Genomic DNA, 103719 nt, shown 5'->3' with positions numbered 1-103719 from the left:
TATAGTCTTGGCCAAGATGCTCACTGCGACAGCTGACCACCATCTGCGCCTTCCAATTGCCATCGATGTTGAACCCGTTTGCCTCGTATAGGTTGTGTGTCTGCTGACTCTCGTCGTAGCCGTCGCAGATGATGACAAACTCGCGGCTCTTGAGTTCTCGGATCTGGGACTCGGAGAACTCACAGACTCGCAGGTGTTTGGCGATAAGATCCTTTTCCGGGCGTTCAATCGCTGGTAAACTGATCAGGAGAGGGATGCGACCAACCTTGGGCTTGTATGCCTGCCAGAGCTTGTGATCTAGCTCGCGGTTGAAGGTTGTCTTTCCAGCGCCAGAGTCACCGACCAACAAAAGGACCTTGTCGCTGCCGGCCAAGAATTTGTTGACCATGGGAATTAGCGGGAACAAGACATCATCGGAAGCGAGAATGTTGGCTTTTGCCATCGGTGGGACATAGACGGTGCCTCCTCTCTCTTTGACCCGGAGTCTGGCAATCCTGCGGAGATCAGCCTCCACATCCGTTCGCTTCTGCACGCGATCTAGAAGAGAGGGGGAGGCGAATTCTGGGTCGCCGGCCTTCAAGACATGTTGGCTCGGTTCAGCCTTCTCACGGCTCCTGTAGATGTCCTGTTTGGTCGCATCGCCGTCCGTGGCTAGATTCTTGAGCAGTTTGGCGGCACCTGTTTGACAGAATGGAACCTATGATTAGCACACGCGGAAAAAATAAATGCTTCCATGGAAAAACGTCACTTGAATGATTCATACCTGGAAGATTGTTGCTCAAGATGCACAGTTGCTTGAGGATATCCAAAATATATGCCTTGATGGGCGCCCAATGACCCCATGCACGGTCATCTCGATAAATCTCACCCAAGAACATCACCGCTCCCTGACGGCTCTCTTTCGGCCACAGAGGATTCGCAGCCAGGTTACCCAGTCTTTGACAGACCCCCCACTGGAAGGCCAGTTCTCGTCGACAGGCAGCACCGCAAACAAGCGTCTTGAACTTGGCGAGCTCACCTCCCTCGATCAACGTATCTGCACCTCTGAGAGCCGAATACCACGCTCGCCTGCGATTGTAGGTCAACCCTTCCTTGAGACTGTCCATCATGTCCTGTTCACCTTCATAGACCGAAGTGACACCCTCGTATGCCATCTTAGCCAAATCGACCACCTGCGAGATATCCTCGAGTCCCTGTTGGATATTCTGGAGTCCAGTCATAAACCCGTTCAGATCCAACCCCTTGACCGCGCTAACGAGACCAGAAATACCCTTAACGACCTTGGTCGTTCTTCTCACGGTCGCTTGCCAGGGGGACTCGTCGTCTGGAACGCAGAGAAGCGCTTGAAAGGCGTACGAGGCGTAGAACTTGAGATATGGGTCGTCGCTCCCTTGCAATCCTCCAAGGAAAGCCAATAGCGGTTCATGGAGCTCAACTCGTTTCAATCCGGTAACCTTGGTATCCGCCATGGCATTAAGCACGCTCGAGACCGTCACTGTGAGCTCAAAAATATGATCGGGCGATTGCTCATGCGTCCCTTTAAGTCGGGTACTGACCATGCCAAGGATATCGATCAGATCCTGAGCATGCAAATAGCTTTGTGAGGCTGCGCTCTGAATCAATTGAGCTAGTCCTCTGAGTGCTCCGACATCCAAGATCATCGAGCCATTGATAGTGTCGACAAACTTTTTGAGCAAGAACCGGAAGTCTTCTTCCTCGAGTACAGGAGCGAGACAGAGGACCTCGGCCACGGCCTTTTTATCCTTGATCTCGTCTTGAGTGAAAGCGCGAATGAGATCCGTGGCCATAATCTCGAGTCTTGTCCTCTCGTCTGCATTGTCTAAGGTCGCTTTGAGCCATTTGCGTGCAATTGGTTCAAGAACGTCCTCGGGAAGTTCCCCAGGTCCTTGTTTCAGGAGACCAAGACAGGAGACGAGCTGAGGTGTATCCGTGAGTCGACCGTCAGGTTCTGGAAACGTCCATGCTACAGCAGGCGGTCGGATATCTTCTGGGAAGATGGAAGATGGGACAGTGGCGACGTCTGGTGCACGATCAGACTTCAATTGAGTAGCCGCTGGTTTCTTGGGACCAGGTCCGCTATTGACACCAAACACACATCCGTTAGTACTGCTATCCGGACAAGCCTCTCCTACATTTGAAAGTGTTCCTATTGGGCGCCATATGCACTTACCCCCACTTATCAGCTCTCATACGACTCTTCTTGGCCTTGTCCGGGAACCCCAGATCCGCGGCCAAGTTTGCATGATCCAAATACGCATTCGCGATTCGGTCTCTCAAGGTTTGCTCAGTCATATCACTCAACCTTCCTTTCTTGATCGTACCATTACTATCGGGGGACCGCTTGACTTTCCCCTTTAGGGAAGAAAGCAACCGATCGGCATAATCACAATGCGCGAGGGAAATCTCAGAGTCTTCATCTTTGGTCTCTCGAGCGCTCCCTAGTTCCTGCTCGACCAAGTTTAGAGTCTTCCCCGGAGCCAGCGAGGGTTTGAAAGCAAAGTCGAACAGCATGATCTCTGTTGAAGAAAAAATTAAAAAAGGGCAGGGTCCTGAAAATGAATGGTCATTCATTCCTCCATTCATGCAATTGTTGCATTAGCATGGCGTCTCGAATTGGACTGAGAAAAAACCCACCAACCTAACCCCTGGTTAAGGACTTTTTTTGTTGCGATTCGATGTTCAATGGGTTATGGGTTTAAGAGACGAAGGTTGGATTGGTGTTAGAGAGGTTGAAGATGGAATATGTGTATGCAGAAGTGGTGGGGAATGGTGGTTCGAAGAGAAAAGATTGGAGAAAGTGAAGCAAAAAAGAAAAAAAAACCGAGGTCCGTTGTCCCCATGGACAAACCACTCTACTTCTCCCTGCACCAATCGAGAGGAACGCTTATTTTAAATTTGCTTTGCTCTGCTTGCTCATGCTTCCTGCAGGCACAAATAAACCATGATGGTTACACAGATCGAAAGTCTAGACCAGAGCCGATCTTCGATCTCCCGAGGAGGTTGGTCTCCAAACCCAAATTAAAATTCATTCCCCAATCTGGACGTGAACTCCCTCGCCGATCTCTTCTCCCTTATAACCATGGGCGCTACCGTTTTACCTACCTCCTTCCAAGTCCCTGCTGCCGGCGACACCGCTGTCGTCGCCCCTACCGCCGCTCTCCTCCCCGCCTGCAGATATCCCTCTTCTCCGACCTTCACAGGCGTGCGCGATGGTTTCGCGTGCGAGACTTGGCTCACCCAGGTTCGACGTTTTTTTCGCGGTGCACAAATTCTGGATGTAAACCGCACTGTCACCGCTATTGCCGACCTGGGTGAAGCTGGCCTCCTACGGTGGGACGGCCAATACCGTTCGGACACCGACTGGCTCGACTTCGAAAAGGCTTTCCGCGAGGAGTTCCGCCCTGCTGGTTTCCATGAGCGCATACGAGCGTTGTTGTTCTCAATCAAGATGACCTCCACAGTGGCCGTGTAAGACTTGTGGGTGAACGAGGAACAACGGGGGTGTAACGAGGGGAAACGAGTGAACAAGGTGAGCGACCAAGACGAATGTGTGAAGATAATAGTTTATTGACTAGACTGTTGTGAGTATATGAACTGAGGTTCAACTACATAGTCTGTCTTTCTTTATATACATCAGACGAATAAAGGTCCTGATTTGTACTCCATGGTTCTAGACGTTTCGGTGCTGTCTTTGCTCATCTTTAGATCATGGAGCTTTCTGTGATGAGGGCGACGTTGATCCTTTCTTAGACGCGTCTAGCGTCACATGACTCTACCAATCAGAGATAAAGTCTGACAGGTCGAGTATGTTTCGGGCCATACCGTCATTGTCTTATCTCCAACGTGTGTCGTTTGATGGCTGACAGGAACATCACATTTACCCTGAACAATGCTGACGCTCTCGGCGTCCTTCCGACAGCACAGAGCATCATGGACTGGCGCACCCAACCATCAGGAGAAATCGCACGAGGATTTGCGAGTGTTGGTCTTTTTTCAACAGATCAGATCATGGATGAAGGATTGGAGGTGCGGCCGTGGTCCTTCCTTCGCAAGCAGCAACGAGTCAAAGGACCATCCAGACAATGGTTTCATGATTTCAAGTATAGGCGACGATCACCGGCGTAGCTTCATCAGCCAGTGGATTGCAGCAGAACGATGCAGGATAGGCGAATGCGCACACGACTGCTCTCGCTGTGTTGACCAAGTTGTACCCCCGCCACAACAAGAAATCCTGCGAGAGGTGATAGGGCCCCTCACGGAGACCGAGGACAGACAAGCGAGGCGTACTGCTGAGGATGCTTTGCATACGTACAATATCGCGGTCCGACTCAAGGAATATAGACAGCGACAGCGACGTGAAAAATATAATGGCATGGATGAGAACCAGAAGGTACATGAAATGGAAAAAGCAGCATCAAGGACATGGATTCACAGCCAACTACCATTCAGGATGCGGCAGCGCTCGCGTCCTTGGCTCCGCCAGCACAAATGATCGATTTCCCATGGGTTGATATTGACCAGGAGACATGGCAAACGATCCGTGAGACTCGATGGAGGATTCCGCCTGGGCTGGAAGCAATTGTCCTTTATTCGGATGGATCAGTGAAGAACGCTGGCTCGGACACAGTCAGCCAATCGTTCGGTAGTGTCTATAGATGCGTCGACGGCTCATTCCAGACGGCTATCTGTGGTACAACGACGGATTACGCATCATCCACCAAAGCAGAATTGGTGGGTCTGCTCGCGACAATTTTGTGCTGTCCCCGGGATCGCAACGCCATTATTCCTATCGACAATAGAGCAGTGGTCCAACAGTTTGCGGCGTTAGTTAAGAATCGACATACAGCTACTCCACGACGGCGGTTGAGAGCAGCATATGCCAACTGGTGGGCCGTGATCTACGAGGCGTACGTGCAGCAGGGCAGCAAAGTAGATGTTCAGTGGGTTAAAGGACACAGTGGCGATACTGGAAATGAGGCCGCCGACGAACTGGTGGACAACGCACACGACAGTGGGCGACGGCCATGGCAACTAAACACACAGTATTTCACGAGCATGAAGACACATACGACCTTCTGTGGTCAGCCAGCGGAGGACGACATTCACCAATTGATCAAGCATCAGTCTGCAGCCAGAAACCATCATGCATGGACTTGTCAACAACGAACGAAACAATTTATTCAGCAGTGGGAAGAAGTGGAGTGGCGATCCAGCCTTGCTATAATACATGAGAAAAATCCGCCAGGGGGTTTTTTCACCAGCCTTGCGGATTGCAACCATCGGTCCCACAGGATCAAGAAAATCCATGGTATGCTGCCAACCATGCAGTACATGCACAGGTGGAAGCCGAATCTGTATACCACAGACAGATGCCAAGTGTGCCTTACCATGGTGGAGGATGCCCAGCACCTGTGGGTCTGCAGAGTCACACAGAATAGACGACAAGAAGAATGGAGAAAGACACTTGATGGGGTTCTAAGTCTTGGACGCACCTTGGTAGATAAGGCGAGGAAAAAGTGGTTGTGCGACATGGAGGAGGCAATCAAGGATGGTCGACAATTCACACGCACCGAACCGAGTTTTACCCCGTGCGAGTTAGACACCCTTTAGTGGAGTCTGCGTGATATCCGAGGAGTGGAAACGATGGTGGATACGCGGGATGATGACTGGATAAGGCTGCTGGAGGAGCGGCGAGACAGGGACAATGGTGGCGAGGACAGAGAGAATGTCCACGAGGAAGAAGGAGAAGGAGTGAGCAGTCAAGAAAACGTACAGCAGGCAGCACCGCCTACTAGGCTATGGACAACGACAGACATATATCACGGGCTCGTACCAAAGTCCCTGACAATGGATTGGGCGCTGCTCTTGAAGACGTCGAGGAGCATCGCGGCTTACCTGGTTGGACGTTTTGTAGAACGAGTTGAGGCTTTTGGCCGAGAGGAGTTATGGAAGGAGCGATGTAGTGCCACAGTGGCATGGGAAAAGTCCGAGGGCATATGCACGAGGATGAAGAAAGCCGGGGTCCAGGTAGGAGGTGAGGCCCAGGGCTTTGTGAGACAACAGCCCCAAGAGGAGGTTACGACAGCGGCGAGGAGGAGAGCAGACAGCCGCTTGGTGGACCATCTCCAGGGAAAGGTGGTGTTGAACGAGATGGAGAGAGGAAGGAGGATAAAATTCATATTGGCCCGTGATCTTGACTAGGAGAGGACCCATCGGACCCGACAGATTGCGTAGCGGTTTTGGGCCCCGGCTCAAGTATTAGAAACCATACGACTCAGAATGTGCACCATAGGTATTTGGTTCCTCATTTTACATTAGTTTAGTGGGTGCCTCTTGATAGCTATCTTTAGGTAACTATCGGCCGGCTGACAGTCCAAGCCGAGGCTTGGACAATGCAGCCTGTGGCACGCCTGCACGCCTGGGGGGATCTGGCGTCAATAAAAAAAAAAAAAAAAAAAAAAAAGTCGAGTATGTTTCGGGCGTGCGCAAGTACATGGCCATCCTTTGCACCCATGACATGCACAAGAAAACTCGTTCGGTGCTCGAGGATGTCGTCAAGGCTGCATTTCTCGAGGGAGCTCCCTTGGAACCCAAGCAGATATTAATGTCTGCAAACCACCAACCGGAACGCCCTTATTATCCACGACCTCTGCCACGCAGCAGAGCAATTCGGTACGGTATTCCACTATGCCCGTTCGACGTCTACCTCTGCCTGTCCCACCCAAGCCACCTAACACGCTCTTGCTGCGACCCTCGCCTCCCTTGCTGTCGATCCCATGGCAATGGAGATTGACAACATGCGCCTCGAGATCAACGCGCTCCGCAAAACCGTGAACAAGTTCCGTTCCGGCTCTTACACCCGGAACAAGCCCCCTCTCGACGCCGCTGAGCGTACACGTTGCATCCGTGAAAATAGATGTTTCCGCTGCCGCGAGGTGGGACACATTGCACCCAACTGTCCCGAGAACGAGCGCGGCGGTCGCGCCTTCAACAATTTTACCGAGGGCCCATCCCATGCTGACGGCTCGGGAAAAGCCTCCAGCGGCCAGGTTTAGTCCAGGACCTAGTCGCTGAAATTCCCTCCTCTTGTCTGGACAAGAGGAGTGAGCCCCTTCCAGAGTTAAGTCAATATTCTTCAAAAAATAAATTTGGTCTTCAATCTCTGTTGGCACTCGCTCCTTTGCAATAGAAATGAAAATATATCAACCCCAGATACTCACCCCACCCCTGGTGCTACGGCTCCTGTCTCGGATCAACCACAACCTCACTTCCATGTGGTGTCTAGGTCGTCTGAGACAGTGGACCTGGACCCACTTGCCTCTCTCGCTCCTTTTGCACCACCTCTCTGCAAGCGCCAGGCCCAACTTCAGCGTAAGCGTGCAATTAAGCTGCAGTCGTTCACCACGGCTGTTGCTGAACGCACTTTGCTCACATTTATCAGCTCTGTCAGTGGACATTCCGCACATATTCTTATTGATGGTGTAACTGAGGGAAATGTTATTAGCAAGACTTTCCAGCGCCATCATCCCATCCCACTCGTCCCCTGCTCTCCCATCCCAATCATCCTTCCCGACAGTTCCTCATCTCTCACTCAACACACTGACTCCATCTCCCTCCCCCGTGACAACTACGTTGATACCATTCAACCATTCCTCTATGACCTCCAATCCTACGACCTCATCCTCGGCAAGCCTTGGCTCACCCAGATCAATCCTTCTATCAACTGGCGCGACAACAGTCTTCACTTTCACCACAAAGGCGTTTCCGTTCGATGGTCCTGCAAAGAGTTTGCACCCTCTTTTGTAACCCCTAAGTCTCGTGGTTTGCTGTTGAGCCATATGCATTTTAATACACTTGCTGCTCAGCCTGGTAGCGATGTCTCCCTCGCTCTTCTTAAACAGGAAACAGCAAACAAGACAGCACCACGCCTTCTACCTGACATCCGCCCTATTGTAGAGAACGAATTCCCCGACGTCTTTCCCGATGGCCCCCCAGCTGGTCTTCCACTAGACCGTGGAGATGCCATGAAAATTGACACTGACACCACTGCTGATCCGCCTGTTCGACCTGTTATTCGTCTTTCAATTGCTGAGCTGGACGAACTCAGGAAGCAGCTGGATGATCTGCTCGCCAAAGGATTCATCAAACCCAGCACATCGCCATACGGAGCGCCAGTCCTCTTTGTTAAAAAGAAAGATGGCACCGGTGTAGGGGGGCTACTAATGGGCTCTATAACTTCTACCATTAGTTCTATTTACAATAGGAGTTACCACGCGAATAGGACTTCGGCAAGGGTGTGCTTTGGTCACTTACTAGTTCGTGATGCAGGATCCTCCTTTTGATCGGAGTGTATGAACACAAAGGCAAAATAGACTACAGTCCTTTTTGCAGAATAATGCACTTTTCATAGTGAAATGTGCATTTTTTCCACTGAATTGAAATATATAAAGGGTGTTATTCAGGCTTGTGACGGCTGACCTTACCTTATATCCTCCTCTATTTGTATCAATAACTTGTAATGCTTGCAATATGTAATGCTTGCTCACTTTTCCATATGCCAAAAAACAAAGGGCCCCGTATCAGCACCAACACACGTCCGCGAGGCTCCCCCCTCGGACATCACGTCTACGGTCAACCAGCTCAAGAACGGCACCTCAGCACTATCGGATGAAGCGCAGGCGCTGGAGTACTACTCACTGTTGGCTAAAGCTCGGGCTAGCACTGGCCAAGTCGTCGAACAACAACCTCAAAAGCCTGCCGAACCGAAACGTGATAGAGGTGAGAGAGGTGCAGGATATACTCTAAGGCATCGGATGGAGTTGGTCGAGATCTTTCGCTACCTCAGCAAGAGGACTGATGTGAAGGTTACAGCCGGCAATTTTCACCGGTTCGTACACCGCTCCGTCTCTAGACAGTCGATCAAACAGTGGGACAAGGGCTTCGACAAGATTCGGTTTGATGTGGCGCATGGTCGAGGCGACAAATGCACACTCTCCGGCAGTCCAGTCGACCTGATACGACACATAATGGACAAGACCGTTCTTGAGTAGGTACTGGAGGTTCGGAAGAACAACGACATTGTCAGTGGTCTTCAGCTTCAGGCCGCAGCCGATTCCGTTCTTCACATCCTTATGGACGACATTTTCGCCCTCGATGATATCCCTCTCGGTCGCACAATCTCTTTTACGACATCGTGGCGTTCGAGGATGACGCAGGAGTACAGTGTCGCCTACTGCGGTCTCAAAGGAGAAGCGGGGTCTGTCGACAAGGATGCCATCGCAGAAAGGATGACCGAAATTCGCAATATATGCTCTGTCTTTGAACTCGACGACATCTACAATTGCGATGAGACTGGCTTGTACCTCAAGGAGCTTTCCACTCACTCGTACACTACGGAGGAGTTCATGAGTGGTACCACACCAGAGCGGGGAGAATCTCGCGTGTCGATTCTCTTCTGTGTCAACGCTTCTGGATCTTCGCTTGACCGAGTAGCAGTGGTAGAGGCTTTGAGGCCGCAAGTCATTGGTAAGGATATAAAAACGCCGTGTTTTTGTATTAATAGAGGATAATATGAAAAAGAAACTAATAATCATTAATCATATCTAATTGCTTGATATTCTAGGCGCGCACCTTGCTCGAGGTATCCAGCCATTACCTGAGGTCCCTATTACCTCGATGAAACATGGAAAAGGATACATGACCCTGGATCTCTTCAAGCGATGGCTTCATTCGCTCGACGACAGCCTCTCCAACAGGAGCCTTCTGCTTATCGACTCATGTGGAGCACACGGCAAGTCTAACGACAAGGACCCACTTACAGGAGAGACATGGAAACACCTTCGAATTGAGCGCCTGCCACCCAATTCGACATCCGTTACCCAACCTTTGGACCAAGGAATAATCAGCGCATTCAAACGACACTACCTCGAGATGCTCAGCAACAAATCGGCTACAAAGGAGTATGCCACCGGGGAGAAAATTACCAACGGCGAGGCGTGGTCACTTATTCCGTACGCGTGGTCGCATGTCAAAGCCTTGACAGTGAGGCATTGTTTTTGCAAAGCGGGCGTTCTTTCAAAGGCGCAAGTTGACTACCTGGAGCAGGAATCAATATATGTGGAGGAGCGGCCACCACAGTATCCACCTGTGGCGGACAAGGATGCAAGTCAAGTCAGGCGACGTTATGTACGATTGATTGCTTCGGTCATGGACGGGGACAAGATTCAGTTTTCCCTCGACAAGAACCAAAAGGACGCATAGGATATAGCAGAGGAGATCAAGCAGAAGGTGCGCAACAAGATCGTTAAGAGGTACGACTCACGCGACAGGAGTTCTTCCATTGAGCGTGACACTGTCGAGTCGTTCAAGTCCAAGCACGGAGAAGAGGATGTGGCGAGTTTGCTGGTCGAGTGGCTCGGGGGTGAAGACGCGATTGGCCGAAAGGTAGCGCGGTATGTGATCCGTAATTCCATGCATAGATAATTTTGAAACTGAATAACACCCTTTATATATTTCAATTCAGTGGAAAAAATGCACATTTCACTATGAAAAGTGCAAAAAGGACTGTAGACGTAAATAGAAGGGGATAAATATGGGGATCCGTTAAGCTAAATGGTACGAGCTAGGACTATATTCCTAAACCGAGTGATTCTCATTTACTACACCACAGCACATTTCGCATGTGTGTGGACTATCGTGGACTCAATCGCATCACCAGAAAGAACCGACACCCTCTCCCCAGAATTGATGAACTCACTGACCGATTTCGCGGCGCTTGCTACTTCACCAAACTCGACCTATTATCTGGATACCACCAGCAACGCATCTTTGAACCATATACATAGGACCGCGTTCCGTTGTCGGTATGGCCACTTCGAGTTCAATGTCGTCCCTTTTGGTTTGACCAATGCATCTGCTGCTTGTTCGAACATGATGTTCAATGTCCTTGACCCAGTATTGGACAAATGGGTTGTTATCTACCTCGACGACATTCTTATTTATTCCAAAACCAAAGCTGAGCAGCTGTCCCACATCCGAAGCGTCCTTTCGCTATTCCGCAAGAATGGTCTTTAAACGAAGCTGAGCAAGTGCTCCTTCATGCAAGAAGAGACTGAGCTTCTCGGCCACGTCGTCTCCAAAAACGGCATCCACACGTCCGCCGGACATGTTAAAGCCATCCGCGAGTAGCCGCGCCCCACCAAGCAGAGAGATGTCCAGCAGTTTATTGGTCTCACCCAGTTTTATCACCAGTACATCCGTAATTTGCTGACATCGCTCTACCTTTGACCGCACTGCTAGGTGAAGGCGTTGAATTTACTTGGGGCCAGGACAAGGAGCACGCCTTCACCGCACTCAAGGAAGCAATCAGCAAGGCTCCAGTCCTTAGGATTTTCGACCCCGATCTGCCAACAACTGTAGAGACAGATGCTTCAGGATTCGCGCTCGGTGCAGTTTTATTTCAGACGGATGAGCACGGCGGATCTCGACCAGTAGCATTCACGTCGCGGAAGTTCAACTCAGCCGAACGGAATTACTCAACCCACGAGCAGGAGTTGCTCGCTGTAGTTCATGCCCTCAAGCAATGGCGCTATTACCAGATGGCACGTATTTTATTGTGTATACAGATCATGCGACACTCAGACATTTTCCAACCCAACCCAAGCTCACCCGACGACAGGCGCGCTGGATGGAGCTCCTGCAAGAATATAGTTCGATTTCAAGTACAAGCGTGGCGCGAACAACGTTGTCGCGGACGCTCTCTCACATCGCCCTGACCATCAAGAAGAATCACCGCCAGTTGCAGTCAACAATTTAGACATCCGCGTTGGTCCAGGCTTAAGGCAGCGCCTGGTGGGTAGCTACCTCGATGACCCTAGTCTCGGTCCTATCTACAAAGGCTGCCTCGAGGGAAGTCCACCCCCACATTATTCTTTAATTGATGAATTGCTCTACGTTTCTCGTCGTGGCAGCACTCTTGTTTGCATCCCTCAGAAGTCTGACATTCGTCTGCTCTTCTACACGACGTTCATGACTCTGCTATTGCCGGCCATCTCGGTTTTGACAAGACGTACGATGCCCTTCGACGCATTGTATACTGGCCCGAGATTACTCATGACACTCGGCTCTATGTGCAGACATGCGAGAGCTGCCAGCGCAGTAAGCCAATCCAGCAACGACCTGGAGGATTACTTCAGTCTCTAGAAATACCAGCACAGCGCTGGAAGACAGTGACCATGGACTTCATTGTGCAATTACCCAAGACACCTCGTGGCCATGATTCCATCACTGTTTTTGTGGACAAGCTATCAAAGCAAGTTCATTTCGCCCCGAGCAGCACAAAGGATACAGCATCAGACGTGGCACGCCAATTTTTTCATAACGTCTTCAGACTCCATGACATGCCTACCACTATCGTCTCCGACCGCGACTCCAAGCTCACAAGCCGCTTCTGGGAGGGGTTGCACCGCCTCATGGATGTCAAGCTAGCGATGTCGACTGCCTTCCACCCTCAGACCGATGGACAAACGGAACGGGCCAATCGAACTTTGGAATATATTTTGCGCGCGTTCGCAGATCAAAGACAAACGAATTGGGATTTACTTCTATCAGCCGCAGAGTTCGCATACAATAATTCGATTAATGCCACTACTGGTTACTCACCATTTTTTTGAACAATGGTTTCCACCCTCGCGTCCCGCACCATCCCCAAAGCAGTCCCAACTCCAGTGTTACCGAGTTCATGGAGTCACAGAGTACCACATTGATTGTCGCACAGGAGGCAATCGCTGCAGCGCAGGAGCGCCAGACACGGAGTGCGGATACCCGTCGATGAGACCATGATTTTCAAATCGGAGACAAGGTGCTACTCAATGCAGAAAATATCACTGTTACAGCGGATCGCAATCGCCCGACCAAGAAGCTGTAGGATCGATTTATTGGCCCCTATACAATCCTGGAGCAGCACTCACCAGTTTCTTTTCGCGTTGAGCTGCCACCTACTATGAAAATCCACGATGTCTTCCACGACGCTCGCTTCCGTGAACACAAACCATCGCCTGAAGGCCTTGGACAGCGTGCACCGGCTCGACCACCACCAGAGATTATTGATGGAGAGGAGGAATACGAAGCAGAGACTATCTTGGACCATCGACAGCGAAACAATAGGACAGAATACTTAATCCAATGGCATGGGTACCCCAGGGAGGATTCGATATGGGAACCGGAGAGCAACCTTACGCACTGCACTCGACTCTTACGATAATACAAGCGCAGCCATGGAGTATGATTTTTTTTTTTAAATGGGAGGGTGCAACAGGATTACCACTCATTTACCAAGCTGCACGGTTACGACACACAGAACCAGGATGGGAGCCCGGCGCCATGACAACACCATTACGACACTGTACAATAGACCACAGATATGTATATATAGACCCTACTTATGATCATTAAACAGTATTTATTTCTACGCATCCCTACTTGACACTGCCCTTGACCCCTTGACTCTGCTGCTGTTGCAAGTACAGCGCTTTTTGATCGTCGTTGCAGAGATCCAATTCATGAGCTGCCTTAGCCGCAAGTGCTTCAATGTCGAGCTCTGCATATTGTCCAAGTTCGTCACTGTTGGGTTGGCGATTGATGAGGTTACGAAAATCTCAGGCATCTCTTCATAGGCCGCTAGACTGGCCCCAGTTCCCTTCTAAATCTCGTTGACGTTGAACAGCGCAGTGCTCTTGACATCTTCTTCATCATTCGAGCGACCTCCAGCAACGTACAGAAAGTCCAGAGCTAGATCATCAACGAACATTTCCCATAATTCAAGAGGATTGGATGGGTTGCATAGATGTAGAACCATGGCAAAAAGATGGCGTAAGGCCGCAGGGCTTGGGTGACCCGCAACCTCCTGAAGACACCAGTGCCATTCAGAGTCATCCTCCAGCAATCCGCGCGCATTAGCAGCCTCCCAGTAAATAGTATAAATCTCGTCAGTGTCTGACGCTAGTCGCTCCTCTGACATGCAGGGGCAAAAGACGCAAACAGTAATGATCGCGATCCATGCTGCTCGCAAAGTTTGAGGCCGCGTAGTGCATTCGGCCGATGGGTAGCACATCTAAATCCAATGTGCTATACAGGCGATTGTAAGCGGTAATTAAATCAGCGCGCCTGGTGAGAAGTACTCAGCGGTTAGTTCAGACTATCTGTAAGTCCACCTCATTAAAAAAAAAAAAAAAAAAGCCTTTCGGGCGCGTTACTGGAGTTCTCAGGGCAGTCCCTGGAGGTGATTCTGGAATGGCTAGTTTGGTGCATATGCATGTCCGAGGTGCTCGGACAGGTCCAGTAGCAGGACTATTCACCAGAATTAGTGCCACATATTGATATCATAAATAGGCTTGTCTATAGGGCGCGGATTTACAGACCCTGTGGTCAACGATTTTTCTTCGTAAGTATCTTCTGTCCTCAAAATCATCCAACTCTAATTTAAAGATGAGATGGGGCCCTAACATGGCGCCTGTGCTATCTTTGAGAATGAAGCTTCCATGCTAAGCTCGCCGTACCACCGTATGTGGTCCCTCGTGCGGTGGAATAAGTTTGCCTCCTTTGATCGAACCTGAAAAATTTAAGTGCCCCTCACGACGAAAGGGAACCCCTTGCCACATTGGGTGTATTCTTTCTCTACATTTTTTAGAAAATATACATGTAACATTTCGCGTCTGCGAGAATCATTTATTAACGACATAGCTCGGTGCGCACAGAAAGGTATATACTTCGCCATTCTCCTCCCCTTCCTCTGAAAACGTCCACCGACTCGACAGTCGACCCTCGCGCTCGCTCGCCCTCCTTCCAAGCACCACGACATCGTATAGATCATCGACCAGCATCCTGTTTAAGTTGAAAAAGTTGTGCCGGATCGAATGAATGTTCACGTCCAAACTCGTGGTATCGATCACATCCACGTCCAATACCTCACCCGTCGGCCCGTACACCAGCGTCCGAGGATGTCGCCCCAGCGACTTCTTCCATCCCAGCACCTCACTCCAGAACAACGCCCCGTCGTGCGCATCCGCGTACAGTGTAATATGGGGACAGTACTTTGACAGCGTCCAATAATCTTCATCCAGGAAAATATCCAGATCCGCATCCGGATTCAGCAATGTAAACGTCGCCAGTTGAATCGGTCGGGAAGGGTCATCGCTGCCCAAATTGGCAGCACTGGTCCCCTGCAGCCTCGCAGACGCGGAGCCATGACCAGGCATGGAATCACGGTATCGGATGGACATCCTGGACTGCAACATCGGCTTACCACCATCCTCTGTCGAGACCAAAGATGGCTCACTATCAACCGCAATCACCTCACGCTCCGCAAGCACGCCATCTAGGTATCCCTTCCGAAGAGCCGATAACACAATGCGTGCGCCCATGCTGTGGGCCAACACATGGACTCTACGGAATCCAGCCTCTCGCAGGTCTGCAATGAACTGCCGCAGATCCTTTGCCACAACGTCTGAGCATCCGACCGATTTTGCGGTGAAGTATCCAAGTGTCGTTGACGAGGGCCAGCTAAATACGAATGGTTTGATGTACGGAGGGAACTCGCCTAGGGCGAGCAGCTGACCCAGTCGCGCCACGCCGTATGTTAACGGGCAGTTGTATCCATGCACAAATATAAGCGCCTCGTAGCCGGCTCTCGATGCTGCAATTGCGGATGAAGAACGACCATCCACATCCAGGACCTGTCTCCACCCATCGATCATGAGTCCCGTTTGGTTGAGCCATTTCTTTTTCCGCTCCCTCTCGCTCTCCAGCGATCTCCGTCCTTCGGTTGTAGGACTAGCAGGTGCATCCAGGATAGACAATGGACTGATAGAACTTGAGTCTGATTCGTCACTCCTGTTGTTCGTACTGATCCCTTTAGCAGGATGAGTCGGCAACTGCAGCGTCGGCATTTGAGTTTGCGAAATCGAATGCTCTCCCTCACCCTCCTTGCTCTCCACAAGCGTCGTATGCTGTCCTTCCACCCCCAGTTTCGGTGGACAGACACGCCTGATAACGATCTCATTTGGATCCACCCTACGCCTATATCTAATATATCCGGGGATGAAAATGCCGCGGTCCGAGTAGCGTACAACAATTGACTTGGATAGAGGCACGCTTTTTTTGGAGGATGTGCCGTGAAAGCTGCCACGGATCGAGGGGCGACTCTGAAGACTCTCTGTGAATGTCGACAGAAAGGATAGGGGATAGGTCAAGGCAATCGATGGTGCTTCTAGATCGCTTTTTGCTTTTCCTTCTAGCTCTGAACGCAAGATTCCCTTGCCAATAACTCGCACATATGGCAGGTGATGGAAGAATTTGCTATCATAAGAATAATCGGCGTTAGCGCATTGTCAGCATCCGAAGGGTATCTTTGATTGAAATTCAAAGAAAGGATGCATTCCTTACCCAGAGATAGAGCACTCTACGGCTGCGGCTCCATACGAGGCACCATTATGATCGTGGGCGGCACCAAATACTGTCGAATCATCTTTATCCATGGAATTTTTGCAATAGCCAATTCGGATGCTACTAAATGCATTGCCAGTGCCGTACTCCTGACTCTTGAATGGACCGATGGGTACTCCATGCTCCCAGATGCCTATCACAAGCACGAACAAGGGGTAAGTTCTCAGGTTCATCAATAACCATATCTCAATGGACTGGACACAAATCATTGGTGGCTTCCCTTGTACTCACCTTGCAACGCCTCTCCCGTAAAGGTATGATCTGTCCATTCTCCGAGGCCATGTGGCTGTCCCAGTTCGTCGAATTCGCCCACATATGTAACAGTACTCCTCTGAAGTCGACACTCATCTGGATCCCAGGATAGATACGAAAACATGACGGTCTTGTAATTAGCGCTCATCGACAGCGGCTTGGGTGTTTCTCGGATCCGCCACCATCTCTTGCAATTGAGCCATTTTGCGCGTAAGATGATCCGCGGGTAGGCGACGCGCATGAGGAATACAATGAGGAGTGTAAGGCATTCGATAAAAGCAAGGACGATAACCACGATCTTGGTCCCCAAGGCCATCTTTCCGTCGGGATCTGTCTCAGATTTAGGTATTCCCTTGAATTCGTCAAAAAGCTTCCCGCGGTTGATGGCAAAAAGTACTAGAGTTGCTAAGACTAGCCTTTTGTTGAAAGATCATTGAGGTGTTAATATTACGTTCGCAAGTACTCAGACGTGCCTTACGGAGAAACGAAAGAAAATTTTACTTGCCAGTAGAAGCACCACCGAATGACAATAGAGACCTTGACGACGACATAGCTCATGACGATTAGGAGGATGACTACAAGGGCCAGTTCTGGCCAGGTGGCGGCGAGTTCCAGTTGCTGTGCACCAATGCCTATCAAAGTCATGAACAGGGCAATGATGATGGCAGAGAAGATATATCGTCGAGTGCTGTGCCGTCTGTATTGTCCTATATACAAGGATAAAAAACAAACCAATCAGTAATAAAAAAAGCGCGCTCATCACTTTTTTTATTTTTTTGTTTTTTCTGGAGGAAAGGAACCGGAGAAGAGGTAAAAGTGGTTGTTTAACGGTACCATGGGCCTTTCGCCTGAGTTTCCGGTGGACCATGAATCGGAATGTGGGTATGATGGTGTCGATGGAGGGTTCGACATGGTCGTCCGACCGAGTGGAACGGACCGAGGGAGCCATTTTCTTTCACCTTTCTGAGCGGTTGACAGAGGATAGCGATGGAGATGTGTGAGGTATATAGGAGGCGAGCAATTGAAGGGAAAAGAAATGAGTAAAAAAACGGCAGGCTAAGTCAAGGGGAGCATAGAAAAGAAGATTTGTCCATGAACAGGGCTGTAGGAATGTGGCGTGCAGAGAGGGGAAGGTGTATAGACCCACCAACTATGGGATGTAGGACTATAGAAATCTATAAGAAATAAGGTTAATCGTGCGATGGTGCCTGAGCTCTTAGCAACTAAGCACTTGGTAATGATAATGATAATGGATATGATGATGGCCACCATCATCCCCTTTGGTCCGTAGCCGGAATTTTGTTGTTATTCATCCTTCCGCTCCACATATGTTACCGATCCCGTGGGTCCTTATCATGGATTTGGTTTGCACTCGTTCGAACCTTATATTCCATGATTGCACGTTCATGTCATGGCATATCATATCGCGCCTTCTTTAGTCCATTTTCTTTATTTGTTGTTGAAGTCGTTGCTGCTATTCCTTGCTCCACTCATGCTGCAATAGCAGAGACACGGGCCATCATATTCAGCAACTGCAATTGCTCGTCCGCGCCATCGCACAGCGCCTTGTCCATATCCCCAAATATCTCCGAAATCTTGGCCTTCTGCAGTGAGCTCAATGAGTCGTTCCTCATCAATCGTGTGTGGAGCTGTGACAAGATTCGTGCTGCAGAGTGTCCATCCGCGACTACGTTCTGTACCTCGACCGAAACTGTCTTGTAGTCCTTTGTACGCCAGCATGCCTCCAGACCATCAATCACCGATTCAGGCACCGTCTAAAACGTCGTTCAAAAACAGAAAATGTGTTAAAGTATGCCATCTTGAAAAAAGAAAACAAAAGGGAAAAGTAACTAAATGGATGCAATTAGATCCAAACTCACGCCAGCAATATCTGCAATCACATCCGGGCTGATCTCAGTCTCCTTGCCGATCAACCGCGACGCACTCTGAAGATACATGATTGCCTTGCGAAGGTCTCCTTCCGAGATCCTGATCAAGCTGAGAATCGCCTCCGGCGAAATCTTGACATCTTCTTGTTGGCAAATCATCTCCAAACGCTCCTTACTGTGTTTCTCCTCCAGGGGTCTGAACCGGAACTTGGCACAACGTGAAGCCAATGGTTCTATGATGCGTGTGACATAGTTGCAGATCAGGCAGAACCGTGTCAATTTTGAATAAGTTTCCATGGTTCGTCGAAGGGCAGACTGGGCATCCGCTGTCATTGAATCTGCCTCGTCCAGAATGATAATCTTGTATGGAGGACAGCTCTGCTTGCTATAAATACCAGGTGCCGGCGTATTAAAAGCAGCGAAATATTAGCATTCGCTCCTGCCCTGAAAAATGAAACGTCTGACCGAGTGCATGACTTACCCAATGTTATGGGTAACAGTTGACCGAGCAAAGTTTTTTACTTTTTCACGGATAACTTGAATACCACGCTCATCCGATGCATTCAGCTCCAGAACACGCGATCCAATCATCTCGGGTCTAGTTGCGTTTTAAAGAATAAGGCAACTGTTAGCCACTGATCCGGGACCCTATAAATCGTCAAAGGATAGCACATCGTGTAGATCCACAGTACCCATAGATATCCCTTGCAAGTGCGAGAATTGTCGAGGTCTTGCCTGTTCCTGGTGGTCCGTAAAACAACAGGTGGGGCAACTGAGTCGAGTGAAGAGGAAATAATTGCAGTTGGATCAGTCCAATGTGGAGGCGTTAAACGTGGCGAATGGTCTGATCCCGCAATTGCTCCGTACATTTTGAGACTCCATTGTTTTCTTGAGAACTGTGACAGCCTGCTCCTGGGAGCTAATATCGTCCATTGTTTTTGGTCGACTAATGTCCAGAAAATGAAAAGTGGTGGCAAAAATTGTTAAATCATGTACAGCGGTTTCTTCGGCTCAGATATCCAACCCAACGCCGCATCGATTTCTTTTGGCTGAGGAGAGATACTTTTCTCTATCTCTATCTGGATGGGATCTATTGGTGATGTTCACTATGCCATGAATAGTCGAGCCTGCAATAGATACACACGACTCACTATTTTTCAATCCAGGGCTTCTGTGCTGCAGCCGCAGCAGCCACAGCCGCAGAGGTGGATGAACCAGCGGCAGTCTGTCGTTTAGCGAAGAAGGACATTATCTCTGGAATCGGGATCTTATGTTCGCTCTGATTTCGTGAAAGCGAATGATCCTGCTGATGGATTCCTTGGACCCTACTGATGTCAACGAAGAGTAAAAACGATGCGAACAAGCGTGGGCGCGGGCGCGACTTTTTTTTGTTATTGCACTGACAGGCGTTGTAGCTACACGTGACGAGTATGAGATGCTTTGCCCAGAAGACTTATTTTTCCAGCATTTCTTGATATCCTTCTTCTTCTTCGTCTTTTCCTTACTTCCATCTACTCATCCCACGCGCTCCGAACAATCTCCTTCATTCCTTTTTTTTAATAACCAACAATGATTCACATCCCATATGTCGCTGGAGGAGCTGTCCGTACGTGTCCCAATTGTGTGTTGCTGTCGCTGATCTACAGTATCCGTTAATTCAATACCCTCACTAACCCATGGTGTCCACAGTCCTAGGTGGTCTTTATAACCAGCTTTCTGGAACCCTTGTCTACGGTCCTCTCTTCGGGAAAGTCTGGGTTGATGCCATGAACAAGGTATGCAAGCATGTATAGGAAAAAAAAATCGGCAACATCCACGAAAGATCATCGAATTGATCTAGGACTGGATATCTCTTCACGTATTAACAAGCGCAAGGATAAACTGCTCTCCTTTCCATTAATCGACAACATAACAGGATAAGGGTAGCCCAGGCTGGAGGGACGTGAACTCCAAGGACGGCACGCCAATCCTAATGCTCAAGGAGTTCGTCATGAACTTGAGTAAGGTAAACGAAAGACCTTGGGAAGACGCTTGCATGATGTCATGACATCTCAACCATATCCAAACCTGACACAATTATTATTTATTTTTTTACGATATGCAGTCGTGGTTCACTGGGCTGCTTCTTAATCTGACGCAGGCTCGTACCATGTCCCAGGCTGCCCAGCTTGGCGCCTTCTTGTACTTTGGCGTTCTGGCTCCGACTATTATCTCGGAGACCGTGTGGGAGAAGCGACCTAATGATCTGCAAAAGTTCAAGCTGCTCTCTGGATTTAGCAGCACCGTGCTGCTGGCCTGTGTAATGCACTGGTGGGGTACCGCATAAGTGGATCTTGTCCTATCCGCATCCATAGTTCAAATATGAATCTCGAGTTGCGCATGAATTTGCCCGTATCCCAAAAACCCTTAGGAAAACCTATGCTGCTCTTCGGCAAAGGTTGTTAGCGGTATAAGTTTTGTTTGCCATTCAAAGGTTGCAGCACATGCGTTGTAAATAGCAATAATGACGATAATAAACCAGAATTGTACATTTGTTGCTTTCAAAGCAGCGCTATTGCACGTATAACAATCACGACAGGCATTTCTCGTTCAGCTATCACCGAATTAGGTTTGCGATGATCACGGCATATTTTATCTCAAAGGTAATGGAAATGAAAGTAAAATACTTATTTTAATGAATGAATGTGCAAGATATCAAGGGTATGCAAAAGGCATGCTACTGTGCAATGCTAGGACCCGAAGTAGACAGACCAGAGGCGCCAATCCCGGCCTTGGCAGCATGGCAACCAGTCAGTCGATGTGTCTCCAGATCCGACACCCTACATTCGCTATTGCAGTAGCGTACCTTTTTACAGACACAGAGCGGCATCAGGATGCGGGTTTGTCCGCAATAGCCGCACCTGACGGCTTTCTTTTGGTGGCCCGACATGGTCAGCATAGAGGATGCAGGGTGCTGAGGGGTCTTGGATCGCTGCTGTGCACGAGGATGGTGATGGTCATGGTGATGGGAATCGTTGGTCCCAGTAGTCATAGACGTATCTGAAGCGGGCTCGATCTTTGCTTTGAGCAAAAGACTTTGGCTGCGCTGCAGTTTGTGTGCAGACTTTATGTTGGCATCCGGCTTGGAAGGCGTGACATTTGCAGCTGTAGAGACGGATGGGCTCGAGCTGGAGCGGAAGAGGCTAGAGTTCCAAACGGCGGAGAAGCTGGACAGCGCTCCTGAGGGTCTATGTACCGTGATGGTACCAGAATCAGAACTAGAGACTGACGAAGAACTCGAAATGTCTGAATGACTTTGGATCGTTGAAGCCTCAGAGGAAGTATATGTGGATGAGGCGCAGGACATCGTCGTATGCCTGGCACTGGCTTTTGACGACAAGATAGACAGCGACGAGCCCTGTATGTTCTTGTTCCCACTTCCTGCACGATCATGAGATCGGTCGGGCCTAGTTTTGGCTCTCTCCTGGGCGTCGCTCTCCAATTTCTGGCACTTGTGTTTCTGAACCGTAGCCTGCTGCTGCAGTACATTCAGTGGTCTCTTTCCTGTTGATGCAATCTCGCTGCATACGCCATATGCTTGGGCACCGTAATGGTACTCGCCCTTTTGCTGATGAACCCATCCTAGCGTAAACATGATTCGTATCCGAATGGCGCGACACATGTCCTGATCCCGCTGTTGCTCGTTCAGAGGCAAGAGTGAAATTGCCAGGTTTAATGGACTGCACCTGATCCCAGCATTGATTTGTGCCTTTGATGATGGTGATGTACGGCTCTTCTGATGATGCCCTGCTGAATGACCGACAATCCTGGCTTCAGCGATCGGGCAATCCTCCTCTAGGCTAAAGTTCAAGAACGACAAGTCAACGCCTTGTGTCAACAAGAGGCCACCGGACAGGGTCGAATCGGCGTGGTGGGCCGCTCCTTCTGTCAGGGCTGAATCGAGGAAGGAATTTGATCTCGCAAGCTTTTGTTCCCGGACTCCGGTCTCTTTGTTCAACCCACGCTCGATCTTCCGAAGAATGCCGACGGCTGCTACCACTATGGGTTCATCCAACCCAAGAACTCCTTTCTGAACCATGAAACACAGCTTCTGAACAATATCTTCGATCTCAGTGGTGGCAAGACCAATCCTTCTTCCCTCCTCATCCTTTTCCTGCTCTTCGTCCTCATAGTCACTCTCGTCACAGTCGTCGTAATCGTCGCAACCGTCGCATCCTTCGCAATCATCTCCCTCGTCCTCGTCCTCCCTCTCCTCCGCGTCGTTCTTGGAGTCGCCCTGGTCCTGGTTATCCTGTCCCGTAAGATGTAAAGGGGTACGGTATTCGCTCTCAACGGACTGTGCAACTACTTTTGATGATCTAGAATGCTTGCTTGCATGCTTTCGAATGGGTATAGAGATCTCAGAAACATTGGTACGTCGCTGTACCTTACTGATTCTTCGGGGATGTGCAAAATACTCCTCGAGTTCGTCGTGTTCGTCTCGAGTGCTGGATCTCATCGACCCTCTATCGACGAGCCGAGAGTAGGACCACCGTCTGGCCGTCCAGATTCGAAGAGCATGGATCAGGATGTGTGTTGCCTTCGTGTCGCTTCGAATTAGGCCAGGAACACTTAAAGTTGAGGTGTAGAGAGCGTACAGGGAGGAGCAGGCGGGTATCGAGTTGTGACCCTCTGCAGCGAGTTTGTAGAGCGCCAGGGCTGGGACATATCGGTGTGAAATGTAATGGGACTGGGCTTGCAGGAGAATGTCGTGGAGTGTCTTTGGCGGCCGTTGATTGTCGTACAAAGCAACAGAGGTCGAGAGTGATGCTGAGAGAGCCGTTGGCGATTTCGCAAGCATACCGATCGAGGACGTTGAACGAGAGCGTTGTCGACCCATTTTCTTAGGGGATGTCGGCAAAGTTGAAAATGTGTCGAGCGCACGGAGAAGTTTGTTGGCGCTTTGGTTCGAGCAAAAGGTGCGAGGGATAGAGAAGAAGGGCTGAGAGTAAGCGTAGGAGAGAGTGGTGCTTGTGGTCGACTCTGCAATGAGGCTGGTCGATAGTTGCTCTGGAGCAGAACCGCGGAAGGAAGACGAGAGAAGTGACGAGGAGAGTGAGAAAATAGACGGATTGAGATTTGATGCAAGGGCAGAGATTTGTCGGGATCGCGATGGTTGAGGTTGAGGTTGAGGCTGGAGCTGGGGCGGAGAGGCAGCAGTGGGAGAAGAGGGGATGGAGAAGATGGCAGAGAGGGCTGGACGCTTGCGGGTATAATATTTCCGAGGCGGAGATGATAGAGAAAGAATAGGCCGAGAGGTGTAAGGTGGGGAAGAGGTCAAAGAAGAGGCCGAAGAAGAGGAAGAAGTAGGGGAGCAGGCGTATGAATAGACAGTGGAGGAAAGAGGGGAAACGAGGGATGTGGTGGATGGCGAAGAAGAAGAATAAGAAAGAGAAGATGAGGCGTAGGATGCAGCCGATGCTGAGGAAGAGAGCAATGGAGCAGGAGATAAGGTGTGCTCGGCCGTCCAAGAAGGAAAGACTGCTGAACGTGGGCAGAGCGGTATCCAACCATGGTCTCGATCGATTCGTTGTGACTGAATAGGGTTGCGATGGCTATCTTTGCAACTGCACCCGTAACTGTCACTGAGGCTACTAAAATCAACAAGGCAGTGACCCTGGCGAAAGTCCAGCTGTTGCTGTAATTGTTCCTGGCCATGTTGCAGTTCCTGGTCCTTCTGGTGCTGATGCTGAGATTGAAGCAGGCGGTGCTGATCAAGTGGAATCTCCATCAACTGAGCTGAATCTGGCGGCTGAGCTATATGATTGCCAAGATCCTATGCGCGATAATTGGACAGATAGATCAGATGGGAGGAATTGTACTGCATACAAGCATGAATGGTAAGTTTCTGAGCTGCATTGCATACGGTACAATAGACCAATATACCATCTGTATCAAGCATGCAACCAGACGGATCATCGGGCGAAACTGGCAAACGAGTTGCATCCATACTACGAAAAGGAGCAAAGCCAACAATGGGGCGCAAAGCGAACAGGCTCAAAAAGAGACATGCAATGGAAGAAAGAAACTCATGCCTTGGTATTGAAGTGAATGTATGAAGTAGAGATACACGCGGTGGAGTTCTGGAGACGAGCGAGCGTGCACACTGCTCATGGATAATTCCCATGAAGATTGACGGGCATTTGATTGGTGAGCAGTAGTTAGTCGCAGCACCATCTACCGACTATGGCATAATCCCTCCCCCCTTCCCCTCTCTCTCTTTCTCTCTCTCTTTCTCTCTCTCTTTCTTTCTCTCTCTCTCTCTCTTGTAAACAAGAAACAGCATGCCTCAGGCTCCGAGGAAGAAGAAGGGAGTGAAAGGCTATTATGATGTTTGCGGACTCAGCAGCGAAGAGAGCCCCTGCATTCGCACCTGAAAAGGGTCGCACAAACCGCAAGGGACAAATGTTGGTGAAAGAGTCATAGATCTCATCTGTTGATTGTCAGCGACCATAAAACCCAGCGGCCCTTCTTGCCAATGCTGCAACTGCTGCAAGTTTTCCTGGTACTCCTGCCCGCAAGGATATGCAGATTGACGTCGAGGATGAGAAGGAAGAAACCACGAGGACTTGAAGTCATTGCCTTGTTGGACATTGATGCCGCCGCGGTCACTGTCAACACCGAGTACCGCTGGAGTTATGTGTACCTTGTAGCACGGCATGGCTTTCTTTCCTGTCGAAATTAATCCTCGAAGTGTGCGTGTACAGCTCTGATCGCCTATTAAAAAAAATAAAATGAATCAGCAATTGACTGAATCCTGAAGTGTAAGCACATCCAGAAGCCCAGTGATCTACAAGATCAGATCAGATCTCTATATACATGTAATCTACTGCAGAGCCAGCCTTAGCTACCAGAGAGGTTAGTCATTAAATCCCACTTCCACCCATTTTATTCTTCTTCGAACAAGGGAATGAAGGACACAAAGCCAAGCTGCTTCCTTGTCTGTCGAACAATCACCAGTTGAGATATAAACCGTCTGCACAATAAGATTCCGGTTCTACCAGCCAATCCTTGGGGAACGTGGACAGACCCATTGGACGGCGTTGGCCAAAGTAGGATCAGGGAAGGAGAGTCGGATTCTAAAGCGATCGTCGCTTTTTGATCTGTCCGCATTTTCATAGCCAGACGAACAGACCGCTTACTGCCAATTACTCTGTGCGCCGTCCACGTTTTTTATTTCCGAGTGCGGAGGTTACGAGGACACACATACCTCAAGGACGGTTTCGATTCGACTGAAATAAAATAATTACTTGCAGTGTGGCCAGAATGAGGCGTGAGGTATGGGGTGTGTGTAAGCAAAGAAGGGATGCAGAATAATGAGGAATGCAACTCGCAGCTGAAATCGAAATGAGAAAGATGGAGGATCTGCCTGGTTCGGCTAGTCCTCTGGAAAGGAGCGAGACCAATAGACAAACAGACAGAGGGCGAGGCGGCGAGAAGGGGCGAGAACACTTGTGCATATTATTACTGGCGGTATTCTTGGCTGCTGTTTCGATGGCAAACAACCCCTTCTCATTCTTCCTGCGGATTGCAGACGGGAACTTCTTCTGTCTCTTATTTTCTCACTGTCCTCATACGAACAAGGAACGCACATTCATGCTCGCCCCTAGTCCTGTTGTCCCGATACTCCAATGCACACACGTCCGTTTCCTGCGCCGGTACCGCAACGCATGATCCCATCGAGCGGCATTCTTTCAATGCGGCATTTTCCATAGTCCAAGGCGCGTCACATGCGTGTATGGGGTCCATTCCTATACGCACTCCTTGCGTCTTTCTCCTCTTCTCTTTCCGGCGTTTCCTCTTCCTTCTATTACATGGCAGAGGTGCTATGAAAACACCTGCTTGCTGTCGCTGGTGGAACGGTGCTTGTAAAATAAGATCTATTTTCGTTCCTTAGTCAACCCTGGCAACGTAAGACCAGCAGAGATTTTTATTGGGGCTAAAGGGTGCAGGACCACTGCTGATCAAAAAAGCTATGCACGCGCTCAGACACGCCATGACGAACTAAGTAGGCATGCTGATAGGTCTAAATGTGCACGCGTCGCTGCCAGTATGGAGCGACCATGTCCGTCCAAATCGAGCCTACAGCATGGATCACATCTCAGCTTTTCTGCCATTGGCACACGCTCTTTACTTATGTATTAAACGCCCTCAAGGTCTATCTCTGGCCGTTTCTTGCCCGACGTTGTCTAGAGTATACCTGCTCGGTGCTGCATCAGGGACACACTACCGTCTTGAGAGACAATCGCTACAATTCTTTTTTTTCGAGTTGAAAGTAGGCTGTATTGCAAACAATATTGCAGCGTTTGCCAACTTCGGATAACTCGTCTGTATGAACTTCAACTTGGTATTTTAGATAAAAAGCGGTGCACATTACTGAGGCGGAGAAAGGCAATTGGTTTGGGTCCGATCCGGCCCTGAATCCCTTCTGCACATGTTTCCTCGGCCAGAGGTGATCAAGGCGGACTATCTATCGCTCCATCTTTCTATTGAAATTGCATAGTAAATATATAGAATACTTTGTCTTTATTACTTTCCTGAAGATTGCAAAGCGTTGCTCAAAGTACTGGGTTTGGAAGAATGCTGGAATGCTGCGCGGTACATCAGAGTGGCCAAGTTGAACGCCCATCCAGATGTAATTGTACCCAACAGGTCCCATCTCGTACACATTGTACGCCTTCTTCATGACCTGTAAGGTAGAAACTAACTCTTCCTCGGACCCTTGATATGTTCTGCTGAGCTGGCCTTGCAATTGCTTGGTCCAGACAGAGAGCCGATGCAAATTGACCGCGTCCTTAATTGTTTCGGTAGTGAGAGACGCCTCCCTAACGAGATGTTGATACAGGTGTCGCCGTGTTTACCCGAATACCTTGGAGAGATGACGAAGCTCTCTCCGATGATATTGTTTCTAAAAGGTTAACTGCGCGAGTCTACACTTGTTCGCGTGGTTATGATATAAGCAACAGAATGTAAGGAGACGTCTGATCCGTCTCTGAGGTAGTACTTGTCTCCTAGGCCTCTGCATGCGTGTAGAAATAGTTCCCAAAGTCGCGTCCCTTCGACAATAGCAGCTACATCCTATAGAGCTCTGCGTATACAGCAATTGTTTTTTTTTGCTTTTCATGGCCTCGTTTATGCCTACAACGGAAATACAAGACCGAGAGTCTGTGCTTTATCGTGTCTAATAACAACGTGTTGAATTTACTCCGTCACGCACCTGAATAAAGGTCGCGCTTCACCAATGATATCCTATGAGCATTCGGCCTTCATCACGCTCAGGATTCGTTGCGACGGACCATTCTTACATTATTTAGTGAGTATTAATCACTTCTAATAGAAAACAATACCATGTTGATGACTGATTCGACACACAAAGGCGATTTCCATTTCGTAAATATGCACAATATGAGCATGCTATATGAAACGTTCACCGACGGATAATTCTGAATTACTCTTCGAGTTCATGACCGAATGTGCGCACCTTGGAGCTCCAGGCTCTTAAACTTAAACCAAGCCTCAGCTTTGGATACCACTGCTATCGGCGATAATATAAACTGTAGAAAAGAACCTTTGTGCCATGATCAGATGCTGATATTTGAATGCAGTGCTAAAATGTAATGAACTAGAGTCTGCACTTGTTACCGTTAAGTTTCGTCGTGGTCATCTTCAAAATGCATCACCTCAAGATCGGCCTAAAACGCGCCTCTGCGTACAGACAATGGTTCTTTGATTAGTAAGCCATACATACGCAGAAGAAATGGAGAGGACGACGAGATACGAAGGCTGTAAGGTATGGCGCTCATATTCATTTCTTGCTGAACTATACTTTGAGGGCCATTTCGATATTAAAGACTTGTAAAATGCGATGCGCACAACGTGCAGTTATTGACAAGAGTACGGCATAAAGAGACCAAAGCATCGCGAACGAGGCAGAAATAGATGAAGACCAGGCTCCCAACGTACGGAGGACTCTCTTAAGATCGTGGACACACACGTGCAAAAAAAACTAGTGCATAGGTACTGCGTCCAAAACAAAGACAGCTTTAAGATATTTATTGTGGAAAAAATAGTAGCGATGGGATACGTTTCGGACCTTCTCACACGGCAGATTCAGAGGTACCGTTTGTAGGTTTTATGCGATAGTGAGGCGCTCTTATTTCAGGTCAGAACCCACGCTTAAGCTGTGATTCCTGTAACTATACGCTTTTTGCTCATTCGCGTTGTCCTCTTAATGGAAAAACAGCTATGACGCATTCCTCAACTTGGGCGCAGCATTAAAGATACTAAACACAGAACACAGGGGTCGCACAATTTGGGTCGTTTCTCGCCGTCTATGACTCCATGAGCAATGAACTATCGTTAGTATTCGCTGACGCCACATCGTACCACAAGCAAGTGCAATCGCCATTGTTATTCAGAAGCGGCTGACAGAGCTGGTAGATATGTCCTTGATTTATGTTCTTTATTGGAGCGCGCTAATATTATCAGGTCCAAGTGCCAACGCTCCTTTCCGTCTACATGCTCACAGAAACATTTATCCCGCCTCACCGTTCCTACTCCTGAAGCTCCTTTACATCACCATGGATCCAGAGATACGCCCCCCCGTCAATTGCGCCCAATTCAGCTCGGTTCTGCGTCATGTACCCTGTTCCTCAAGAAGTTCCTGTTTGCAGTGCTGTTTCCCCTAAAAATGGCCAACACGCTTCGCACTTCTTAGCCCTGTTCCTCGATCGCGTTTCCTAAACATACCCCTCAACCAGGTCCTTGACCTTCCTCCTCGCCAAGATAAGCGTCCGCGTCAAGGTCATGTAACTTAGTCGAAACTAATGTAATAATTCCTGCGGTGAATAAGAGACAATTACATGTACCCTATAGCGAGAAGATAGATTGCCCGTATTTCAGTCGTTCCGCTTGTGCGGTGGATCGGCGAAGGCTGCTGTGGTTTCAGGGACCCGGAAATATGATAGCACCCTGTCGAGGAAGATCAGGCAGTAGTCAGAGAAACCATTCGACACTTCGCCTTATGACGAAGGTGGGCTGATCCTTGCTGCATAGAACTGCCACTCACTCAAATGATCCTTGGCCCTCCCTGAGAAATTCCTGACCATGCATTTGCTCCGACTTGAAACATAGGCGAATGTGGACTCCAGTCGCTTTTTATTGAACCTTTGACGCTTCCTCGTGCCTTATTACTGCTAAATCCCCTCCGAGCGCTCATGAGAACATCGTCGTCTTAGCGACCCACAGATAAAAACAAAAACGACTCGTTAGGTTACTGAACAATAGGAGCAAAAAAAGAAGTCAATCCATAGTAACATTCGAGTAAAAGTCCATAGAAAATGAGATGGAATGATAAAAGGGTACGCCTTCCTACACGTATCTGAACCTTCGTAAAAGAGCTCATTTTTGGATCGCTGTGACGCCTGAACCCTAGCAACCTTTTCCGTCAGCCTACCGCTCGGCAGTGGTGCGCCTGCACGACAGCCGACCGATGAGTAAAATTTCAGGCACAGTGGATATGTAGAGGTAGAACGGATGTAAAAATGATTCTGCTCATACTTAGCCTTGTGCTTGGTATTTGCGAACGGGCCATCTTCCTCCACGTGATACCTGCTCATAGATAGGTCAAGTCTGGCCCAGTGTGTTCTGGGATGGGTCAGTTGTAAGAGACGGAATCGATTTCTTTGTCGGCAGCGTTGGGATCAAGAACGAAGGATTGCATGCGAGAGCTTTATTTCCGATCCTTTTTATTTTGTTCAGTACGTGTGCGTTCATACTTCGTTTCACTTTGTCTGCAGATTACCCATCAATCTTTTCTGTCTGTCGCTATCCCTGTCCATCGCTCATTACCCACTCTCATTCTCTCATTCTCATTCTCTCGTTCTCATTCTCTCGTTCTCATTCTCTCGTTCTCATTCTCTCGGTCTCTCATTGTTGCTACAGTACAGCACAACCATTGACGTCAATACCTCGACCCTAAAGGCTCCATATACTATTATATACTATTTTTCCTCTCGCCACCTGTTCACGCTTAACCAACCGTGGGACTCAGTTGTTCTGGGCCAAACCAGTGTTTCTGGTTGCCATACTCACTTTCACAGACCCTTTCAGAAGAAATTCTTCCGTAGCCAGCTATGGTGTGCTGCAGGTAAACTAACACTCGATTGTCCATCTTTAATATCGAATTCAGGCCGCCAGTACTGTTGTCTACTGACAGCAATACGACATATGAGATCATGCACTCCGCTGGACAAAAAAGGGATGGATATGCTTTTTGTATGAATGTGTTACAACTGTGTGTATGTTCGTGTAATGCATTAGTGCGGTCTTAATGAAGTGTGAAAAAGACAAACGTGGGATACCTTGTGATGCTGAGACAGACCGTTGCAACGGTCTGCAACACAAAAAGGGATACTGCGGATGGGATGGGATGGGACGGGATGGGAATAGGGCGAAGCAGCAACGAAAAAGAGCAGGTCAATTGTGGAGGAGACCCAGCCATGGGGATTAAGGAAAAGAGGAAAGGGACGAATGCCACTGCAACACCCTCTTTTGATGGCAATTGGTGATGATCATCAACCTTGAGCACCCAATCTTGAATGGTCAGATCATCATCCTTGATCAACCTTGATCAACGGGCTCTCACTCTCATGTGGACATGAAGGCTGTGGATGAGGATGAGACTCATCTCCGTTTTCCCTTTTCTTCCTCCGCCTCTTCATCATCATCTTGATCTTCATCCCACCTCACTCTCATTTCACTTCTACTCCCACCTTGGCTTCCCCCCCACTTCCTTCCTCTCTTTCTGTCCTTCGTTCTTCTCCTAGCTCTCCACCTCACTTGCCCATCTTTTGGTTTGTTACCCTGGTCCCTGAACCGTATATTAACCAACCATGTCCTCCATCTCCACCTCCTCGTCACCCGCCCCTGCTATCCCATCCTCCTCCGGAACCCGCTCTCGCGCCGCCTCCGTCTCGGCCTCGTCGATCCATGGTATCCCTCTCGACCCCAACGCGCCGGCCCTACCCCCCGTACCACTCGCTGGTGCCACCCATTCATCGTTCATTCCAACCAGATACGTCAAGCACGCCTCGCTCATCAACAACTGCTACCCTTCCCGTCCAGATGAGAAAGGACCAAAGTCAAGCGAACTCTCTTACCTGGTCTTTTATGCCACCTCCAAGCCAGCCAAGCTGACCAAGGTTGGCAATTTCATCGAGCGAAGAGTCGCCCGTGATTATCGCAAGAAGCGTCTTTCGTAAGTGAATGTTTATAAATATTACTCTGCATTTCTATCTCGATTTAATTTATTTTTGAGCATCGGCCGCAGTGACCAGTCGTATTATAACGGGCATATTTGAGAGCAGAGGAAAAAAAGTTTCCTTGCTTGTTAATTGGAACAGTACGAATCCAATAGGAGTTGCGAAAGTGCTGTAGTGAACGCGGAAATGGCAAGACGGAAAATTAATAGGATGTAGGAGAAACAATTGTGAGGGCACCCATATCCGTTACATCCAGCGCAATGTAGAGAAGTCTACCTCATTGATTTTGCCATGGCTGTGCAAAAATGCCACTCCCCACGAATCAAATGAGCTCTTTCGCACCGTTTTGTTCTCGTTGTGTTACGATAGGTGTCCGAGGCTGTGGCGACTAACTATATCCTGCCTCTGTTTTTATTGTCTGCTTTGCCATCTGTCCGTCCAGCGATGTACACTGCTCGCTCGAGATCATCCGGTCTCTGATACTCTCCAGCAAAGCTCATCTCAACATCTTTTCAAAGAATGTGGTTGTGATCCTGGACACGCTCCTGGTCGACATCTCGGATTTTGACATCGTACGACATTGCCAGGCCGTCTTTTCGTGCTTCTGCGCTGCACACGATGGCTCGACCTTGGGCGTGGATCTCGAGTTCAGAACTCTCTATGACCGCGTTGTTATAAGATTTGCTGACATTGCGACACGCAGAGGCGAAGAGAACAATCGGTAAAATTGTCTTTCTGTAAAAAAAAAAAAAAAACGGCGGGGCCATTGCAGTTTCATACTCACTACTGTTCATCTACATTTCTTTTAATTGAATCATGCAGTTATCGATTAGTTGCACTCGAGGCGATCCAAGGTGTTGTCTCTTCAACCGCCTTATACGCCTACGACCACAAAGCACAGCTTAGTCTAGTCCTGCCTTCGATTCTCGACTGTCTGCTCGATTCTACAGAAGGAATTCAGGTATGCTTGGATGATTCCGTAAGCCGGACCGCAGCCGCGTCTACTCGTCGATCGGTATCAATTCATGGCACGACTGATCCCGAGAAAGTGATAACAGACGACGATGTCACGGCTGATGCCCTCCAGTGTCTGCGCGCCTTGTTCAATACTCCCAACGGTGGCAATATCACAAGCGCCCTGGGTCCGACATTTTCTTACCTGGATGAACATGGCTGCTGGTGGCCCTCCAACTTGACGGTTGGGATCATCAAGTCGATCTTGAATGCCATCTCACCCCAGTTCCGTTACATGGTCGTGAACGAGGTCATTACTCGTGTTGACAGCGTGGATATGACTACACCAGACTTGACACTGCGACTCCAGAAGAAGGCTACCTTGATTTCAGCTTTGGAGGCCATTTTGTTCTCGCCTCTGACGCTCACTGGAATCCCTGTGCTGGAGATCCTAAACGCTCTCCTGGGGGGCCTCACAAAATCCCTGGCAAGATCTGCGCCCTTGAGCAAAGAAGGTGATTCCAGTCAGCTTCTCGTTCTCGAAACACTCATTCAAGACGGCTTGATTAGGAGTGTCGGTAAGGACATTATCCTCATGTTGGGCCAAAATTTCAATGGCAGCAAAAGGAAGGTCGCGTTCGCTAACCGTTGTTCCTCAACGACCAACAATATTGCTTGCTACTGAAATTTGTTAATTACTAGGTGGTCTTGCAACGCACATTTACTATACGAACCAAGTGCCTCATATCATCTCAAGTATCGTGAGCAAGTTGTCCTATAAGATTGACGCTGTCCCCCAGCCAGAGACCATTGACAGTGTTCCTACTGTGGACTATCGCAAAGCCCTCCTGAGATGTCTGACTGCTGCCATCAAAACAAGCAAGGATCATAACCGCCAAGAATCCAGCTTCCATTCATCAGAAATCTCCTCGGAACTGCTGACTCCTTGTCTTGGTCTGCTGCTGGACGAGAACGTGGAAGTCAGAGCGACATTTGCACAGGCATTGATCACATTCCTCACTACAGAGGATGAGGGCCACAGCCAGGAAACCACAATGGGATCACCCTTGCCTGCTATTTCAAGCGATCTTTATTTCAGAGCCGCCACGCATCAGACCTTGCACTCATACGCACGACTGTCCACAGCCACCCCGACAGATATGACAGCAATCTATGGCATTCTTAGGGCTTTATTCACGCATTTTCAGGATGATGAGTTTATGCGAGTTATTCCCGTCTTGTTCTCGCTGCAGGAATGGTGCTTGCAACAGGATGCCACCGAAGATGCAAACACAAAGAGTCAGGATACGGCTAACACGGTAGCGCGAAAGCGGGCTCTGGCGACAGTGATTGTGATCTATCTGCAAAAGGCTGTTTCCAGCTACGGCATGGCAGAGCCGCTCGAATATCTGGAAAATATCAAGAACTCCCGCGAGAGCGAGTCACAGTGGTACCCGATATACTACGAGAATCAAGAGTGCCTTACGCGGATGACTTGCCAACAGTGGGAGGCGCCTTCAGAACCATTCTATCCAGTGTTGACCCATCCTCTTGCGCGTGAGCACTTGGTGACCCTGCTGACGACTGTCTCTGATCGCTTCAGGGCTGGAGCTGACCGTTTCGGACTTTTGTACAACCCAGAGAGTCAGTCAACTCTGCTTGCGCAGAGTACCAACAACAACCGAGAATTTGGCAACACAGCGTTCCTTTCACCTCTAGGCATCAGTGGGAACCATGGTTCATTGGGCCACAAGTCTGCGCGAAGCATGGACAACCGGATCCGGGTTTCGCGTCATCTGGAGGACTGGGCCTTGCCAAAGATTGTACCGCCATCTTATGGACCCTCGAGCGATTTAACCCCTCCGGATGAATCAGCCGAGATCTCTGCAGAGTCGACTCAGATCAGCCGACGGGGAAGTTTTGCAGGGGACACGAGCGCAAGTACGCAGTCGCATAAGACGATCGGAGTGGACAATCTGAAGGCAGCGCTGAGTGCAGCTCATCTGGGAGTGGATTCCGGCGATACCAACAGCTCATTCGCAGGTAGCGAGTCTCGTGGGGTCTCTCCGGGAGCACAGCGGTTCTATCTCCTTGCGGGTACTGGATCCACTCTGCGGATGAAACAGCAGCAGAGTGCACTAGGTGGTTCGTCCGTGTCGGTTGCGTCCAATCTGGCGATATCTCGGCCCGAGCTAGCAGATCTCCTGAACACGATCCAGGTCGCTGTGTCTGCCAACGATGGCCACCACTCTTTGATGGCTCCGCCTTACTGAATGGTCCAGGAATTTTGTTTTTGTTTAATGCGGTAGTCGGCTTATAATTCTGATAAATAGTAGTAGCGACGAAACGCAAATTCTGAAGATAGTATTCATTTATTTGCCTATTAATGAGCAGTGAGATCCATTCCTTCACATTTCAGTATAAAATCATCAACCTTGCAGCGACTCGCCATTGCTCCTCTTGCTCTACCCTGTGACACACTCTTCGGGACGTTTACTATTGAATGACAATTGGACGAGGACAGCACGACTCGCATCGCATACGCGCTAATGGATCCAAATCCTCTTTTCTACCACTTTGGCAGAACATTTCCTTTTATCTTTCATTTGCCGCGTAGTTAAGGCGCATATCAGCAGCAGCACGCATCTCCTTAACAGAAATGCACGCGACGTGATATCCGCGCAATTCAAGGATCACAGCCGCATATGCAGTGCTATTAAACTGGGCTTGTGTAGCACGAAAGCGTCACGCTCTTCGGTGTTCTCCATCACCCCTGGCATCTTTCTACCTTCGTTCCATCCTTCCCATTCACTTTACATTTCCAATCCTCATCCGCATCTTTCACTTGCTTTCAGATTTTATCTTCGTACTTTATTTCGTTGTTGCTACAGTACTCTGCGTGCCTCCATCAGTCATTATGTCGCGCAGACTGTTTGCCAATTTTTCAAAGTATCGAAACGCGGTCGCCAAGGCTGCTAAGCACGAGGTACACAACCATGGAAAATGAAGAGTGCTTGGCCTGAATAGTACCCCTGAAAGGGAAGCGTCAGCTACATTCCAACCGTGCTCAATTGCTTCTATTTCCTTTCTTGAAGGACGCCTATACGGACTTGAAGACGTCTACGAATGCCTCGACCGACTCGAGCCAGCTAGTCAAAGTCAGCCAGTCCTGGATCGCATTTAAGCACGCCAGTGGAGGTAAATGACGAACGCAGCTGCAGATCGTAAACCCTTTTTGAGCGAAATGGTCTCGTATACTTACAACTCCGGGGGCGATTGCTTCAATGACAACTATCCTCACTTAGGATGTGTCGGGGTCCTGCCAGTAGAACCTATTGGACGTGTTGGACAGAGTGTTCATCAGCTGAGTGCGCACGGTACCGGTGTTGCCGACTGGGAATTTAGTCCATTTGATCCAAACATGCTGATTACCGGCTCAGAAAACGGCGAGGTACGGCACCAGCACATTTTGCAAGTTCAGTAGTTCAGGAGGATGTGAAAAGCTATGTGTCTGATGTTAGTCTTCTTTTTCTTTGCATTGGATTTGTATATGTCTACACTAGCTCAAAGTGTGGCATATATCCGTAGGCGATGACGGTGGAGTCAAGACCGATCTACAGCTCACAATCTCAACTGGCACAGGAAAACCAATTGAGGCTATTCTCCATCATCCCACGGCGCGGGGGGTAAGTAGCGCTGTTGCGAGCATAAGCCGGCCATTATCTTAGCTCATAGGGAGTAAGTCCTCTAACACTACTGAACAACGCTGTGGCTATTGCTGCCTATCGCGAACGATAGATCATTGCGACAGCTTCTCAGAGCGTCGTTCAGATTTGGGATATTACTGGCAAGGATCTAGGATCAACGCTTTCCTCTGCAACCTACACGTTAACACACCCCAACATCGTCTCCAGTTTCTCATGGAGGGCGGATGGCACGCTTTTAGCCACGACGTGCAAGGACACGCTGATTAGGGTGTTTGATCCTCGACAGCAGGAAACTCCTCTTCTGGTATGGTCTTTGACCCATAAAGGCATTCAATTTGATAATATCGACATCTACGAACATAAAATGACACAATCCACACACCTCAGTAATCACTATTGCCTCCTACGATTGCCTTGCTTATTTGTATAGACAGGTCAGGGTCATGCAGGAAACCGTCCTTCGCGCGTTGTCTGGCTTGGCGAGAAGGACCTTCTGTTTACCTTGGGTTTCAACAAGATGAGGGAGCGTGAGACCGCTGTATGGAACGCAAATGACCTCAACAAGCCCTTGGAACTCAAGCGGATGGACTCTTCTTCGAGTCTCATGGTCCCGCTCTACGACGAGGACACCTCTATTATGTTTATTCCCTCGAGAGGTGAATCCACTATACGCTGGATCGAAATCGCAGATCAGGCCCCATACATGACAGAGGGCACCGTTTTTCCTGTCCCAAATGCCGTTGCCGGCGCGGGTCTGGTGCCCAAACAACTTCTGAATGTAATGCAGACAGAGATTGTCCGCATCTTGACTGTGAGTGCCAACAGTCTCTGGCCCGTCAGTGTCAGCATTCCGCGAAGGGTAACTATATATTTATGTTGTTTCTCTTATGAATTCATTAGCCTTTGTCTTGATAGTCATTCTGACATTAACGACTGATGCTCACAACGCCTCGTAGAGCTATCTTGATTTCCATGCGGATCTCTATCCAGAGACGAAATCGACAACACCCAGCCTTGAAGCACCAGAATGGCTGCATGGGGAGAACAAACTCGTGCAAAGAGTGTCGTTAGACCCAGGGATGGCAGGGAAACCTGCATGGGCGCAGCAGGCAACCACACCGCTTTCCTCGAAGGCATATTCAGCACCAGGACCCACGCCCAGCCTTCAGCCCTCGAGAAAGGATCCTTTGGTCACTACACCAACACCAAAGCCAACAGTCGCTGTATCTTCAAGTGCATCCACGACTTCTTCGGCAGCTACGCCTGAGCAGTCTGTTGCACAGTCTGCCACGCTCACCCCTCAGGAAGTCGTCACCAATAAACTTGACTCCCTCACTGTCTCAATGGCGCCTACAAAGGAGGAACCATCAGCTCCCTTGTCCAGGACTGAAACACCAGTTACCTCTCTATCAAGAGCACGATTCTCGGCTTCTCCTGCTGCTATGCGACTCGCCACTCATCAGACTTCCAAGTTCCGCTTCCTGAGTTTCAAGCCATATCATATCAGCCAGCACTTTGAGAGCATCTCTGGATTGAGCATTAGCGCTGTCCCTGAGTGCAACCTAATCGAAGTAAGCGTTGAAAATGGTTTTTGGGCCCTTAATTAGCGCGGACCGAATTCATGGATCAAAGAGGCGCTTGATCGACCTTTTGAACGCGTGCGCTGAACTTTGTAAAACTAACGCTACACTTTGTTTACTCAATATCCATCGCTAACTAGGTCAATCACAAGTTTTTGGCACTACCGCTGCAAGGCACTGGAGGTCGGATCGGGATTCTGAGGGCTTCAGAGCCTGGTCGCGTAGGCAATAAGATCCCTTCGTTAGTTTGCTCTGGGGATCTGATGGGCTTCAAGTTCGATCCCTTCGACCCAAACTTGCTTGTGACGGCGTCTGAAGATTGCAAAATCAAGGGATGGGTTATTCCGGACGATGGACTTGACAAGGAAAACGACGTGACCAAGCCAGATTGGGTGCTTGGTGCCCCTACCATGGAAAAGATTACCCTGGTATTGTTCCACCCACTTGCGAAAGACGTTCTCCTGTCAGCTTCTACGGATCGCGGCGATCCCACCTTGAGGTTATGGAACCTGGAGGCCCAGAAGGAGATGATTGCTATCAAGGGCCACAGGGATGTGGTAGGATTTATGACTGAATTTTTTTGTACCTGTACTGGAGGAGATGTGAATCATAGATATTGACATTCTATTTCGTCGTGTACAAGATCTTCAGCTGTGCGTTTAACCATGATGGGACCAAGATCGTGTCTGTATGCAGAGACAAAAAGATCCGTGTCTTTGAGGCGTTGTCCGGCAAGCTGCTTCAGGAAGGCCCTGGCCACGACAGTCTTCGATCGAGTCGCGTGCTTTGGCTTGGTGAATCCAATGTAGTTGCTAGCGTGGGCTTTGGAAGGTAAGAGCCGATGGCCATCTATTCCTCGCATGTCGCGATCAACCTGTTGGGCCTGGCTCAAGGCGAAACTAATTCTCGTATGATGCATTGATAACTCTGCATTAATAGAGGCAGTCAGCGCGAGATTTTGTTGTTCAATGCGAATGACCTTGGCAGTGGTCCAATCGACAAGAAGTTGATGGACAATTCTCCTGGCGTACTTGTCCCTCACTACGATCCAGATACGTCCATTCTTGGTATCTCTGCGCGCGGTGACCGAGTAATGAAGCACTTTGAGATCGTCCTTAGTCCCAAAGATGAGAACACTAAAGGAAAAAGCATGTTTGTGGATGTCGCCAGTCTTGAACAAGGAACTTTGCAGCAGGATGTCACCTATCTGCCCAAGCGCTACTGCGATGTTCGGGAGGTGGAGCTGGCCAAAATGTACCGCTTGACCTACAATAGTGTCGAGGTTATCCGTGTATCGGTCCCCAGAAACAAGACCGAGTACTTTCAGGACGATCTGTTCCCGGATACTGTCGATTTCGAGACCGCGGCCATGGAAGCACAGGATTTCTTTGCAGGCACTGTTCCTCGAATGCTTCCAAAGATTTCTCTTTGTCCGGTCGACATGGAATCATGTAAGCGCAATTTTCATTCACCCTGGTATGATATGCGCGTAAGGCTCCATAAAAACACTACGAGGCTAACAATACTATATTCAAATAACTGTATTTTGAGATCAGTATCGCACCACATGGCAACGGCTCCAGCCGCACCCCAAACCAGCGGCAACTCGCTTGACAAGTTTATGCAGGGCAGGCAGCAGGCGGCAGATGATGAAAGGAAGCGGTTGGCGATGGAACGCATGTTTGAGACGGCCAAGGAGTCTAAGGCCGACCGGGATACCCTTGTTCCTGACACCGGCGTTGTCAGTGACGATGAGTGGGATGACTAGCCCCAGATATAGCAATAAAATCGCGCAAGCATATTTATTTATTAAGATAGATCGGCCTGGATGACTGTGCGGACTGGATAGTGGTCGCTGTATTCGTGATAGGCGACTGATTTGAGGATGTACTCGGGAGAGTGGACGAGGAGGCATGTCTGGACAGAGGATTTAACGGCTTTATGCTTCTTGTCAGTGAGGACAAAGTCAATGTATTCTGGTGAATCATTTGGATAATTGTAATGAGCAATGTCGTTCGTCTGCGTATCCCAAGTCCATGGGTGACCATCGTAGGTCGTGGGTTGGTTGGCGTTCAGACGCGTAAGCATCGAACTGAACTCTGCAGTGTCTCGCTTGATGTTAAAGTCGCCTGCCATGATAATTAACTCGTTGGCAGCGATGTTACGAGAATCGATGTACGACCGCCAGGCATCGAGTTGACTAGCACGACAACTCGCGGCTTCGCCGGACGAGCACGCAGAGTCATCGCTCTGCATGTGTGTACCAAAGACATGGACATTCGTACCGTTATAGTCCAGGACGACATAAGCGAAGCCCTTGTTGGAGAACCTGAAGAATGAGATGAATCATCGTCAGTCAGTGGTAGCGCAAATCATTTTATAGCACGAAGGAAGAGCAGCAAATGTGGAGAAACGTACCAGTCGGCTCCGCAGGCGCGCTTATAGATAAACTGGTTTTTCTGGGTCATAGGCCACTTGCTTAGGATGACAACACCGCCGTTCTCGGGCGCCGTGGTGGAGTATGAACCAGTGGTTGAGTCCCAACCACTTTTGGTTTGTCCGACCGTAGGAGTTTGGTAAGGATCTAATATGAGAATATGAGGCGAATAAAGAACGGAATTCTAGTAAGTTTTATGTGCCAGAGGGTGTTGCTACAGCACGCATTTTGTTTAAGCACTTACATTGCGAGCGAAGGCCGTCCCTGATGATTCCACAGGGGTCAGAATCAAAACATTCTTCAAGCACAATAACGTCGTGGCCCTTGACATAGTCCGAGTTGACGATCAGTTGCGCCCTGGTTCCTGAAAAAATTCACAGCAAGGGTTTAGAATGGATTAAGGTCATACGCACGATACCTTGTAAAGGAGTGACTCTTACTCTGTCCCCAATTAGGATAAAGCGTCTCGCTGAGGAAGTAGACGTTGTTGGTCAAGATGCTGAGGGTCGCGTTCTGTGCAGCCGCAGAAAGCGAGGGCATTAATGCGGTGGCAACTGCAGCCAAGGGGAAGAGAGATGCGATCTTCATGCTGGAAGAGAGAGATAGGCTGACGCTGAAGAGTAGGCTGGAAGGGTAGGGACAGGTGGGATATCGCTTCACTGAAGACTACTATTCATTCTGCCCCTTCGACCGCTCTTTTATAGAAACCCAGGACCAGGCAAGACGGCTGCTCGGGCGGCGCAAAGATTTTGCTTATAATCTTTTTGAATAACTCAAACGGCTGCAAGTAAGAGTAGGTGACACCAAAAAAGCAACCAAGCAAGAGACTCAATCATTTGTGCATGCGCGCAAAGCATTCGCGCTTATGGGTGCATAACAACGCATCAAGAGGCGTTTTCGATGAGGGACAAAGTTCAAACTTCAGATTCTTAGAGGGAGAGATGGCCAGCCAGGCTATCTAGTACAGATCAACTATACTACATAGCCTCACACGAACTATAGTCCGTATCGCCATCAATGGGAGCATAGATATATGTGTACCTGTATGTTCTTGGGAGTGGTCGTTTGTGTTAGCCCAGCGGATATTTCAACGGTTACTTAATGACTAAGTTGAAGTTATTAGCTGCTTGTTGTAGTTGACGATAATAATGCATGCGTCTTAAGAACTATTTACGTCGCGCACGCCTGGCGTTAAAGTCTGGAGGTGTGAAAAATAGCAGTGTTCACATGCAGTCGTACTATCTACCCTCTTCAAGCTATGAAACCTGAAGTGAGTGAAGGAGCGAGTAACGCGGCACTGGGCCAAATGAGCAGCTTCAGTATCGAAGATCCCTGTCATCCATTCAGGAGCCAGAGTTTATACAAAGTACCCTCCCCCATACACACATCTAAGAAGAAAGTGCCACTGCTGACACGCTGGGTTAAATTCGTTGGGACATACCAGGCGTCCCTGGAACGATCCCTTTGATTTGCATGCACTCATGTACATACATTAAAAAGGTATATGGACTGATGAGAAAATACAGCCGTGCTTGTAGACTGGACTGGACTGGACTGGACTCTTACGCACACTCTCTTTATCGTACATTCGCTTGTATTCTAACGTAATAAGAAGAAAAAGACGAGAACACGAGTCATTCGACTTTTAGTCGCACAAGCAAGGAGGGTGTAGAAAGTGAGGAAATGGGTTGGACGAGGCCTGGCCAATCGGACTTGGTCTTCATCCTTATGTCTGCCAATCGCAGTTCTTTGACGACTGTTGCGGAAGAAAGCACGAGAAGTAGTAGGCCCCTGCAGCAACCGAAGCAACCGGTCGAGTTCTTGGTGTGCCTGGCGACATCCAATGGTCAACGCGCGTGTGGAAAGAATTTCTCCAGACAGAAGTCTGAGTGGAGCACATTAAGGTTCGTTTGTTTATTGCTGGGCGCGGAATGTGGACATGTAAGCAGATCAAATGATGTGCCTCGGCGTGTGAGCACTTCAGAGGGACAGGGGGGCTGTTCGTCCGTTTGTCATACCATATCCAGTCCTTCCTTTCGTCTACTGCATCATTAATGCAACCAATGCCGTTAATAAGATATTTACCGAGTCTCTAGACCGTCGCCTCCTTACGGATCGAAAAAGCAAAATGAATGAGAATACAGAGAAAAACGCTGCAATTTGAACACGCCAGAACGTAGATACCATAGACGTGTTAATATGATACAAAGGCGGAGAACAACAGCTGCATCTTATTTTTATAGAGCGTATGGATGGTAATACAGCTAAGCATGGTCCAGCAGCCTCTCGATATCCTCGGCCAGACTGCTGGGGTTTGTCGCAGAGGAGTATCGCCCATAGACAACTCCGTCTTTGGAGACCAGGAACTTTTCAAAGTTCCACTTGATTCGCGTCAAGCCCAGAAGCCCAGCCTTCTGGGACTTCAGAAAGGTATAAACAGGATCTTCTTGACTGCCATTGACGTCGATCTTATCCATCAGTGGGAAGCTCACTCCGTAGTTTACTTGACAGAACGACTCGATCTCTGTGGTACAGGTGGCAGAGTGTACAGAAGTGAGGAAAGTAGACTGAAAGTCAGTAATTAGATAGATAGCGCTAGCATTATCTGGGAGGAAAAGAAGCCGTTAATTACCTTCCATTGTACCGGGTTCCTTGATGAGGGTAAGCACAAGAAAGCACGAACAGCAAGCGCATAGTTAGATAGGTGACTAACAAGTGGATATCCGAGTACACCGACTCTGGCGTCTGCCTCCAATATTACCTGCTTTCCAAACTGGTTGCACGGAAACCCAATGATAACAAGACCTCGGTCCTTGTACTTCTGGTAAAGTTCTTCCAGCTCCTTGTATTGTGAAGTGAAGCCGCACTTAGAGGCAACATTGACGACGAGGATAACTTTGCCAGTATAGTCTGACATATTCACTTCCTTGTGGCGCTTGTCCTTTGCTTGAAGATCGAAAAAGCTGGCTGGTGAAGGTGCTTTGTTCTCTGCTCCTGCACCGGCAGCAAACATGAAAACGGCAGAGGAAGTCGAAAAGGAGCGGAGAGCCCGCGATGCCAATACGCCATGTGTGAATCTCGGAGCGACAGCGACCCTCGTAGGAATCCGTGCGGCCACGATACTAGCCCTGGAGCGCGCGAGTCGAACAGCCAGGGAAGAGATAGATCGACACATTTTTGAGGAGTATTTTTTGGAGAAGTGATTCAGGTAGTATGTAGGCAGTAAGCATTTAAAAAAAAAAAAATGACGTCACCAAGATCGGATCAGATTGAGGTGAAATCGCCAGCATGGACGCGGGATCAACGAGAAACACGCCAACAGCAGCACCGCCACCATCACAAGGAATAGCTCGAACGCATTACAATGAGCTTCGAGGGTCTCGACCGCCTGTTGGTTGGTTCCGTCCAGACCGCATGTGCCAACCTGACCAACCACCTTAATCAGTGTTTCGAATCAGATGTCCATGCAAAGACATTTTATGAGTTCCTGCCAAGGCTCTGCCAAATCCTCTTTGGCTCAAAGGAATCACGGTACGCGGCCATCTTTGGCCCAGTTTGGCGTTGTTTACCGCGCTTCCTCCGAACACTCAGACTGATGCATATTGGCATGCACTTTTTTTTTTATTTGTAGGGGCTGGTTGCATTTGCCACTGTCGAAGGCAGAAGAAGACCCGCTTTATGAGCTGATCCGTCCAAGAGGAGTCCTCATGCGGTTTCTGCTGAGTCGTTATACGGATACCGGGTTCATTTACGAGATGGTGCCAGACTCTTTGCCGGTACGGCAATTGTCTACAATCGGATGTCAATGCAGTCCATGGATGCAGGATTACTGACAATAGCGTCTATTCTTGTTCTTTTTACTTCCACGACTTTCAGAAAAGGACGCAAGCAAAGCTGGATCCGACCCAGTACCTTACCCTCCCGCCGATCTATCTTTCCCGCGTCAATCTCGTAAAAGCGACAACGCCTATTGGAGCTCAAAAGACCATGGCCCAAATCACCAAAGTCAATCTCAATTTTAGTAAGTTGGCTTCGATAATACTACTGGAGCTACTCTGGCAAAACTGGCGTCGCAATTAGAAATAATGACTTACGAATGATCTGTGTTACGCGCCTCACATTAGATATGTTGGAGTACTTCTTATTTTACTTTGCATACGCTCTTACTCTGGACGATGACGATGTCAATGGCCGTGGAATGCGCAGGGTAAGAATGGCGGGGATTATCGACGGCATTTTCGGTTTGGTTGTTTTAATATGTTTCTTCAGACTAACTCTGCTGTGGTATTATGTTATCTGGTAGACCGATCCAAAACTGGCGTTCAGGATTAATGGTCCGATTGCTGGTGCCGCTGCGCCAGGCACAGGACGGCCATCAGACTGGGTATCAGGAAGCTCACCAAAACCACTAGTCTCGCGCGTACTTGTCGATGGCTCATTTTTCAATCTGTATCACCAATATCTTCACTACTTTATTCCAGCACCAGAGAGAACGAAGGACGGCACTGTCATTACTCCAGAGACAAATACGCCGCAAAAGCCGCTCAATGTCTTTAATGACCAAATCATTGAAAATTCCATCGACCGACACCAAACACAACTCTCCATATCGGAGTTCTTTATCGGCACGCTGGTCGAACTTTGGTTAGGACAGAATGATAGGGCTGTGGACAACAGGGTATGGTCTCTCAATACACATGTGGAACCAGAACATGACTGCTCTTTTCTAAATCAAGGCTTTAACACGGGATTGGAAACATCTATTGATACTCATAGACGATCCGATATGTGCAGCCCGGCGCCGATATTGCAGATTGCATCAGCGCACTAATCTCCCATCTGTACGCGCACGATGTCTCGCTGTATGTCCTTGGAGGCGATCAGGTCCCGAGCCATATCATGGATTCGGCAGGAAAATCGGTCTTGAATCTCGCAGGCATGGCTAGAAGGAGCGCCTATCAATATATCCGACCCCAGCTGTACGTTTTTCTGAACGTGGGGCTCCAATTTTGGCCACTTGACGACACCTTCCCAAGTTTGATCGACACTTGGATGACCTGGATCACGCCCTGGCGGTATGGTCGACGGGACCCGTCCGTTACTGGCGATGTGGTTACTGCGAAATGGCAAGTTTCTGGATGTTTTATTGCAGCGCGAAATATGTACCACTGTTGCTTGCGGCCCTGTGGTTGTTTTGATTAAGGAGCTAATTTTTATCTACGGATACAACACTATAGGCAGCCATTCATATTCGACAATCTCTTGTTTTATACAGCACTACTGGAGATCTATTTACCCCGCCTGTCGCATCCTCTACAAACCAGTCGGTCGTTGGCAGTGCCAGCGCCTATGACATTGAACAAGGAACTGCGATCGATTCAGAAAGTGATGAGAGTCTACAAGGCGCAGAACCTGAAGGAGATCTTGAAGATTGCAGAGCAAGCAATTGTATGGCCGGAAAACTTTTCCGATTCATCCTACGCTGTGTTTGAATCGTCCACCGAGGGGGGACTTGCGGGTGCTGGATCTGGTCGACCGGATGCCACTTCTGCGTTTCTCTCATCGATGGTCAATGCTCTTCAGAGACAATTGCAGCAGCTGGAAAGCCCTCAATACAAATATGACGCCTTGTTCTTGGTAGAAGGATCGGGACGTAGCAAGGTAACCCGATTTTTTATTATGTGAACTATATCACGCTAAGGACATACAAAGCATAGCAGTGCTGATATTTCCCCCTTTCTTTTTCCCCCACCACTGTATGGTCCGCAGATCCGTATGATATTGACAAAGCTCGGAAATGCAGTGGATGTGCGGCAGGAAAAGCTATCTGCTCTGGAAGCGAAGAACAAACCAACATCAGAGCAGCTCTCTGGCTGGAGCGCACTCTCGTCCGCGATCAGCAACATGTTAAGCCAACCTCCACCCAAGACAGCCGTTGTGGACCCAGCAATCTATGTTCGTGAGCTCAAAGGACTACGGGACATGATGAGCCTAATTGGCGAGGTCTTTGACCTCTATCCGAGCGTTGTCACTTCATTTGAAAAACAACACCAGGGTACACAGGACCGTGGAAGCACAATCACAGTAGAGCAGTTAGAATCGCTCGTGCCACCTCTAGAAGAAGAGGAAGAATCAAGGTTGCTGGGACCCGAGAGACAGCGCAAGTATGTGCCTCGTGGTTTAATCAGGAGGCCAGCTGACGATTTAAAAGGGTCTGGACCACGATCGGAGGAACTGGTGTTGACGTATGAAAGCGAGTTCCTGGTGAAGCTGGCGCGGCAGGCTGAGGATCACTTAGCGCCCAAGGTAACCTAGCTGCTTTCTTGCAGTAACTGGACTTGCGCTGATGGTTTAGATAATAATGACGGTGCTGATATATTTTCTTCTGTCTCTGGCTTTGTGTGCATATAGTGGCAGAATGCGGTGAGGCGAGTGCATGGGTGGATTCCTCTACCTCAAAAGGTCGTTTCGAGCAGAGTGCATCTGCGGTGGTTGGCAGCGATCCCTAACTTGACAGCACTTGCGACAGTTATATTGGCAATTCTCGGGTTCTACATGATTTCCGCATATCTATCATCTCTAGGACAGCATATGCCTCGTCATAGTCCGCAGGAGCCGCACATTAACCGGAAGGCAGTAGAGACCGATGGTCCAGTGCTGGGCCGGTATGATGCCCATGTGCAGCCAGTGCAGCCTGTGTATCGGTGGGAGAAGCCTGGAAGCGGACAGACGACGCTTGGATCTCATGGGTCCCATCATGGACAGACGGTTAGGACTCGACCTTCACGGACAGCAGCGACCGTGGAGCCTCGTTACACGATTGAGTTGCACGGCATTTAAGAAGAGTCCGGTTCAATTCAGGCCAGCAATCCTAATAAACTCTGCTTGAAAGCATACGTGAAATGAACAAATAGTGCCTTATGCTTTATGCTTATGCTAGGTTGTTTTTTTTTTTTTTTTGTAGAAGTTTCAAGATTAAAGCGGTTTCAATTGACAGTGAGATTTATTCAGTTGAAGGGAGATATAATACATTCAGCGGAAACAATAGTACAGCTCATTTGCAATCGAAGAGAAGAAAAGCTGGTTACAGGGAAAAATAGAAAGCCAGGCAATGCTATGTGAGTGTCATGTATCATTGTCGGTGCTTGAAATCTGGCTTGGACAAAGCTTAGGTACGCTCGCCACGGAGACGACGGGCGAGATGGATATCCTTGGGCTGGATAGTGACACGCTTGGCGTGAATGGCTGCGAGATTGGTGTCCTCAAAAAGGGAGACGAGGTAGGCCTCTGAGGCTTCCTGGAGGGCACCGATGGCTGAGGACTGGAAGCGGAGGTCGGTCTTGAAGTCCTGGGCGATCTCACGGACGAGACGTTGGAAGGGCAGCTTACGGATCAGGAGTTCGGTCGACTTTTGGTAGCGACGGATCTCGCGGAGGGCGACGGTACCAGGGCGGTAGCGATGGGGCTTTTTGACACCTCCGGTGGCGGGGGCGGATTTGCGAGCAGCTTTGGTGGCGAGCTGTTTGCGGGGGGCCTTTCCTCCGGTGGACTTGCGGGCGGTCTGTTTGGTACGGGCCATGGCTAAGTGTTATTTGGTAGGTACCACATTTAGTGAAGTACAAGTGCCATAAAAAAAATCAAGTGCAAAGTGATGTCCAACCATAAATGCAACTGGACGAAATGAGGTGAAGGAGACAGATGGCAACAAGACGGAGAAAGGAGAATGTCTTGAAGACGAAGAACATAGCGCAACTGCCATCCTTAAGACAGTTTTGTAAGCATCCTGTACCTTTTATATAGAGTGAGGGGAAAATAGGATGTGTGCGGGAAGGGAAGTGTGAAAAAAGGCGGAGTCGCTTAGTATATGAGGGAAGGAAGGAAGATAGGCAAGCCACTTCCGGCAGGTCCCCTGCCCAAAAGAAAAGCGCAAATCGCCATATATTTCAATCGTTGCCGAGGGGCTGTCGACTTGAACGATTCTTTTTTGGAGCAGAGGACCGAGGAACAGACAGCAATTCACGCAGCTGAGGGGATTGCCACTCCTTCTTGCTTGGATCCAAGAGGAGCCACTCAGAACTGGACCTTTTCTTATTTTTCATCCGTTCATTCTGTAAGGAGGAAGACAGAAAGCAGAGATTGTGTTCCAGTTGCCTTTTTTTTTTTTTTCCAAAAGTACGATACGTACTAAGGTTATCGGGCTCAGAAGTACGGGATGCAGAGCGAGGCTGATGGGAATGAGGTTCCTGAAGGACGCATGTACAAGCAAAAGGAGAGTCGGCTCTTCCTATAGGGAGTTGCTTAAATACCCAGGGGAAATGGGTCGTGTTAGTTTACTGAGTCCTACTCTATCTGACTCTATATCCGTCAGCGAGGCATACCTGCATGGCTGGAAACAAGAAAAGAGCGCGCTGCGGTGCACGAGCAGCAAGACCATGCTGCACTGCATTATTGCTGTTGTTGTTGTTGCTGTTATTGTTGATAATGATATTCCCTCCCCTTCGTCCTAATCCCTGTTGTGGATAATCTGTTAGACTATGTGTGGTTCCCCCCTTCACGTCCAGTGCTCATTTCTCATGCTCCGGACCACATGTGCATGTAGTTTATGCAGTCTACAAAAAGAGTATTTCCTGCTTCCTCAGATTCTCCCCTTCTTCTTTGTCTTCCTCCTGCTGCCCCCCTGATAAACAGACGAATGGCCTGCATTGTCAGCACTGCATGGCTGCTTGTCATCTTGATACCGATCATTCGATGGAGAATTCAACAGCGCCATTAAAGAGGATCATCGAGGGCCAACTGACAATCGGTGACAGGGATCTCATGTATAGCTGACAGCTGTTAGTGATAGATCAACAGATCGACTCGACTTATTCGCACAACTCTTCGGCTTCCACTCTCGGCAGCTCCTGTTGCTGCTAATGCACCCTGTCGTATGGTTCTTTGTCCGAATGCAATTGAGTCAACCATGAATGAACTCTTTCATTCTCCATCAGCCATGAAGGTATGGGGAACAACAAGAGAAATGAGAACAACCAGATAACCATTGATCCATTGAGCCATCCATTGACAAGACGGTGGTCTGCCTACATTGTATTGTGTCCGCATATTCTACTCCTCGCCCCCTGTTATTAATATTTCCGACCGCGGCCCCCTTCGTTTCCTTTCCTTTTCCTTCCAGCCCTCAGATTATTATTATTGCTTCGATTAGGTCCACCACTGCTATCCTTTCAGTTGCTCCCATCGACACAACCTTCTTTCTCCCCTTCTCCGATTATCTTTTTCTCTCACTCTTAATTATTCTCGTACCTCTCTCTCTCTCTCTCTTTCTCTCTCTCTCTCTCTCTCTCTCTCTCTCTCTTCCCTCTCTCACCCACACACCCACCCACTTTCTCTCGCACCTTTACTCATACTCTCCACCTTTCGTTTTATCCACTGCCCACACACACACTCTCTCCTCCCTTCCCTTCCCCCCCTTCCCTCTTCTCCTCTAGTACAATAGACTTGCAGTGCCATTGTAGCAATTGCAGGACGCCCACACTCTCGTCCCTCTTTTGTCGATCTTGACGACGAGGTAGGTCCCATTCCCAGGCTGAGCCACTCCCTCCGCGCAGCCCCTCTCTCGCTCGTTCGCCCATTTTCAGTGCTTTACTCCGAGTTATTGACACTTCCAGCCAGCATCCGTCATCCACTGTCTTCCTCTTACTCGCTCCTCTTGCTCCTCAATCCACAACTGGAGTATACCACCCATCTGACACAAACACCCTGCAAACGCGATCTTTATCTTCCCCTGGCCATGCCGTATCGCAAGTACCACCGACTACTGGAGGAAGGGTCTCCAAAGACGGAGCAGGATCGGTGCTTTAGACTGGAAAGAGGAGGCGACAAAGCTCTTGCTGCAGTTCATCCATAATATTCCGCCCAGCGCCATAACACCTGATACACTTCGTGAACCTTTTCTGTCCTCTGCATCGCATGTTTGTTGTATGTATACATGTCTCCCTTCCCCTGTTGCATGTTTTATGCACATATAAAAGTGCATTTTCGTCTCATACTTGCTGTCTCCTTTCGCTTCGCTTTCTTTTTTTAAGCCTGCTTGATTGCTCTCCCTTTCCCTCCTGTTGCCTCCCACTTTCCTCAAATCCATCGACCTCACTCCAACGCTCTCGATTCTCAACGCTTTCCACTCCCTGCAACAGTTTCGCTGCTCGCTCGTTCGCTCGCCCCTTGACCCTCCTATATCAGGCCGGTTGAAGCCATTTTCACAGTAAGAACCGTAAGAAACACCTCTCATCTTGTTCTCGCGCGGGAATCGCAGAAGGAAGACCTATCCTCGCAACTCCTCTTCTTTCGCGGGAGTGTCTACACTCAGTAGTCTGCTTCCTGTCATTCTAGAGCCTGATCTTCATCCGGGTCTATTCTCTTTTTAAGCAGAGGTGGATGCGGTCGGCTCTTTATGTGAAGATTGCTTCGGTTGACATCGCTTATCTGGCGATACTCACATTCGCACACCCAGACAGACGACAAAAACACCACAAAGCCAGTGAAAGGAAAAAAAGGAGCGAGATCGGTGTATGGTGTGAAGGGAAAGGAAAGAAAGAAAGTGCTCTCGACCGTTGAAGTGCAAAGTAGAAGCAGCTGAGCCCTATTGAGCCACCACTTCGCCTGACGCGTTTCGCCTCTGTTTCAACTGCAATTAGAAACGCTTTATGCAGCAGGACCTCCCTTCCGTGCGTTTCTGCCACCAATCCTGAACAGCATTCCGCGACGCCCAAACTCATTATATCATCGCTACTCTCAGACTGAACAGCGCTCACTTACTCAATCCACGCGATGCCGGAGCATACCGACAGGCGACGATCTTGGTGGGGGATCAATGTGACCAGTGATAAAGCGCACCATGCGGAGACTAGTACACGAACTTCCCAGCCAGACCTCCTCAAGAACCGCATCATTGACAGCCTGAATGACACAGCACCCAATGCAACAGCCAATGGAATGGAGCCAGAACCAAAAGCAGGCCCAGGGGCAGGTCTCACCCATGATGAGCCATCAGTCTTGCGACGCGTCCCATCCAAAATGGATCTCCTCAAGAGATCTTCCATCCCCAAGCGTATAAAAGTCAAGGGTGGATCAAAATTTGCCACCATTACCACCGCTTGGTCCTCGAATCGATCCACACTTCCCGGGAAAGGGACCATAGGCTCGATTTCGAGCACCACTGTCGACATAAATCACTTTGATAGCATGGCCACCGAGGACCAGGATGATGCTATGGTGTTCAACATTTCTGAGCAACAGGAAATGATCGATGGCGAGCGAGATCGGGATGTGGTGCGTCTACTGCTCTAGCCGATTGGGGATAGAACAATTAAATCGCCCAAGGTATTGACATCGACAACTGAAAGTTCAGGGTTGTAACCGCCTTCATTCTTTTGTTCCCTTACTTCTTCAAGGCGTACACAATCCGTGCTGAAGGCATCACCAAAATCATCCTGATAACTAGGCGCATTACAGACTTTTTGGAGTTTGATGAAAAGGTATCCATACTATTCGACTGATGTGGTGTTCATGGCGATGAAATGAGTAATAAGGAATCTAAATGTCTCTTTTATCTTTCGGACCCTGGCGATTACCAAGGTGCGACAACAATTCCCGAAATGCCGGCCAGCCCTACCATTGCTAGATGACCGACGAAAGTCCTTTCTTGTCAGCACGCGTCAGTTCTTCTTTCCGCGAAAGAATACGGCCGAGAAACTGGAGGCCTACTTACGCAAGGTGGCATCGCATGAGCCTTTGAGAAGCTCTTCTATCTTTCAATCGTTTCTGGCGGTCTCACAGGAGGGTGATCTGGTGCACTCCAAGGAGCAGCCTCATCACACAGCACGATATTCCCCAACTCAAAAGTCTCAGTGCGACCTCAGCTTGGGTAATACAAGTGGGTCGGGTGAGGATGCGCCATCGTCCTTAGCTCCAGCAGTTACAGTGCAGGTATCAAACCAAGATAAGCTGGAAGAGGCGGATATAGCACGGAAAGAGGTTGTTCCCAGGATGCGCGGAAGCAAAGTTCGACCAGCACTACCACAGATCCCTGAACGCAAGAAAATCTCCATAGAGGATTTCTTACTGATCAAGGTCCTTGGAAAGGGCTGCATGGGCAAAGTATGATCCTGGCGATATTCTATGGACGTCTTAGACTTGGATTTGCTCTTAGCGTTTGGACTAACGCTGACTTCATTGTTTCCTATCTCCTGAACATTAACTAGGTGATGCTGGTTCGGGAGCACAAGAGCAAAAAGCTGTTTGCACTCAAAGCAATCTCCAAAGAATGGGTCATTTTGCAGCGTGAAATTGAGCATACGAAATCAGAACGCGACATCCTTGCCAACGTGGCGCAGATCTCGCATCCATTCTTGATTAAGCTCCGGCACTCATTTCAGTCCAATGCACAGCTCTTTATGGTTCTGGACTACTACCCTGGGGGAGACATTGCGACGCAGCTCGCTAAATGGTACCGGTTCAAACCCGAGCGATGTATGTTCTACGCTGCTGAAATCGTTTTGGGCATCGAGGAGTTGCACCGCCAGGGAATTGTCTACAGGTATGAATAGTCAATAATGACTAGGCGCCGTCGGTGTAGTATTTGTTAATGTGCCCGATTGACAATACCCAAATCTTTGGTTTCTGCGACAACAGGGACCTGAAACCAGAGAATATTCTCCTTGCACTTGATGGACACATCGTCCTGACCGACTTTGGCCTTTCGAAGCAATTCTCAGCGTTCTCAGCATCATCTCCCTATTTGGCAGAAGAAAAGACCAACACATTTTGTGGAACTGCTGAATATCTCGTATGACTCTGTCTTCTCTTTGCTGGTATTAATGCGAAGTGATGTCCACATTTGTTGAAAGACATCTACTCAACTTGTTACCTTTACATTCTTGAACCGTACTAGGCCCCCGAGATTCTTCGAGCGGCCGAATATAGCTACGAGGTGGACTGGTGGAGCCTTGGCACACTGCTTTACGAAATGATGGCCGGAATTGTGAGTGTTGTTTTCTGAGTACTATTTTATTGAATAGTATGAATGGTGCAGATTAAGAGCGCTGTGCTAACCCATACACGATCTACCCATGTCTTCTGTAGACTCCATTCTGGGCAGAAAACCATGCTTATATGTACCAGCGGGTGTTGGAGGACGCCCTAGAGTTTCCTCCAGAAATTTTTCAGGACGACCCATATGCAGTCGACTTCCTTGTCGGGGTATGTTATCTAAGGTGCTGCAACAGAGAATTTGCGCAGAGGAGTGCCTTGTCGCTAAACTACGCTTTTACGAATATTAGCTCCTTGAACGTGACCCTAGGAGCCGCTTGGGAAGCCTAGGTGCTAGCGACGTCAAAGCACATCCATACTTTCGGATGATTGACTGGGAAATGGCGATGCAGAAAAAGCTGCCTTGTCCATACATTCCAGAGTTGACCTCCGAGGAAGACTTGAGCAATTTTGATGATGCTTTCTTGACTATGACACCACGGCTCTCCCCAGGCAATCACACACTGAGTAATAGTATACAGAACTGTTTCCAAGGCTATTCATATACAGACAAGATGGCGAGCACACTCCCGCGCAGTGACAGCAAGATTCGGTTGGACAGGTCCAGGGACCCGTCTTTAGGGTCATATGTCGAGGAATTTGACTATGACGCAGCAGCCACAGCCACAGCCGTTGCTGCAACTGCAGCTATGAGAGTGGAGATCAATGACCACCATTTAGGTAATGGACACCAACCTCTGTATCGATCACCGCTGCAGCAGATGAATACAGGCAACACGGATATGGACAGTGATGTGGAAGACGAAGAGATATGCCAGTACAGGCCACTGAAGCAGTTGTATTCGCCTCCGAGTGCGGCCATCTCTGCCTACATCGAGACAAAGGCCCAGGCCACGACTCCAACACTGACATCACCAGCAACGTTTCCCGAAGATGGTCGCTTGCCTGTGGAGCGGATCTCTGTTGGACGCATTGGTGCAGCAGCAGATATTTTACGTGGATATTCTGAGCGGAGCAGCATTGATACGCATAGACACAACAGCACAGGGTCAGCGAGTTCGAATGGGACGATTGGTCGTCGTCTAAGTAGAGGTTATGTATGATTACATAATAAAAAAAAATTAACGAAGATACTACTTCACTCCACCATGCACTATGTTTGAGGACCGCGTAAAGAAACGCGTGAAAGGACGCGCAGAGACACATATTATTGAAAGATGCGTTCGCACACGCGTCTTAAGAGGACATGTCCCAGATGGGTTTTCCTGTCAGATTAGGACTGGAGAAACTTTATTGCCGGAGTTGTGTTACCGTGAGGACATGCGCATGGGAGGCAAAACGTGGCATGGAAAAGAGAACCGGTGATCGAGAGAGCAAGAAAGGGGGAGGGAGTTACAAATGCACCATAACCATACACACACAGACGATGATGATGATGATGATGATGACGATAATGACCACACGCACACCTTGCGAGTGCACCAGGTGCAAGCAACATGAATATGTACTCGTCCTGTGTCTTAACACAGGCTCAGGCACTGATTGACTGACAAACAGTCCGCGTTCAACTCTCTCTTGGGAGGATGACAAAGAGATCTAGTCCCATCATTCAAAGGCTGATGCCCTTGATCAATGGGTCCATGGTCAATTAACATCAGACCAGACCACGAAGGGTCATCCATACATCACGAAGAGAGTACAGCACTTTTAGGTTAGTTGCTGATCAGCTGGTGACAGCCCCTTGTGTGAGTCTGTCCCTCTTTTGAGGGCTTGATCATTTCTATTCGCATTTTCAGTCTCACACTCCACACTCGCACTCACACTCGCACTCTCGTACTCGTCTTTCCTCAGCTCTTCTTTCTTTTCCTTTTCCCCCTCCTTCCCCACAAGTCAGTTCGTCCTTATTTCAGTTGCATCTTTACTTATCCCTCTTTATCCTCACCAACCCTTACTTTGCAATAACTCCTCTTCTTCCTGTATCTGCACTTGCCCCAAATCCAATTTGAATAGAGACGACACCGACCGTTCAAGAGGCAGGACGTATAGCAGTGCACTCCTTGCCATGAATCGGCAGCAAAGCCCTGACCTGGTCCCATCGCAACCCATCCAGGACACAGACGGCAGCCCCGTTGGTTTGTCGCAGCATCCAGTCCAGGGGGCAGGCCCAATTGCGCCCTCTTCCTCGCCCTCTGCAGCTGCAGCTGCTGCAGCTGCACATCCGCAACAACGCCCACAATCAGGTGCTACTGACCACCGCCACCAATCCTCGTCCCAGTCCCAATCACCCAGTCCCATGGTATCTCCACCAAACCAACCCCGATGGTCTCTCTCCGCCCAGCTTGCGCCTGATTATCACAACTGGGTCAGCGATGTCTCGACTACCCCCAGCAGCAGCAATGGACAACCCCCTTCTTCAAGAACAGGCAATCGCTTTCTCGACGCAGTTACAGGCAGATCTAAGGCTCAGCAGGGCCGCATTAGACGAGAGAACCAGCCCAGCTTTACCGGATCGGCTTTCACCAACTCTGACAATGAGGCTGGGAGAGACCAGGACGATGCAGATGACTCTATCGATAATGATGGTAATCATAACAATCCCAGCACCGAAAACACGGACGGTAACGGGCGCATTGTAGCTGATAATCCGCGCGACAGCACTAGCAATGCGCCTGAATCAAGGCTGCCGCCATTGAACAAAAGTCGTATTCAAGTACCCGATTCAAGTAGACCAGCATTCAAACTAGGGGCTCCGATTGTTTCGAAGCCGCAATCACAAAACTATCACGCGCCATCTACGAAAGGCACCGAACAGATCTCAGAGATATCTGCCTTGCTCGGAAACAACAGGACTCAAGATCAGCACGCGGACGGCCAGCACAGATGGACTAATGAAGGGTCTAGACGCAAAACACCGCGATACAACGGTCCTCCTGAGCCGTCCGAGGTGGACGAACTCGACGATGGGATGCAGGATACCAGCGAAAGAGACTCTCCGCGTTGGCCATCTAGGTAAAATTATAGGGAGTAGTGACATTCAAGCGGAGACCGAGGCCCCTAATTTATCATTTAATGCCTGGATGGTGTGATATGTCAAATGTGAGCAGGAAGATGCAGCGGCATCTATTGTCACACAACATAGCAATTCATGGATGATGGATCTGATATGATGCCATTTGACACGATAACTGTCTTATGCTGCTTACTTTGGCTGCTATACTCATATTCATCTATTTGTATCTTCCTGTCCATTGTTTATGAACTGAATGGAAAATGAAAAAAATATAGGGCTCGATCGCTATCGCCAACTATGGCGTCAGGACGGGGAGGTAATCGCAGCAGGGTCGTCTTTAGGAATCATTCTAACTCAGGCCACGACGGTCGCAGGAGCAACAACAAGACATTCCACAACCTTCGTAGATCCAGCATAGCCAACATCAACATAGTGCGGGAAAAACTTCTCTCTCGACGCAGCGCGTTTTATGACGACGCCAAAGAGGCGCTTGTGAAAGAAAACAATGGTATCCGCGTCTGGTACCACAACTATACTACAATCGGTAACGTGTGCCATACGCCATCGCAACCCCATTCATGAATGAATAATGATTTCGTATGTCGAATTTATCTAACGTTCTCTTATCCGTTAGACTGGATTCATGATTTTGTTAAGGAACGAGTGCGCTTGCGACACTTGCGGTCGTTGGGCGGGGTTCGTGGGGCTCTCAAGAACAGAGCGGATAGCTTGAAAGGCTGGGTCCTCGTACTCTTAACAGGTACGAATACTGGAGTCACAACAAAAAACTGGTGCACGCACAGCCTGAATAACCGTTGATTTATTCCGTCCCTGGTAACACATACCCACGCAGGTACAGATATGGCTATTTCCTTTCTAATTGTTTTTTTTTTTTTTTTTTTTTTTTTTTGGTGCTTCATTCTGTCATCCTTCAACCATGAAGGTGTGATAACGGCATGCTTGGCCGCTTTCATCGATGTCTCAAGTTGGTGGCTCGGTGATCTGCGCATGGGCTACTGCACCACTAGCTTCTGGTGGAGCCAGTACTTTTGCTGTTGGGAATCAAGTACCTGTAAGTTGACACATTGATGGCCACTACTACTGCTGCGGCTTGCACAACATTGTCCATATCCATTGACACTGACTTCTTTACCGATATGTCTCTCTATTAATCATCCATTGCGACGTTAGCGGACACGTGCCCCGAGTGGGTATCCTGGTCAAAAGCTCTTTCTTCTGACAACTTCGCCCTGAACGTCTCGAATGATACCTTTGATTGGATCGTATATTGTTGCTTTGGCGTAAGGCTTCTGATCTTCATGTCGCGCTTTTTTCATCATCGATCAGCGAACGATTGCGGCAGGTATTAACTCGACTCTTTCTCGGCCATACAACCATCTGCCACTGTAATACAGACACTTTTTGCGAGTATTTGTGTCATCATGGTCACTTCCGATGGAACTGTATCTCAACAGAGGTCTCATGGAGCAACAAAACAACGGAGCGGATTCAATAACGGAGGAATCTCTACCTCCGCATCCAGGAACACAATGGAGTCGGTTCTTGATGCTTCGCAACCCAAGAAAATCGCCTATTTCGGTGCTGGATCCGGCATCCCCGAAGTAAAAACGATCCTCGGAGGTTTCGTCATTCGTGGATTTTTAGGATTCAGAACCTTGATGATCAAACTCATTGGTCTTGTATGCTAAGTTTGCTCCTACATGGCTGCTTGGGTGTCTGTTACTCGATTGCGTTCTAATATGCGTATTTATAGCCCCTCATGGTAGCTTCAGGACTTAATATGGGCAAACAAGGTCCCCTTGTCCATATTGCGTGCTGCGTGGGCAATATTGTGTGCCGCATCTTTGATAAGTACAACCGCAACGACGGTAGGTTTCCAAATTGATCACATATGGATTCAGCCCGATATTTTCATCTATTCGACGTCTGTTCCTGAAAGAGTTCTCATGTTTATGTTTCCTAGGTAAACGAAGGGAAATCCTGTCCGCTGCTGCCGCATCTGGAGTTGCCGTTGCTTTTGGCGCCCCTATCGGCGGAGTTTTATTCTCGCTTGAGGAAGTATCCTATTACTTTCCAAGTAAAACCATGTGGCGCACGTACTTTTGTGCGCTGACTTCAGCTGTCGTGCTAAAGGTATATAATATAAAACGTCCTTTAGGGCGCCATGAGTCTCTTTGAGACTTTGTATTCCTATTTCCTAACGCATTTGGGCTTCATAGATGATCAACCCTTACCGTGTTGGAAAAACAGTGCTCTTCCAAGTTACCTATGACAGAGATTGGCACTTGTTCGAATCCATACCATTCTTCTTTATTAGCGTGTTCGGGGTAAGCCAGAGTGCATTGTCTAACAGCTCGCAAAACAATGCTGCGATGACCATTATGAATGACTTTGATAACTGACGTATTCTTTCGGGTCTGTAACGCTGTGACTAAAGGGCGTCTATGGAGCCCTCTTTTCCCAATTCCACATGTCCTACTCTCGCTTTCGATCGAGAACATGGATTGGTCGGCACCCTGTTCAGGAGGTTGTGATCGTCACCCTGATTACTTGCGCCATACAATGGCTCAATCCATGGACTCGAGTCAATCTGCTGCAGCTCTTGACCAACCTATACAGCGAGTGTACTCCTGATAACAATCTGAACGGCATGTGCGCGTAAGTGGATGTTTACAGGCCGCATCTTATATTATCACATCTTGCTTTGTCACTATGCTGATGTTTGTGCAGGCCGCTAACTCCAAATGTGCTTAACATCTATTATAGTGTTCAAATCGACCAGATCTATCCCATTTTTCTTCTCCTAGCAGAAGTGTTTGTGATGAAAGTCGCGCTCAACTTCATCACCTTTGGTGTCAAAGTTCCAGGAGGCATCTTCATCCCCACCATGGTCGCGGGGGCAGTTTTCGGGCGCATGGTTGGGCTTGGCGTTCAGTGGCTCATCGCGTAAGTGTCTAGACACGCTCTTCTCGTAATCTGGATATGAGTAAAGATGTTTGAGGACTTTTTTTTTTTTTTTTTTTTGACTCTCTATACTTTTTTACTGTGTATGAACGACGTCCGACAATGTAGCAAATACCCGGAGCACCAGATCTTTCAAGTATGTGAGGGCGACAGCATGGATTGCATCATCCCTGGTCTCTATGCCATGATCGGTGCGGCAGCCTGCTTATCGGGTGTAACCCGCATGACAGTGTCCCTCGTCGTTATCATGTTTGAGCTCACGGGTGCAATGACATACGCTCTCCCTATCATGATGGCTGTCATGATTGGCAAGTTTGTCGGCGACGCTTTCTCACCAGACGCATTCTTCAACAAGCTGATCGATTTGAACGAGCACCCTTATCTGGACAGTAAAAAGGACTATAATACGTTTGGAACGGCTGCCGATATCGCTGATCAGTACCTGGATACGATCGATGTTAATGATGTCAATGATGTGGACTCGCTGAGGCGTAAGGTCGAGATCCTGACTGCCTCAGGTTACTCTGACGGAGGATTGCCTATCGTGGATCGAGGCATTTTGGTGGGCTACATCGCATCCAATGAGCTAGAGCACGCTTTAGGCCTGGCGGAACAGAAGCATCCAGAGTGCATCTGCATCTTCAGAAACCGGGCGTCCTCTAATGTTCCTGCGACAGAAATTATGACTTCGTTGAATGATCTAGAGACGCAAGCCGGCGTTCGCGACAGGGAGTTAGGATTAGGACTTGGACTGGCGGCCTCCCCGGTCCACGATAGTTCGCCTCGTATGAATTCGCGGTCTAGACAGAGGTGGATGCAGAATCGGTCGAGGGGCGACAGCGAATATGACAACGACATGCAAGGCCACGATAAACCGGTTCGAGATGACCTTGCTCTCTTTGGGAAGGACCGGCTCCACGCAAGCAAGGACAGTCTAGATCAGTTGCCGCGCTCGGACAATAAGAGCTTTAAGAGCTTCAAGAGTACCAGTACCCACTGGAGCCGGGGCGGCGATGGTGTTTCTCTTGTAGATGAGGATACTGGCCTTGTCTCTCAAGATTATTCACGACACTATGCCCATAACAATGGTCGTGTCAGCAGCACAGGAACTTCTCATTTGTTGCGCGATCCTGCCCATACCATGGACTTTACGCCCTTTACTGACCAGGTACTGGAATTTTGTGATGTTGTTTTGTACACAATGCACAGATAATAATGATGCTTCGATTCATTGTTTGCTGTGCAATAGGCGCCGCTTGCAGTCAGTCTATTTTCGTCAATGGATTTGGTGATGGAGCTTTTTATCAAGCTGGGCATCAAATACGTGTGCGTAGTCAAGGCCGGCGAGCACTATGGCATGATCCACAAGAAGCGACTGTTGACCTTCCTGAGAGAAAATGACGATAAGCAAAAACGCTACAACCGAAACGAGTGCTTCTAACTTCTTTAGACCTGCAGAGTAGAATAAAGCTTACTGCTTCCATAGAGATATAGTTCCTTTGCCTAGAAGGCATGTGCGTTAGCTATTATATTTTTTTCCTTTATTGTGTTACGCAAAACTGAGGACTAGTTTGTTGGTGCGCCGTATGCTTCTGGCAAGCGCTCGATTGTATACTTGCGCTGCGACAGATACATGATAGGGATACCAGGGATCTTTCTTACCCTCCGCTTGAGATCCCGATCGCATGTGGCGACAATATAGCATTTATGCTGCATCACTCGTTCGACGAGACAGTCATCCGCATAGGTGCCCTTGTGGGTGCAGGGTAAGCGCTCGAACCTGGGATCCCGTGCAACCCTGAGCGCGACCTTGAACTTTGGTCCGAGCTTCTCCAATTCTGCCATGACACAATCGGTAATACAGGGAATCGATTTGGCGTACAAGCAGTCCATCATTCCTTTGACGAGCTCAATCTTATTCTGGATCGAGAAGTTGATAAAGTTGGTGTCGACCAAGATCCTGTATGGTGGTCCCAGTGCAGAGTTGTAGTTGAAGAACATGGACGATGCTACCTGTGGACTGGTTAAGAGAAGTTAAGATCAATTTAGATGTGGGTTGAGAAAAAAGTACAGGGTATTAGCTGGATTGGATGCAGGCTGGCAAATGCGACTGCAACTTACATGTGTCGGACAGCCTTCTTTTCCTTTTCCTCCTCCTTCTTCTTCTGCTTTTCCTGGTTAGCCTTGAGGCGAGCGTCATTAGGGCTGATCATGCGCTTGACGAGCGCGAACTGTTTGGTGGTTTTTGTCTTGCCCTACAGGTGGAGGAAAGCAACGGACAACAAGCTCTTGTCAAGATATCATTCCAACCAGTGAGTGTGAAGCGTTGCCTACGTTTTGTTCGTCGGTCCTGACATACCATGTCTGTATTTCTTTTCGGATTAGATTCGAATAATCGGGGTTGTTTGTTTGTTTGGTTGCAAGTTTTGAGTGGCGAGTAGAAGTATGAAGGGTATGTTGATGTGTCAGGATGTTTGAATGAGGAGGGCAGGGCGAAAGCGCAGGGCGATGCCTAATAAAAAAGAAAAAGGAGTGCAAGCCACTTTGTAAAATAAACAAAGCAGAGGTTTATTGATAACTTCCATAAATTGATTGTGTAATTCTTAATGTCATCCAAATACACGAGTTTGATGTGAAATATGGAGGCGATGCGCAAGATTCTGGGTGCCATGGCGCCAGAAAGGCGTTATGGGATACTATAGACGCCGCGGATGTGGATGATATCCACTATGTGCCATTCAATGCTGTCTCTGAACGCCCTTATCTGATCCACAGAGTGCAGGGGGGTGATTGTGCTGTGTTGCACCGCCATCGCATCGCACAAGGCACGCACGCAATAGGAATCACAATTGTGCTCACAAAAACCATCTTGACTGAATAGACAGAGGCCCCTTCTTTCCACTCCACTCCATTCTGCTTCTTTTCGCGTTATGGCACAGCAAACCGCTTACGGCGCCATCCCCACCTCCGAGCAGGACGCCAACCATGCCGACACTCCCTCAAGGCCGAGCGATCAGGACTCGTTTGACTGGTCCTCAAAACGGCACGAAGTCGGCGAGATCATCGAGTCCCATCGCGCGCACATTCTCATCCTAGTCCTGACTGCGATTGATGTCCTCCTTGTCATCTGTCAAATTGCTGCCACGCTGCTTGGACTCGATAACAGCAAGGAAGCAGAGTGGGTCCTTGAGCTCTTTGCCCACGCATCGCTCGGTATCGTCACCTTCTTCGTGCTGGAAATCATCCTCAAGGCCTTTGCCTTTGGCCCTGGCTACTTTTGGAAGAACACCCCTCATGGCGTGCTCCACCTTCTCGATGCTCTCATCATTATTATCTCCTTCTTACTCGAGGTCTTCTTGAAGGGTGCTGAGCAGGAACTTGGTTCTTTACTCATTATCTTCCGTCTCTGGAGAATCATCAAGCTCACCGGCACTGTCGCCATTGAGACTGCAGAGCACAGCCAAGCACACGTCATCCGGCTCCACGCACGTATCAAAGACCTCGAGCAGCAATTACAGGAGTCTCAGCAAGAAGTCCAGCGCCTTCGTGCACACACCATTGATCAAGTATAGACGCATTGAATGAGTAATAAATTCCATATTTTTTAGACTTCAAATCTTCCACCAGATGGCATTAGTTGCGAGAGGCAGTATGCGATAGAGCATCGAACTAGAGCGTTCTGATGAAAACAAGCGTCAGCAAGGCGAGACTGATGTGAATGGGCAATGAACTCGATATCATCGCTTGTTATCTCATCAGCTTATTTTCATATGGTGAGTTTGGTCCGCCCTCTTAGCGCCGTCGTTATGCCTTCAGAAATCTGCCGGAAAAGGATATATTCAGGCACAACAGGCTTGTTAGGCTTGTTGTTCAGAGTCAAAATATCTTTTAATACAAGTACGTTCGCAATTCTATCGATCCGAACAAGTCTAGATATCGACAGTGCCACTAAGGATACCGAGAACGCGAATCAACTCTTCGGGACTTGTGACATGCCAGTTGGCAAGTGTTTTCTTAAGCGCGTGTCCAATTGTAACCGAAAAATGCTCATTGCCAACTGCCTGTGAGGATGACCCATGCGATTCCACAGAGGAATCCAGTATAGCCGCCGTGGAAGAAGAAGTGGCCGATAGAGATGACGCAGTATCGTCGCCAGAGACCATCACGGATAACTTCAAGATCGACTCGTCCTGGACGGCTAAAGGGCCACCGTTGATGGACAAACGACTATGTTTCGTGTTGGGTGAGTGCTCTCGAGAATGTGTCAGCGTCGCCTCTGCAATCTTGGCTGCGGTTTCTGCGACCAAATTGGGACTGTAGGGCTCCAGTAAACTGCTGGCATCCTCTGAAGCACCGATAAGGATGCTGCCATGCGCGCTGTTGCTTCCTGCCAGCGCCCTAAACATGTCCTCGTCCGTCTTATCATCACCCGCGCACATGACAAATTCGACATCTGTATGCTGACTTAACAGACGCTTAACAATTTCCCCCTTGTTGACAATAGTAGGGCGCACCTCGAGGTTCTTTTTGCCAACCAAGATCTCAACGGGTAACTTGGAAAGTACAGCGTTCTCGAGATGATTCTGGCATTCTTTTGCCTGGAAAGCACCGAACTCTGGGTCCGCCAAGCGATAATGCCACGTCAACGAGGAGCGTTTATGCTCGATGAAGGACCCTATTTCATCACAAAGATAAAAAACGATGAGCTCAAAAAATACTTGTGCATTAACAGCGATTCTTCGGATGTCGGCTTCAAAGCCCTGAGCTGATCCTTACCCTGAGTGCGTTCAGTGTAATAGGTAAAGATTTCGGCCACATCAGTTTTCCAGCTCATGTCGAGAGTCTCGGTCAAGTTGATCCACTTCTTGCTGCCAGGTTGTCGCATGAAGGAGCCGTGCTCAGCACTGAACCCCAAGTTCTCGACGCCGCCTAGCCAGTCCTCCAGGACCTTCTGGTCCCGACCCGATATGACCCAGACAATGTTTTTGGGGTCGGCAGCAAGCGCAGCCAAGGCTTTTAACATGTGCTCCTGAGGGACAGCTGCGCCCGGGGTCTTTCTGATCGGGGTCAACGTACCCTAATATCAATTCCAAGGAAGAGAAGAGAGTGTCAATTCTTGCGGCCATTGAGTACGCCATTAGGTGCATCAATAGTGCCTGACAGCGTGGGGGACCCAAGCTAGTATGGACATACATCGTAGTCGAACATTAGCAGACGCTTCTTTGCGCGGTGATACTTGTCGACAATAATGCTCACGTCGAGATAGGGCGTCGGAGTTGACTGGTCCCATGTGCACGCGTGCAAAGTTAGTTCTGCGATAAAGGATTTCGCCCAAATTTGAGCTGTATGACTAAGAACGTGGTTCAAGAGTTGCTAAAGAAGAGTCGCCCATATGTTAAATGAAAAAAAAAAAAAAAAAAAAAAAAAAAAAAAAAACGAGTACCTGGGTTAGCGATTTTGACAAGACACAATAATGGCAAAACTAAGACGACGAAGCTTACGTTGTGACGAGCACGCTTATCCTCCTTAGAGAGGTGCAGCGCATCGTAGATACCTCGCGCAACGCCCTGATAGTCCCATGGGTTGACCATCAATGCACCGCCAAGACTTCCGGCAGTCCCTGTGAACTCACTCAGAATAAGGGGCCCGTGGTTCTCAGACTGGCACATGATGTATTCGAGCGAGGTGGTGTTCATACCGTCTCTGACTGAAGTAATAAGCCCAATATCGGCCACCGAAAGTAACGCATAGTATTCATCTCGATCAATGTGCTGGTGATAGTGGTGCACTGGTGTAAAATTGAGTGATCCATAAGTGCCGTTGATATGAGCAACCAACTCGGCGATCTTAGCCTCCAGTTTCGGGCTTTCGACCAGCGGTGGCGATGTGACCTGGATCAGAACAACCTCCCCTTGCATCTCAGGATAGTCATTCAGGAACTTTTCAAAGGCCTGGAGCTTTTGTTGAACGCCTTTAACGAGATCCAGTTTGTCACGCCCAACGATAATACGCTTTCCTTTGTAGGTCTTGCGAATGGCATCCATCTTTGGCAGCACTTCGGGTGCCTTGCGCTGACGCTCGACCCTCTCTGCATCAATTCCGATAGGAAAGGTTCCGACCCACACGGTCGAACCCATGGCATCAACGCCACGAGGTGTTGATTCGTAGCCATTGACACGAGTGCAGCTGCTGATGAAGTGTCTGGCATATGAATATGTCTAGAGAAAGCCAGTGTAGGAACATAATGTTATTGTCATACATCAAGATGAGAACAAACAAGGTGAAGATACCCTGATAACGCCAGAACTCGTACCTGGAAACCGATTTGATTTGCTCCTAAAAGTCCGTTCAAAATTTCGACGCGTTCTAATCGCATTCAAACGAGGATGGACATGGAGCATGAAGAGTAATGAGTGAATATACGGGTATGCACCAGCTTTTCAAAGTCCCCCTTTTTTCATGGTCCTGCCGGTCCCTTTGGACTGGTGACATACTTGGTAGACATCTAAAGATCTCGGATGAAGGGAAGGGCGCGTGGATGAAGACGCCGATAGCAGCAGAAGGGAGCTGTTGCCGGACCATATGAGGAACCAACAAGAGATGGTAATCGTGGATCCACACTATAGATGACACATGAGCAAGATATGAGCAAGATCAGTGGCCAGATCCAAGCCAAAAGAGTCCGTTCACAAGGGTGACCTTAGTCTGTCCTGATAGTCTTACCGATATCGCCGGGCTGATACTGCTTCACAACGGCGTTCGCAAATTGCTGGTTCACAAACACATAATCGTCCCAGTTCCTCTCCTCGATCCGGCCATCCGTGGCCTCATCCCAGAGAATGTAATGGAAGAGTGGCCAGAGAACTACTTCCGAGAAAAAAGACGACGATCAATCAGCCTGGGCCTATGAGAGATGCAGCTGAAAAGCAAGAAATGACATGTGCACTTGCCGGTCTTGCAGTATCCTTCGTAATGACCAGCTGCGCGACTATCATCCATAAAGATGGGTACAACCCTTTCCTTGTGCCAAAGTTCGTTCTGCAGGGCTTGCTTGTGTGACTCTGTTAGGTTTTTGGAGGGAACCACGTACCCGTCCTGATCAGCGATCTCACCAACCCAGCCAATCTGGATGGTCTCCAGATCCCTTTTGAGCGACTTGACTCCAGAGTAGAGTGCAGAATGGCCCCGCCGTTGCTCCATAGTCCAGCCGCATTCGGGATACGATCCAGCAGTGGCAGAAGAAGAGGTGGACGCGGCGTCTTGTGTGGGGAGTGCATGTGGGTGGGATGCGATACAGGATGATCGCCTGTGGATCGAGGAAGATGCTGCGGTTGAGCTTGCTGTGGTGGTGGTGGATCCGGTGATTGTCCCAGGCGGATTGGAGGAGTCCTTTCTGTCGAGTAGTGTACAGGCGTAGGGGATCTGGTGGGTGAGGTTGATCAGACGGGGCTTGGTGCTGAGGATAATCTGACCGGTCTCCGGAAGGTCGGTGAGGGGCACGACCTTTGAGTTGTAAACAGCGTGGGAGAAGGAGGACGAAGCAGGGAGGGGTGCAGCCATGGTGAAGTGGGACAGCGAGACAGACAAAAAGAGATCAAGGACGTGTAGGTGGATCAGGGGAGGTGATGGTGAGTGATGGATGAGGTGGGTGTGATGGGTGTGAGGAATCAACGCGAGAGAAGAAAACGAAGAGAAGTGGAGTGAGGAGATAAAAGATAAGAAAGTGACTCTTTTTACAATGAGCGGATCCGTAGAATGCACCCTTTTATATTGGCATATCGTATCCACAGTTGGATATGATTCATTTCCCTCCAAATACACCAAAAAAGATGTGTTTGTAGGACAAGCAAACCAACAAAGCATTCATCCATGGACCCATGCGCACACTGCTTTGTTGCCGCTATATTAGAAATGGGAGTGCTATTTGTGGATCTGCCTTGTGGATATGGACAGTGCGCTCAACACCCCTGTTGACAAGCACTTAGTTTATTATTACATCTGTGGAGACTGCAGTGAGATTGCAGATGTAGAGCCATAGAGACAGAACTAGATATCATATGTACATCATGAACTGGGGCTGCATCCATGCTTTACACCGCCGAGGTCGACCGCTTGCGTGTCACAGATTCGTACAAGCCCTTGAAGACCACGCCGATAGCCGAACGCGACTCCCACAGCGGATAGATCGTCACCGCAATTGTTGAGCAAATCGCCCACATGATGCTGAGCACTACCCATCCGGTGTAGAACCCACGCGAGAACACATACTTCGAAAAGAACATTGGCAGTGGCCACAGTAGTATCAGCACTACAGCCATCGTGCTCGAACTCCATCTGGCAAACGTCGAAGCCTTACGCAATTTCGCATCCTCTTCTGCATCAAAGCCCCATCCTTCCTTGAGTTTAGCTACCTCGACGGTCGTTGCTTCCTTGACTCCCCTCTTTTCATCAACCATCGCACTCGTTGTCACATCCTCAGAAGAGTCGTCACTACCAGGAGCCTCGGCCGAGTTGCTGTCGTCCGTAACCTGTCTCAAAGAACGTGTGCCGTCAAACGTATAGTTGTCAGGATTGATCCACGAAATTACTGCCGAGATAGCCCCTCCACTAATCAGAGCCGCCAAGTTGCCTGCCAACATCGCCTGGTCCGTGGCCGTAGTCGCCAGTGTGATCTCGCCAGAGTAAAGCTTTGCACAAACCAACCAAGCCGTAATCGAGATGAAGAGGCCTCCAATCGGGGCAACACAAGCTGCGAGGGCGTTCTGCTTCTTCCAGAGGAGTGAGAATGTAACGGGAAGGACAGCAGACGAGATCAGGACTCCCATCTATCATTGGAAACGGGGATAAAACATGCGTGAGTTATGCGATCAAATAGTAAAATGAGAAAGACACGGAAATCTTACAATATTAGCCGTAAACATACCAACGAGTAGAGGTATCCGAGATCGATGCCAGCCTCCTTCAGGATCACGGCAAGTACCCCCATAATGATACCGAATCCTACCACGACAGCATGCGAGACCCTAATGATCTGCTTTCCTGTTGCCATGGGGTTGATGTAGGTGCGATAAACGTCAAAGGTAGAAATAGAGCTCACTGCAATCAGCTCCGCGCTCGCTGCGGAGGTGACAGCCATGAACACAAGCAGCAGCACCGCAACAGCACCTCCGTGCCCCAACAACGCCACAGCAGCATTGGGAGCTACCAATCCTGCCGAAACGTCGCTTGGCAAAATACGGTTGGGGAAGGTGGGGAAACGCTCGTTGGACTCGAGTGCGACAGCCGAGATGCCCAAAGTGGTCGCAAGTGTGAAGGGGATAGCAAACCAGGACAGGCCTCCGATCAAGTAAGCCTTGACAGTAGAGTGGGGCGAAGCTGCAATGGCTCGCTGCCAGTACGCGTTATCGATAAAGACCGTTCCAAAGTTCGAGCACAAATTGATGATCCCAAACATCAAGCCCTGGGAGCTGGCCATCGTCAGATAACTTCCCTCGTGGTTTCCGTCTACGGGATGTAAGGACGCGGTTTGCTGCAAGAGTTCATACATCTTTCCAGGGCTGCCAATAAGGTCGGACGTCGTATACGCTGTAAAGCTGAAGAGTAGAACGATGATCATGATCACCACTGTGTGCGTGTAATCTGCGATAAACGTGGCCTTGAGACCACCGAACAGCGTGTAGATGATGACTCCCAGGGGCAGGAGAAAGCATGCGGCAATGGTGTTCATACCCGTCAGTGCCGTCACCACAGCGGATCCTCCGAGTAGGAGCATGGCGCTGACGATGATGTTGGTGAGGAGACCAAAGAACAGGAAAACAAAATGGGCCTTTCGACCGTATCGGATCGAGATGATTTCGAGGAATGTGTGGGCGTTGGGACACTTGCGCTTGAGCTCAATGGCGAGGACAGAAAACAGCAGTACCTATCCGAAATGCAAAAAAGAATCCGAGCGCCATCAGGTCCATGCAATGATTAGGGCCGACGAGGGGACATAGTACATATGTGCGATTTTTATGTGTTGGCCTTTCTGCTTACCTGCACGCTGGCTCCGGATGCATACCAAAAAGGCCCAGAGATACCGTACTTATATGCGACAGAGGATGACTGCAGCAGGGTGGCAGCCCAGGTCCAGGAGGAGACGACAGCTGAGGCAACAAGGCCTGTCTTGACGCTTCGGCCAGCCGCCATATACTCCTCCGAGGTAATTTTCTCGCCCAAGAAGCGCTTTTGGATCATAGTGATGAGTGTCATGATACCTGCAAATACCAGACCAAAGCCCAGCACTAAAAAAATGATAGTTGCAGATCAGAAAGACGAAGTCGCATCCGTTAGTGGATTGTATTAAAAAAAAATAAAAAAATAAAAAAATAAAAATAAAACGAATACGATCAGGAAAAAAAAAAAGGACATGCCGATTCCATATCCTAAACTTTCGCTCAGAATTGCTGCCATGGTGTGAAGTTCAAGCTCTTGCCGAAAGTAGTTGTAATGAATAAGTTGAAAGATGAACAGAAATGATTCAGAGTGAGATGGAATCCGGATAGTCAGGAGGACGTATGAAAGGATCAAGGAGGAGTGGAGTGAAGTCAAGTCGAGTCGAGTTAAGTTGATCGAGACAACGGGAGGGACGTTTAGCGAGAGGGTTTGGCATTTTATAGGCGCCTCTCCTCTAGTGTGAACATGCCTGTATACGACCAAGGAGAGATGTGATCATTTTTGTCGGAAGAATGGGCGCCACCACATAGAATCACCTACATGGACCGTGGCACATGGCCTATGGGTTCCGAATTTGAAAAGGAAGGGCGGTCTTCTTTTCCTATCTGATGCAACGCGACATATCTGCCCCGGCAACCTTAACAGTTTCAGTGATAGCTTTTTTGTAAAGGTACATTGGGGATAGGCCAATAGGAATCCGCTGCGGGGGGACAAAGTAAAATAAAGTTGCTTCGTAGATTTGCGGGGTAAATCAGGGACAGGGACAGTGTGGAAACGCGTGTTTGTTCACAGTAAAAAAGCGGCTGGGCCACACAATATGCTCACTGGCCGCGTTTATTTTCTGTCCGATAAGTCAACGTGTTTGACAGAACAATGCCGGGTGCATCTATATTGCATGCTACATACTACACACACATATAGGAATAAAGACTGCAAGGTATATGGAGAATCATCGCCCATTGTTGTGCATTCGGGGAAAAAAACGAGATAAGAATGTTTGTTGCTCTATGATTGCAATACGATCTGTTCACGTCCACGGACGCTTTTTTCGTAGTTTTGATCTATTACTCTTGCGCTGCAGACAGACACATTGACTGCACTCTCATTCGTCTCTGCCTGGTTGACAGAGCTGAGCTCCACTCCCTTGTCCTAATCTGATGGTATCTAGAATTGCCCGTCATTAAGTCAAGACATCCTTCTCTTAACAAGATCTCTTTACCATGCGTTTGTCAAACAGCTGCTACCCATCCTTGTTGTGTCTACCTCGCTTCTGAACATTCTGGGCGTCTCATATACCGCAACTTGTCGCTTTTTTCGGAACAATACTGTTGGATATATATTTTTTGAGAGTAAAGCACAGCGTTTGCATGAATTTTATTGTAGAGATAGCTATGTCCAAAGCAGCACTAGTCGCGTTGCTAGAGCTTTGATTTCGTTTCCTTGGAGTTGCGCGCAGTTTGACCAATGATTGGGATGCCATACCGGGGAGTAACCCTAGCAACGTCGCCACTGTATGAGTCGTCCTCAATCAGCATCATGAAGGCGTCGATGACCTGCTCCACAGGAACAAATGATACTTGAAAGATAGACGCAGCCATTCCAAAGGTAGCATTTGCCTAGGTGCAACGGTGTTGACGCGAATATTGTAGCCAAAATCCTTGAACGAGCGCATGAAGTTAATGACGCCAAACTTGGCTGCAGAGAAGATAGGCGTCATCGGTTGAGGGTACAGACCAGCCAATGAAGTTGTGTTGATGGTGGTCTCGCCACATTCGTGCTTCTTTAATGCTTGGATGTCCAGGCGAGTATCCTCGATTACAGCGGCAAGATCGATGTCAAGTACCTTTTTCCAGGCTCCGCTGTCGTCGTCCCAGAGAGGAACTCGTTCTGCGATACCACATTGTTGACGACAATGTCGACTCTTCCAAAGTACGTCTCCGCCGCTTTGAATATCTCTGCCTGCTGACTATAGTTGGTTACATCACACTGGGCAAAGTGGGCCACTTTGGCGTCTTTGCTACACGGATCAGCGCAAGACGAGGAGGGTAATCAGGTTAGACTGGAGAATAAAAGTGAAACGACGACCGGTCATTGAACTCTCACTCACCCAGAGTTCAACTCGTCCGCAAGGCGTTCTCCGTCCTTGATATCATTGCCTGCAAGAATGACTTTGGCTCTAATATTGATGGACAATCCTTCCTGTGTTATGTACGACGTGCATGTAGATTATATGACAAGCAAGGAGCGCTCTGCAAGGCTCTCCAACCCTTTTCCGATAATACGGGTCGCGAGAGCTCTCCCGAAGCCTACGTGTTCCAATAACATTCGTGTGTTGCTATAGTATTCAGGACGTGGTGTGGTCGCGACATCCCCGTCCGTCTTTTAATGCTAGAAAAGAGCCTGACCTGAAGAGGCACCGGTGACGATGGCGACCTTGACCTGCAGATTCATTATTGAAAGTGGTTAGAGTAGAATGGGATGTGATGAGGTGGGTGAGCGTGCGATGAGTGTCACTGAAATGATGGGATCAAGGTAGAGGCGCAATTTCCAAGCCAAAGCGAGGTCAACACCTTTCTTTATTCAGCCTCGCTTTTTCATTTGCTCCCAAAAGTATGTTGCCCCTCGACACTCTCTCTTTGGGACCATAAAGTATGGAATATGCTATATGAGGCGCCATACTCTGGCATCTTGGAAGGCCCCATCATGCTCGGCTCAAAGAATTGGAGAGCCGTGATACAATGGACAGCACTTCGATAATTTCGAAGTACTAACGCCGAGTCGCACACGCGGGTCCAGGTTGAGTGAGTCGCACTTGCCCTGCGATAGCTTCTTAGCGTTGGTCCAGCACGAGACTTGAACTCCTTTGATCTACCGCGCAGGTGCTCGATTCGCCTACACAAATCTTTTTGCCAACATAGTCAGCACATCATCCTTGCTGCATATTCTCAGATTGCAAGGGATCGACAGGAATACTCGAGGGGCCAAGCGCGCAGGTCATGAAGAACAGTATGGTTGAAAGACTAGAGCAAGAAGTAAAATAAACGCGTAAACGAAGGCGGGGGACAGCAAGGCGTTGGAGGAGTCCTAAGCATCATCTGGGCGCTTTGGATATGTTTGAAAGACAGAGCACTGAAGATGTAGCAAAGGACTATGGTTGTGGGTCTCGGTCCGCCTCTTCTGCCAGGTCCCTGGCGCAGATCAGACGAAATATTCATGCGAGTGCCTGCGGTTGTGGTATCGTGGCCTATAATCTACAGTTCGTATCGTGTCATTTACTTCTTGCGGTTTTCCTTTGTCGTCCTTAGCGGCTGTATCTGAAACAATTTGGCAGACGCATTTTATGCGCGTCTAAGATGCATCTCGAGTTCTGATCATCTGTGCTATCAGGTGATCAAGCAACAACCAAACTGCCCCACGCCAATGCCGCCCTCTTCACTTCCTCACCGACTATCAAACGCACCACACCGTGTCGCTCGACCACACAATGGGTAATTTTTGGAGCAGCAGCGAGGAACGGGAGCAGCAACAAGCTGAAGAACGAGCGCGACGGGATATTTTGTTGTCGCAAGCCCGTCGTAGGCAGCAGCAAGCTGAAGAACGGGAACGGCTGGATGCCTTGTCGTCGCAAGCCCTTCGTAGGCAGCAGCAAGGTGAAGAGCGAGAACGACAAGATGTTTTGCTGCGGCAGTTGCTACTGAAGCAACGGCAACCACCGTCGTTAAATCAGCAACCGGCCGCATCGCAGTACAGTTCGATTTGGGGCGTTGAGCGGCCATTCGATCAGGAACACGAGGACGAAAGCGCTGAATACTTTCGCTGCAAGAGCGGCTATGAACACGAGGACGATTGGCGAAAGCTGCGGAAGGCGAGCAGGACCCAACAGAGCTCGACCTCTGTGGGCCGCCGTAAACGAGGACGGAAGGGTCGTGGAGATTTGTACGAAGACGACTACCACGCAGGCCACAGCAAGAAGGAGATCCAGGAGATGTGTCAAGAGCGTCAGGCGGTGTTTGAGGCACAGTGTCTCAAGGCATCCCACGTCGATAGAAGAGAAAATGAGCAGAGACGAGGACGGAACGTCAAGTAGACTTCCCTGTGCAGGAGGTCATGCCATAACACCCCTTGGACACAGTTTGGCAATAATCTTCACCGTAGCAGTACACCTTCTCGTCTATTTTGCTTTATTGCCGTACAGTAAACTCAAATAAGCTATATACGCTTCAAGAAAACGCGCGTTTCAGGAGAGCTGAAGAGACATGTCAATTGCATGGGTATTCCTGGTAGCAATCGTTGTCCCGCAACGTTCACTCACCAAGGCAGATGGTCTTGAGCTCTGAATAAAAGTCAAGAGAGTGGTCGCCGCCTTCACGTCCCAGCCCGCTCTGCTTCATGCCTCCAAATGGCATGCGTAGATCGCGTGCCATCCAAGTGTTGACCCACACAGTCCCTGCCTGAATCTCTGACGCAACTCTGCGGGCACGGCGACCGTTTTCTGTCCAAACAGAACACGCGAGACCGTAATCAGAATCATTTGCAAGCTGGACAACCTCCTCCTCAGTGTCAAAAGCATAGACTGTGATAACAGGGCCAAAAATCTCTTCGCGCATGGTCCTGCTGGAAGGTGTTAGCCTGTCAGCCGTCGTGATAAAAAAAAAAAAAAAAAAAAAAAAAAGTGGGGTTAGAAACGGTTTTCTAGCAACAAATAATCTGTCAATTGAGTGCCTAGGCATCATGACAGCCCAAACATACCCAGAGATGATGGTGGGTTCCAAAAAGTAGCCGTCCTTGAACTCGTTTGGGAGTAAAGCCGGTTTCTGTCCTCCGCACTCAATCTTGCCGCCTTCCTTCTGTCCCAAGTCGATATAGCTCATGACCTTCTCCCAGTGTTCCTTGGAGACCAATGCCCCCAAATTCGTCTCCTTCTGCCTTGGATCGCCGATCTTGAGAGCCTTGGCCCCCCGAACAAGCGCACTCACAAACTTCTCGTAAATGGGCCTTTCGATATAGAGGCGCGAACCGCAGAGGCAGATCTCGCCTTGGTTGGAGAAACTTGACCGCAGGCTTGTTTTAAGTGCCAGATCAAAGTCGCAATCCGCAAATATGATGTTGGCGTTCTTGCCTCCGAGCTCGAGCGACAACTTTTTGAAGAGTTTGGCAGAATTGGCGATAATCTTGGCACCAGTAACCGTACCGCCGGTGAAGGAAATCACAGGAATGCGCGGGTGCTCGACGATCGCCTGCCCGGCGCCCATGCCCGTTCCGAAGACCATGTTTACGACTCCGGCAGGTAGACCGGCTTCCTTGAGCACCGAGCACAGCATGAATGCCGTCAAAGATGTGAACTCGGACGGTTTGCATACGGCGGTGTTTCCGCATGCTATTACAAGCCAAGACGAAATGTTTGATACAAGAATGACATGCCGCTATAAGTATGTGGTGATGGGCGTAGTATCTATAGCCTGGTGCTATTGCTGCAGGCTGCAGGTCTGCAACGGCCATGTACTACCATGCATCGAGTGCCACTTGTTTATCCGGTTCATTTTTCAATTTGCTTACCGATACATGGGGCAATCTTCCATGTCAAGAGATAAAGTGGCCTATCCCCCACAAGCAAAAGCATCGAGCGCAATTAGAGGATTGAGTCGCGGTATCGGCATCAACAGAATAGCAAAGGGATATGCAAGACGTACAGATTCCAAGGGGAGATCAAGCCAGCAACGCCAATTGGCATACGCTGTGAGTAGCTGAATCCGATATTGACGAGATCAGCGGCTTCGTCCACGCTATGTAAGATCCGGCCGGCAAAGAACCTGAAATTGTAGGCAGCACGGGGGATATCGACGGTCTTGGCCAGCTCAACAGGCTTGCCCTGGTCCGTGGATTCTGCCAGGGCAAACTCTTCTAGGCGTGCTTCAATCAGGTCTGCAATCTTGTAAAGGACCTTGGCGCGGTCTGGGCGACTAGTCTTGGACCAGCTGGGGAAGGCGGCTGAAGCAGCCTTGTAGGCGAGCTCGACGTCTTCTTTGGACGAATCAGGCACTTTGCCGTGGGGAACACCGCGTGCCGGATCGAAGGTGTCAAAGTACTTGCCCTGGGTGGGAGGGACGTACTCGTTGTTGACAAAGTTGTTGATTGTTACCAGAGTCATGGTGTAAGCAAGATGAAAAGCAGATAGGGATGGTAATGGGGATGACGATGGGGATGGTGATGAGGATGGCGATGGGGATGGTGATGAGGATGGTGGTGGGAAAGATGGAGATACAGTAACAGTATGTTTATGAACCCTGAATCTGTTTGGGGTATGGTTCCAGGCTAAATATCCGTGAGAAAAAAAAAAATGCGCTCGCTGGCTCTGTGCAAGGCTTTAGCAAGTCTTTATTTCCCTCCACAGAGGCTCGTCTAAGTTGCTTACTCCTGCTGCTGCTGCTGCTGTTCCTGTCCATCCATAAACTCGCGACTGGTCTGCCTCGTCGACTGCTGCGACCGGCGCGTGACGAAAGTCTGTCTCTGAACTATGGGCGAGTCTCTCGGGGTCTGCAGGGCCAGTCTGTTGACTACATGGTTCTGGTCCTCCTCAATGTCGTCCTCATACCGCTCCAGCTCCTGAGCAAGGGTGCGGTTCTCCCGAAGAAAGGATCCCGCACCAGTGGACATTGACCCTCTGATGACCCTCTTGACATCGCCCTTGGAGATGTGTCCATTGAATGAGTGCTTTTCAAGTAGCTGCAGGATATGTGGGTACACCTGCTTGTCCAGACCGTCTGCCCATAAGAAATCTACCCAGAGGAGTGAATGGGGAGGGAAAGAGGGATTAGCATAGTGCATAGAATGTTGCGACTTATTTTCTACTGCGAACAAAATTCAGGCTGACAAGTACCAAGATGCTCATAGTTTGGAATCTCCCAGATGCCGACCAAGTCAGGAAGATCTGAGAGCAAGGCCTTCACGTCGACCAAGGTATCGTCTCCTCCATAAAAGATGGCCATAGGGACCGTGATCTGGTTGGTTGGGAACGGATGGGGGCAATGACCCCGGGTTGAGGAGAGATATGGGACCCTAGGCTGCACGTCATCGTACATCTGGAATACTTGCGTCCTAATAATTTGAAACCAGTGCTACTCGGATTTGAGAAGTGAGTATCAGTAAAGTAACCCTGCTATGCACATCCCTATCAAATTGCTGTATAAGCATAACATCGTGTCGCTTACCACAAGGACCCTCACGCTGGTGAAACTGTAAAGGTGCTGGTAGGAGACCGATTTCTGCACTGGACTTATCGAACGGCAGTTCCAGCCAAACAAGAACTTAACCGCCATGTCGATGATGGTCGCATACGTCGTCGGATGCAGCAGAGCCTGCCAGAATAACGCGGCGTTCAGGGGTGTTTTTCTGCCCAGGAGCAGGTAGATGACATTGGGCGCCGCTTTGACAATGGAGTTGACAAGTCCGTTCTCGAGACCTGGGGGTGTAGTTGCAGGTGCGAGAGCAATGAAGAGCGAGATCTTGTCATTGAGCGCCGGATTGATGGACAGAGAGGCGAACGCCTGAGCAGTTCCTTGCGAGAAGCCAATGTAGACGAGCGAAGGGGCGCCTGTCCTGCCAAGGATGTACTAGACCAAACGCCACACAGAGAAGAAGAAAAACATGCCATGAGCTTCAATTGATTGTGGTCTGAGCATGCATGCATACGTTTACGGCCAATGCGAGAACAACAGCGAACAAACATACATCAATGGTATCTGGCATGTCAAAGAGCGCGAGCTCATCTATGCTGAACTCCCAAAACTTGTTTTCGTGCGGCTTCAGGAACATATGCTTGAGTGAATACTTGTTGCCACGCGCATTACCCAGCCACACGTCATATCTACCGGGGTATATGGCACACAATCAGCAGATTAACATCCATCCATGATACAGAACGAACCACAGCATGGGAGCACATACCCTGCTTCCGCAAGTACAAAGGCCAGATTTCTTTCCTCGTCCAGGTTGCAGAGCCACACTTCAGAGCACATCATGAAGCCATGGTAGAGCAGGACAACAGGCTTGATATAGTCGCCCTCTTTGGGTTTATTCCTCAGCTGTCCATCAAAGTCTGCCTCGAGATCCTCCTCCTGGTGGCGCCTGTCGCGCTTGTTCCTGTTGAGGTAGGCCTCCTTTGTCTCTGCAGCCAACGGTACGCCATTCTCTTGCAACAGCTTCACAATATTCTCTGGCGGGTTGGGGACCATGCCCTTGTCAGAGACTTGTTCCCGGCCATGTGTGATCCGGTGGATACCCAGTAGGTAATTGTCCTGTGTTCTCACGAGATGTTCTTGAACTGGATAGTTCCTATGGATATGGATATGGATATGGATAAGGAAATGGATATTCTCTGTTCATTCACATTGCTTGTGCCTTAGAACAAAGACCATGTGGTCTCCATGAACAGTCGTGCAGCCGTGCAGCCGTGCAACAACATACCAGAACCGGAGCATCTCCTGAACATTCGCGGCGTCTTCAAGCGGCGGGGCCCTGGCGGAGATATGATTGGTCACCACCCAAGGGAAGATCCTATGAATAGAAATTGTGTTGATTGTTGGTCGCTTTCCCTATGCCCAATAACGCAAAAAGGTGCAGTGAAAAAAAAAGCTCTTACTTCTCCACCAAGGCCTTCCCCGCGTCAAGAATGAATGCTGGGATCAGATAAGCAACCATGCGGAAACATGCCTCGATACCAAGGATGAGAAAGGTGAGGGTGATGGACCGGTAGTCGCCAAGACTGAGCCGGGAGACAATTGGTATATGGACCATGGTGTGAGGTTTGCAGCTTGAGCCGGCTATTAATGGAGTGCTAGGATTTAAGAGATACTAATCAGTCTAGGGTGAACAAGGAAAATGTGTAAAAGAGGTGTGCGGGACAGATGAAGGACGAAGGATGAAGGATGAAGGAATGAGATGGAATCGGATGTCTCGAGCAAAGTGAACAACAGCCTCCTTTTTTTTGGGCTAAGTTTCCATTTTACGTTACTAAAGAAAAAAATGACGCATCTTCATGCTGAGCTGAACGCGTTATTTGTCATTATTTATTTATTATGATATAAATGTAACCACTCAATGCTTAGCGCTGAGCATGCTTTCGTGAATCGACTGGGACTCTAGCTGCATCTCCTCGATCTCCTTGTTGGTAGGCGTAGGCCCATGGCGATCGATAATCGGTTCGGCAGACATTGGTGGGTTGGCAGGCAACAGGGCGTTAAGGATGCAACTAACTATGGCACCGAGTGCAAAGCCTGTGTCAAGGATGATGTTGACGGACGTTATCAACGACGTCAGGAAGGCAGAGCCGCCGCTGTAGCTAATCATGTGCGTCAGCACGCCGGGGACCAGGGCAGTACCTAAGCCCAGGGACAGGGATGCTGCCACAATGAAGCGCTCACGACGAGTCCAGGGCAGGAAGGACAGGATGCGGATACCAGAGACCACAACACTAGCAAAGAGAAACGTGGTCATCCCTCCAAGGACCGGATCTGGAAGCGTCAAGAAGAGCGCCCCGAACTTGGAAAAGACGCCCATGAGGATCAAGAAGAAGCAGCACATGTATCCAGCCATCGTGTTGGCACAGCGCGTCAAGGATATGATGCCGTTGTTTTGGGCGTAGCAGCTCATAGGCGAGTTCATCATTAGAGGCGCGAGCAGACCAGCTACTCCATCCGCAAAGATGCCGCCCTGGAGACGGGACTCGAATTCGCGGCCCTCGACAGTTAGCTGAGAGACCTCGCAAGAAGCAGTGATGTCGCCGATAGACTCAACCATGGCCTATAAAAATAAAATAAAAAAATAAAAAAATAAAAAAATAAAAAAAAATAAAAAAAAATAAAAAAAAATAAAAAAAAATAAAAAAAAATAAAAAAAAAAAAAGAGAGAGAGAGAGAGAGAGAGAGAGAGAGAGAGAGAAACAAAAAGGGGATTAGACGGCTGGTAGATTTCGGATATCATAACCACGGGACGGTGTGTGTAACGTACCAGGACATATGTGATCAAGAGAGGAATGATTGCGGGTGGATAAATGGACAGCTTGTAGGTCGTGGTCCATAAGAAGGTGATGACAGGGGCAGCCTCGATCGAATCCGAAGTCGTGTATCCAAGGGCTGCGGCAACAATCATCCCCACGACGAGGCCGATGACCACCTGAGCGTTCTTCATAAAAGGTGACCCAAAGAATTCCACGACCATGATAATAAAGAACACCAGAAACCCCAATCCGATCCATTGTGCATCGCCCCATGGTGCAGCATGAGGTGCACCGACATTTGGGCAGTCGACAAAAGGACCAGAGGTAGGTCGCGAGGAACAAGGACCGGAGCCGCCACCCCATTGCTGCATTCCAGATGTGACGAGATTGACGCCGATCAGCATAACAGTAACTCCTGTTACAATCGGAGGAAAGACTCTCTTGAGCGCGCGTGGGGGAACAAAGGAAAGGATGATGGGCAACAGACTGCAGAGCATGCATGTGCCTAGGTAGGCACCCCAGGCATCGGGACAGGGCTCAAAGACCTGCGTTCCCGAGGCATCAAAGCTGCTCTTGCAGAATCCGGAAGCGTACATGTTCGAGACTGAACTCTGGAGTACTGGTAGATAAATAAAACTTGTTCCCACAACCGACAAGAGTCCGGTTCCTAGGAAGTACGGTGTCTTGCCGACCCTGAAGCGTGTGATCTGGACAAGCGAGAGCAGGCCCGAGGTAATTAGGGAGGTGGAAATCATTTGTGTTCGGTTCGCGGGTGTGAGATTGAGTCCAGTGATGCCGGAGCCAGACATGATGATCGCCGGTGTCACTACGCCAGCAATCATGGCGAGCGAGTGCTGGAATCCTATGAAGTGAAGACGTTGGAAGGGTATTCAGAACGATTGATTAGCAGATTGTTTGCATCCCCGAATCCCTTAAGAGTCCGCAGAAATGGAACCGGCGACACGAACCCATGATGATAGCGAGAACGAGCGGGAGTCGGTCTTTAAGGCCAAAGAACGGAGGGATTCTAGGGATGGAGAAACCAGGCAATGTGGGGGTGCACAGGAAGCCGTAGTCATAGTCCCCCAGCCATCCGCTTCTTGTTCCAACGGAATCTTGGATTGTCTGCCATGTGGGTAGTTTCCCGACGGTGTGGGAGAGATCGATGTCCTCTTCCTTGGTGCGGTTGGCGAGGGGGTCGAGGATGTAGACGGGCGAGGCCATGGCCCCGGGCGCTTCTGCGATTTCAGGCATTCTATGGGGGGGGGGGGGGGGGAATGTACTCCAGAGGGAGCAGGAAGAGGGTGTGGAGGAGAGGATAAGGGGGAGAGAGCTTCAAAGCGCAAGAGATGGGCTGGCCTGTGGATATTTATGATGTTTATGATGTTTATGATGTTTATGATGTTTATGATATCTATGTGCTAATGGCCCTTTGTTTGCCTGCTGGACCAGGAAAGACCAAAAGAGGACGGCCCATCCATGGATGGATGCAGTCGATACACAAAGGCGCGAGCAGGATGGGCCAATGGACCTGCCCAGTATGGTATCCACATTATGCGGGGTCAAGGTTGGCCTCCCATTTGTCTCCGGTGTTGGTGCTCTGGTCAGGCGCGGGGACAACTCTAAAACGAACAGCGAGCGAGTGACCTTGACCAGTCAGATCGATCGATCGGAAGAGCGTCCTCCACATGAGGTCGCACCTTGAGCACGGAAGCCTGTGCATTATCGCCTTCTGGCGCACTGCGCCTGCAGCAGCAGCAGCAACAACACCAACAACACCAACAACACCACTGGAGGCAGCATCGTTGGGACCTCCCCCTCTTTTGTTTTCTTTTGCGGGGAACGCCTCCATTGTTCCGTTGCTGCAGCGAACGGTGCTGGTATCTAGCGCTCCTCTCTGGAGATGCTTATCTCGGTTCAGGCGGTATAGTTCGGCCATGCTCACCTTGACAGCGTAGACAGCTGCTTAGCCCTTCGAGGATGCCACAACGTGGTATATGTGGATTAGAGTTGCCCGCTTTTCTGTTATTATAATGATTGCTGAGTGCATCATTTTTCCGAGCCCTCTGAATGGTCACAGCCTTGCTTGCCCCGCATTTTTCGGTCCAACCACGGGCGAAAGAAATCCCCATTTTGCATTCGAAAAGATACGCAGAATGGGTCACTGCCTATCTGTACTCACCGCGCTGAGGCTATAGGGGTTTTGTTAGGGATATCTTAGGGATATCTTAGAGATTTGGTATTTTTGATTTTAATATAGATGAAAATAAAGTCGCGCGTAGTCTGTGGGTGCGACCTCAACGTATAAAAATCCACTCCTCCTCTCCCTAGCAGATGGTTCATCATCAGGTTTCAACAATGCACAATCTCCTCTTATCCTCATATCGGCGCTCTTTGCCCAGGTTGCGATCGCCGAAACCTGTATCGAGCTCAGGGACAACAGTGGCATCAGGTCGTTTCAGATTTGTACAGCGCGCATCGAAAGAATGTGCAAGTGTGTCAAGAATACCCAGACGGGGTCCATTCGAGGAATCAATGCAGGAACCGTCAGACTCTTCTCATCCGACGACTGCACTGGCAACTATCAGACGCTCGAATGCAACAGCATTCAATACAACACACAATGGATCAACAGCATCTCTTATGGTGCATCTGGCATTTCATCTAGCAACCCCAATGGCCATTGCCCCACATACTATTAATTGAGCCCTCACCTTCTTCTCCCAACTATTGTTTCTCAATCAAAGCAGCTTGAAGCGTTTGTCTCGTGTGTTTTGTATTTCGCAAGTGAGCTCAATGCGCGGAATCACCTATATCATCTCTAGGTCAACGAAGAGGCGATGGACTGTTTCGACGAAAAATAGAGTCTGCGTCAAAACGTCCCATCTTAAATATATTTTTACAATACGATTACAATACGACATTTTGAATCGTCTATGTCCTCACGTGAGGTTCAGTACAAGGATGAGGGTAGGAAAGCGGCTGTGTACGTAAAAAATGAAAGCATGGCTGCCTTTAGGAAAAAAATATAGCAGCAGTCAATTAGGGGGGGGGGCCGGCAAATAATGCAAAGCAACCCGGGTTGTCAAATAGAAATTTTTTGTGTTCAATAGCTAGAAAATGCTAGAAAATGCACGATGGATTTTTTTGCTTTCAACAGAATCGCCTATCCCTGCCAGCGATAAGGTAACGTCCAATTGGACATTTTCGGCTTTTTATGCCATGTGGCGATGCTCCTTAGTTCTGAATGCTGGATCTGCGAAACCTTATTTTGCGACGCCGCTCCAACGCGAGCGCATTCTCGTAGCTGTTTTTGACGCGAAAAGTCGACAACATCGCCAAGAACCGCCCACTCCAAGTCCTGGGTCTTTTGCACATTTCCCGGCGAATGAATCTGCAGATGTGTAAAGAATACTCAGACGGGCTCTATTCAAGCATACGGCGGAGGAGTCACCGGGCTGTTCTCAACCGATGACTGCACCGGCAACTATCAGACGCTTGAAAGCAGCAGCATTGCATACAACACGCAATGGGTGAATAGCGTCTCATTGGGTGCATCAGGCGTCCCATCTGCGGACCCAAATGGAGATTGCCCAAAGTACTATTGATTAAGCCCTTCCAAGTCGTCCTCTCTCAATTAAATAATTAAATGGCTTGAAGTTTTTGTCTCGTGTGTTTGTATTTTGCAAATGGGATCAATGTGGGGTATCCAATATTACCCCAAGGTCTCGAAAAAGTGTCCGGGTTGAATATGGTAGACATGTTCATGGTAAATTGGGGTGTCAGTCAGAGAACAATCAAGAGCACTAAACACTATATAGCACAGGCGTCAGTATAATTGCATAGACTCGCATGATCCCTTTCTCACCGACTGTCTCGGAGACTGTTTGGTGAGGGCAGTTTTTTTGTGAGTGGTAAGAGGGCCGTTTGCGGAAAGAGGAATAGATGTCCTCGAGGACGGAAGAGAGCGAGGCCTGGCGAAAGACTGATGAGGGTCGCAAAGATGGATCGCGTGTATCCATGTCGTTTGAAGGAAGTACAATGGCCGAGTAGCTTGGGTGTAGTGCAGAATGTGAAAGCTTTTGTCGCATTGGGTAGTTATTATGGGAGAGCTGGGGATGGGCTGATGAATTATGTTGCGAGGGGCAGGATTCCAGTTTGGGGATGGCCGAAGATCTGCGTGAATCTTTAATGAGAATGTTGAGAATGTCAATGATGGCGATGCAGGTGTTGAATGGCATAGAGAAGCCACGGAGGTATTTTTGAATGCGGGGTAAGTGGAGACGCTCAGGGGTTTGTACGATATATGGGTGTTCCAAATGAGCGGTAAGAGTTCTTGGAGCGCATGATGAGAACTCGTGAGAGAGAGGCACAGCTGGTTCCTGTCCCTGAAATTGTCACGTATGCGACACGAAGGGTGGTGCGAGGGCGATAAGGTGGGATCCCCAATGCATTCAAGGTCTCGTGCGCGTGTCTGATCTTCTGAGATATACAGGCACCGTAAAGGACCTCGCTGCATTGGACTTTAGAAAACGCAAGGCGAGATGTCGATGTAGACAGCATCCCTTGCAACGGATGCTCAGAGAAGCGCGACGAGAGGCCCTCTGGCAGACCGGGTATGACCAAGCGTGGGTCTGGGTAAGGTCTGAAATGAATTCGATGACCTCAGGCCAACCTTATCAGCAGGCGCTATATAACGTTTCTGCAGCTCTGGACAGCGAGCGCGCTGGTGGAGGACGGATGTGGATGATGTGTATCTCACCATGACGATGGTCAGCGCAGAAAGTCTAGACAAGGCGGGCCTAGTCTCGTCTTGGTCTGGAGGAGATGGAAAACCAACGAGGACATGACATGCTCCCCGACTCCCGACGCCATACGTATTGCCCCGGTCATCCTCTTTCCTGCCCACTCCTGCGGGGGTGCTGATGCCAGAAACGAGCGCATTTTTCCATAGAACATAGACAGGGGTGGTGTCGTCCAAGGGTAGGACACGCGCACGGGCTTCTGCTTGCAGGCATATCAGGCATATCTATGAGGAAAACATGCGGTAAGCACCACCCAGGGACCACCTTTCCATCCCCATTCCCCTCCTCATCCATTCTCTTTTGATTCATTCCCCTCATTCTCTCTCTCTCTCTCTCTCTCTCTCTTTCTCTCTCTTGATCGATTCATCTCATTCTCTCGCTCTCGCCCGATCCCTGCATCTGCTGCATCCACAACTTGTATATACACTCTGTACAGTCCTCGCGCCCCATACCCGTGCTTTCCTGCTTCCTAACGCTTGCCTCAGTCCATACCACCGCCACATCCACTCTTCTGCCTGACCAAAGCGCGTCGCACCCCCGGCCCGTTCGTCCAGGAACGCGAAAACCACTCCACTCCAGAAAAATAACCAATCTATCCACTGGTAAGTCGCGCAGAGTAATCAGCTCGTATTAAACTGGCATCTCTGAAGATTGTGCCTTTACTGACCCGACTTCAACTGACGATCATACTTGACGCAGCTATCGCCCATGGACCCCTTCACTGTACAGCAGCAAAACAACCGCGGACCGTCAACCGCGGAAGAGTTGCGTGTCGCGCCGCCTCTCGCAGATATTGACCAACCCCCTGTCCAAATCCCAGGACAGGCGCGTTTGGACGACGCCGTGGGAAAGGCCGTTGGTGGAACTGTCATTCCCTCGGACATGCGCCCCACAGACATGCCCTCGTCTACAAAGCTCGATGCTGCAAAGGCAGACCTGCCAGCAGAGGAGCAGCCTCAGCATCGTGCCAATCCCCAGTCCACGCAGGTCGACCAATCCTCCAATAGCACCGAAAAGAAAAACAGCGAGGCTAAGGACGAGGACAAGAAGGATGACAAGAAGGATGATAAGAAGGAGGTTCCCAAGGACAAGGTCGTTGGTGCCTATCCAGTTGTCACCCGCATTGGCTGGCTCGAGGCGTACAAGCGCACCGATGGCCCTAGCAACGAATTTCGCGACAAGTCCATCTGGATGGAGGAATTTGCAAGCAGTGCTCTCTTTGGCGCCTTCTGGCAGAATGCTGCTGCCGTGATTACGCTCCCGGTTGTGTGCTATGTAGTCTTCAAGCTGGGTGGTGGATTCGTCTCCTTGATTCTCATCATTGCTTTTGGAGGTACAGCAATACCTTTTTTTATTTTTTTTATAGCATCTTCCCGCGCTTTATCCAAGAGCTTTGAAGCAAGACGTTTAACTATGTTGCTAATCGAGATTGTCATTTTTCATTCTGGTTGACTGTACAGCTACATATTACAAGAACTCCATCCGCCGATTCAGACGGAATGCTAGGGATGATATCACCCGTGAGCTGATCCGCAATTCAGTAAGTTTTATGTCGACATCTATTGATGCGCGATCCTTGATGTCGTACCTGTTGTTGTCCTGAGCATTGACATTGCTGTTTATCTGGACACGAATATGTGTTTAACAATTTATCTCCTGATGGTTCATGCAGCTCGAGAATGACGCAGAATCTACAGAGTGGATTAACAACTTTATGTCAAAGTTCTGGCTCATTTATGAGCCGGTACTGAGTGCTACCGTTGTCCAGACCGTGGACGGCATCCTGGTGGACCAAACACCGGCATTCTTGGACTCTATTCGATTGACGACCTTCACTTTGGGAACCAAGGCCCCACGTGTGGAGAGCATCAAGACGTTCCCGAAGACCGATCCCGACGTCGTGGTATGCGCTTCTCCTATTTTGGTATAGCAACAACCAACTTTACCCAATGCATCGCACCAATGTACTTACCTCGCTTGCCTTACTGTATTCCATATATTTAGATGATGGACTGGAGAGTGTCGTTTACTCCCACAGATGTCGAGGACATGACTCCAAGGCAACTTCGCACTCAGATCAACCCAAAGATCTGTTTGACGATCCGCGTAGGAGGCAAAATGATCGGTGCTGGAATGCCAATCTTGGTCGAGGACGTTTCTTTCCAGGGCTACATTCGCCTCAAGCTGAAGTTGACATCCAACTTTCCGCATATCAAGACCCTCGACTTCACTTTTCTGGAACCTCCGATCATTGATTACGTCCTCAAGCCAGTTGGCGGTGAAACCTTTGGCATGGATATTGCACATGTATGTTTTCTCCTCTTTTTTCCTTGGCGCACAATGACAGCTAGCCGAGGGGTGGGTACTCTAATCTTTGCTAACTAGTATTTGTCTGGATTTTGTCCTCATAATAGATTCCAGGCCTACACTCATTTATTCGCGACCAGACAAACGCCATCCTTGGCCCTATGATGTATGCTCCGAACGTGTACACTCTGGACCTTGAACAGATGATGAGTGGCGGATCTGCGTTGAATGCAGCCATTGGTATCGTTCAATTCACGGTCTACAACGCCAAGGACCTTAAGAATGCTGAGATGTTGGGCAAATCGGATCCATATATTAAGATTCGTCTTGGCAACCGCCCCGAGCTTGCGTCGACTGCCGTTCAGAAGAACACGTACGTTTTTTTTTTTTTTTTTTTTTTTTTTTGTAATGCATTCATGAGTTAGGACAAGATGTTCGGGCATAGTCCCAGCATTGAGTAATAGTCGACTAACTCAGCTACCGGCTATTTGTCCTTGTAATCGTATTTAGCGTCAACCCGGTGTGGAACGAAACAAACATCATTCTGATCAACAACCTCAACGAGGTCGTGTGCATGGAAATCTTTGACAAGGACAACGTCCGCAAGGATCCCTCACTCGGTCAGGCCAATTTTGATCTAAAGTCGCTGGAGGAAGATCCTGTGCAGGACGATGTTTGGTGCAAAGTTCTTCGAAACGGCAAGGAGCGCGGCTCTGTTCGCATTCGCGCCGCATTCTTTCCTGTACAGAAACCTGAACCTATTACTGAAGGAGGCGAGGCAGTCCCTGTCGAGTCCAACTCGGGTATCTTGTCGATGAACCTGGCACAGGCCAAAGATATTGCTCGCAGTGGCAAGACCAAGTCCCTGTGCCAGATCTCCTTGAACGGCCGTATCGTGCACGAGACAAAGAAGATGCTTGGAGCAAGTCCAGCCTGGGGTGCTGACGTTGATGTTTTTGTTACGGATCTTCAGGCTGCTCAGATCAAAGTGGATGTCGTTTCAGATGGTAGCGTTTTCGGCTCGTATGGCGTCTCAGCTAGCAAGCTCTTGCAGGACACTGAAAACAAGGTCGAGTGGGCCACACTCAATGGTGGCGATAGTACTGGAAAGATCAAGATGACCGCTATCTGGAAGCCGATCCTCATGGGAGAGGGCCTCAACCCGACCGTGCATAAGCCCGCCTTTGGTGTGTTACGTGTGCAGTTCTTTGCTGGTCGCGACATTCGAAACGTCGAGATCGGAAGCAGCTCTGACCCTTACGTTGTCATTACTGGAGAAAGAGGACTCGGTCATGGACGCACCAAGGCGATCGAAAACAACCTGAATCCGGTGTGGAATGAGATTCACTATGTGGCGGTCAACTCGGTTAAGCAGGTCTTTGATTTTGAGGTCTATGACTATCAGAAGGTGACCAAGGACAGGACTCTCGGAAAGACATCGTTCAACGTGAGTGAGGTCATCGAAGAATTACCCGACAAGGCCGGATATGTCGCTCGCCCAAAAGTGGATCGATGGGCACCGCTGAAGCAGAAGGGCGGCTCTAACAAGGGCGAGATCCATTATGAGATTTCTTTCTATCCGTCTCTCGATCTCGCTCAGGAGGCCACAGAGAACGAGCGTGCCGCTTCACCTCTTGCGTCTGTAACCGCGCCCAACTCCAACGGCGTGGCTCCTGAACAGGTTGCACCCTACAATGTAGCGTCTGCATCCTCGGCACCCATGGATATGACTACCAACAATGCCCCCACAACTTTGCACCCAGGGACCATTTCCGCACGCGAAGAACTTGAGTACGACTCTGGAATTCTCGTCACAACGTTGATTGGCGCCGATCTGGATCGATCTGGAGCATACTGCGAGTTCTATATCGACAGCGACTACTACCAATATAAATCGCAGGTCCAAAAGACCCGTGCCCCCAAGTGGAACGAAGTGGCCGATATTTTCGTCAAGGAGCTCGAGTACGCTAAGCTGACGGTTGTTGTCAAAGAAAAGTCCTCGATGGAAAAGGATCCCATTATCGGTGTGTTTACCAGTCATGTCCGATCATTACTGGAGGACTATCCTAAAGATATGGCGAGCCTTCCTTTGCTCGACAGGGGCAGCCAGCGAGGTAGCATTCAGCTCAAGTTTAAATACCTGCCTGTCCCGATTGAGCTCTTACCCAAGGAGCGTCTCGATAGTAAGTCTTCAAAAGGAAAAGAAGGAGTATCTTCTTGTTGTTAACTGGATTGAAGAATCCAAGCTAACAAAGCACGTTGTTTTTCTTGCGTTCTTTCCATTCTTTTCACAAAGATATGGGCAACCTTACCATTAACTTAATCAGGGCCAGAAACTTGATCGCAGCTGACCGCTCCGGTGCCAGCGATCCATACCTGATCTTCAAGGTGAATGGTAAAGACGTCTACAAGTCTGAGGTCATCAAAAAGACTCTCAATCCAGAATACAATGAGAATTTTGTTCTCCCTATTGTAAGTATTCGTCGGATATTGAGCACTTTGCTTACAAGTGATGTCTTGACTGTATTGTGCTGTTTCTCATCATTGTCTATATAACATTTTTGTCACGCAGGTATCCCGCGCAGACGACCAGCTGTCCTTTGAGGTCTTTGACTGGAACCAAGTGTCGACTGCAAAGTCCCTCGGAGTGGGCACAATCGATCTTCGTAGCATCCAACTAGTTCTTCCCAATGATTTCCTGGTCCCTTTGCAGAATAAGCACAATCAGGGCGAGGTTCTGTTGCGTGTGAAATTCATGCCCGAGTTTCTGTCGTCCAACAAGCGCAAGTCGGGGTTCGGTGCAACGTTCCTGGGCGGAGGAGTGAACGCAATCGGCCATGCTGGAATGGCAGGAGTGGGCGCTGTCGCTGGTGGAGTTGGTGCTGTAGGGCAAGGAGCGATGGGTGTTACAGGAGCTGTCGGGAAGGGTGCGATCAAGGGTGTCGGCGCAGTGGGTAAAGGCGTCTTTGGTGGTCTCTCTGCTGGTGCATCTGCTGTTGGTCTTCATAGACGAGCAGACAAGTCTGGATCCCAACACGGCATTGATCCTTCCAGTTCAGCAGGCATGGGTGCACCTGCAGTGAGTGCTGATCAGTCGCATGCAGTCGGTGCACCAGGTAATCTGACTATCCATGTTGTTGAGGCAGACGGACTATTGGGCGTCGACAGGAGTGGTTCTAGCGATCCCTATGTGAAGGTTGCAGTCAACGGACAAAGCGTGTTGAAGACCAAGGTGAAGAAGGAGACCCTTGCACCCAACTGGAACGAATCTGTTGTCGTCAAAGTCCAGGGTGGACATCCTATTACAATGAACTGCCTGGTCAAGGACCACAATACCCTTGGTGGAAACAAGGACTTGGGCGACTGTGACATTCCGGTGTGGGAATACATCCAGCCAGGAGCCGAAGGACCCTCAGGTCAAAACCGCGCCGATTTCTGGGCAGCCCTGGGCGGTACTGGTGGACGACTCCATCTTGCTCTCGAGTTTGAGCCGAGCTCTGGTCAGTAGAGACATACGCAGATCCTGCACTATGAATAAATCATGTCTCAAAGGCTCTTGCTAGTTGGCTAGGCCACTTCTGGGTCGTCAATCTACCTATTAAGATGTATGAATGAATAGACCAAGAAAAGAAAGCAGATTCAGACGAAACAGGATTTTTCCTTTCAATGTTTATCACACCATACCGTCCCAGAGGAAATGGATTAATGGTTATGTCAAATTATGGGATCGATGTACCCCTTCAATTCAGCTTGACATAAAAACGCAAGAATTGTTCATTATTCTTTATTAGCTGTTCCCGCCTACTCTATTCAAGTCTCTCTTCCTGGTACCCCGCTCTCTGGTGAGTACGAATGACCCGGTATTTTATTTTTCTATCCGACATACCACGCCTTAGCCCGCTAAACCCATGTCTCTTTCCCTCTCCTTTATGACAATACAGCAAGACATTAGGCCTCTTCTGCAAGAGACCTCGTCACCCGTCTCACGGAAGATTTTAACGTTGCTAGCTTCCATTCGCAGAAGGACTGAAGTCCACTCTCGCTCCAATCCCTTGTCTGATGCCTCCTTCCCGCAGGGAACACAGTATGCAGCGACGTTGTAGTTGAATGGTCGGATGTCTTCAAAGTATTGTGGATTCGTAAGCCCTTTGGCGGTTATGATTGCGTCCTTGACGTCCTTGCGCATCGTGATGGGAGTAATCTAACCAAATAAATAGTCTCGCAAAGCGGCTCAACAGAGTGGGTTGGTCCTTTGCTGAAGGAGTGTATCGATGCATGTGGTCTAACCATTGTGGGGTCACCAGCGTAGGTCCTCGCAATCACGGTTCTGTGCTGGCTGATGAGAAAGGGGAAAACCCCTTCCTGTCTGAGTCCACAATAAAAAGCTCTTTAATCCATGGCGAGCAATCTCAACGGCCGTCGGAAGTGGTGTGTCCCAAACCATGAATTTCCTTGCTGGCGAAAAATAAATAGGCAAAATGCCAACACAACGTATGATCTGACCAGGTAAAAAAAAAAAATGGGATAAAAAGGATTGAGAGAAAGAAGTGTAAGAGAGAAGAAGAAAGAGAGCCCCAAATGATTACTTCCCGACCAGCAACGCGTAGGTCCGATTCCCAGAATTCTTACTGGCAAGCGGGTGTCGATGCGATGGGTCTGTTACAGAGAAGAGACGGCCGCACGAGGCAGAAGGAGGTTGAGAAAGCGATGTGAGGACATGAGGATGTGCAGGGTGAGGAAAGAGAAAAGACGTCTCCATCGCCCCGCTTTCTCGCCTCTCTCATCCATCCCACAACTCCATCCTTTCCATCCTTTCCATCCTTTCTACCACCTCAGCCGTTCGTCTATCTCATCGTTTCCACGGGCGCCGACCCTTCCAAACTCCTCTGTCTCCTCTTGGAAACGTACGTGCTTGTATTTCTTTTGCCCCCACACATAATTCCTTGTCAAAGGTGCCCCGCTTCTTTATCTCCAGCAGATATACTTCGGGTTCTGCCGGGCCGGAAGTGGCTATGGCAACAGTGGTCTTCAGATGGGTGCACTCCCGGGTGCCTTGTTAGTAAGCTGTTTGACATGAAGCCCAGCGAAGAGTCTTTGAGGTAAATTGTTGACTAACTTTTTTTTTTGTCTTCATCAATGAGTCCTTTTACACGCAGCCTTACAAGCTCCAAATCAGCAAGGGTGCAATTCTCCACAACGGTACCATCATGACCACCTCAACCAATCCTGCAACCTACTATGAGCTCTGCTTGACTAGTGGAGAAAAAGCGACAGCCCTGGGTTATTTCAAATTCTCCAAAGTCTCTTCTGCATACCTCGGGTTTGTCAGCGACTCCTGGAAGAGATTCATTGCAAATATGAAACCTTACACCAGAAGAATCGAGCTGCAACAGGATTGGGATCAACATCGGCAGGAAAGGAAGGATTACTGGAGCTCAAGAAAGATAGAAGAGGAAGCGGTGGCCGAGCAGGTAAAAGAAAAAAAAAACGCGTCGCGCGTTTGATGATAACTCCGAAGCCAGGGACGATTTGCTAAGGCACGAGACGCATTTTTTTTTTATGGTTTATGGTTCTCTCTTCATAGAGACCTCCCGTTTTCAAACAGTAGCAACGGTGGTAGCAGCAGCAGCAGCGATAGCAACAGTGGCAATAACAGCAGAAACGATCCTGCTTGTATCGCCAGCGGAGGTAGTGAAGGTACCGCTAACGGCAGCAGCGATGGCCACAATGCCGCCAAGCGACGCAGGGGAAACAGCGCCTTCGAAGTTATTTGAGGGCCGCCCTTGTTCGACCTCTTTGCTTACATCTCCAGCAAGGTACTGCATTTCTTTTTCTTCTTCTTCTTCTTCTTCTTCTTATTATTATTATTATTCCGGGTTTTTGAAACTGAACTACGTTCGTCGTGGCCTGTCACCTTATTGTAGGCACCGGATGTAAAGCCCAACTCTCTTTCAGACGTGCCCTCCACCGCAGACTACCCAACGTCCACCGGCTCGCTGTAAACGCACATATCGAGCTATGCAAGGACAACATCACGTAGCAGGAGATAAATAATGTTTAGTAAGTGATTATACGAATGTGTCTGGTGTCTCAGCGGCTTCTCTTGATAACGTTTACTAATGTGTAATTTGATGCTCTTCTGTGAATATGTATCCAATGCAGTCACTTGCAAAGGAATCACATCTCATCCAAACTTCAAACAGCTCTTCACCATCATGCACCAAAGTCATAGGTGAGCCCAGCGAAAGCCCATGTGTTTTTTTAAATGAGCATGAAAACTCCCTTGGTATAGGAAGCGCTACGACAGTTCCCTTCTGACAGTTAATTGGTCGACTGGGTGGTTGGGCGCAGTAAGAAATCACGGCGAAAACTCACGGGTTCGCGCCGAAAGTCTGCTTGTTCAATGCAAAATCGTTTAGCCGCTGCTCTTGGTTGACCATTAGGGTGGCTGGTTATACGATGATGATGTACTGAATACGTAGACACGATCTGCTTACTTTAACATGTCTTTGACCAAGGGGGATCTCTATTTTTTTATGCGTTGCACAGTTATGTAGTGTATACACTAACATCTTGACTTTCTTGATTACAACTTGTGATGATCCGGCTTTGTGAGAGCCGGATCACCCTAGGAACAAGCGGGAGTTGTCAAAGGCGGCGGCTGACACTAATAGGGAACGTGAGCTGCTGGGGTTTGACCTTGTTGTGAACGCGCATAGCATGCAGAATAGAGGAGATTTTTATACTGTATTAGGGGGCTTCAAACTTTGACATTCGCAAAATCAAACGCGTACTCATTAGCCAAACACTTTGTACACAAACGCGCCTTATAATCCGCCCTTTCAAACCTCGTCACTATGGCAGATTTCATTTGCCTCTGCCCACAGCTAGTATCCGCGTGCTCTTCTGATTTTCAGCTTTGCGATTGCATCCTCTGTTCCTTCATCGTCATCATTGAGGATCGTGAGAACGATGAGCTGCTCCAGGCCGGATAGTAGCTGTTTGTATTCTGACTTAAATGGCATGGGGATCGGGTTGGTGGTTGGCTTCGCTCGTCTTGATTGTGCTCATCATTTTTTGAATTAATGTTCGTTCATCCTCTTTCAAATAGTGGTATTCTTGTTCTCATATATTTGTTCCTCATCATTATATAACGACCGTAATATGCTCGCCTCATTTGAACGACTCGTGTTTTTATTTTAAGTTGAACTTAGCGACCAATTGGGTGTTCTCTCGTACATTGTACTTCCTCCTTTGAACTTGATACCTTCTCTGATCTTCCTAGGAATACTTTGGTAGTCCAGTTCAGTGCCAAGCCAGGCATCTTCCAATAAGGTTCTCTGGTGGTCCTAGTTCACACTCCAGCTTAGCGAGATCGTTTGAGAGAGAGGGTATGTGAGTGTGTGCGGGAGAGAGAAAGGGAAGAGAGACTCGATTGAATGTATCTCTCAACCCAGATGATTCATTTGACAGTGAAGAGCGAGCACCAGAGCACCAGCTTCAACAACGCATCGGACCCAACGATGGCTGGTTACTGCTATTTACAATGCTGGTAATTTGTCTCTTTTTTTTATACATGGTCTTCGCTGGCCCGATACCGGCAACCCGACCCGAGACCCTAACAAGTGTATGAGTCCGCAAACGCCTTTGGCCTGCCTGGCTTGGATCGCAACTTCGACGCAATGCTGCCCTCAACGTCAATACTCTTGAGTGCAATCGACTTTCGATTAGATGGTGAATTTGGCGGAAAGTCCTCCTCATCGTCGTCTTTCAGTCGATCCATGATCGACTTTCGCCTGCCGGTCTGCTTGGTAGGGGAGTTCAGCACGAGAGGGTCCCACTCCAGATCCCTAGACTCCTTCTCCTCGGATGGTAGTGGCAAGGCCATCTTGTTGCCCCTGCGAAGTCGGCGCTCGTACTCCGCTTTCTTGACAAGCACTTCTCTTGAGTACTGATCATACAAAGCCTAGATATATAATACAAGGACAATAGTCGGCGCATCGCGTCAGTGAATGCAAAAACACAACCAAAAACCAAGACAATTCGCACAACACTTACCAAAAGGTTGAACAGGCGATGCATATCCTTTTTCATAAAGTCCAAGATCTCGGCCTCCGTTTGAGGCAGTATGATTTTGTCGCAAGCGGGACCAGCGACCCAAATATCATCCAGTTTTTTCATCGAAAATGTTGTTGCCTCCATCCCTATACACAGTCGATAGATGCCATCACAGTTAGGAAATGCGACAGGCCGCACAAGGCAAAGAGAATGAACTTGAAGGGGGTCTTACCTCGCATGCAACAATTGGTGGGCAGTCCAGCCCATAATTTCTCAACAATAATATAATTGGCTTCATGGCCTTGATAGTCCTGTGAAGCTGAATGTCGTCTTTGACATCAGTACACAACGCCTTCTTCAATTCGAAATTGGCAACCTCGAGGTCTTCAACGGTCATAGTGGAATCACATTTTCGCGTTCCTGCGTTGATGCCAAAGATGTCCAATAGATCCAAGTTCGATTGTCTGGCAGCCGTGAGGCCCTGTTCACCACTACAGAAAATTCGTTCCATAAAATCAATATTAGCAACAGGCTTCACTCAACAGAAATCTTTGGCAGGACATGATCGCATCACTTACAGGTTCAACGCCAAACAAGCTGTTGCCGGCAACTGCTCTCGGAAAATGGCTGACCACAGACTGACAGCATCTCCCTCTGATGCGTCCTTTGTTCGGCCAGACAAAGGTCGCTCTGCATGCTTGAGGCTAAGTTACAACCTAGAGTTAGTATTACTGATTGGTAGAGCAGTATCTCCATAATATCCATAATAAGTAATTCATCCACAACTGTTTACATTGTTTTGAGAGCGTCAAGAGAACGGCAATAAGGCTCCGAGCCTGGTGTAGCCTGGATTTGGTAAATCTTGCTAATGATCGGCTGTGCCTTCACTCCAGTGTCCGTCTTCGCTGCACACTCGGCCATCTCCACCAAGGGTGCAACGATAGCAGCAAACCCCATGTCTGGATTGTTGAGCTCTTTGACAGCGCAGGCATCCAGTCCTCGCTCGTAGTCATCCTTGAAGGCAGCATTCGCATCTTGACAGAACATGTTCCAGACTCCTGAGAGAGAAACACTAGACAACATAACAAGATACAGGGTCAGTAACGGTCATCTTGAGTCAAAACCATAGAACACAGAGAATTTAACTTACAACACGTCCTTGAGCGATAGAGTACTCTGGATTTGTGTATTTGGTCCTATTGTTCGCTTTCTTGAGGTATGACAGAGACAGGCGGCATAGAGTCTGGTGTCTTGGGGAAAGATTGTCCTGTACTGCTGTGGACTCGGGTAACGCCTCATATATCCCAAAGTGCTGTAAAAGTGAAGAGCAAAGAGTCAGCGTCAAAAGTACTCGCCCCGACAATCAATCCCATGGTATTTTTGAAGCAAGAGCAAGAGCAAAGCATACCATGGCATGGGCAATGTCCACAAGCGACCTAAATGTGGCGTGTCCCTTTTCGAGCCGACGCCGCTTTATCGCTTCCACCAGAGAATCTCCCGGTCTCTCACGACTTTTCGATGACGATGAGGACAACGAAGCCTCAACAGTGGACGACGAATTGATGTGAGGCGAAAACAGAGCATCGGTGGACAGAGACTTGCTGTGGAGGTCAGAGGTCATACCACCGGTGGACAAAGGAGCCGGTGCTAAAGAAGTAGATATCAGACATTCGTGACAATAATAAGCTGTAGACAACAAGCGATCTCATGAGGAAGGGGCCTTACCATTGCGGACCATCATTGTAAGTTCCTTGCTGACGTGATGAACTTGCTCTGAACTCTCTTGTAACAGGTTGACTTTATGGTTCTTCACAATGCGATTCGCAAGAACGGACTGAGCATCGTCGTCGATGTTGTGAACCTTGGCACCAACATCTCGAAGAACTTGGACTTCGCTTTTCGAGAACTCGACCATCCATTCCTCCCACTCATGAATGATGGCTTCCTTTGATTCCGTCATCATATGTCGATGTTCAAAGTATCCGCGAGGACACGCAAAAAGAACATTGGGCAATGCTGTAAAATAAGAAACGCCAGTGCGAAGACTATTCAGCGATGCTTGCCAGTCGACCTTGTCGACCTTCTTGTCAGCGCGATTCTTTCGGTGACCGCCCATTATATGGAGTCTAAACGTTGGATAATTGCTGCATCAGTATCAGATTCATCAAACAAAGCCATTTCCGAATGTGCATGTCAAAGAATATCACGTCAACAAACATGACCAAGGCTGTGTGCGATCCTTGTTCAATATGTTTTCGTGAGGGCCACTAAGCCAACCAACATGTCTTTCACTCTCACACGGCGAACGAGTGTAAAGAACGCTGGTATATCACCGACCCTAATGGCAGGGGAGGCTTCACCCGTTGTTCGACCAATTGACACATTCCCAACGATCCATAGGTTCTCAATGACCAGAGATGCAGTCAAAGATACTGGAACGGTTGGGCGTGCTGGCATAGAAAAATGGTACGGTGAAGAGATGGATCGAGCAGCCTTTAAAAGAAGCAACAGTGACCAAGGACTTGTGGGATCCTTGTTCAACAGCTTAGAGGCGAAGTCGCTAAGCCAACCAACGCAACCATTACACTCTCACAAGGCAAACGAGTGAATAGTGCTGGTGCATCATCAACCCTGAAAAGGGAGGCTTCACCCGCTGTTTGACCAATTAACACATTCCCAACGATCCACAGGTTCCCAATAACCGGAAATGCGGTCAAAGATACTGGAACGGCTGGGCGTGCCGAACGACGTCATACTCGCTCTTCGGGGGGAGAGGATGAGTACTGTAACATGTTACCTTTTTGTAAATGAAATAAATGAAGTTTCGCGACAATGACGTTGCAATCGACCGAGAGGAGAAGGATGTAATGGGCCGCGCGATGGGCCAAGACACGGATGGAGTGTGTAGAAACGAGAGTGTGATAGCAGAGTCGAGGATTAGAGGAGTCAGAACAGTCGGGACTGGAAGGAAGGATGGGTGGATGCTGGCGCGTGTGGGTGTGATGGACGAAGAACAATGGACAATGGACAGGACACAAATGATGGCAAGGGCCTCACTTCTCAAAGAGAAAGCAGGGCAATGGGCGCTCAAATTGCGTCATAGCATACGGCTCTAACGAGCTTTTCGCCATGGTCCACAAGTCTTCAACATCGCTTCATCATCTCAGTCATCTCCCTTTCCGACATCTGTTGCCAAAGGTCAGTGCTTCCCATTCTCTCCTCCCACACACGCACACTCGATTCCCTTTCGTTTTCATTCAAACTGGCTGCACTGTGAAAGGAAGGCATGGTCCTGGACTATGTCCTTCTAATGGTGGGGTGGTCATTGCAGAACCCGTGTCGAGGAGGTCTACCGGCCGGATCGACGCCACTTGCGCTTTAATGGATCGAGTGTTGTACAGACAACTATTGTTTTTTCCCATATGTTTCCTGGCTGTTTACCAGCGCGTGATACCCGAAGCAATTGATTAGGACTCTGTCTAACCAATTTTTTTTCCTTTTCTCGCTTTGGATTCCTCTTTTCTTGGTCGAGTTGACGCGTTCGCCGCAAGACAGAAAATAGCCAACCTATTCTTGTATCTCCTTCGTCTGAGCCTCATTCATCAGCGTGTAAAGTGCAAAAACAAAAATTCCGTGCACGCGATGTTCCACAGAGCTTCGATCAATACCATATCTCACACTGTAGAATGAAAGAGAAGACCTGCCTTAATTTGGAACATTATGCCAAACAGATTAAACCCAAGATTAAGAAGGGATGTGTCCTGTGTTAAACAAGCTTGCGACCGTTGGAATGCATGGATCGAATTACAGCAGTAACATAGTTTGCAGCATTTCCACCGTTTGATAGTCACAAAGCGGCACAGCCACTAATAATGACACCACAACACATGAGAATGCTTGAATAAGGGTTTCATTGACGAAAACCTGAGGGGTGATAAGCAGTAAGTGAGAGAAGGAAGTGTTTAAGCTCTGTCTGTCACAGTAGGAAAAGCCCAGACCCACGGAGATGGATACATGGACAAGCGGAGTGCTGTTAGGCAATTTTCCTGACCAATGAAGCTGCCAAGCTCAACGCGATACAAATATTAGTGTAAATAGCAGATACAGTATAGATATAGAAGGTCTCTAATTTACAACCTTGTGGGACATCTCCGCACCGCAAGTATGAATCCACACTGTACAGTCCACGTTTACAATAAGCTACAAAATATAGCTTATTGTGAATTTTGGTATTCTGTCAGTTCGAAAATATATCAAAATTTTACTCTCATTGGGCCGTATGCCATATGTCTATGAGATCGAACCATGACCACAATGCTATATAGACCTCGGCCAGTGAGAGTAAAGTTTTGATACCAAAATTCATAATAAGCTACAAAATGTAGCTTATTGTAAACATGGACTGTACTGGTTTATCGTCCCCGTGCGCGGAACGACCATTTCACTGCGGCACTTTTTCTCATGAGCAACGAAGTGGCCGTACCTGGTCGATCGCGACAACTTTGTTCAGCGCTGGTGTCGACTTTTGGGGTTCGATCGCGTTATGCCATTTCTGTATTAGGGTGTGAGGACCATGAGCGGCCTCTCAAAAGGATAACATATAAAAAATGCTGCTCTCAAGCCATATTTGTGAACCGGGAAAAGAGAGCGAGAGTGAAAGGGCGACGGGAGGAAAGAGAACTCGAGGAGCCTCTATTGTCGTCGCCATGACTGCTTGTGTTTGTCAAGAAAGCTAACGGAATAACAGTGTCAAGCAATACACAAGCAAACACGCAGATGCTGTTGTTGAGAGTACTGCGGGAGGGATGAAAAGTAGATCGGTCGCGATCGGGCCAAAGGGCAGAGCCAAGGGTAGCCGAGATACGAATGAACCCATGATATGGATCCCGTCGCCTTCGACTGCGCCCCCCCTTGGATTGTGTATGCCCATGGACATGTCCAAGAAGACAACAAAGCGGTTGGTTACTTCCTCGGAGAAAACACAAGTCCGATCAAAATGGCCCATGAAGGCACATGGACACAAAATATGCTCGAAATCCGAGAATGGGACACGCCGCTTTTTTTTATAGTTGATTTGTCGCAATCAGGACGCAGATCAGAAAACCGAAACCTTGTTTGCATTGCCCAAGCGATCTTCTTCGCCCTTATTTAGTTTTACTTGGTTCCTTCAATTCAGCTTTCTATCTTGGCAGAGGCCTTACTCAGTATTGCGAAAAAAAACGGCTCATCCTCCCATCTTCTTTTGCTATTTGCGTTTACTGTTATCCTCCTATCCTTTTATTCCTTTTCGTCTCTTTCTTCCATTTGCTCTTCATTAAACCCGCCATCCACCCGGTCTTCGTTCGTCAAAACCTTCAGTACCTCATCACACTCAGCCATGCCACGCTTTCGAAAGGCCTCCGATGGCGTTATCTTTGCCACGTTCTACTGGTTCTTCTTCCTTGGAGCAGGTACAAAACAGCATCTACCATCTACCTTGACCTTCTGTCGACATTGCAGTACTTCTCCCGCACAAAAGTGTAGCTCGGTATCTGGCGATATTGTCGCTCACTCACCCACTATGTTCTTGCATGCAATAGTGGGAACGCTGACCTATTATGCACAGGCTAGGATCAAAACCGTCCTCGCTCGGGAATTTATTCTTCTATCGACCAGCATCTATGCATCCAACACTAGGGAAATGGTCATGCCGGACCTTATCTTCTGCACTCAACACCTGGCATTTGACCCCCTCAAAACGCCGCTTTATTGGGATTATGACTATATCCCTCTCAAAGGACCAACAGTTCCTGCTAACAAGAGTGTCCTAACACCCTGTGTTGGCGAATACGTTACCGAAATGTACATCTTCCGATCCATGTACTCAACGTTTCCAACAGCAAATACTTCAATCGGATTTGTAGGGCCAATGTTTGAATTCAACGGGAGCAGCCCATTGGCTTCGGCAAGTACAACCGAACAAAAAAAAAACGACACCGTGGGCAATGTTTTGCTAGCCGTTTATGATGTCAACTTTTTAACGCGTGATTCAACATTTCGCTCGCACTGTCAAAAAGAGAGCCTACGGGGTCGTCTACATCGTCCCGCCTGGTAAGTTGACGTTTGTGAAGCGCCAAATCAACCCAATGTCGTTACCTTAAATTACTTCTAAGCCGTCTCTCGTTCCTGTCTTTTATTGCACTTTCTCTTCTCCATCTTTCTTCCTGCGATAGAAAACAATCGGTACCGCAATACCACTTATGTCACTGGGAGGAGTCCTCTTGCTGATCGAACCTTTGGAGAGTATCAGCATGCCTTTGTCCAGGATAATTCCGTGGCTTGGCTCACCTCTACACTGGAGACGACGCGCGTCCTGAGAAGTGACTTTTTGGGACTCTTTGGTTTGTACAACGACTCTGCGACTATATACGATGTCAAGTCAAACGCCGAAGTGATTTTGGACCAGAACAAAACACACATCTATTATCAATTCCCGAACATGCAGATTGAGAGCCGTCAGGTTTTGTAAGTCCTTTTTACAAATACTTTTGCTTTCCTTGTCACTGCAGCGCCGTTACCCCTCTGTTCTTTCTCTCTCGCTAAAGCATTCTTTCGATTTTTTCTCGCTACCGATGATTTTTCAGGCTGCTGAGCATTCCCGAGGCCATCTCGTCCTGGGGAGGCGCCTTCTCGATTATCCTCTCCATCTTTTACGCGCTATTCGGTAAAGGGTATGGTCATCTCAGACGAAGCGTAAACGCGATGAACGCCGCTTTTCTTTTTTTTTTGGGGGGGGGATTCTTTTTCCCAATTTCCTCATCAACGTCGACATTTTTTTCGTCCGCCTCTATTCCTTCTCATTAGAGCATTCTCACCGTTTGGTATCATCCAGAAATCCGTCCTGCGCAATGGTACCAGGGCCAAGATCGCGAGTGTGTACACCAACGGCAGAAAGGGCAACAATGAAAATAATAACGACAAGTCCAATTCTCTCACATATCTCGACAACAATAAGCAGGATGCTCGAGATACGAATGCGCCCCTACCGTTCGTTCTCGGCGGAGCAAATTACCAACCATGTCAACAGGATCTGACAGCCCTCCATCAGCAACAACAAGAGATCCATCATGAAGAACTCGTCGCCCTCCGTCAACAGATCCGAGCCCTCAGGCAGGACGTGAGCCACCTTCAAAGGCACGAGCAGCGGGTCAAGGAGTTTTACCTCGATATGGAACTGATGGAGACCGCGGATGTGGCCCCAGGTGCGACAATGCCTGAATTTGGGCAGCCTACCTCCGAGCGCCCCTTCACATCTGGTAAATCGGACTCACTCTCTGGAGGCGAGGGACACAATGTGAGGCAGCGGAAAGGATGGGCCCAGAAGCTCTTCAATAACGAAGCCGAGTTCCAAGAGGTTCCCAGGGAGGAAACACTGGCGCTCAGACGTGCCGAGCATGGTATGGGAGGATATACCCAGCATACCCAACAGACAGACCCCACTCCCGAAAACGTCCATTGGAGCGCGGGATCCGGAAGAGATGCGAATATTGAGATGCGACCTATCTAAACCGCCTCTCCAACCACAACAGAAGATAATATACAGTGCTCACCAAAAGTGATTACAAGTTTCGCTCATTTCGACATCCATTCTCCATGCTCATCTCCATCTCCTCCATCCCTCATAGTACTCATACCAAACACTTCTCGGATAAATATTGTTGCGCTTGGAGATAGTTCTTTTACAGTTGTATGGAGTAAGGAAACTCCCAATCTGAATGCTCGAATAATTTGTGTTCCACACTGAATACAAGGGTCTAACGCACAACTACGCACACTGTAGCGAGTGATCAGCACAACGGTCTTCTTGTTCAACTGGAACCATAATTCATTATTGATATATCTAAGCAAAAGGGTACCTGTAGCGAGTGATCAGCACAACGGTCTTCTTGTTCAACTGGAACAAGGAACAAAAGACCGCTAGCTTCGATCCTCCTTTTATACAGGCACAACCCCAAAACCTAATATCAAATCCTGCGTACCCTTGGTGGCTGCTGGCCAACAATATGATCATTGCATTATTGGATCTTTGGAAGTGAGTGAAGACATGATTCAAAGTTGCTGAAAGAAATGAGGACTATAAGTAGTCTATCTTTTACGTCTTTTTATTACCTTTCGTTGAGAAGAGCGCCTTGGAGATCCGTATCCGCATCAGGAATTAAGAAGAACGGAACACAAAGGCATTGTTAATACTCCATCAGATATTTATCAACAGTCTGAATACTCTTTATCTTTGTCATTGATCTTTCACTCTGTAGTAATACATGGCAGCCTACCACATTCCAGGAATCAGACCCCTTGCAACAGGATTATCACTCGGTTACCAAGCCGCACGGTTACGACATGCAGAACCAGGATGGAGCCCGGAACCATGACAACACCGTTACGACACTGTACAATAGGCCCCAGACATGTATATATAGACCCCACTTATGATCATTAAACCGCATTCATTTCTACGCATTCCTTACTTGACCACTGCCCTTGATCCCTTGACTCTGCTGCTGTTGTACCCAGTGTTTCTCAAAAATATTCGACTTTTATTCGACTCGAGCTAGGCCAATGTAAAATTCGAATGAAATTCGAAATTCGATTCGACAGTTACATTGGCCTAGCACGAG

General features: G+C 48.9%; 30 protein-coding genes across 30 annotated transcripts; 14 read left to right on the top strand and 16 right to left on the bottom strand.

Moving 5' to 3' along the window:
• Positions 1-3100: 3100 nt before the first annotated feature.
• Positions 3101-4187, top strand: BC939DRAFT_498298 (uncharacterized protein; the record flags this gene model as incomplete). Its single annotated transcript, XM_051559797.1, has 3 exons — positions 3101-3489; positions 3888-4047; positions 4128-4187. The coding sequence occupies 3 exons, from the start codon at positions 3101-3103 to the stop codon at positions 4185-4187; spliced, it is 609 nt and encodes a 202-aa protein (XP_051417344.1).
• A 10531-nt stretch (positions 4188-14718) lies between these two features.
• BC939DRAFT_434790 (uncharacterized protein) lies at positions 14719-17893 on the bottom strand. The gene is made up of 5 exons (XM_051553403.1): positions 17608-17893; positions 17279-17480; positions 16753-17189; positions 16462-16654; positions 14719-16374 (listed from the first exon to the last, which is right to left on the bottom strand). The coding sequence occupies exons 1-5, from the start codon at positions 17720-17722 to the stop codon at positions 14742-14744; spliced, it is 2580 nt and encodes an 859-aa protein (XP_051417343.1). The 5' UTR covers positions 17723-17893; the 3' UTR covers positions 14719-14741.
• A 296-nt stretch (positions 17894-18189) lies between these two features.
• BC939DRAFT_434787 (P-loop containing nucleoside triphosphate hydrolase protein) lies at positions 18190-20017 on the bottom strand. The gene is made up of 6 exons (XM_051553402.1): positions 19814-20017; positions 19530-19608; positions 19355-19434; positions 19144-19260; positions 18654-19047; positions 18190-18548 (listed from the first exon to the last, which is right to left on the bottom strand). The coding sequence occupies exons 1-6, from the start codon at positions 19909-19911 to the stop codon at positions 18264-18266; spliced, it is 1053 nt and encodes a 350-aa protein (XP_051417342.1). The 5' UTR covers positions 19912-20017; the 3' UTR covers positions 18190-18263.
• A 145-nt stretch (positions 20018-20162) lies between these two features.
• On the top strand, positions 20163-21319 carry BC939DRAFT_434786 (uncharacterized protein). Its single transcript, XM_051553401.1, has 4 exons — positions 20163-20268; positions 20352-20437; positions 20578-20667; positions 20767-21319. The coding sequence occupies exons 1-4, from the start codon at positions 20232-20234 to the stop codon at positions 20986-20988; spliced, it is 435 nt and encodes a 144-aa protein (XP_051417341.1). The 5' UTR covers positions 20163-20231; the 3' UTR covers positions 20989-21319.
• Positions 21320-21343: 24 nt separating this feature from the next.
• On the bottom strand, positions 21344-24966 carry BC939DRAFT_97712 (uncharacterized protein). The gene is made up of 2 exons (XM_051562037.1): positions 24588-24966; positions 21344-24477 (listed from the first exon to the last, which is right to left on the bottom strand). The coding sequence occupies exons 1-2, from the start codon at positions 24645-24647 to the stop codon at positions 21379-21381; spliced, it is 3159 nt and encodes a 1052-aa protein (XP_051417340.1). The 5' UTR covers positions 24648-24966; the 3' UTR covers positions 21344-21378.
• A 2191-nt stretch (positions 24967-27157) lies between these two features.
• BC939DRAFT_472453 (uncharacterized protein) lies at positions 27158-28539 on the bottom strand (the record flags this gene model as incomplete). The annotated part of the gene is made up of 4 exons (XM_051558278.1): positions 27158-27187; positions 27235-27526; positions 28154-28236; positions 28528-28539. The coding sequence occupies 4 exons, from the start codon at positions 28537-28539 to the stop codon at positions 27158-27160; spliced, it is 417 nt and encodes a 138-aa protein (XP_051417339.1).
• A 2061-nt stretch (positions 28540-30600) lies between these two features.
• Positions 30601-35360, top strand: BC939DRAFT_434775 (uncharacterized protein). Its single transcript, XM_051553400.1, has 5 exons — positions 30601-30849; positions 31777-31959; positions 32406-32684; positions 32786-33495; positions 33620-35360. The coding sequence occupies exons 1-5, from the start codon at positions 30836-30838 to the stop codon at positions 35188-35190; spliced, it is 2757 nt and encodes a 918-aa protein (XP_051417338.1). The 5' UTR covers positions 30601-30835; the 3' UTR covers positions 35191-35360.
• Positions 35361-35834: 474 nt separating this feature from the next.
• Positions 35835-39972, top strand: BC939DRAFT_498288 (uncharacterized protein; the record flags this gene model as incomplete). Its single annotated transcript, XM_051559796.1, has 11 exons — positions 35835-35903; positions 36013-36115; positions 36223-36368; positions 36481-36603; positions 36716-36928; positions 37055-37483; positions 37581-38195; positions 38345-38761; positions 38848-39035; positions 39144-39655; positions 39761-39972. 11 exons carry the CDS (start codon positions 35835-35837, stop codon positions 39970-39972), a joined length of 3027 nt encoding a protein of 1008 aa, XP_051417337.1.
• A 41-nt stretch (positions 39973-40013) lies between these two features.
• On the bottom strand, positions 40014-41229 carry BC939DRAFT_498287 (sphingomyelin phosphodiesterase; the record flags this gene model as incomplete). Its single annotated transcript, XM_051559795.1, has 4 exons — positions 40014-40533; positions 40623-40788; positions 40886-41005; positions 41082-41229. 4 exons carry the CDS (start codon positions 41227-41229, stop codon positions 40014-40016), a joined length of 954 nt encoding a protein of 317 aa, XP_051417336.1.
• A 1676-nt stretch (positions 41230-42905) lies between these two features.
• Positions 42906-43654, bottom strand: BC939DRAFT_391302 (thioredoxin-like protein; the record flags this gene model as incomplete). Its single annotated transcript, XM_051551950.1, has 3 exons — positions 42906-43165; positions 43274-43292; positions 43403-43654. 3 exons carry the CDS (start codon positions 43652-43654, stop codon positions 42906-42908), a joined length of 531 nt encoding a protein of 176 aa, XP_051417335.1.
• Positions 43655-43951: 297 nt separating this feature from the next.
• Positions 43952-45193, top strand: BC939DRAFT_97555 (uncharacterized protein). Its single transcript, XM_051562035.1, has 4 exons — positions 43952-44172; positions 44273-44417; positions 44518-44662; positions 44766-45193. The coding sequence occupies exons 1-4, from the start codon at positions 44006-44008 to the stop codon at positions 44942-44944; spliced, it is 636 nt and encodes a 211-aa protein (XP_051417334.1). The 5' UTR covers positions 43952-44005; the 3' UTR covers positions 44945-45193.
• A 1116-nt stretch (positions 45194-46309) lies between these two features.
• Positions 46310-47583, top strand: BC939DRAFT_97564 (uncharacterized protein). Its single transcript, XM_051562036.1, has 2 exons — positions 46310-46947; positions 47053-47583. The coding sequence occupies exons 1-2, from the start codon at positions 46417-46419 to the stop codon at positions 47479-47481; spliced, it is 960 nt and encodes a 319-aa protein (XP_051417333.1). The 5' UTR covers positions 46310-46416; the 3' UTR covers positions 47482-47583.
• A 226-nt stretch (positions 47584-47809) lies between these two features.
• BC939DRAFT_524489 (histone H3 type 2) lies at positions 47810-49132 on the bottom strand (the record flags this gene model as incomplete). Its single annotated transcript, XM_051561266.1, has 3 exons — positions 49020-49132; positions 48827-48938; positions 47810-48222 (listed from the first exon to the last, which is right to left on the bottom strand). The coding sequence occupies exons 1-3, from the start codon at positions 49023-49025 to the stop codon at positions 47810-47812; spliced, it is 531 nt and encodes a 176-aa protein (XP_051417332.1). The 5' UTR covers positions 49026-49132.
• A 1205-nt stretch (positions 49133-50337) lies between these two features.
• BC939DRAFT_97359 (uncharacterized protein) lies at positions 50338-51198 on the bottom strand. The gene has a single exon (XM_051562034.1). It carries the CDS (start codon positions 50927-50929, stop codon positions 50456-50458), a length of 474 nt encoding a protein of 157 aa, XP_051417331.1. The 5' UTR covers positions 50930-51198; the 3' UTR covers positions 50338-50455.
• A 137-nt stretch (positions 51199-51335) lies between these two features.
• Positions 51336-52162, top strand: BC939DRAFT_434757 (uncharacterized protein). The gene is made up of 2 exons (XM_051553399.1): positions 51336-52020; positions 52142-52162. The coding sequence occupies exon 1, from the start codon at positions 51469-51471 to the stop codon at positions 51985-51987; it is 519 nt and encodes a 172-aa protein (XP_051417330.1). The 5' UTR covers positions 51336-51468; the 3' UTR covers positions 51988-52020; positions 52142-52162.
• Positions 52163-52686: 524 nt separating this feature from the next.
• Positions 52687-54155, top strand: BC939DRAFT_391241 (kinase-like domain-containing protein; the record flags this gene model as incomplete). The annotated part of the gene is made up of 6 exons (XM_051551946.1): positions 52687-52797; positions 52902-53236; positions 53332-53485; positions 53591-53680; positions 53782-53898; positions 53979-54155. Coding segments are annotated over 6 exons (984 nt in total), but the record flags the coding sequence as incomplete, so codon positions are not given.
• A 1267-nt stretch (positions 54156-55422) lies between these two features.
• BC939DRAFT_97341 (uncharacterized protein) lies at positions 55423-56871 on the top strand. Its single transcript, XM_051562033.1, has one exon. It carries the CDS (start codon positions 55751-55753, stop codon positions 56699-56701), a length of 951 nt encoding a protein of 316 aa, XP_051417328.1. The 5' UTR covers positions 55423-55750; the 3' UTR covers positions 56702-56871.
• A 124-nt stretch (positions 56872-56995) lies between these two features.
• BC939DRAFT_498281 (chloride channel) lies at positions 56996-61124 on the top strand (the record flags this gene model as incomplete). The annotated part of the gene is made up of 12 exons (XM_051559794.1): positions 56996-57242; positions 57333-57458; positions 57642-57770; positions 57890-57981; positions 58114-58398; positions 58473-58587; positions 58683-58852; positions 58939-59046; positions 59157-59377; positions 59486-59665; positions 59792-60851; positions 60933-61124. The coding sequence occupies 12 exons, from the start codon at positions 56996-56998 to the stop codon at positions 61122-61124; spliced, it is 2925 nt and encodes a 974-aa protein (XP_051417327.1).
• Positions 61125-61205: 81 nt separating this feature from the next.
• Positions 61206-62183, bottom strand: BC939DRAFT_434750 (Fcf1-domain-containing protein). Its single transcript, XM_051553398.1, has 3 exons — positions 62043-62183; positions 61805-61938; positions 61206-61703 (listed from the first exon to the last, which is right to left on the bottom strand). The coding sequence occupies exons 1-3, from the start codon at positions 62043-62045 to the stop codon at positions 61250-61252; spliced, it is 591 nt and encodes a 196-aa protein (XP_051417326.1). The 5' UTR covers positions 62046-62183; the 3' UTR covers positions 61206-61249.
• Positions 62184-62574: 391 nt separating this feature from the next.
• On the top strand, positions 62575-63293 carry BC939DRAFT_434748 (uncharacterized protein). The gene has a single exon (XM_051553397.1). It carries the CDS (start codon positions 62614-62616, stop codon positions 63253-63255), a length of 642 nt encoding a protein of 213 aa, XP_051417325.1. The 5' UTR covers positions 62575-62613; the 3' UTR covers positions 63256-63293.
• Positions 63294-63505: 212 nt separating this feature from the next.
• Positions 63506-67411, bottom strand: BC939DRAFT_405401 (glycosyltransferase family 20-domain-containing protein). Its single transcript, XM_051552825.1, has 8 exons — positions 66634-67411; positions 66407-66547; positions 66178-66303; positions 65997-66049; positions 65185-65901; positions 64877-65056; positions 64460-64760; positions 63506-64358 (listed from the first exon to the last, which is right to left on the bottom strand). Exons 1-8 carry the CDS (start codon positions 67241-67243, stop codon positions 63613-63615), a joined length of 2874 nt encoding a protein of 957 aa, XP_051417324.1. The 5' UTR covers positions 67244-67411; the 3' UTR covers positions 63506-63612.
• Positions 67412-67748: 337 nt separating this feature from the next.
• Positions 67749-70163, bottom strand: BC939DRAFT_488714 (urea active transporter). Its single transcript, XM_051559386.1, has 4 exons — positions 70096-70163; positions 69719-69966; positions 68607-69605; positions 67749-68508 (listed from the first exon to the last, which is right to left on the bottom strand). Exons 1-4 carry the CDS (start codon positions 70133-70135, stop codon positions 67774-67776), a joined length of 2022 nt encoding a protein of 673 aa, XP_051417323.1. The 5' UTR covers positions 70136-70163; the 3' UTR covers positions 67749-67773.
• Positions 70164-71432: 1269 nt separating this feature from the next.
• On the bottom strand, positions 71433-72349 carry BC939DRAFT_498276 (uncharacterized protein; the record flags this gene model as incomplete). Its single annotated transcript, XM_051559793.1, has 5 exons — positions 71433-71708; positions 71795-71915; positions 72006-72074; positions 72165-72204; positions 72304-72349. The coding sequence occupies 5 exons, from the start codon at positions 72347-72349 to the stop codon at positions 71433-71435; spliced, it is 552 nt and encodes a 183-aa protein (XP_051417322.1).
• An 814-nt stretch (positions 72350-73163) lies between these two features.
• On the top strand, positions 73164-74062 carry BC939DRAFT_434741 (uncharacterized protein). The gene has a single exon (XM_051553396.1). The coding sequence runs from the start codon at positions 73383-73385 to the stop codon at positions 73983-73985; it is 603 nt and encodes a 200-aa protein (XP_051417321.1). The 5' UTR covers positions 73164-73382; the 3' UTR covers positions 73986-74062.
• BC939DRAFT_434740 (aldehyde dehydrogenase-like protein 8 family, member A1) lies at positions 74063-76167 on the bottom strand. Its single transcript, XM_051553395.1, has 4 exons — positions 75589-76167; positions 75455-75495; positions 74648-75275; positions 74063-74527 (listed from the first exon to the last, which is right to left on the bottom strand). Exons 1-4 carry the CDS (start codon positions 76044-76046, stop codon positions 74203-74205), a joined length of 1452 nt encoding a protein of 483 aa, XP_051417320.1. The 5' UTR covers positions 76047-76167; the 3' UTR covers positions 74063-74202.
• An 83-nt stretch (positions 76168-76250) lies between these two features.
• On the bottom strand, positions 76251-78920 carry BC939DRAFT_434734 (Alpha/Beta hydrolase protein). The gene is made up of 7 exons (XM_051553394.1): positions 78537-78920; positions 78362-78451; positions 77843-78229; positions 77627-77762; positions 77107-77508; positions 76776-77013; positions 76251-76674 (listed from the first exon to the last, which is right to left on the bottom strand). The coding sequence occupies exons 1-7, from the start codon at positions 78689-78691 to the stop codon at positions 76307-76309; spliced, it is 1776 nt and encodes a 591-aa protein (XP_051417319.1). The 5' UTR covers positions 78692-78920; the 3' UTR covers positions 76251-76306.
• A 71-nt stretch (positions 78921-78991) lies between these two features.
• On the bottom strand, positions 78992-81116 carry BC939DRAFT_391439 (purine permease; the record flags this gene model as incomplete). Its single annotated transcript, XM_051551960.1, has 3 exons — positions 78992-79696; positions 79904-80754; positions 80861-81116. 3 exons carry the CDS (start codon positions 81114-81116, stop codon positions 78992-78994), a joined length of 1812 nt encoding a protein of 603 aa, XP_051417318.1.
• A 4289-nt stretch (positions 81117-85405) lies between these two features.
• On the top strand, positions 85406-90512 carry BC939DRAFT_498271 (C2 domain-containing protein; the record flags this gene model as incomplete). Its single annotated transcript, XM_051559792.1, has 8 exons — positions 85406-86030; positions 86158-86237; positions 86370-86600; positions 86702-87004; positions 87112-87377; positions 87515-89187; positions 89301-89476; positions 89577-90512. The coding sequence occupies 8 exons, from the start codon at positions 85406-85408 to the stop codon at positions 90510-90512; spliced, it is 4290 nt and encodes a 1429-aa protein (XP_051417317.1).
• Positions 90513-94442: 3930 nt separating this feature from the next.
• Positions 94443-95429, bottom strand: BC939DRAFT_97186 (uncharacterized protein). Its single transcript, XM_051562032.1, has 3 exons — positions 95295-95429; positions 95063-95208; positions 94443-94970 (listed from the first exon to the last, which is right to left on the bottom strand). The coding sequence occupies exons 1-3, from the start codon at positions 95299-95301 to the stop codon at positions 94623-94625; spliced, it is 501 nt and encodes a 166-aa protein (XP_051417316.1). The 5' UTR covers positions 95302-95429; the 3' UTR covers positions 94443-94622.
• Positions 95430-100439: 5010 nt separating this feature from the next.
• On the top strand, positions 100440-102844 carry BC939DRAFT_488707 (uncharacterized protein; the record flags this gene model as incomplete). Its single annotated transcript, XM_051559385.1, has 4 exons — positions 100440-100512; positions 101275-101566; positions 101686-101772; positions 101906-102844. 4 exons carry the CDS (start codon positions 100440-100442, stop codon positions 102606-102608), a joined length of 1155 nt encoding a protein of 384 aa, XP_051417315.1. The 3' UTR covers positions 102609-102844.
• Positions 102845-103719: the final 875 nt, after the last annotated feature.

The sequence above is a fragment of the Gamsiella multidivaricata genome, assembly GCF_025024155.1.
Source record: "Gamsiella multidivaricata strain RSA 2152 chromosome Unknown BC939scaffold_2, whole genome shotgun sequence".
Lineage (NCBI taxonomy): Eukaryota > Fungi > Mortierellomycota > Mortierellomycetes > Mortierellales > Mortierellaceae > Gamsiella > Gamsiella multidivaricata.
The sequence above is the reverse complement of the archived record's forward strand: the minus strand, read 5'-3'. Positions and strand labels throughout refer to the sequence as shown.

Bases quoted from the DNA above. Each gene is read 5' to 3' on its own strand.
- BC939DRAFT_434790 (XM_051553403.1), bottom strand. From the start codon at position 17,722: ATGGCTCCCTCGGTCCGTTCCACTCGGTCGGACGACCATGTCGAACCC. The intron at 17,481-17,607 runs GTACCGTTAAAC...CCTTGTATATAG, and splicing joins ACTCAGGCGAAAGGCCCATG to GACAATACAGACGGCACAGC. The intron at 17,190-17,278 runs GCAAGTAAAATT...TTTCAACAAAAG, and splicing joins ATTCGGTGGTGCTTCTACTG to GCTAGTCTTAGCAACTCTAG.
- BC939DRAFT_434787 (XM_051553402.1), bottom strand. From the start codon at position 19,911: ATGTCCTTCTTCGCTAAACGACAGACTGCCGCTGGTTCATCCACCTCT. The intron at 19,609-19,813 runs GTGAGTCGTGTG...TCTGGACATTAG, and splicing joins AAGCCCTGGATTGAAAAATA to TCGACCAAAAACAATGGACG. The intron at 19,261-19,354 runs GTACTGTGGATC...AAACGCAACTAG, and splicing joins CTTGCAAGGGATATCTATGG to ACCCGAGATGATTGGATCGC.
- BC939DRAFT_434786 (XM_051553401.1), top strand. From the start codon at position 20,232: ATGATTCACATCCCATATGTCGCTGGAGGAGCTGTCC. The intron at 20,269-20,351 runs GTACGTGTCCCA...TGGTGTCCACAG, and splicing joins TGTCGCTGGAGGAGCTGTCC to TCCTAGGTGGTCTTTATAAC. The intron at 20,438-20,577 runs GTATGCAAGCAT...ACAACATAACAG, and splicing joins GGGTTGATGCCATGAACAAG to GATAAGGGTAGCCCAGGCTG.
- BC939DRAFT_97712 (XM_051562037.1), bottom strand. From the start codon at position 24,647: ATGCAACTCGTTTGCCAGTTTCGCCCGATGATCCGTCTGGTTGCATGC. The intron at 24,478-24,587 runs GTATATTGGTCT...TATCGCGCATAG, and splicing joins TTGCATGCTTGATACAGATG to GATCTTGGCAATCATATAGC.
- BC939DRAFT_434775 (XM_051553400.1), top strand. The intron at 32,685-32,785 runs GTAAAATTGTCT...TGAATCATGCAG, and splicing joins AGAGGCGAAGAGAACAATCG to TTATCGATTAGTTGCACTCG. The intron at 33,496-33,619 runs GTAAGGACATTA...GTTAATTACTAG, and splicing joins CGGCTTGATTAGGAGTGTCG to GTGGTCTTGCAACGCACATT.
- BC939DRAFT_97555 (XM_051562035.1), top strand. From the start codon at position 44,006: ATGAGCTTCGAGGGTCTCGACCGCCTGTTGGTTGGTTCCGTCCAGACC. The intron at 44,173-44,272 runs GTACGCGGCCAT...TTTTATTTGTAG, and splicing joins TTTGGCTCAAAGGAATCACG to GGGCTGGTTGCATTTGCCAC. The intron at 44,418-44,517 runs GTACGGCAATTG...CACGACTTTCAG, and splicing joins TGGTGCCAGACTCTTTGCCG to AAAAGGACGCAAGCAAAGCT.
- BC939DRAFT_97564 (XM_051562036.1), top strand. From the start codon at position 46,417: ATGATATTGACAAAGCTCGGAAATGCAGTGGATGTGCGGCAGGAAAAG. The intron at 46,948-47,052 runs GTAACCTAGCTG...GTGTGCATATAG, and splicing joins AGGATCACTTAGCGCCCAAG to TGGCAGAATGCGGTGAGGCG.
- BC939DRAFT_97359 (XM_051562034.1), bottom strand. From the start codon at position 50,929: ATGAGAGGTGTTTCTTACGGTTCTTACTGTGAAAATGGCTTCAACCGG.
- BC939DRAFT_434757 (XM_051553399.1), top strand. From the start codon at position 51,469: ATGCCGGAGCATACCGACAGGCGACGATCTTGGTGGGGGATCAATGTG.
- BC939DRAFT_97341 (XM_051562033.1), top strand. From the start codon at position 55,751: ATGAATCGGCAGCAAAGCCCTGACCTGGTCCCATCGCAACCCATCCAG.
- BC939DRAFT_434750 (XM_051553398.1), bottom strand. The intron at 61,704-61,804 runs GTAAGTTGCAGT...TCTCTTAACCAG, and splicing joins AAGAAGGCTGTCCGACACAT to TCCACAGGTAGCATCGTCCA.
- BC939DRAFT_434748 (XM_051553397.1), top strand. From the start codon at position 62,614: ATGGCACAGCAAACCGCTTACGGCGCCATCCCCACCTCCGAGCAGGAC.
- BC939DRAFT_405401 (XM_051552825.1), bottom strand. From the start codon at position 67,243: ATGGCTGCACCCCTCCCTGCTTCGTCCTCCTTCTCCCACGCTGTTTAC. The intron at 66,050-66,177 runs GTATGTCACCAG...GAATGCGATTAG, and splicing joins GATCTTTAGATGTCTACCAA to AACGCGTCGAAATTTTGAAC. The intron at 64,359-64,459 runs GTAAGGATCAGC...GTGATGAAATAG, and splicing joins TTACACTGAACGCACTCAGG to GGTCCTTCATCGAGCATAAA.
- BC939DRAFT_488714 (XM_051559386.1), bottom strand. From the start codon at position 70,135: ATGGCAGCAATTCTGAGCGAAAGTTTAGGATATGGAATCG. The intron at 69,967-70,095 runs GCATGTCCTTTT...TCATTTTTTTAG, and splicing joins AAGTTTAGGATATGGAATCG to TGCTGGGCTTTGGTCTGGTA. The intron at 68,509-68,606 runs GTATGTTTACGG...TTCCAATGATAG, and splicing joins TCGGATACCTCTACTCGTTG to ATGGGAGTCCTGATCTCGTC.
- BC939DRAFT_434741 (XM_051553396.1), top strand. From the start codon at position 73,383: ATGGGTAATTTTTGGAGCAGCAGCGAGGAACGGGAGCAGCAACAAGCT.
- BC939DRAFT_434740 (XM_051553395.1), bottom strand. From the start codon at position 76,046: ATGACTCTGGTAACAATCAACAACTTTGTCAACAACGAGTACGTCCCT. The intron at 75,496-75,588 runs GTACGTCTTGCA...TGTGGGGGATAG, and splicing joins TTGATCTCCCCTTGGAATCT to GCCACTTTATCTCTTGACAT. The intron at 75,276-75,454 runs GTAAGCAAATTG...GGCTTGTAATAG, and splicing joins GAAGATTGCCCCATGTATCG to CATGCGGAAACACCGCCGTA.
- BC939DRAFT_434734 (XM_051553394.1), bottom strand. From the start codon at position 78,691: ATGGTCCATATACCAATTGTCTCCCGGCTCAGTCTTGGCGACTACCGG. The intron at 78,452-78,536 runs GTAAGAGCTTTT...TTCTATTCATAG, and splicing joins GGGAAGGCCTTGGTGGAGAA to GATCTTCCCTTGGGTGGTGA. The intron at 77,509-77,626 runs GTATGTTTGTTC...CGTTTGGTCTAG, and splicing joins ACATGCCAGATACCATTGAT to TACATCCTTGGCAGGACAGG.
- BC939DRAFT_97186 (XM_051562032.1), bottom strand. The intron at 94,971-95,062 runs GTAAGTGTTGTG...TTATATATCTAG, and splicing joins ATCGCCTGTTCAACCTTTTG to GCTTTGTATGATCAGTACTC.